The 144179-nt window shown below is 35.4% G+C and overlaps 5 protein-coding genes and 1 pseudogene across 19 annotated transcripts; 2 read left to right on the forward strand and 4 right to left on the reverse strand.

Annotated features, from left to right (window-relative positions):
• Positions 1-1214: 1214 nt before the first annotated feature.
• LOC131158419 (uncharacterized) lies at positions 1215-7460 on the reverse strand. 10 transcript variants are annotated; one of them, XR_009137485.1, is made up of 9 exons: positions 7344-7460; positions 5612-5788; positions 4109-4240; positions 3916-4009; positions 2667-2846; positions 2262-2411; positions 1984-2014; positions 1675-1740; positions 1215-1396 (listed from the first exon to the last, which is right to left on the reverse strand). XR_009137485.1 is itself a non-coding variant. In XM_058113275.1 (9 exons), the coding sequence occupies exons 2-8, from the start codon at positions 5753-5755 to the stop codon at positions 1685-1687; spliced, it is 822 nt and encodes a 273-aa protein (XP_057969258.1). In that variant the 5' UTR covers positions 5756-5788; positions 7344-7460; the 3' UTR covers positions 1215-1396; positions 1675-1684. The 10 variants fall into 10 exon arrangements, 3 of the variants coding, with proteins under 3 accessions (XP_057969258.1, XP_057969257.1, XP_057969256.1); XR_009137483.1 differs by having other exon boundaries at positions 1675-1752; XM_058113275.1 differs by having other exon boundaries at positions 1675-1752; positions 1984-2055; positions 2667-2853; positions 3941-4009.
• A 43340-nt stretch (positions 7461-50800) lies between these two features.
• Positions 50801-51539, reverse strand: LOC131158421 (protein NRT1/ PTR FAMILY 1.2-like). Its single transcript, XM_058113277.1, has one exon. It carries the CDS (start codon positions 51537-51539, stop codon positions 50823-50825), a length of 717 nt encoding a protein of 238 aa, XP_057969260.1. The 3' UTR covers positions 50801-50822.
• A 129-nt stretch (positions 51540-51668) lies between these two features.
• Positions 51669-54271, forward strand: LOC131158420 (protein NRT1/ PTR FAMILY 1.2-like; annotated as a pseudogene).
• A 6896-nt stretch (positions 54272-61167) lies between these two features.
• On the forward strand, positions 61168-64207 carry LOC131158422 (protein NRT1/ PTR FAMILY 1.2-like). The gene is made up of 4 exons (XM_058113278.1): positions 61168-61225; positions 61339-61556; positions 62391-62941; positions 63036-64207. Exons 1-4 carry the CDS (start codon positions 61210-61212, stop codon positions 63925-63927), a joined length of 1677 nt encoding a protein of 558 aa, XP_057969261.1. The 5' UTR covers positions 61168-61209; the 3' UTR covers positions 63928-64207.
• Positions 64208-65270: 1063 nt separating this feature from the next.
• LOC131158423 (uncharacterized) lies at positions 65271-83121 on the reverse strand. Its single transcript, XM_058113279.1, has 8 exons — positions 83036-83121; positions 82424-82586; positions 80920-81051; positions 80724-80817; positions 66867-66940; positions 66578-66757; positions 65726-65779; positions 65271-65592 (listed from the first exon to the last, which is right to left on the reverse strand). The coding sequence occupies exons 1-8, from the start codon at positions 83098-83100 to the stop codon at positions 65545-65547; spliced, it is 810 nt and encodes a 269-aa protein (XP_057969262.1). The 5' UTR covers positions 83101-83121; the 3' UTR covers positions 65271-65544.
• Positions 83122-85427: 2306 nt separating this feature from the next.
• On the reverse strand, positions 85428-115769 carry LOC131158424 (probable plastidic glucose transporter 3). 6 transcript variants are annotated; one of them, XM_058113285.1, is made up of 15 exons: positions 115474-115769; positions 114884-115109; positions 114212-114323; positions 114037-114104; positions 113812-113944; positions 96928-97027; positions 96725-96837; positions 96471-96564; positions 94357-94510; positions 94104-94247; positions 93645-93718; positions 92929-93017; positions 91507-91621; positions 90685-90869; positions 85428-85967 (listed from the first exon to the last, which is right to left on the reverse strand). In XM_058113285.1, exons 2-14 carry the CDS (start codon positions 114972-114974, stop codon positions 90687-90689), a joined length of 1470 nt encoding a protein of 489 aa, XP_057969268.1. In that variant the 5' UTR covers positions 114975-115109; positions 115474-115769; the 3' UTR covers positions 85428-85967; positions 90685-90686. The 6 variants fall into 6 exon arrangements, with proteins under 6 accessions (XP_057969268.1, XP_057969267.1, XP_057969266.1 ...); XM_058113284.1 differs by having other exon boundaries at positions 85428-85592; positions 115428-115769; XM_058113283.1 differs by having other exon boundaries at positions 115428-115769.
• Positions 115770-144179: the final 28410 nt, after the last annotated feature.

The following is a 144179-nucleotide window of genomic DNA, read 5'->3' on the forward strand; positions in this document are numbered from 1 at the left end:
GGGCTGGGCACGCCAAGCCTATGCGATCCTTGGGCCCTTGCCCTATTGCGAATAGGGTTGATGCTGGCTCCCATAAAACCAACAATATCCCCCCTAGCAGCTACCATGGAGTGGTCGAACCCACGACCTCACTCTGATACCACTTGTCAGGATCAAGCGTTGCCGGTTCTTCTAAAACCAATTGGTGGTAGAAGGGGCGCAACTTTTTCCTTTAAATGGCAGCGCAGAGCCCCACACTAAGTGTCGGGTGGACATAAGGGGCTACACCAGTTCCAAGCAGAGGTGGCGTGTGCTGAGCACGACAAGCCCATGCGATCCTTGGGTCCCTGCCCTATTGCGGACGGGGTTGATGCTGGCCTTCATAAAGCCAACAGAATATATCCAACATACTTCTACTAAGTGATCTTTATTGTCAAAATTGCTACTTAGTAAACTTTTAATAATATTAAGTATTGTCTATGTTATGTAAATCACCATCACAGGCATATTAAAACATATTTTGTTATTTTGACTTGTAATAAATAAATAAATATTTTATTTTTATTTGTTTTCAAACCGTTAGAAATTAAACATAAATCAAAAGCATGTTGTTATTTTAGAACTTGCTTTAAACTATATAAAGACTCAAGTCATTTATATGCTTTCTTTTCATTTTTAGGTCCAATAAATTCTTCATATTGATCCATGTCGATTTCTTCTTTTAAATCTACATTGGACATGCAATTTTTACGTTCATTTGAAAAATAATATAATTATGCAAAGGATGTGCAATAAAGTATAATAGAAGTCATTTATATGCTTTCTTTTCATTTTTAAGTTCAATAAAACCTTCAATTGATCCATTTAGGTTTCTTCTTTTAAATCTAAATTTACAAAAGAAACTCTTAATCCATTTGGTAAGTTATAAAGTTATGTATAGCTACTACCATAATCGAAAGTCGAATGGAAGCAAATATCATTGTATTTCGTTTAAAAATCTTGCTTGCTTTGTATTTGTCAAAAATAATTATTTTGTTTTAAAGCTTGAAAAAGGTCATACACATGATTGGGATGATGATATTTTCTTCCCTATATCCAATTGTGGCAAATACATGGTAGTGTTATGGCACCTTAATACTGGCCTTAAAGAAAGACCAAAATTTTAGACTTGGATTTGAATTTGTAGATAAGATATGAAATAAAATTGTATTGAAATTTGTTCATACTCCCAGACGCAACGTAAGCTCAATATCATAACAATAGACAGAAAATAGAAACAAATATGGTCCAAGAAATTTGAGAAGCTTCCATAACATATCACAGTTTTCAATTGAACATGGCTTGGTTTGGGGAGGAGTGCAATCTTGTTGACCATGATACTGCCTTCCCTGTCGTTGTGCAAGTATTCCATTCCATCCTACACATTAGTTTCATGGCACCATTAGAAGTCTTTCTTTCTTGAAGATGCATGCATCCAAATACAAAGGAGCAGTAAATCAGTGGTCACTCTCCCAAGAAGGGTTATTGCAAAAATAAAGGCGAAAATGTACTTCTAAGAAATAAGTATAGGAATAGACAGTACTTGGAGCAGGATCAAGTCCTCTGTTTTTCAGCTCTCTAAACTCTTGACAAAGAGAACAACATGGGCAAAAGATATGAGAGATCGTATCGCTATATGGAGCTTCTACCAAGTACCTCGAAATGGTCAAAAGGATTGAAGAGCTTCATTCTTGATTTTGTTGATATTACCATGCTGTAAAACTGTCGTCAAACCTAATCAGTTCACCAAAACGATATGAAGTGACAAAAAGAAGAAAAGAAAAACATAATCATATCAATATCAACAAAATGGTAATAACTGTGCTATTCCTTTTGTGACTGCTAGAAAGCTGCTTTTTGGAGTAATATTTATATTTTTTGACAACCTAAAAAAAAATTATATAAATCGAATAAATCAGGAAATAACACCATGGAATAGGGGTGGGCAAGGTAAACGAGCCTTACTCATTTCTCCACGATCCAGTATCTCTGCTATCTGCCCAAACGTCACACAAGGAAAAATTGTTGTCATAATAACTGTAAAACAAGTTGAATTTAAAAGAAAAAAGGAATCAGTTTTAACCTTTAAATTCTGTATACTACTACAAGCACATGGCTTGCTTGTTAACCAGTTTTAGCCACTTGATCATTAGGCAATCGCAGAGAGAACATGTTCATTCACATGTATTTTCCTATTAATTTCTCGGCTGTAACAAGTGAAAGAAGAGTAACAGAGTGATTACCATTTGTCTGATGTTCTTGACAGTCAAACAGCCCTGTTGACCAAGGATGCCCAACTGGCAGATTCTGAACCATGCCACCTGCAGAATTGTTCTGAGGGCTACCATAAATATTGCCACTATGCACTTGATCCTTAGTAGGAGTCACTGAGGCTGCAGGTTTTCCATCAAGTTCAACAAATTCAGTCATACCCCTTCTAACCAGTAGAAAAGTAACTTCAACTTTGGTCTCAATGACCATGTCTTTATCACCTATGAGGCTAAAACTTGAAATTATAGGTTTCTAGTTTTATTATATCCTCCTCTCTTTCTTTATACTAGGAAGATTCGGAGATGTTTGTATTTGTAGCAAGAAGCTACAAAGGGAAGTTCAAAAGGGAACACAGTAAATTAATATTTTGTTATTACCATTCATCTGGTTTTCACGCCAGTCGAACATGGGACTCCCGATTGCTGGGTTTGTGCCTGCTTGAAACTGTGGAGGAGCTGAGGCCGCGGGCTCGACAAACTCTGTAGTTCCTCCCTCAGTGGCTTGAATCCTGGCCATTTGATAAATTGTTGGTGTACACAGCTTCCAATATCTAGTACCTGATCCCTGCCTCTATGAATGGTTCCGTTACTCTAGAAAAGATTTGTGGGAGACAAAACCATTGAAAAGCAGAACAGGCTTTTTAGATCTTTTGGAAATTCAATAGGATGAAACTTCAAGGAAATCCAAGTGGAAAAATACAAGATGTTACATCAAACAATCCTCTGGTCCACGCTAATATTACTCTTGCATTTTTTTAAAACCAAGCCTAACTCTTCAACAAAGGTTGCTGGTCTGCCTGTAGACCAAAATAATAGGACAGCAGTAGCTGTATTCAGCATCTCAGCCATTGCCAATGCATGCAAAGAACCCAGGATATGCTATTTGATGATTCTTATCATGACCTTCTAAGCCAAAAATAGTAGCATCTACAAAGAATGTTGGGGAAAAAAATCTGATCAAGCATGGAGACTATAATCGAACCAATGTAATCACCCAGTTATGCCCTTTTAGCGCAAGAGCAATCGAGTGATCAAGCAGTAAATGGGTCCTCATTACGTGAAAGTTAGGCATAGACTTCTCCATGCCTCTGCTTCAAAAAAGAGGCACTTTCTTTTGGCAGAAGGGGGCAAAATCCAAACAAACAAACAAGCAAACAAAATAGAAGTCTAAAACTATGGTAACAGAAAAGTTCAACTCATGCCAGTTGAATGAGAAATTCAAAGCTCCATAAGGCCACAATATCCCAAGATTGTCTAACATTTTATAAAATGGCAATGTACTCGAACATTACAGCAAACACTAACACTATAAAAACCCAAAAAAAAAATATAAACCCTGGTTAGAGTGTACTGATAGAAGTATACAACACACTCATTTATCATAGACAGTCCTCAACACAAAAACTCTTGGTCCAGTTGATTCTTCTCTTTGTCAACTGAAGAAGCCACGGTTTCATAGTTCCCCAGTATGAACTTCTTAAATAAGAAAGAAAGATAAAAGCTAACAAAAGGTAGATGCATCATGATCCCAGCCACCTCCTCCACAAAGAAGAGGCAGTTGCTTGTGAAGGAGGAGGTGTAAGGAGTTCTAGCATTGTTTTTTTCTCTTTTGGGGTCAGTGGAACACCTCTAACAAGGTTCAGAGCCATTACGTGCACATTAGTATTTTTCCTGTGCTTGCTGTAAGCCCATACTCCTGCTGCAACACCTCCAACTATAACCTGTTGCAGCAACCCGACAGTTCAAAACCAATGCACAATTTAGGAAAGCAATAAAAAGAGAATAAGTCTCTAGCTTTAAAAAGGTCCACCAGAACTGACCGGTGATAACCACAGCGCCGCTGTCTGCATGTCAAATCGTGGGGCATAAAGCACTGTCTCACCATAATCATCCTCAAGCTTTTTAAAGATCTCCTTGTCAGTTTTGCCAGCCTGAATTTCATCACGAATTAACTGCACCAAAAATACAAGCATTATTAATAATTTAACATAAGGAAAAAAAATTTCATCTCATTGAGCTGTTTAAGGAAATCATAGTTCATAATATAATCAGAGAAGCATAAACAAACCAAAATTAAGGACAGAATTAGACAATTTGTGTCACATAAGTGTCATGAATCACAATAAATATAAACATTATAAGTTCTACACAAAGACATTAAATCGTTATCAATTATCAATCAAGTGGTGATTGGTGGGAACCATCAAACTTCTACTATATAAAGCACTGTAAATTAGCCCTCAGAAAAGCATGAAGGCAAGAAAATAGTTCTAGCATGCAAAGACAGATTTCAACATTTTAAATTCAATTGATAATCTAATATTATATTATTCATAAAAATATGGGATTAAAAAGGCCCTGATGGTAACCACCAACAAGGATTCAACATACGTTTGCACACACTCCTAATCTTCTTTGTAATGCAGGAACCACCTCATACAGAACGACAACTGGAATACTATGAACAAAAGACAAATCTTTCTTCTAAGTTTAAAATTAGATGTAAGTCAGGTCTCAGCAAGGGAACTAATTTATTTACATTTTGAAGTTCCCTTTTCCAGTTGCAATCCAAGGTGCAGAGTATTAATTAACTTTCACATCCTGCAAAAGGCTTAGCAAGGAACTCTTCATTCATCTCACTAATTTAATTGAATCAAAGTTTGCACTTTATGGAGAGAGTCTGATTAACCAGCTTCAACAAAATTATCATTCAGGCTACTGTCTACTGCTAGTTCCCGCCATTGGTGAGGTCTTGGGAATGTTGGCATAATCATTCCTCTTCCAGAAGCATACATCAAGGTACCATCAATTGAAAAACAGGACAAACTGTCACTGGTTTACAACTCATAGCTGACGAATGATTCTATTTTGCAGAATGAGACATTAACATGAAGAAATAAAATTGAAAATTACACAGTATCTTGCATGCTTGTCAATTTTGTACTCCTTCATTTCCTTTTGATTTGGATGAGAAAGTGTGCTAGCACCAATACTAGACTGATTAGTACTATGGAATAAAAAAAAAAACATGCTCCTTGGGAGTTGCGAAATAATAACTTTGATTTCAGTAAGAACACTCAATAGTCAATAATGTCCCTTCTGTTTTGCTTGAATTTACAACAGGGTCACAAAAGCCCCCAAATCCAACATTCCAAAGCTTGGACAACAACTAGTGTTCATAATTCAATCTCAATTTGACAAAAGCACCCAAATCAAATAAACAGTTTTGCCATATGGCATGACCTTGATAGCTGCTGGTTCATTTCTTTACTAAATATTTACAGTAATTTGTACCAATAATCATTTGAAAGCAAAAGAATTACCTTCCTGAGAAGAATAGCAATATCTGCCTGCGAATCCTCGATAGATTGACTCCCACACTCGGTGCAACGAACATTATGACTAATGTTTCTAGCCCGGGCTTCCACCACACGTGCCCTCTTCACTCTCTCCTCCTCGCTCTCCATCCCCAAAAATATAACACCTCAGCACCACAATTACTATCACAACAAACACACACATACAAAAATCATAAGAACCTTTTTTTCTTTTTTTTTTTCCAGAATCCTGGTAATCTTTCCTATTTTCAGTTAAGGATTAAATCAAACACTTGGTGTATCCAAACATCAAGCAAAGTATCTGTCACCCAAAAGTTTACACAAGTTTCAATAATTTACAAAAGAAGTGTCCACCAAAGCATGCAAGAATTTAGAACAATTGAGAGAAAACCCAGATCCCATGCTGCTTGACTGCTTCTAATCAATCCCTTAGTTTCATGCTTGAGAAAATTAAGGAAATTCCAAAAGAATAATAGACAATAAAATTTTAATTTTTTTTCTTTCCTATGTTTTCCAAACAACCAAACATAGGGAAGTAGTTAAATTGCATAATTACGTATGAAAGAATGTGCAGCATTGTGGTTTTCAGACATAAAATCAAAACCCCTAGGTACTCCCATTAAGGGGCTTAAATGGTTGTTTCATAGAGGAGTTGAAGACATGTTTGGCTATGAGCATTGGATACTTCAGTGGACCAGTTGGGCGGTTGACACTACCTAGTACCTACCTTTTCTTGAAAAGTGCATTTTTGAATAATTTTTTTCTTTTGGTTCATTGGACACCCAAGCTTGGGCTACACAATGGAAGGTCCTCCATCTCCCATCTTATATGCCTTCCCACTCCCTCACAAGGTTAGAACTCAAGACCTCCAACATCAAAGTCCCAAACTCTAAACATCCAGCAGATTATGCCTCAGCATCTCAAGTAATTTAATTCTAAGACCTAGCTATCTAGTGTGATAATGATATAAAATTGCATCTACTCATTATAAATGAAATTATAATTGAACTTCTATATCACTCGTTCAATATAAAGTAAAATCCACTAAATTCTTCTAAGAATTTCAATGACACCCAACCCAGGTTGTTAAAATTGGGATCTTGCATAAAATTGCAAGGTGCAGGATCAGACCGTAGGAATGGATTGAGGGTCATAAGATTGCAAACTCCTCATAAAAATGATAAATTAAATAATAAAAAATGCAGTCATATGTCATTTTTCATAAATCTCAATATCATAAACCTAAAATTCACTAGTGGAGGTCATGACTAGAAAAATCACAAGTAGCTAGTCCACATAACAACATTTGCAATTCCAAGTAGTGAAGACTTAACAGTATGATAAATTAACTGGATAAACAAAAAAAGATGCAAAAAAAGAATGGTGTCAAATGCCCAACGCTTCCAGGATCCCCATAGGAACTCTAGGCTTTCATTCGCACACAACCCCCCCCCCCCCCCCCCCCCCCAACTCACAAAATCTTTTTGGCAAAATTTCAAGAAACTACGACAGACCCCATTGAGAACAATGTCATTGAACTTGGAATCGACAGCAACAATGCAAAGGAGATTTATCAAATAACTTCAGGAGGCGCAGACCTCTCCAAGTCAATTCTATTGCAGTGGATTGCTTCCTTGAAACCCCAGAAAAAGGAATTTAAAGAAAAAAAAAAAATTAGCGAAGGAGATGATGCGAGAAGAGAGAAGGGAATCTGTACCTGAGCTCGAACGATGCAGCAGGGGAAGGTATGAAGACTGACAAGGCACCGGGAAGAGCACACATATAATAACTATGTTCGGAAGATTTTTAGAACACTCATTATTAAAAATAGTTTTTATTTTTTATTTTTTAAACAATTACAAAATTATCATCTTATTTTAGAAAAGTGAAAAATGAAAATCATGACTTCAGAGAAGGCTTAAGGTTTTGTTTTTTATGTGTCAGTGTAACTATTATTGGAATTAAATTTCAAATTTTATTTTGTTTGAGATTGTCATAGAGTATAAGAAAATCTTTTTGAAAAAAAATGGTAGTGTAGACTTTTATGTAGTTCGTATTTTGTAGTACTTTATCTCTAAGCATAAGTAACAATTTAATTTATAAAATAAAAATGAAATAAAAGTTTAAATTGAGCTAATATATTAATTTTTTTTTATCGATGTATGATTTATCATTCATGCCAAATTTTCTTTAAATTTTCATTGCTTACATGATCGGATCAGTCTTGAATCAATGGTAAACTTATTTCTTTATATTCAGTTAGTCATGAGTTTAAATCTAATGAAATAACCTCCTACATAAATATAGGGAGTAAAACTATGTATACTATGACGATTCTCCCTCTATCCTCAAAAAACAGAGTCTTGCGACTTAAAAACATTCTACTCATTATTTGTACTATAATAGTTTTCATGATTATAAAAATTTTAAAATTTAAAATCAATTCTTGTGGTAATGATGGATAAAAAAGTTTAAAATCTTTATAATACTAAAAATAATTTTCATTCATTCTTAATACCTACAAAATATTATTTACCTAAATTTATAATTTGGGATGCAATCCTAAAAATAAATAAATTAATTAATAATAAGAATTATTAATTAAATAATATAATATAATATAATTATATAATTATATATATATATATATATATACATATATATAAGTTAAGAATTAGGATTTCTCTTAATCCTTCTACAATCAATTTCAAATCCCCTCCATGGTCCTACTCTCTCTCTCTCTCTCTCTCTCTCTCTCAATTTCTTTGTCATTTCTCAAAAAAATTGAAGAACAAACATCATTCCCAACTCCCAGCTCCACTTTTCAAAGATTTAATCGGAAAAATTTCGTCTTTTGCACGCCATAAGCACCACTCTTGAGTTAGGATAAGTGGGATAAACTATGTGAGGTTTTATTTTAAAATATATCTAATTTAAATCGATTATTTTACTTTAATTATATTTGTATGCCTGGACTAAATTAAATTGTGGAGATTTGATCAATCAAGTTTTAGGGAATATATTTTGGAATTAAATTAAATTGCGATGATTTGATTAAATCGGATTTTTGGGAATATATTGGAATATATGCTTGGGTCAAATTAATTCGCGGGGATTTGATCATATTTTTATTTTAACTATATCCAATTAAATTTGAGTATATGAATTTGGTGATAGTGGTTTTATTTAAATATTTGTGTAAGTAAAACTGAAATACGTAGATTTAATCCTGTCATATTTTATTTAAACATGTTTAAGTTAAATTAAATATGTGAATGTGATAATGCCCGCATTTTTAATAAAATATACCCTAATATATTATTATATATTTTCTATGGTAATTTATTAAATTATAATTAACACGCAAATTGTGTGACATGAGTTTAATTTATTTTAATACATAATTAAGCATGTTGAGATTTTTACGGTGTTATATTAATACATGGTTTATTGGAAATAATAATGAAATTTTATTTCAAATTATATGTTGAAAAAATGATGAGGTTATTTTACTGTTTTGTTGTATAAATTGTAATTATATGTTTCAAGAACCTAGATGAGCCGGATGTGGTGAATGCTCGATATCGTACTTATAGAGAAATATTAGTGCAGTCACATTGTTGTGGAAGTGTTGGCGGTAGATAGTCGATTTGACCTAAATAGAGTTGTGCCTACCTGTTTTCGGACCAAGATGTGATAGGCAAATTGATCTTACAGACGTAATGTTTTGACTTAGTTTTGGTCGGCCAACCAAGTTAAGTCCGGACCGCACAATTCCATCATGGGGTTAAACATGACATGCATTGGCAAAAAAAGAGTCATTTATACATATTTGGGTATTTATGTGATTATGACCTTTAATAGGCATAAATAATGTTTTGAAAGAAAGTACGAATATTTATTTAAATATGTGATCTACAGTTTACAAATGAAATTTTTATTCAAATAAATTATTATTAAATTATTTTTATATTAAAGCTCATTTTAATCACACACTGATAATAATCTAGTCCTTACTTACTGAAATGTGTTTCACTCCAATAATTAATTCATATTTCAGGACATACCGGAGATAAGGCCTAGCGAGCTTCTGGGTGGGGTTAGAAAAATATAGTTTCGAGTAAGTGTTTGTGTAAAACCAGTTAAATATATATTTTATTTTACGGCAAGTAAATATTGTTACTTGGTGATATCCATGTAAATTTGATGGTTTAGTACTCTGGTATTATAATATTTGAGATTTTAGATTATTTCGTTACTTGTATTGATTTTATTTATGTAAAGTGGCATCCTGGACCTCACTGAGTTCGGAGCGTCACAAATGGTGTATTAAAAATAATAATATTTTGCATAAATGTCAAACACAAACAATTGCACATTAATCAAATTGTAATTTTATATAAATTATTTTAAATAGTTTGAATTTTGAAGACTTTTTAAAATAAGAATGATTGCAATTAGTAAAAAGATAGATATTAGCATGTATCAAATTGTGTTTTAAACTATGAATGCATCATTAAATCTTTTTAGCGCTAGAAAAGGCTATTTTATTTTTGATATTTTTTTTTCTTTTGGTCTTCATTATTATTATTATTATTATCTTTTTGGCTATAAAAAATTAGTTGGCCTTCAAGGCTTCTTTAGGGTCTATTTAGTTGTGAAAATATTTTTTATTTTTTATTTTTAGGTAATTTAAAATTTTATTTTTAAAATTTATTTAGGAAAACAAGAAACAATAAAAAATTTAACTTTCTCATACAAATTTAAAAATAAAAAATAAAATAAAATTCTTGTAACTATCTATAAAACTAAAAATAAGAAATAATATTATTTTCCACAAATAAATAAAAGCTTTACTTGTACTACTGTTAATAAATGTGGACTAATCTTTGCTTAGGATATCAAACTATATTGACAAAATTGGAGTGTACATTTTTTTTGTGCATCTATTTATGTCCATTATAAAACTCATAAATGGAATTGACAAAGAATGATAATTTTTAAATTTATTCATATTCTATTTTCATATTGGATGGAATAACATAAGTTTTAATATATACATTAAATTATAAATTTTACGACACCTTTGAGCATATGAAGAAGCTAAGGTTGGAGGAGGATTAGATTTTTGTAATGCGACCACTAAAAATATTTCTCTAGTAGAAAAATAAAGACTTGTTTAAAAATAAATTTCTTTCAACACAAGAACAATCGAGGTTATACTTTTAAAAATATTATTAGAAGTGTGATATGTTTATTTTAACAAAAAATGGCAAAAAAATTATGGACATTTAATGCTAAAACATGATAATAAATAACAAAAATACTTTTGAAGTAAATTTTAAGTTTGTTACAAAAATTTAGAAATTTTATGCACATTTATATTTTAATTTGTATGGTCATCTATTTGATTAAAAATTATGTCAAAATAATAATTTGATCCACAAAGTTATTTTGGGATATTCAAGTACTGTTGCCAAAACATTTAAGAATAATAAACTTGATTTTCAATTTTTTACAAATACAACTGATGACAGGTAATGGAAACACAAACATGTTTTTTATTTTTATTTTTTATTTTAAATGATGTTGTTTGAGGCCCTTAAGGCACTCGATTAATCTACTGGGACAATGGGCCCTCCCCCTCTACCCTTCTCCCTTTAAATACCAATATATTATCACATATGAAAAGTTATAGCCTCCCAAGACTCGAATCCTAGTCATTTAACCAAGAGGGCCTTGAGTTTACCACCTGAGTCACCATGGAGGGCGCAAACACAAACATGTTATCAATTTCTTCCATGTAAAGAACAAATAAAAGTTGACATATCACAAATATAAATAATACCAAACAGTCCCTTAACTTGTAAGATATGAGTGCAAAGTCGTTTCTTTACCCTCACGCCCATTCAATTATAGTATGATTTTTTAACATTTTTAATTAATTTAAGCATTCTAAAATCATCATCATTATTATCATCATCATTATTATCATCACATGCATTAGTGAAATCATCATCATTATTATCATCACATGCATTAGTGAAATTAAATATGCACCTCCATTCTCAAGCCCAAACATTATCTTTAGAAGTTTGCACCACTTAATGAACATTAATGAACTAAAAATAAATTTTTGAATTCATAATTTCATTATTGTAAAAGAAACCAAATCACCACTTAAATTTGTTCATTACAAGTTATAGCGTACAAATGCCAAGCCTGTGATACAAGTAATTTAGCAAAAATGTTCAAACTATATATGCATTGCAGGATCTTATGATCCTACTACCATCCCATCAATCTATACATGATCCTATTGCGACCCTACCAATTTGAGATTCGACTTATAATCATCATTTTGATAAAGCAGAATCATAGGACCCTACAATCTGACAATCCCAAATCGTGATTTTAACAAAAAGGAGAAACTCAAAATTTGGCTGAGCCTGGTACAATAGGAACCAACTCAGTGACGGCTTTTAAGTGTGCAGCCCAACACATGCCCATGGTTGTAGAACTTGAGTAGCAGTTAAAAAAGAGTGGAATATCAAAATGAAAAGAAGTTTTCCAGCTTCAACAGCAAGATGACTATAAACAAAGAAGAAACTCAAATTTGGCAGAGGGTGGCAGAACAAAATCAACTCAGTGGCAGCTTTGACTGTGCAATCCCAAACAGGCCTATGGTTGCACAACTCAAGTTGCAACCAGTCAAAAAGAGAGCAATATCAAATTGAAAAGAAGCGTTTTCATTGAATGCATTCCATCGTAAAAACCCAGGATGCTCCATCCTGCCTGCAGACAGTCCAAATGAAGACTTGAAAGCCAGATTTGTTTTTTTTTTTTTTTTAAATTTTAAAAATTATTATTTATTGTTTTTGAAAAAAGCTCTTGATTGGGTGAATTATTGAAAAAGGATACATGTAGCTGGCTCCATCATACCCCATACATGAGAAACTGCTTGGAAATACCAGTAAATAGCAGAAACAGAGGGCTGTAGTGTCTCTCTGTTCTTCTATATTGAAGAGGTAGGCTAGTGTTAGTGGCAGAGGTCATTTTGGCGCTGCATATTTCATGACCTTCCCAGCCCCCCATGGTGTCATAGCCTTGTGCACCAAATGTTGCATTTTAAATGATTTTCCATTAATATTGGATCCTCCTGCCTTGGCTCATTGTCGTGGACATGAGTCATTTGAATGCCGTCTTTGTTGTTCTGCTTGCCATGACTGCAATGTGGAAATGGATTCAGCTGTCGTAACTTTGGTAAAATTTTAATGGTTTGACTATATAAACCATGAAGAAAACACCACAAGTGCTTTTAGCGTAAAAGCACAGAATAGCTGCGTGTACTCCAATTCATACCAAAGGGTGGAATGCATAAAGTGTAAAAATCCCCAAAAGAGATATAAAATATTAGTGGATTGATTTCTAAAAAATAAAAAAATAATTAAAAAAATAATAATTAATTAATTAATCAGATTTAAAAAAAAAAGAAAAAACAAATTTATTAATTAAAATTTATTTTTATTTTATTTATAAAATATATTATTATTAATATTAATTAAATTTATTATTATTATTATTATTATTATTATTATTATATGTGATTCTAATTGAATTCACGCGCGCCCCCCCCTCAGATTATCTTCTATCTTCTTCTTCTTTTATTTTCTTTTTTTTCCTGTAAGTCTCTGAACTCTCTCTTTCTCCTCACGTTCTCTCTCCCTCTCTCCTTGATTTCGTGACGGATTTTCGTCCGATCGAAAATCCGAAGATACCATTGGACTCCATTCGCCGCTGCCGTCATTTCTATCGGAGCGGATCGGTGGTAGGAGCGGCGTAGGCGTATTCCCTAGGGTAAGCCATTTTCCCCTTTTTCTTTAATTTCTTGTAAAATATAAGCCCAATTGACGAACGGACAACTCCACGAGAATTTAGGGATGATTCTCTACAAGTCTAGTGGGATGGAATTCTCGTGGGAGTGTCGGACCAAAACCTCAAATTTAGGGTGCGGCTATTATTAAGGGGCTTATTTTTAATTAGTTAGTATTAATTTAGAAATGCTAAAATATTAAGCATTTGGGACTGAAGTAGGATTTCTAGAATTTAGGGCCCGGGTGAGCACCGCGGGTCTAATTTTGGGACCCGCAGGCAAAACTTGGAAAATTAAGTGGGGATGTTAAATAATAGTTTAAATATTAATTTGAGATATATGGAGCCTAGGGAAGGCTAGATGAGTATTATTTTGGAGAAATAAATTAATTAATCTGGGAAAAATGTAAATTGCAGGAATTAAATTTCGGGCGCCAAGGGAGTGAAATTTTGGGTCCTAAGGAATTTCTCAGTAGGCAGGTAAGGGAATAAACTAAAGCAGTAATTTTCCATACAAATTATTATTGATTATGAGTAAATTTATTTTCAGAAAAGCATATGTTATATTGTGTATTACGAATGAAATGTACGATTGGGAAAATACTGCTATGATGATTAAAATGTATATGTATGTATGAGATGTAAGGAATTCACGATTTTAGAATATGAAGTATGACTTTTAACAGCATATGTGTGGCATGAATATTATTTTATGTGAAATATATTATGATGTGAAAGATTTTACGAACCAAGCAATTATGAAAATATGAGTTATGTTGTGATAAATGATGTATTTTCAGTATATATATACCTGAAACAATTTTGGCGCGAGGCCATATATTTATGTTATCGGCACGAGGCCGTATTTATGTTTTTGGCGAGAGGCCATATATTTATGTTATCAGCACGAAACCGTATTTATGTTATTGGCGCGAGGCCATGTATTTATGTTATCAGCACGAGGCCGTATTTATGCTATCGGCGCGAGGCCGTAATTATATTATTGGCGCGAAGCCATATTTACTATGATTTTGGCGCGAGGCCATATGTATGATTTCGGCGCGAGACCGTATCTATGTTTTCAGCACAAGGCCGTAATGATGTTACGTATAATCATGTATTATATATTTTCACAACCAGAATGTTAGTTTAGTTCAGATTAGGAGCTCGGTACCGTAGCTATGGGTTAATTTTGGCACAAGGCCTTATTAATGCTACTGTCCCACGAGGGGATAGGAGATGGATAGTCGATGTGACTTTCAGTAGAGTGTGGACGTCCACCTGGCAGTCCGGACCAGGGTGTGGCGGGCTCATCGTACTTACAGACATATTTGATTCGGCAGTGGTCGGCCAGCCATTGTTGGGCCCCGCCTTCGGGCTGCATAACCTGACATGGGGGGTAATACATAACACCAGCTAGCTAGTCATCCTGAGTTTGTTTTCAGTACTACAGTTATAACAGATGATTTTATGTATGATATGATTTATTAACAGATGTGAAAATATATGTTTACCTAATACGATATGATTATGTTTATAGAATTATGAAATGTACTGTATACGTACAAATGCATTAAATATTCATGTTGTCTCACAGCTGTATTTAGTTTATTTTCCCTTATTGAGAAGTGTCTCACCCCCAAACTTAATTAATTTTTCAGGAGCTCCTGAGAGACTGGCGGGTCAGGGCCACCGTTGAGCTAGTGAGATTACCCTGTGAGAAGGGTAAGATTTTGTAATAGCGTCAGAGTTATTTTGTATTTGACCCTAGATATATTTGGCTGTATGTGAGGATGTATAGAATGCTCTGGTATTATATTTTATGATTGGATGTTTGAGATTTTATGTTTACTGCTGTTAGGTTTTCCACTGTGTTTGACAGGTGTCCCCGCTACCCACGGATTCGAGTTGACCATTTTATTTATTATGTGATATTTTATGTTAAGAAATTGAGGGACGTTACATAAAGCAATCAGCAGGGTGCTTTTAAACCATGTCTTTTTTAACTTGCTCTCTTTTTTCCTTTTTTTTTTTTTTTAATTCTTTTCTCATATCTATGTATTAGAATGGATAAATATGGGTTACCCTTGTGGTAGTGGTAGTAACAATGCTCAGATGGAATCACTAGTCTCTGCTTTCTAGTAAGATGAAATATTAGAGGGGTGTAAAGTTTGGAGACGTAAGAAAGATATAAAGTGAAAGAAGAGGGAAAATGTTTTCTTTCACAATCATGTGTTTGGTGAGTTGAACAATTTTTATGAACTCAAATAAAAGACAACTTTTTGGCTAGGTAAGTTGACAAGGAACATGATTCTCTCTCTCTCTCTCTCTCTCTCTACTTTCTTCCTTTCTCTTTCATCAAGCATGGGTAATATATATATATATATATATATATATATATATAAATTTAAAAATATAAATTTGAAGAAAATTAGAAAAATTTACACAATTACACCTTATTGAGATTGATAATAAATGAGATTCTTGGGAGCCCACAAATGAAGCCCAATTTTCTTCCATACAAGTCATGTGCTTGCTTCAAAGACACGAAAGCTTAATGAACACCTACCCTTATACAAATATGAAGGATGGTATAATTTGCATCATCTATCTATGTCTTCCACTTTCCTTTCTTTTCCCTTTTCCAGTGCAGTTACAACTCCAATGACTCAGCTAACTTGAATACCTTCCCTGGAATACTTGCTTTCATTAAGCCAAAGTTTGAAGAGAGATTGGATGATCTTTTGATGAATTAGTTCTATCTGATTTTAGCTAGCTATAGGTTTAGCCTAGCTGTATCTTTTGTTTTTTTGTTTCTGGACAAGATGGGCGAATACGTGTGCTCAGTTTCCTGTCTTCACCTTTTTGGGAATTCATTAATTGGGTATGTCATCTTTCTAATGTACTCCAACCATATAATAATATATGTGTATCTTTCTTTTCTGTTTTTCCAATCAGTGCCAAATGTGTACCCTGTGGACTTGTTCGAACATATATGGGATTTCTCGATACTTTCAATCTGAAATTAAAGAGGACGTAAATTACGTTTATAAGTAAAACACTATCTTATTGTCTTTTGTTTTACTTATTTTGTGAAAGCTTATAGTCATTTTAATTTTATATTTGAAATTGTGTGAATTTAACAAAAATTACACCAACTTGGGATCACAGTATATATTTAGTAAATTTTTTAGTAATAAATAGTAAATAAATTGGTATTTGCCTAGCTAAATAAATATATAATCATTTACCTAATTTTAAAAAAATAAAATGTAACAAAAATTGCACGGAACTTCATATCACAATAGTAAACATTTAAATTTAAATTTAAATTTAAATTTTATTTTCATTCCAGCCTTTGTTCCGCAGACCAATCCAAATAATTCTTATGATATTGAGAATTAATGTTATGATTAGACTTGTGGAACCAATGAGGGAGCAGCTGCGCGAACCAACGAGGAAGCTAAGAGAAGGAAGAGCTCACTGTGGGAATGAGACTCGTAAATGAGATTCATGGCGGCCCACAAATGAAGCCCAATTTTCTCCCTTTGGGTTCACACCATAAGTCATGTGCTCGCCTCAAAGACACGAAAGCAAGCTTAATGAATGCCAAGGCCCTCCCTAAAAAGAACTGTTGTAAAAGGAAGTGAAAATTTTCTTTCTTTTTATTTTTTAATTAGCTAGCCCCCCACACAAAATTGGGCGTCTATAATAATAAAAATTTAAATTAATAAAACAAATAACAATAAACACTACAATATATATATATATATATATATTAATTACTTAATCATGATATGTAAAATAAATAATAATGTATTATTATTCTCATTATATTAAAATTAGTCATCAAAGCAATTAATAATAATCAGAGTATTGAAACTTTATTATTATTATTATTAAACATAATAGGCATTTTAATCCAAGAGAACAAGTAGTAGAGATATTTTTATCCCCCACAAAATTAGATTACCATGTGAATCCAGATTGTCCAAAGAGATGTATTGAATATCCATATTTTGGATATGAGTGCGAGTGCGAGTGCGAGTGTGAGTGCGTGCTATGCATATATATATATATATATTTGAGTGCGGGCCACAAATGGGGACTCGCGTAGGAATCTTCATGCTTCCTTTATATAGGAGCATCGATAATTTTGATAAGTCGTTACTAGGAGGAGTAAGAGCTAAGTAACATTCAGGAGCAGAGCAGGATAAAAGTCATATCAGATCTTAGGCGTAGATCTTCAAGACAAAAGTGCGTGCTACGTATGAATGGAGGTCAATTTCCTTCAACCCCATACTATTGTTATTATTATTATTATTATATACGTGCCATGTTTGCTCTACCTACGTACGTGTATAGTATCCACTGGTCAAACGCATGCGTGCATCCACCTCATCCTTCATTTCTATATATATTTATATTTATAAGGGGTTGCCCTGCCCACTTGCACAATGACGTCAATTTTTATTTTAAGTTTTTTTTAAAAATTTTTTGATAAAATTGGTGCATTTTTAATAGCTTTTTTAAAAAAAAAAAAACAAAAAAAATTGACTAATTTATAGAATATTTAAATTTATTCAGATTAATTAGGTAATTGGACGGAGAATTTAAACTATAGATCAATCGACCAAGAAATTTTATTTCTATGGATCTATAGGTTGAAATCTATTTGGATGCACACTAATCGGATTTTTTAATCAATTTTTAATGAATACTACTTAATTTGGTAAATATAGCTCATTTAAAAATCATGCACTGCACCACTGCCTACTCTGGCTAGGTCAAGTCTTAAATTATGATTATACAAAAGGTGGTATATTTTCATGGAGAGAACTATTCAAACAAATACCTAAACATACATCAGCAATCATAAACTTCAATTTCCCACTCCCCCTCCCTTTCCCCCATGCCAGCCACAGGGTGAAACAGGCTATCTTTGCGAACTCATTGTGGTGTAACAAATCAAATTAGTGCACTTTTTTGGTCACTGAATCATTTAAAAATTTTCATCCTGTTCACTGTGATATTTATGATCACAATATATTATAAATCATTATAAATTAATTTCTGATTATAGTGATTTTTAAATCATGCGTCTGAATCTTAATTCTGATTATGAACAGTGTTGCATTGAACATAATAATATTATAAGGTGTTCTATTTCATGATTACATAAGTATCCAAACAAAGACCTAAAAATAATCATCAAGCAATTGCGAACATCAAGCCCCCCCAAACCCCCTCACCTTCCTTGGCCCAAGTGCCAACTCGATATCTTTACCAACTCATTATGGTGTCGAAGTCTAGTTTAATTTACTTTCTGGTGATTAAACCGGTCACCATTGTGGGCGCGAACACAAACCGGTCGACTGAACTGCATAGAAAAGAAAAATAGCCTTTGGGATACTATGTTCGGTCGACCGAACTTCTAGTTCATCTCTTATCCGGTCAATCGAACTTGCACAAACTCGGTCAACTGAACCTGACTTCGGTCGACCAGTGTTCTGTTGGGAAAAAATATAATATATATGAACAAATTCCCACAAGTAAATCAATGGAGTAATGGAAACAATAAAAAAAAATTGAGACACAAGAAATTTAACGTGGTTCCCTCAAATGTTGAGGTATGTCCACGGGGCACGGCGGTCCAAATTCACTATCACCAAATATGTTGTACAAAGTGGATACAAAAGGCATATGCCTTACAAATACAAAAGAGTGTATTAACAAATGTAGCAAGATGGAAATGCCTCACCAAATATTCTGAACAAAGCTCCAAAGAACCAACCAAAACGAGCACAACCAGAATAACTCAATATGCTGTTAATAATATGCAGCCGGAGACACACGAAGATAAAGGTAACAACAGGTTGTTGCACTGGAGAAGATGACCGGCGCAGGTATGGTCGTGCTGCAGGTGCTGGCTACAAGTGTTGGCTGCTGTAGGCATTGGGAGCTAGTATTGAAAACAGAGAGTCCAAAATGGCAGCAAGTTGGAAAAATGGAAAGGACAAGTGGCTCTAATACTGGCTGCAGGCAAAGGAAGCTGTATTTGAAAAACTGACAGTGAAGTCACAGCTGGCAGAAAGAAATGCAGATGAAACAAAAAAGGAGATGAAGGGGCAGCATGCTACCCTTGTGCGTGAGGCCTTGGAGCCTAAATCAACAAACATGCTGCAGTTGTTTTCCTTTCTGGGAAGCCACCAACATGAAATAATGGTGCAGCTTTCAAGTCAAGGGCCCCACAAGGAGGGACGCCCAACAAATCTCCCCCTCCAGACTTATGGGGACGACTCCACCAAATCGGCCAAAACTCGACACTTCACATGTTTGTCCCTTGACAATGCTTTAGTCATCATATCCGAACCATTATCATCAGTGTGAATTTTGTCAAACTAGAATAATTTCTTATCCAACACATCCCAAATCCAATGATATCTAACATTAATATGTTTTGACTTTGAATGGAAGATAGAATTCTTACTCAAATGAATTGTACTTTGGCTATCACAATAAAGAACATACATTTCCTGTTCCATCCCCAACTCTTTCAAGAATCTCTTCAACCAAAGCAGTTCTTCGCAAGCTTCCGTAATGGTTATAAACTCGGCTTCCGTAGTAGATAGAGTAACACATTTGTATAATTTAGATTGTCATGCCACAACTCCTCCTGCAAAAGTCATCAAATAACCCGAAGTGAATTTTCTAGAATCAACATCACCGGCCATGTCGGCATCCGTGAATCCATGGAGTGTAGATTTACCATTTCCAAAACACTAGCACACCTTTGAAGTGCCTCTAAGGTATTGGAAAATCCATTTTACCGCTAACCAATGCTCCTTTCCTGGATTAGAGAGAAATCGACTAACAACTTCAACAATATAAGCTAAATTCTGTCTTGTACAAACCATTGCATACATTAAGGAACCAATGGCCAAAGCATAAGAAATTTTCTTCTTCTCTTCCTTGTCTTTTTCACTTGTAGGACTTTGTTATGAACTAAACTTGAAGTGACTAGCAAGTGGGCAACCAACGGGTTTTGCTTTATCCATATTAAACTTCTCAAGCACTTTTTCAATGTAACTTTCTTGAGACAACCAAATTTGTCTTTTTTCACGATCACGAACAATTCTCATGCCAAGAATTTGCTTTGCTGGTCCCAAGTCTTTCATAGAAAAAGACTTGCTTAACTCTAACTTCAATTTGTCAAACTTGGAGAAGTCCTGTCCTACAATGAGCATTTCATCAACATAGAGTAAAAGAATAATAAAAGTACCATCCAAAATTTTTTTCACAAACACACAATCATCTGAAGAGGTTTTTGAGTAACCATGATCAATCATGAAATAATCAAATTTCTTGTACCATCTTCGTGGTTCTTGCTTTAACCCATATAAACTTTTCTTTAATTTGCACACTAAATTCTCTTTCCCCTTTTGTTTGAAGCCTTCCAGTTGTTCCATGTAAATTTCATTTTCCAAGTCACCATATAAGAAAGCACATCTAGTTGCTCAACTTCTAAATTCAAATATGCTGCCATGCCAAGAACAACCCGAATAAATGACATCTTTACAACCGGGGAGAATATTTCATTAAAGTCAATTCCCTTTTTCTGACCAAAGCCTTTTACCACAAGCCTAGCCTTGTATCGAAGATTCTTTCCATCATTTTTCAGCCTAAACACCCATTTATTTTTCAAAACTTTCTTTCCAGGAGGAAGTTTAACCAAATCATAAGTGTGATTGTCAATTATGGAATTCATTTCCTCTTATATAGCCTCTATCCATTCAACTTTATTTTCATGGTTCATGGCTTCTTGATAATTTTCGGGTTCCCCTTGATCCGTTAGAGTAACATAGTCACTTGATGGATATTTAGATGAAGGTCTTGGCTCTCTTGAAGACCTTCTCAATTGAGCTTGCTCTTGAACTTGTTGCTCCCCCTCATTTTCATCCTCAACATCATTAGGAATTTCATCATTTCCAACATCTTCAAAAGGTGGAAGAACATCTTCCATATTTTCATCATGTGCCAAAGGTGGAGAAGGTAAGTCTAAGTCAACAAAATCATTCCCATTAGATTGTGGTTGCTCAATCGTGCCAAAATCTTCAATTGTTTGATCTTCAAAAAATACAACATCTCGGCTTCTAACAATTTTCTTGTCAACTGGATCCTACAATCTATATCCAAATTCATTATGCTCATAGCCAAGAAAAATACATTGCATTGTCTTGTCATCAAGTTTGGATCTTTAATCTTTTGAAATGTAAACAAATGCACGACAACCAAACACTTTCAAGTGATCATAAGTGACATCCTTACATTTCCAATTTTTTTTAGAAACTTCACCAAGTAAAGGAGTTGAAGGAGACAAATTAACCAAATCCACCACAGTCCTCATTGCTTCACCCCAAAATGATTTTGGCAACTTCGCATTAGAGAGCATACATCTCATTCTCTCCAGTATAGTGCGGTTCATCCTTTTAGCAATACCATTTTGTTGAGGGGTTTTCTTGACGATCTTTTGATGTCTAATTCCTTGGCTGTAACAATATGCATCAAATGGGCCAATGTACTCTCCCCCATTATCCGAGCGTACACATTTCACCTTGTTTCCAGTCTCCCTTTCAACTTTAACCTAAAAATGCTTAAACACATCTAAGACTTGATCTTTAGTCTTCAAAGTATAAGTTAAAACTTTTCTTGAACAATCATCAATAAAGGTAACAAAATAAAGTGCACCACCATGAGATTTAACTTTCAAAGGATCACATACATCTGAATGTATCAAATCTAAAACATTAGATTTTTTAGTAACAAACTTTGTACGAAAATGAGCTATATGTTGCTTACCGGCCAAACAATGAACATAAGCTTTAAGAGAGGTACCTTTCATCCTGGGTAGGAGCTTCTTTCTGAACAAAAACTGTATTCCTTTTTCACTCATGTGCCCAAGCCGCTTATGCCACAAATCGGTGGAAGAGTGACTTTCAATTGCATTCATAACACCATTACCAATTTTACCTTACATCATATAAAGTGTACCGATTTTCTTGCCTTTAGCCACCACCAAATTACCCTTTGTGAGCTTCCATTTTCCATTACCAAAATGGTTGTCAAACCCTTCATCATCAAGCTTTCCGATAGATATCAAATTTGGTCGAATATCGGGTACATGTCTCACATCTTTGAGCACCAACTTGCATCCCAAATTTGTTTCCAAACAAATATTTCCCATGCCAACAATTTTTGACAAACCTTCATTTCCCATCCGAACAACTCCATAATTTCCTTTGGAATAAGAAGTGAAGAAATCTCCCTGAGAAGTGACATGGAATGACACACAGGAATCAATAGCCCAATCAGTCTCTTGACTTGTCAAATTAATGCAACTTTCATCACAAACAACCATGAGATCACCATTAGATGCAACTGAAGTTGTGTCTTCATGCTTTTTCTCTTTGTTTTGCTCCTTAAATTTCAATTTTCTACACTCCCGCTTCATATGCCCCTTTTTATGACAATAGTGGCACTCAATATCTTTTTTCGAAACCGAGCTGGACCGACCTTTTGATTTATCATTATGGTGAAAATATCTGCTTTTACTTTTGCCTCTCCCCCGATTTGCTGTCACAAGTGCCTCTAAATGAGAAGAGCCAACTGATTTTCTTCTAATTTGTTCATTCAACAAGCTGCTAGTTACTTGGTTCATAGTAACAATTCCATCGGGAGCCGAATTACTAACAATCACAACCAAAGTCTCCCAACTTTCCGGCAAAGAGTTAAGAAGCATTAAGGTTTGCAATTCATCATCAAAAACTATTTTCATAATAGCAAGCTGATTGATAATATTTTTCATCTCATTCAAATGCTCAGTAATAAGACCACCATCTTTATATTTCAAATTCGCCAATTTTCGGAAAAGAAAAACTTTATTTGTAGCCAACTTTCTATCATAAAGACCCTCCAGTTTTTTCCACAATTCATATGTCGAAGTTTCGGTAGAAACATGATGAAAAACACTATCATCAATCCATTGTCGGATAACACCAACGGTTTTCCTATAAAGCCTATTCCACTCATCATCACTCATGTCTTTAGGCTTTCGGCTATCACCTTCAATAAGCCCATCCAAATCTTTGTAAAATAAAAGATCTTGCATTTTTGTTTTCCAAGTTACCTAAGTGCTTCCATTGAAGCTAATCATACGGCCAACATTACCATCCATGATTTATACAAACTTAATGCGTACAAATAACATGTCTCTGATACCACTTATTGAGAAAAAAATATAATATATATGAACAAATTCCCACAAGTAAATCAATGGAGTAATACAAACAATAAAAAAAAAATTGAGACACAAGAAATTTCATGTGGTTCCCTCAAATGTTGAGGGACGTCCACGGGCACGGCGGTCCAAACCCACTATCACCAAATATGTTGTACAAAGTGGATACAAAAGGCATATGCCTTACAAATACAAAAGAGTGTATTAACAAATGTAGTAAGATGGAAATACCTCACCAAATATTCTGAACAAAGCTCCAAAGAACCAACCAAAATGAGCACAACCAGAATAACTCAATATGCTGTTAATAATATGTAGCCGGAGACACACGAAAATAAAGGTAACAACAGGTTGTTGCACTGGAGAAGATGACCGGCCCAGGTATGGGCGTGCTGCAGGTGCTGGCTGCAAGTGTTGGCTGCTGTAGGCATTGGGAGCTAGTATTGAAAACAGAGAGTCCAAAATGGCAGCAAGCTGGAAAAATGGAAAGGACAAGTGGCTCTAATACTGGCTGTAGGCAGAGGAAGCTGTATTTGAAAAACTGAGAGTGAAGTCACGGCTGGCAGAAAGAAATGTAGATGAAACAAAAAAGGAGATGAAGGGACAGCATGCTACCCCTGCGTGTGAGGCCTTGGAGCCTAAATCAACAAACATGCTGTAGTTGTTTTCCTTTCTGGGAAGTCAACAACATTAAAGAATGATGCAGCTTTCAAGTCAAGGGCCCACAAGGAGGGACACCCAACATGCTCTTGGATTGTTCCAATATTTTTATCGCGATGAAAATAATAAAACGACATTAATTTGGTTAAATTGTTTTAAAACATTTATAATAATTCTCCATGTGTCTTGAACGACCATAATTAATTTGGGGCATCTATCTTTTTCTTGGGGAAAATGATCAAATTCAGTTGCACTCATCATACCCCATACATGAGAAACTGCTTGGAGATACCAGTAAATAGCAGAAACAGAGGGCTATAGTGTCTCTCTGTTCTTCTATGTTGAAGATGCAGGCTAGTGTTAGTGGCAGAGGTCATTTTGGAGCTGCATATTTCATGTCCTTCCCAGCCCCCCATGGTGTCACAGCCTTGTGCACCAAGTGTTGCATTTTAAATGATTTTCCATTGATATTGGATCCTCCTGCCTTGGCTCATTGTCGTGGACATGAGTCATTTGAATGCCATCTTTGTTGTTCTGCTTGCCATGATTGTTAAATTGCCTTTCGACTGCAATATGGAAATGGATTCAGCTGTCGTAACTTTGGTAAAATTTTAATGGTTTGACTATATAAACCATGAAGAAAACACCACAAGTGCTTTTAGCGTAAAAGCACAGAATAGCTGCAGTATCCACCGGTCAAACACATGCATGCATGCATCCACCCCATCCTTCATTTCTATATATTTATATTTATAAGGGGTCAAAACTCAAAAGGGGGTTGCCCTGCCCACTTGCACAATATCGTCAATTTTTATTTTATGTTTTTTTTAAACGATAAAATTGGTGCCTTTTAAATAGCTTTTTAAAAAAAAAAAAAAAAAACTAAAAAATTACTAATTTATAGAATATTTAAATTTATTCAGATTAATTAGGTACTTGGACGGAGAATTCAAACTATAGATCAATCGACAAAAAAATTTTATTTCTATGGATCTATAGGTTGAAATCTATGTGGATGCACACTAATTGGATTTTTCAATCAATTTTTAATGGTTACTACTTAATTTGGGTATGAAATAAGATAAGCTCAGTTATACTAAAAGATAGAAAAGAATATCACACTCATAATCTAAGTCAATTTACAATATTTTATAAATTTATCAGTGGGATACACACAATAATTTATCGATCGTTTACTTGTATTGAAATTTAGAATCAATTCTGTAATAATAAGCGCATTATTTTTCCTTAGAGCTTTGATAATGGCTAGTTGACCTTAAAGATGATAACCCAAAAGCTAATATAAAAATAAAAATTAAGATGTTCATGATTTTATATTGAATTTAATGAGATTGGATTGAATTAAACTATTTAGATGGACCAACTACTATTTCTTGTAGATTTAGATAAAGGCATCAAATATCAAGCCATTAAGTGAGCCCAATATGAGCAGGCAAGAGGTAGCAGTCCACAGATTAATCATGAAGAACGAATACATATATATAGAACTTGGATACAAGCTGACCATGGAGAAATTAATTAATGGTAAAAAAAAAAAGTAAACATATAGGGGAGAGAATCACGCACCAAATCATGGTCAATTTCAAATTTCATTTTCAAGCAAAACCCAGTATATATATGGTACGTGCTCTAGATCTATTAAAGACAGATATTTCTAGCCTGTCCCAATCAATTGTTGTGTATAATATAACACATCATAAAATTTGAATGGTCTAGATTTTTTGAACCTTACTTTCTTGCAATTTTCAATTTTTATTTTTTTATTTTTTGAGATCATAGTGTTTGAGATTCTTTAGCGCCCAATTAGTTCACTAAAATATTGGGTGCTTTCTCCACTTAAATATCAAAATATTATCTCAATTAATAGAGAGTTGTAACTTTCAAGATTCGAATCCTAACCAATTAACAAGAAAATTAAATCTTGAGTTTATCACTTAAGTCACCCCTGAATGATCAAGTTTTGAATAAATTGACTACATTTTTATGACCCCCCTCCCCCCAAATATAATCAAATAATAAAACATATATTATTTTAAATTTAAATAATTATAAAATATATATTATTTTTAAAATTTTAAAATTTAAATAGAAATTTGCAAATAAAAAATATATTTTTAAGTGTCATTTAATATAAAAAAAATATTTTCTATGTAATTTGGATGTAAGATGTCTTTTTTTTTTGTCTTAATATTCCTAAAAGTAAATTATTTCAAAATGTTTTGTTATTGTATTCATTTTTATATAATATTTTGAAATTAAAATTAATTTACTTTTTTTAATTCATTTGAAAAAAAATAAAAAGTATAAAATATTTTTTATATTAAATGACACTTAAAATATATTTTTTATTTACAAATTTATATTTAAATCTTAAAATTTGAAAAATAATATATATTTAATAATTATTTAAATTTAAAATAATATATTTTTTTTATTATTTGTTTATATTTGGGGTGGGGGGTTTAAGGGGGATTTGATTGTGGGTGGGGTGGGAGGTAGGCGGCTTTTGGAAGAGGGGGGGGGGGGGGGGGTTGTTTGTGCATGTGAAGAACCGATTTTTGACAAGTCAGTTTTTTTTTTTTTTTAAATTTTGACTAACAAGAGTTAATGATTGACATTTTTTTTTATAATTTTAAAATCCAAATTGACTTTTGAAAAGTCAGTTGCATACATTTGTGTAAATTTTTTTCATTTCCTTCATATTTGTGTTTTTTGATTTTTTTTTAATATTTCCATAAAAAACTCATATGAATGCAGCACAACACGCATGCATCAAATATCTAGTTTTTTTTGGATATTTAATGAAGAGGCACAAAATTTTCCTAGAATTTTAAATTTTTTTAATGAATTATACCTGATGAAGAGAAGTAAATATTTCTTAATATGTGGGAAAATACAAATTTAGAGATTAATAGAAGTGTCGAAAAATCAAATTTTAGAAGAGATCTATAAGAAGTTTTTGAATTATCAGAGGTCAATTAAATGTTTGAAATTTTAAAGGAGGGTGTGTATTTGTGCGGCAGTGCAAGAGGCATTTGTGTGTTTTTACCATATATAATATGTGTGTTTGTGTGTGTGTGTGTGTGTGTGTGTGTGTGTGAGAGAGAGAGAGAGAGAGAGAGAGAGAGAGAGAGAACAAATGTGAACTCTTAATTTTTTAGTCTTGATTTTATCAATTTTAAAATTTGCACAACACACTTTAATGAAGAGGCGAATTTTTCTTGAAATTTCAATTTTTTTTAATGAACTGCACTAGAATTTGATGAAGGGAAGTAAATATTTCTTAATATGTGAGAAAATACAAATTTAGAGAAGGATAGAAGTATCGAAAAATCAAATATTAGAAGAGATCTATGTAACTTTTTTAAAATATTAGGAAGGTCAACTAAGTGTTTGAAATTTTAAAGGAGGGTGTCTTTTTACTACAGTGCAAGAGGCATTGGTGTTTCTTATCATATATAAAATCTGTGTTTGTGTCTTAGAGAGAGAGAGAGCGAATGTGAACCCTTAATTTTTTAGTCTTGATTTTATATATTTTAAAATTTTCACAAACCTATTCTAGAACAATTTCCTAGTTTTTAATTATTGCTAGTGCATCATTTAGTGTATTAAAAAAAGGCTTTAATAATGACAATAATAACAATGATGACGAGCACCATATATTTATATGCGGACATTAACATTTTTAGTATTTGGATAGAATGATATGCCTCTAAGTGATTATGAAAGAGAAGAAAGAGAAAAAGGAAATTATAATTAAACTTAGATATGAAAAGATTGTTATTGGACATCAAATCATCCACTCAATTATAATAATTTATCCATAATCATGTGATTAGTAGTGAGCAACTTTGATATTTTTAGTACTAACTTTTTAAAAATTATAAATTGCTCAATAAATAGTTATAATGTTAATAAATTAATTTCTCCATTAATGGAAAGAATATTCAAATATATCCTTACCATCAAAACCTAACAATTTGCCCAATTGATGTGTGTGTAACAAATTTAAAATTAAAATAAAATTCTCAATTAAGGAGTAATTTGTTAACTACCTATAAGCCCTTAACTCTCCCATTATTTTTTCATAGTGGACTCATTATTATACCCCTTTTTATTTCCCTTTTGTCCCTATTTTATTATTATTTAATTACCATTATTCTTCGGGTTATTACACTCGCTCCTCCTTTTAAAATTTCGTCCTCAAAATTTGCTATTCGTATGATTCATCATCCCTTGAAGCAAAGCGTTCTACTTATTTTATTAGTTACCCTCACTTATGGCGAAAGAATACCGTGGTTACATTTCAAGTTCTGGGAGATTACATATACAAAGAAAATTCCTCCAAAACAAAAATACTACTTACTAACTATTACATGTACCTGCGAAAGAAATATTACCTAAGTACTTAAGCCCCTTGAAATAATTGCGCATACTTCTGCTTCATTTGCTCCTCGGATTCCCAAGAAGCCTCTTCCACTGTATGATTCCTCCACAAAACTTTTACTAGAGGAATGTTTTTGATACGTAACTCCTGTACTTTCCTATCCAGAATCTGTATGGGCACCTCCTCATACACTGGTGAATCACTGAACTCTAATTCACTATAGCTGATAATATGAGAAGGGTTTGGGACGTATTTCCTCAACATGGAAACGTGGAATATGTGTTGGATCCGGGATAATATAGGTGGCAATGTTAGCTTGTAGGAAACCGGCCCCACTTTCTCTAGATCTCAAAAGGACCGATGAACCTAGGGCTGAGTTTACTTTTCCCCCCGAATCTTATAACCCCTTTTAACAGAACTATCTTCAAAAATACATGATCACTGATGTCAAACTCCAATTTCCTACGATGGGTATCAGCATAACTTTTCTGTCGGCTCTGAGTTGCATTGATTCTCTCTCTGATGAGTCGAACTTTATCACACACTTGCTGCACCAGCTCTAGCCCCACAACTCGCCGCTCACCCATTTCATCCCAAAATAAAGGAGAACGACATCTCCTACCATACAATGCTTCAAATGGTGCCATGCCAATGCTAGTATGATATTTGTTATTATATGCAAATTCCACAAGTGGCATGAACTGAGTCCAACTACCCCCAAAATCTAATACACACACTCAGAGTATATCTTCTAATATCTGTATCGTCCTCTCAGTCTGCCTATCTGATTGAGGATGGAATGTCGTGCTAAACAATAATTGAGACCTTAGAGCTTCTTGCAAGCTCCCCTAAAAACGTGATGTAAAGCGTGGGTCCCGATCTGACACAATAGATATTGGCACCCCATGTGAACAAACTATCTACTGAATGTAAATCTCTGCCAACCTGTTGAGGGAGTAGCTGATCTTGATAGGTAAGAAATGGGCAGTTTTAGTCAAACGGTCAACAATTACCAAGATGACATTCTGGCCACGCAACGCCGTCAGAAGTCCTAAAACAAAATCCATTGATATATGATCCCACTTCCACTCTAGGATAAATAACGGCTTCAACTGCCCTGTCGGCCTCTGGTGCTCAGCTTTCACCTACTGACATGTCAAACATTGGGCTACATACTCAACAATTCCTCCATCTATAGTCTTTACACTAGTCATTACTCCATCATACATATCCTTAATGACATCGATATACCTACAACATACACCTTTTTTTTCTAAAACCCACCATAAAACTTCCTTAGGTATCTTATCATATGCTTTCTCAAAGTCAATAAATATCATATGCAAGTCCCTCTTCTTTTCCCTAAACTTTTCCGTTAATCTTCTTAAAAGATAAATAGCTTCTGTGGTAGATCTCCCGGGCATAAAACCAAATTTATTTTCTGAGATCTTCGTTTCTAACTTTAATCTTTGTTCAACTACTCTTTCCCATAGTTTCATCGTATGACTCATAAGTTTAATTCTACGATAGTTATTACAATTTTGAATATTTTCTTTATTTTTGTATATAGGTATTAAAGTACTTTTCCTCCATTCATTTGACATTTTCTTAGTTTTTACAATTGTATTAAATAATTTAGTTAACCATATAATTCCGTTATCACCCAAGCATTTTCGAACTTCAATTGGGATGTTATCTGGTCCCATAGCTTTCTCATTTTTCATATTTTTTAGTGCAAACTTAACTTCGTTAATTCTAATTTTGTGAATAAATCTTATATTTTTAGTCTTTTCCTCATTTGACAATTCTAAATTTAAGCCTTCTATTTGATTTTCATTAAACAACTTACTAAAATAACTTCACCATCTTTCTTTAATATCTTCGTCCTTAACCAAGACAATATCATCCTCACTTTTTATACATTATACATTTCCTAAGTCCTTGTTCTTCCTTTCTCTAGCTTTAGCAAGTTTAAATATATCTCTTTCCCCTTCTTTTGTACCTAATCTATCATACAAACTATTAAATGATCTATATTTAGCTTCACTAACGGCCCTTTTTGTATCTTTTCTTGCCTCCTTATATTTTTCAAAATTATCACTGTTTCTACATTTTTGCCACGTTTTATACCAAATTCTTTTTGTCTTTATGATTTTTTGTACATCTGTATCCCACCACCAACTTTCTTTGCTATATGAGAATCTTCCCCTTGATTCACCTAAAATCTCTTTTGCTATCTTTTTAATAGAGCCAGCTAATCTATTCCAAAGAGTATTTGAATCTATCCCATCCTCTAAGGTCCAATCCCCATCTTTGATCATTTTATCTTTAAATTTTATTATATTTTCTCCTTTTAGGTTCCACCATTTAGTTCTCCTACACTGGTTTATTTTATCCTTTTTCTTCCATTTTTTAATACATATATCTAACACTAAGACTCTATGTTGTGTGGTTTGACTTTCACCTGGAATAACTTTACAATCCTTACATGATAAACGATCTACCCTCCTAGTTAAAAAAAATCTATTTGACTTCTATTTTGTCAACTTTTAAAGGTTATTAAGTATTCTTCGCTCTTCTTAAAGCAAATATTCATTATACTAAAATCATATGACATAGCAAAGTCTAAGATCATCTCCGCAGACTCATTTTTTTCTCCATATCCATATCCTTTATATATCCTCTCATAATTTTTATTATCTCTTCCAACGTGTCCATTCATATCTCCTCCTATAAATATTTTCTCAGTCCCTGGTATGCCTTGTATAATACTATCCATATCTTCCCAAAATTGTTTCTTAAGATTTTCTGCTAAGCCAACTTGAGGAGCATAAGCACTAATGATATTTATTATCTCTTGTCCTAATACTATCTTGATTTTTATAATTCTATCCCTTGCTCTAGTTACATCCATAACGCTATCTTTTAAGTTTTTGTCTATAATAATGCCTACTCCATTCTTTTGTTTTTCTTTTCCAGTGTACCAAAGTTTAAATCCTGATTTATAGATTTCTCTAGCTTTCTCCCCCACCCACTTAGTTTCTTGAAGGCAAATTATATTAATTCTTCTTCTAATCATTGTATCCACAATTTCCATGCTTTTACCCGTAAGTGTCTCTATATTCCAAGTTGTTAATCTAATCCTAATTTCCTGAACTAACGTCTTTACCTGCCCACGTCCAAAATGATGCAGGAACCCTCGCATATTTGACACCGTACCCAGGCGCCGACACGGCGCGTCGCTTCGGGGCGACGACCTAGCCCACCCTCGCCCACTTTTCGCTACACACGGGTGGTTCAAGTGCAACGTGTCACTCGTAGGGGACGCCCTAGCAAATATTCGGTAAAGATTCATATCATAGTGATCTGACAAATTTTACGCCGACTATTAGCTACCTAACGCAACCCTCCTCCTTAACCCAGGCTTAGGACCGACTGTGTGTGAAAAAATAAGGACATTAAGTGCATCACAGGCGGAGTTACAGATTGAAAATATACCATTAAGAAAATTTCTCCAGTGTTTTTTATCTTGTGACTTCGAATATCCATCCACTCATACTTACCTGCAACTATTGTCTAAACACGCTGTAAGTCGATTGAGTGTTTTGCTTGGAAATGTATGTTCTCCTTGATTTGTTTGATTGACACGATTTTCTTGGGAGCCAAACCAAAAAGGATTCTTAGGGAACTTTTCTAATTAGTTCATCCTAAGAAGACTTTATTTGATCTTCTGAGAATTGCACTTTCATTGCAACATCTTAAGAAGATTGTATTTGTTTTTGGTTGTAAAATATTTTCAAAATACTTTCAAATATCTAGTGTGCTTTGTTTTGATAAATCTTTGAGTAGATATTTGTTTGTGTGATTAAAATTTTTGTGACAAACATTCCTTGAGTTATATCTTTTATTGGATACAAAGATTTAAACCTTTTTGCAAACCAAACTTATACAAAGCTTCATATAGTTGTATATATTGAGAGAACTTGTTGATTAAAACATATGAAGTGTGATTGGCATCTTTGTGTGAACACGATTGCTTGAATATCTTGAGATTCAAAGATTGTTTGTTGATACTCTCACACACTCATTACACTGATAGTAAACATACTTGAGAGTTAAAATATAAGATCACATTGAGCTTACATATTAAATCATATTGTGGTGTATGTGATTGAGCTTATTTGGGTACATATTCGCTTTACATGAAAGCATTCTGATTGTACCATTTGATTGTAATTTTAAGCGTTCCAGGCGTGGTCTAAGGGGGTGGTATCCAGCCCGGTAAGGATTGTGTTGGTTGAGGTCAGCTCTGTGATAATCTGACCTGGTTTTGTATAGGTGCTTCCACCTGTTTAAGTGAGCAAGTTATAGTGGTAATCCTTGTGCTTGTTAGCCAAGGTGGGGACGTAGGCAATTGGCCGAACCTCGATAACATTTCTGTGTGTCACCCTTACTTTACTGTTTTCTGGTGCATGTATGTTTGATTAAATTGCTTTATCTACTTTATGGTATACATTTACATTACTTGCACTAGATTGACCATAGGGTTGTGAATATACTGGTATTAGGTGATTGACCTAGAGCTTAAAATTTAAAAACACCAATTCACCCCCCCTCTTGGGATCACGGTAAAGCTAACACAAATATATATGTATATATATAATCATGAAAATCATTGGCTCGTATGCCGTCATTTTATATTTTAACATAACTCAACCCGTATGCCGACAAAACATATCCATAACTTGGCCCGTACGCTGGCAAAACATATCCATAGCATTATCATATTCTTAAAAAGCAGTAATTTATCTTATATTCTACTTATGCCACACAAAACAGGTTTATCTTATATTCAGAATATCTCATCAGTTTTAGTAGTATTTTCCAACACAATACATATTTATATACATACATTTTCTGAAATCAAATGCAATAAAATTATATTTATATTTTCATAAATATCTAGCTTAGTTTATCCCCTTACCTAGTTCCTGAAAAGCCCCTAAGAAAAATAGTCCTGCACCTGTAGGGTTCCCCGATCATCACCTTGAAAATGACATTCCCTAGAACTAAATTTCAATATTTCTATGTGTACTATGCTTTCTACAACTGTCAGGAAGTCAAATATTGAGTAGAAAGCTTTACCCTAGATTTGGGATGGATTCAGAACTAGCCCCACCAACGATCTACTCTGGCAGATATGTAGAGAACTTCCCTAGGAGTGTCGTGGTGGCTTCAGATTGTCGAACCGGCAAGAATCCGGTCTGAGATCTTAGAGAGAAGGAAGGAGGGACGAAAATCTAGAGAGAGAAAGAGTTTCTCACGTAATTTCTGCTGAAAAATATGATTTTAGCATACTTATACACTCGCCTTCGTCGACGAGCCACATCACCTCGTCGACGAGGTCATGAAGACAACTCGTCGACGAACTCTCTTCTCGTCGACGAAATTCAGAATCACCCAAAATCCTCTCTTGGTATTTTCTCGTCGACGAATACTTACTGTACCCCCTTTTATTTCCCTTTTGTCCCTTTTTTCTTATTATTATTTAATTAACATTATTCTTCGGATCATTACATTCTCTCCTCCTTATAAAATTTCGTTCTTGAAATTTGCTATTCGTATGATTCATCATCCCTTTAAGAAAAATGATTTACTTATTTTACTACTTACCCTCACTAATGGCGGAAGAATACCGTGGTTACATTCCGAGTTCTGGGAGATGACATATACAAAGAAAATTCCCCCAAAACAAAAATACTACTTACTAACTATTACATGTACCTACAAAAGAAATATTACCTAAGTACTTAAGCCCCTTGAAATAATTGCGCATACATCTGCTTCATCTGCTCCTCAGATTCCCAAGAAGCCTCTTCCACAGTATGATTCCTCCACAAAACTTTTATCAGAGGAATGTTCTTGATACGTAACTCCTGCACTTTCCTATCCAGAATCTGTACTGGCACCTCCTCATACACTAGTGAATCACTGAGTTCTAATGCACCATACCTGATAATATGAAAAGGGTCAGGGACGTACTTCCTCAACATGGAAACGTGGAATATGTTGTGGATCCTGGATAATATAGGTGGCAAAGCTAGCCTGTAAATATATACAATATGGTACCAGAGTGCTAGGTTATTCTCAAAATACACATACATAATTGAACTAGGCTACCAACAGTACTCCCTTCCCCAAAAAGACTCTCCTTACTGATAGGCCTACACAGTAACCCCCTCTATCTGCGAGCTTGATCTGCTCGCCTAACTGGATCACTTGAAAAATGTCAATTTATTGGGATGAGACGATGCTCAGTAAGATGAAATATGTTATTACTAGTGTGTGGCAAGTGAGTTACATTTCTATAAAATTCGATTCTATATATTCATGAATAATTGAATCTGAGAATACAGGTATATACAACACAACCTTTATCTACATTGCTTAACATATCTGTCTTTATAGATTTTCTATTCATAATAGTTCTGATTTACATAAATACATTCTCTGTTTTTGTAAAACTGAATATACATATAATTACTGGAAAATTTCCCTAGATGGATAACTGTATGTCATGATTTAACACCTCATGACAGGGTTGTGCGGCCCGTAGGTGGGTCTATCACTGGTTGGCCTACCAGGATAAATCACCATGCTCCGACAGTCAGATCGGCCCCCTCAACCCATATCTGATGGGGAGCGTATCCACAACATAGGCACGATCGACTTTTGAATACCACATATTATCTGAATATGTGGTTGCACTCTGAACTGTATATAGCTACTGTACCGTGTTCTGTAAAATGATTTGTAATGGTCCATCAGTGTCTGATACTATATAATACGTTTCTATATATCTGTTTCATCATGATTTTGTTTTAGCTGCTTTAACCATGACGTTGTAATAAACTATATCTATATCAACTTTATTTTTGAGATAATCTGTAAATCTGTATGTCGTGGTACTGAAAAATTTATAATCATGGTATTATAAAAATACTATAAAACATGTTCCCTGTTTGTATATTCTGTAAAACAAAATCCTGAAAATATTGTAAAACATGTTTCTGTACTATATTCATATTCTCATGCCACACAGTATATTTAATCATCTTAAACACAATTAATAAATTGTATAAATTTCTGTTGTGAATAATAATCTAGTAAAAATATATAATTTATACTGAAATCATACTAGTATTGTCTAGTATAGCATATTTCTCTTACCCGATTCCTGCTAAAATCCCCTATTGTGACGGGTCCTACACCCGCAGGGTTCCCCACTCAACACTCTGAAAACAATATATCCTAGAACAAAATATCATTATTTCTTCAACTACTACATTTCCTATAACTGCTAAAAAACCAAATATTGAATAAAAAGTTTTACCCTGAATTTGAAACGAAATTCAACTTAGTCCCACCGACAATCTGCTCCAGCAAACTTAGAGAGAACTTCCCTAGGAGCGTCATAGTGGCCTCAGATCGTTGATCTGGCGTATGATGGAGTTGAAATTGAAGAGAGAGGAAAGAGAAACCGTGGAGGAGAGAGAGAAATTTTTTTTATGATTTTCTTGCATAAAAATTTGGGTTTAAGACTATTTATACTATGGGCTTCGTCGACAAGCAACGTCACCTTTTCGACAAGATCAAGAAAAAGGTTCATCGACGAATGCCTTCTCCTTGTTGACAAAATTTAGAACCTGAAAAAGCAGTCTCTTGGTATTTCCTCGTCGATGAAACCTGCCTTCATCGACAAGATCCTCTTTACCCTCGTCAATGAATCCCCTGTGTTCGTCGACGAGTCCCTAATTAAATTCCTTGAGTTATTACATTCTCCCCCCCTTATGAAAATTTTGTCCTCGAAATTTACTTATCCATGTGGCTCCTCATCCTTTAAGATAAACGGTCTACTTATTTTATTACCTGCTCTCACTTATGGTGGAGGAATACCATGGTTACATAGGTAGTTCTAGGAGATTACAACTATAAAAGAAAATTCCTCCAAAACCAAAATACTACCTATCCTATACTTTATATTACAATTGCACTGTACTAAACAAAATAAAAATCATTACTACCAAAACTTATACATCACTGCTATAATCCACTGAACAAATGGGGGTATTTCTGTTTGATCTCATTTTCAAACTTCAAAGAAACTTCTTCTATCGCGTGATTCCTCCATCGAACTTTTACTAATGGCATCTTCTTGCTACGCAATTCTTGTTCTTTTCTATCTAGGATCTGTACTGAAGCTTCCTCGTATGCTAAAGCATCACTAAGTTCCAATTCTGCGTAGCTGATAATATGGGAAGGATTTGGGACGTATTTCCTTAGCATAGAAATATGAAATACGTTATGAATCCTGAATAGAGATGGTGGTAAAGCTAGCTGATAGGTAACTGACCCAATCTTCTTGAGTATCTCAAATGAGCCAATGAACTTAGGGCTCAACTTACCCTTCTTCCCAAACCTCATAATTCCCTTCAGTGGTGCTATTTTCAGAACTACACGATCTTCCACTTCAAAATTCAATTCCCAACGGCGAGTGTCTGTGCAGCTTTTTTGCCAACTCTATGCTGCACTGATTCTATCTTGAATAAGTCGGACTTTATCGTATGTCTGTTGTACCATTTCTGGTCTCAAAACTCGCCTCTCACCTAGTTCACTCCAGTATAAAGGAGAACGACACCTCCTACTGTAAAGCGCTTCATAAGGTGCTATACCTATGCTCACCTGATAGCTATTGTTGTAGGCAAACTCCACCAGTGGCAAATACTAGGTCCAGCTACCCCCAAAATCCAATACACACTTGCAACATATCCTTAAGAACCTGGATCTTTCTCTCTGTCTGACCGTCTATCTGAGGATGGAAAGTGATGCTAAATGCCAACTGAGTCCCCAAAGCCTCCTGTAAAATCTTCTAGAACCGCAATGTAAAACGTGGATCACAGTATGAGGCTATGGATATATGCACTCCATGGGGTCGAACAATCTCCTGTACATAAATCTCTACTAATCTTTTCATAGGGTAGCTAACTTTAATGGGCAGAAAATGAGTTGTCTTCATTAGCCTATCTACCACTACCCAAATGGCATTCTGACCATACGGCGCTAGCGATAGCCTAGTAATAAAATCCATGGATACTTGGTCCCACTTCCATTCAGGAATGAAAAGTGGTTGCAACTGTCCTGCTGGGCTCTGGTGCTCAGCCTTAACCTGCTGACACGTCAAGCACTGCTGCACAAATTCTGTAATTTCCCTCTTCATGCTGTTGCACCAGAAATACTCTCGCAGATATCTATACATTTTCGTACTATCAGGATGAACCGTGTATAGCGGTCTGTGAGCCTCCTCTAAAATTGTTCTCATAATATCATTGTCTGCAGGCACACACAATCTAGAACGGAACCTCAACGCCCCGTCATCATATATGCTGAATTCCTCTCCTTGACCATCCTGTATTCTGGCTATTACTTCTGCTAATTGTGGATCATCTCCCTAAGCTGCTTTAATCCTTTCATATAGTGTAGGCTGCCCAATCATACTAGCAATAAACGCCTAAGGATTATCTCCTACTAACTCCACGCCGAGCCTTTCCAAGTCCATTTGAACTGGGTGCTGAATTATTGCTACTAACTGGGCTGAATCTTCTGATTTACGACTTAGTGCATCAGCCACCACATTTGCTTTACCTGGGTGATAGCTGATGATACAATCATAATCCTTGATGAGTTATAACCATCTCCTTTGTTGCATATTCAACTCTTTTTGTGTGAAGAAATACTTTAGACTCTTATGATCAGAAAATATTTCACATCTCTCACCGTATAAGTAATGCCTCCAAATCTTTAGTACATGCACTACTGCAGTTAATTCCAGATCGTGAGTAGGGTAGTTATTTTCATATTCTTTCAATTGCTTGGAAGCATATGCTACCACCCTACCATACTGCATCAGTACACAACCGAGCCCTTTCAAAGACACGTCACTGCAAATTACATAACCATCGCCTCTTGATGGAATCGTCAGTACTAGTACAGTGACAAGCTGCTGCTTTAATTCCTGAAAAGCTCTGCTTGCATTCTTCATCCCACACAAGTCTGGCATTCTTCCTGGTCAAACGCGTGAGAGGTCCTGATAAGACTGAAAACCCTTAAAAAAAATGACGGTAATAGCCTGCCAGTCCCAAGAAACTTTTGACTTCTTGCACGTTCCTCGGCCTGGCCCAATTCACCACCGCATCAATCTTGCCGGGATCCACTGAAATACCATCTCCTGAGATTACATGGCCAAAAAACGCAACCTTCTTAAGTCAGAACTCACACTTGCTAAACTTGGCATAGAGCTTTTCCTCCCTGAGCGTCTGCAGTACCTGTCTCAAATGCACCTTATGATCCTCAAAACTCCTCGAGTAAACCGGTATATCATCAATAAAAACTACAACAAACTGGTCAAGATACTGATGAAAAACTCTATTCATCAAGTCCATGAACACAGCTGAGGCATTTGTCAGACCAAATGGCATAACGAGGAATTCATAGTGCTCATACCTAGTCCAGAAGGCTATCTTCGCAACGTCCTCTGCTTTCACCCTCACTTGATGATAACCTGATCTGAGGTTGATCTTGGAATACAACCGTAAACCCTAGAGCTGGTCAAATAAATCGTCTATATGGGATAGAGGATATTTATTCTTAATAGTGACCTTGTTTATCTCTTTGTAATCAATACACATCCTCATAGACCCGTCCTTCTTCTTTACAAACAACACTAGAACTCCCCATGACGATACACTGGGTCATATAAATCCCCTATCCAGCAAGTCTTGCAACCGATCCTTTAATTCTCTTAATTCAACTGGAGCCATACGACAAGGAATCTTAGAGATTGGTGTTGTCCCTATAGGTAAATCTATGGCAAAATCCACCTCACGTTCGAGAGGTAACCCTGGTAGCTCCTCTGGAAAAACATCTGTAAATTCTCGTACTACTGATGTACTGTCAAACTTCAATTCATTCTCTGACACTTCTTTTACAAAAAACACAAACCCCTGACTTCCATCTAGGAGCAATCTGCTAACCTGTGTGGCTGACACTAACTGCGACGGAGCACATACACATGAACCAACGAATCTGAACTCCTGTTCACCTGGGGGTCTGAAAATCATTTCCTTCTGATGGCAATCAACACTAGCGTAATTTATTTCTAACCTGTCCATACCCAGTATTACATCAAACCCACACATATCCAACACGATCAGGTCATATGGTAACATTCTCCGCTGTATTTCTATTGGAAAGCCTCTGCGTACCCTTTGACACCTCATCACTGACCCAGATGATGTAGCTACTAATAATTCTATATCTACTAACTGAGTCTCACTTTCAGACAATTTTAACATAGGATGTAGAGACAAAGGAATGAATAACACTTAAATCAAATAAATTAATAACGGAATGTGATAAAATAAAAGTACCTGTCACCACATCCGTAGCAGCCTTAGCATCACCCCGCGTCAAGGCGTAAACCCTCGCTGGGGCTATATTCCTTTGCTGGCCTCCACGAGGCACCTGATATCCTCCTCGATAAGGCCTGGGAGTTGGAACCTGGTCTGGATCACCTAGGCATGCATGCGCCATGTGGCCGAGTCTCCCACAGTGGTAACAAACATCTCTCCTTACCCAGCACTCCACCATATGTCATCTCCCGCATGTCTGACATACCGGGTAGGTCTGCATACCTTGATTCTCTTTAGGTTCTGTTGTCTGTCTCTGATCTCCCCTATCATGGCCTCCTCTTCATGGGCCCTTGATGGAGCCAGTCTGAAAACCCTAAAGCGTAGGTCTCTTCCTCTGACTCTGAGCTGCAATACCTCTTTGTATACCACTCTCAATAATCGCAGCCTTATCTACAACCTCCGCAAACATATAAGCCCTAAAACCAATCACCTACTCAAACAAGTTCTGCCTCAGACCCTCTTCAAACTTCCTTTCCTTTTTCTCTTCATTTGGTGCTAGATGTGGGGCAAAATGCGACAACTCAATAAATCGAGCTGCGTACTGAGATACGGTCATCTGCCCCAGTATCAGGTACATAAATTCTATTGCCTTCGCGCTCCGAATGATAGCGAGGAAATATCGCTCAAAGAACAACTCCTTGATTCGGTCCCAAGTCACTGGCACTGGAACAGGCCTCTGCTCCTTAATCAGTCGCGCTAACCTCCACCAGTGCTTCGCCTCCCCTGTCAGTGTAAATGCTGCAATTACCACCTTCTGCTCATCCACACATGGAAGCACAACCAGCGTCTCTTCAATGTCCTGAACCCAGTTTTTAGCTATAATTGGGTCATCTCCTCCAACAAAATATGGGGGCTTCATCCGCGTAAACTACTTTATTGTGCAGCTACGCTCTCCAGAGCTCTTGGCCATTTTAGCCATCACCTGCTGGGTGACGCTGCGCAGTACAACGTTAGTATCTCCACCTCCTATGCTAGAGGGTCCTGGCTTATCTCCCCTAGCATTCATGCCACTGCTTCTTGGATCCATCCTGAAAAACAAGGAACATACATTAAGAACCTTATCTCCTATACAATCCTAACTTGAATCTCATATTCATAATCAACTACCTTCCCTGATCTTAATTCAAAATCCAATTCGGCAACCCAGACATATGACCCAACGATAGTTTATTATGACTTTCCTAAAATTGTCACCCCAAGAAAAACACAGAAACCACCACGAAAATCCTGTACCCAGACTACGGAACAAATCTCAAATCCCTTCCTATACTTTGGTATTGCTTCCGCTGCACTCTAAAGTTTATAGAACCTAGCAACCTAGGCTCTGATACCAAACTATAACAACCTACTGGAAATTTTTTTTTCCATATATATACTGACGTTTACTCTGCTCCGATACCTACTAATTCAAATCTAACTGACAATCTAAGCAGCGAGAAGCTAAATTCATATTTCCACAACCATAAATATATACAATACGGTACCAGAGTGCTAGGTTATTCTCAAAATACACATACATAACTGACCTAGGCTACCAACAGTACTCCCATCCCCAAAAGACTCACCCTACTGACAGGCCTGCACTGTAACCCCTTTATCTGGGAGCCTGATCTGCGAGCCTAACTAGATCACCTGAAAAATTTTAATTTATTGAGATGAGACGATGCTCAGTAAGATGAAATATGCTATTGCTAGTGTGTGGCAAGTGAGTTATATTTCTATAAAATTCGATTCTATATAATCATGAATAACTGAATCTGAGAATATAGGTACACACAACACAACCTTTATCTACATTGCTTAACATATATGTTCTTATAGATTTTCTATTCATAATAGTTCTAATTTACATAAATACATTCTCTGTTTCTGTAAAACTGAATATACATATAATAATTGGAAAATTTCCCTAAGTGGGTAACTATATATCATGATTTAACCTCTCATGACGGGGTTGTGCGGCCCCCCGTAGGTGGGATTTATCACTAGCTGGCCTACTAGGATAAATCACTATGCTCCGAAAGTCAGATCAGCCCCCTCAACCTATATCTGATGAGGAGCCTATCCACAACATAGGCATGATCAACTTATGAATACCATATATTATCTGAGTACGTGGTTGCACTCTGAACTGTATATAGCTATGGTACCATGCTCTGTAAATTGATCTGTAATGGTCCATCAGGGTCTGATACTATATAATACGTTTCTATATACAACTATATATTTCATCATGATTCTGTTTTAGCTGCTTTAACCATGACGCTGTAATAAACTATATCTATATCAACTGTATTTCTCAGATAGTATGTAAATATGTATGTCATGATACTGAAAAATTTATAATCATGGTATTTTGAAAATACTATAAAACATGTTCCCTATCTGTATATTCTATAAAACAAAATCCTGAAAATACTGTAAAACATGTTTCTGTACTATATCCATTTTCTCATGCCACACGGTAATTTTAATCATCTTAAACATAATTGATAAATTGTATAAATTCCTGCTATGAATAATAATATGGTAAAAATATATAATTTATACTGAAAGTATGCTATTATTGTCTAGCATAACATATTTCCCTTACTTGATTCCTACTAAAATCCCCTACTGTGACGGGTCCTACACCCGCAGGGTTCCCCACTCAACATCCTGAAAACAATATATCCCAAAAAAAAATATTACTATTTCTTCGACTACTACATTTCCTATAACTGTTGAAAAACCAAATATTAAATAAAAAGTCTTACCCTGAATTTGGGATGAAATTCAACTTAGTCCCACAGATGATCCGCTCTGGCAGACTTCGAGAGAACTTCCCTAGAAGTGTCGTGGTGGTCTCGGATCGCCGATCTGACGAACGATGGAGCCAAAATTGAAGAGAGAGAGAGAGAGAGAAGAAATTTTTATAATTTTCCTACATAAAAATTTGGGTTTAAGACTATTTACACTATGGGCTTCGTCGACGAGCCACGTCACCTCATTGATGAGATCAAGAAGAAGGTTCGTCGATGAATGCCTTCTCCTCGTTAACGAAATTCATAACCTAAAAACGCAGTCTCTCGACATTTCTTCATTGACGAAACGTGCCTTCGTCGACGAGATCCTCTGTACCCTCGTAGACGAATCCCCTGTGTTCGTCGATGAGGCCCTGATTAAACTCCTTGGGTTATTACAAGTTACATAACCTTCTTGTAAGTCATGATGTGTACCTTCGTTGCCTTAAAGCCACATCCCAGCAACTGGTCACCTCCGCGAACTACTATACTCGGCGATCTAGCTCTGATTCCTCTTCTAGAGGTCACTCTTCCACATGCTTCTCAAAACCAAATGGTTTTGACCATAGCAATGAAGCCCAATACTAAAAAACCAGCAATCCACAAGACAATAGGAAGCCTAGGCTCAATGGCCAGCGGCGTTACACACCCAAATGCCAACTATGTGAACAGTTGGGCCATACTACTAAATATTGTGCTCGTGTCCAATTTCTTGCAGCAATGGCCAACTGTGCCTCCACTATACCAGCCCCAAACACAAAGTGGCTTATAGACTCCGTAGCCTCCCACAATATCACCTGTAATTTGGCTAATTTATTTGTCCATAATGAATACAATGGCACTGACGAGGTTGTCATCGATGATGGTTTAGGTTTGCATGTCTCTCATATTGGTTCATTGGTTCTTCACTCATCCACACTCTCTTTTCATTTAAATGATACCCTTCGTGTTCCCAATATTCAAAATTTGTTTATCTCTGTTCATTATTTTACCACTCACAATCATGTTTTTGTTGAGTTTCATCCCTCTTTTTTTCTTGTCAAGGATCAAACCACGGGGGCGGTTCTACTCAAAGGTGTGTGTGAAAATGGTGTTTACACTCTTCCAGAGTCAATGGTGATGTCTTCTTCACCTATGGTTGCAAACGTACATGAAAGGACCCCCATTGAAGGGTGGCACAAATGTCTTGGACATCCTTCTCATAAATTTGTCCAACACCTTGTCAACTCTTTTTCTCTTTCAATAAAAAAAGAAAAAAAGTTGTCTCTCCTCTTTGTACTTCCCATTAATAAAGCTCACAAGCTCCCATTTTGGCAAAATAGTCTTCAAAGTCATGCCCCTCTTGACTTAATTTATACTGCTGTTTGGGGAAACTCCAATACTATTGGCATTGATGGATCCCGTTATTATCTCATTTTTGGTTGATCATTTCACAAAATATATTTGGTTTTATCCTATGGAAACAAAATCTAGTGTCAGCACAATATTTCCCTAATTTAAACATCTTGTTGAAACCAGATTTCAATCCAAAATCAAAACTATATATTCAGATAATGGTGGTGAGTTTACGACTTTAAAAAAATATTTCTCCATTCATGGAATAAGCCACTTCACAACCACTCCTCATACACCACAACAAAATGGTGTTTCTTTGCGTCGTCACCGTCACTTAGTGGAAATGGGCCTTACTCTATTACATAATGCTTCTCTACCATTTACATATTGGCCCTATGCATTTTCCACTGCGGCATACCTTATTAACCGTCAACCAACTCCTCTCCTTCAAAACATATCTCCATTTGAAGCATTATTTAAACAACCACCAAACTATTTGAAGCTAAAAAAATTTGGTTTTTTATGGTTTCCACTCACTCGTCCGTATAATACAAAAAAAATGCAGCCCAAAGCAGTTCCTTGTCTCTTTGTGTGCTATTCTTTGACCCAAAATACCTACAAATGCCTTGATCCATCAACCAAAAAAATATATCACTCCAAACATGTTCTGTTTGATGAAACCCGAAATGGTCTCTCTGAAAAATCAGCATCATCGTTGTCCTCAGCAAGTGCTTCATCCCTTCCCGGCGCGCCTCCATTCATTCAGAAGCCTTCACTAGTGACTTCGGTAGAAGTGAACACCTTTGCATAACCCCCAGGTACCGCCTCTCTCATTTCTTCTCTTCATTCCCAACATCTTAGCTCTTTTTTCTCATGCCCTAACTCCCTTGCATCGCATGACATTGCGTCATCATCCTCACATTCGCATGAACCCACTAATTTGAACCTTGGTCACATACCAACTACCTGTGACTCGTCTGCACAATAGCCTATACGAACCCACTGCATGACCACTTGGTCAATGAATAACATCCATAAAACCAAACAACTAAATTCCACAACCAAACATCCCATTCCTAGCACCACTGAACCAACTTGTGTGGGATAAGCTCTTCTTGAACCACACTGGAGAACAACCATGTCAGAAGAACTCATTGCCCTTATGCGCCATGGCACATGGGAACTGGTCCCTCCCCCACCTAATTGTCAACCCGTAGGGTGTAAATGGATATTCTAGGTCAAGAAAAAACCTGATGGGTCTATAGATCATTTTTAAGCATGACTTGTTGCCAAAGGCTACAATCAACGTCTTGGGTTAGATTACAAGGAAACCTCTAGCCCCGTTGTGAAGCATGCAATAGTTTGAGCTGTTCTAACAGTTGTTGTAATGCAGGGATGGCCCTTAAGACAACTTGAGGTTAACAATGCTTTTTTGCATGGCCAGTTAACTGAAACAATTTATAGAGCCCAATCCCCGAGATTCAAAGATGCATCGACACCTAATTATGTTTCCAAGTTAGGTAATTTATGGCCTAAAACAAGCTCCTAGAGCATGGTACTCGGCACTGAAAATGGCTATCGTGAGTCTCGGATTTTAAAATTCAAAGGCAGACTCATCCTTGTTTATCTACCAACAAAACTCTGTTTTATGCTATTTATTGGTATATGTGGATGATTCGATCATCACCGACAGCGATTCGATTTTTTTATCTCATATCATTAAACAACTTGAAATTCAATTCTCCATAAAAGACATGGGCCAGCTTCATTTCTTCTTAGGCACGGAAGTCATTCCAAAAACATCCGTTCTCTTCCTATCACAACACAAATACAATCGAGACCTTCTTTCAAAAACAAATATGATGGGTGCAAAGGAAGTATCTACCCCGATGTCTACAAGCATGGCTCTAAAGCTGGTTGATGGAACCACATCATTTGATAGTATCGAGTTTCGAAGTGTTATTGGAGGCCTTTAGTATTTATCCCTCACACGCCCAGGCATTTGTTTCTCAGTAAATAAATTGTCACAATTTATGCATAAACCCACTGTTTAGTCCAAATATATGTGCACAGTGAACATGCATGCAAGTTTTAGTGCAACCATCAGTACCAAGAGTATTTGTCATAATCAAAACTAGGTGTGACCTATCAAGTCAACAATTTGCATCCTCCAGAATCCAAAGTCTGTGCCATCAAACTTTTCTATCCCAGGCACCTTTCCTGCTTCCTCTTTCATTGCTCCCACTCAAGCCTAACCCTAGGCTCTAATACCAGTTGTAAAAGGGAATATACAAATATGCGGAAATTCCCAGAACACAAAACCTGTGAGAAACAAGATAGAGACAAGCAAATGCCAAAGAAAATAATCACACGCTTGCACAAGACAATATTTACGTGGTTCGGCAATGTTGCCTATGTCCACGGAGTTGCAGGGATTTCATTACTATTAGGGAAGAATACATAGTGCAGCAATTACAATTTTTCTCACTCTCAACAAGGAAGAAACAATGTGCACACAAGAGTCTCGCACTCTCTCCATGCTGCTACAACACTTTATGCCACTCTACACACATAGACGAACCCTAGAAATATATATCTTAGGGTTTACAAGATCATAACTTTCAAAATAAGAAAGTTTTGTCGAAATCTCGCATAGAAGATCATTGCCATCAACCTAGTCGCACCCCTGTTCCCCATGGTCGCCACCTAGTCGAGTCTCACCAGAAATCAGGAATCTTGAACTTCAGCATCCTCGACCTAGTCGCACCATTATGTCTTGCTGGTCGAGATGATGGTCGAGCCTCTCGGGATTTCTTCCTTTAGGAAATCTCAAAATCTCGACTTGGTCACCCTTCAGGGTCTTCATGGTTGAGTACTTGGGCGAAACTCTCCGTATTTCTAGTCAGGTATGGGCCTATGGATTAAACATAACTAGACTCCACAAAACCCAACAACATTTACTTAACTTGGTGAGAGAGAGAGAAAGAGAGGTTTACTCATATTCAACAATATTACTCTATTAGACTGAACTAACATAAGCATCTCGACTCTTAAACGTGGCACATGTGTTGAAAGTCTTTTCTTGATTTTGAAGTGAGCTCACATAAATTATAAAGCAAGAGATACTCTTGATAACCTTTCCTTGGAACTGAAATATATAAATAAACATGCCAGACTAAACCACCCAACCTCCAAAGGGCTGCAATGATTCTAATCCAGAGAAGAGAAGGTGATGCCTTTCTAACCAAAAAAAAAAGAAAAAGAAAGGCTATACAAAAGGTTGTTTGGAGTTTTTTCCCGTTTTATTATTAAATTAAAATAAAATATTAAATAATACCTTATTTAGGAAAAAAATTTCTCAAACTAATACTCACGTAATCTTGCAGGACCAAGCTGCGAGATATGCTTCAATTCCTACAAAATTTGTTTCCCCATTAACTTTCTTATCCAATTAAATCTCGCAGGAAGATCCTGCGAGATTTGCCAGGCATATATATTTAAAATTAAAAATGCATTAAACCCAATTAAAGAAACAAAATATTTTTTACCTTCTAAAAAAAGACAAGTATTTTTAGAAATAAACTCTATTTAATAAAAAAATAAACTCTGTTTAATAAAAAAAAATGTAAACAAAATATTATTACCTTCTAAAAGAAAGACAAGTATTTTTAGAAATAATAATTTCAATAAAATTAGATAAATCAACTTTTAAAAAATTTATTTGAATCTAGCAAGACTATACCTAAAAAAATCTATTTTATTCAAAAAAATAAATGCAAAAAATTTATAAATGTTAAATAAAATGCAAGCTACCCTATCCAATGAATGCTTAGTTGAGAATCTCATATATATCTAACTAAGATCTAATTTGTTCATTTTTTCACTTTTTTTTTTTAATTTTAATCATTTTTTTAATAGTTATTTGATTAAAAAAAGCATCAATTTAATTAGGTTTTTAATTTATTTTAGTTTTCAAAATACTAAGAAAAAAAATTTGCTAATTTTTAATTTTTTCTTTTTATTTCTAATTTTTTAGTTCTTGTTCCTAATTTTTAGTTTCATAATTCTTGACAATAATACCAAACAAATTGAAGATTTTTCATTGTTATAATAATATTTTAATATGTAAAATTGGTTTCTGGAGATTAATTTATTTAATTTATATAGAAAATTTAATGGAAATTAAAATAAAATGACCATGTGTCAAATAAACATATTTACAAAATTTTAAAGAATTTTTAAAATAATAAAAAATATTTTTTTTACTATTTTTCAATTGTCTGCAAGGTTATTTTTTGTAGCAGTTAAATTTTGAAAATAATTGCAATACAAAATAATTATAATTAATATCTATTTTTATTATAATATATTATGATTTTTATTATCTTAATCATGTTTTCTAATTTTTATTTAGTTCAAATTAAAGACAAAAACTAACATACATTCAATTATGTGTTTTTGTTTACTAGTTAGGGATACATGTGTTGCCCATGGAGTAGATTTTATGCATTAGAAGTAATAATACATAGATTATAGGAATAATTTATTATCTATTTACATAGGAACTCTAACCAATTACCATACAAATTAATGGATTTCAAAATTAACTCAAGTGAATATAAAACTCAAATTACATTGGGATGAATAAAATAACTTTTATTTAACTAAATAGTGAAAGATTAAGAAAATTGGAGTATTAATCAAAAGAACTTGATATTTACAAACATTTAAAAAAAATTTTAGAAGATATTAATAGATATTTAATTAAATAATATATATAAGAATGAATGTTGTGCACAACTGCTTATGCAGCTACACGTATAGTAAAAAAAAATTTTTTTTATTATTTTTAAAATTCTTTAAAATTTTACAAATATGTTTATTTGAATTATATTTTAAATTCACATGATCGTTTTATTTTAATTTCCATTAAAATTTCTATATAAAATCAATAAATTAATCTCCAGAAACCAATTTTACATATTAAAATATTGTTAGAACAATGGAAAATCATCAATTTGTTTGGTATTATTGTCAAGAATTATGAAACTAAAAACTAGGGACAAGAATTGAAAAATTAGAAATAGGAAGAAAAAATTAAAAATTAGCAAATTTTTTTTTGTTAGTATTTTGAAAACTAAAATAAATTAAAAACCTAATTAAATTGATGCTTTTTTTAATCAAATAACTATTAAATAATATGACTAAAATTAAAAAAAAGAAGAAGTGAAAAAGGTACAAATTATATCTTAGATATATATGAGATTCTTAACTAAGCATTCCTTGGACAGGGTAGCTTGTATTTTATTTAACATTTATAAATTTTTTGCACTTTTTGAATAAAATGGATTTTTTTTTTTAGGTCTAGTCTTGCTGGATTCAAATAAATTTTTTAAAAATTGATTTATCTAATTTTATTGAAATTATTATTTCTAAAAATACTCGTCTTTCTTTTAAAAGGTAATAATATTTTTGTTTACATTTTTTTTATTAAATAGAGTTTATTTCTAAAAATACTTGTCTTTTTTTTAGAAGATAAAAAATATTTTATTTCTTTAATTGAGTTTAATGCATTTTTAATTATATATATATATACACTTGGCAAATCTCGCAGGAAGATCCTACCAGATTTAATTGGATAAGAAAGCCAATTAGGAAATAAATTTCACAGGATTTGAAATAAATCTGACAGCTTGGTCCTACGAGATTACGTAAGCATTATTTTGATAAATTTTTTCACAAATAAAGTATTATTTAATATTTTATTTTAATTTAATAATAAAACGGGAAAAAACTAGTTGTTTGTCTCCTCCCTTTCAACCCTTTTCCCTTTACTTTTTTTTTTTCTTTATTTTCATTTTTCGGTCTTAGCGCGTCCATGTCTCTTCCCTCCCCTGTTCCTTTTTTTTTTCTAATTTTGTTAACAGCCTCCTTATTTATTTATCACTGCACTTGGTCTTGGGCCAAGCTTGCCTGCGCCTGAATTTGAAAACCTCTCTCTCTCTCTCTCTAGCTCTGTCTGTACAAGAACTAAGAAGAGATGCCAGAAGACTCTGCATTGGAGAAGCTTGAGATGGAGATTTCTTCAGATCAGAGCAAAAATGAGCAGCCCCAGGCTCCGGGAAGAAGGAAAGGTAGCCTGATAACCATGACATTCATCATAGGTACACATTACTGCAACTGGGTCTGTGAGATTTAAGCGCTTTGACTTCAGAAGTACTGTGTGTTTTTAGTTTCTGAATCAATTTTTTTTTTTTTTTGGTTCTGCGAAATGAAATTAAACAGCAAATGAAGCATTTGAGAAGGTGGCAAGCTATGGGCTGCTTCCCTCATCCTCAACCTTTGTGCCTTGTTCAACACAAGGTCCGTAGGCCCAGCTGCAGAGAAGGAAATACCCTAAATTAATGAAGCTTATTATGGCAAGAAGCCAATAGTAATTTTCATAATGACCCCTGTTAATGTTAATAGAAACCCAACTCTCCTTTCCTCCTCTATTTGTAGCATTATCCACAGTGCTCAGTATGACACTGGCCAACAGATTTGCCACAGCCATTCCCAATCCGAAAAGAGATGAAGCAATGCTGGACATACTCTTGGGAAACTCCGAATAGTAGAATTCTGTCTGGCCTATCGCATTAAAAGCTTCAGCTAGACCACTCAAGCAATGTTGCGGTACGAGCCACATAGCCGACATACCCACTAGTCCATGAGGATTATTCAAAAATCCTTCATGAATTGCTCTTCTCCGGCCAATATGCTCAACAAGTCCTGAAACTACCATGGCCATGCAAGAAAAAAATAGCCCAATTCCCATTATTTCTTTTGTGCTAAGCCGCACAGGTTTTCCTCTGAGTTTTGATGCCAAGGGAAGGAGCACACGATCGTAGATAGCAATCCATATTGTTAAAGCATTGATTGTAAACATTCCAAATGAACCTGCAGGAATTTGGAAGTTTGAAGTAATGTGTCTATCCATAGAATTAGCTTGCAGTAGGGGAAATGAGCTTTGGCTTATGTTTGTTGACATCATGATCCCAGTTGACCACAGTGGAATGACCTTGATGAGTGCTTTGAGCTCTTCTACTTGCTCTACAGTGCAGAGTCTCCATGGATTTGAGGCTAATCCATCTGGGTCTATGTATAGAGAGAAAGAGAGAGACAGAAAAGCAAGACCCACGAGGTCTGCACATGGATATTCTCTTCTTTATTGTAGATGGCAGAAGTTCAGAGTCTCTTCCCCCGGCCTTCTGCATTCAAGATCACTTGGGATGGAAAGTGGGTTTTGGAGTTCCAGCAGTTCTCATGTTTTTATCGGCCTTCCTTTTCCTCCTGGCTTCTCCATTTTATATTAAGCACAAACCCAGCACAAGTTTGTTCACTGGCTTTGCCCGAGTACTCGTTGTTGCTTACAAGAACAGAAAACTTGCATTCCCACCATCAAACTCGGACGGATGGTACTACCATGACAAGGACTCAAAGCTTGTTGTGCCAACTGATAAACTAAGGTACCATTTGATTGAAATCATTTTCATTGCCTTCTTGGTCAATTTAAAGTTCATGCAAGAATGTTCATTGAGTTCCTTTTCAATTTCTGCTCAGGTTTTTAAATAAAGCTTGCATAATTAGAAGTCCTGAAAAAGACATAGACCCAGATGGATTAGCCTCAAATCCATGGAAACTCTGCACCGTAGAGCAAGTAGAAGAGCTCAAAGCACTCATCAAGGTCATTCCACTGGTCAACTGGGATCATGATGTCAATAAACATAAGCCAAAGCTCATTTCCCCTACTGCAAGCTAATTCTATGGATAGACACATCACTTCAAACTTCCAAATTCCTGCAGGTTCATTTGGAATGTTTACAATCATTGCTTTAACAATATGAATTGCTATCTACGATCGTGTGCTCCTTCCCTTAGCATCAAAACTCAGAGGAAAACCTGTGCGGCTTAGCACAAAAGAAAGAATAATTGGGCTATTTTTTTCTTGCATGGCCATGGTAGTTTCAGCACTTGTTGACCATATCTGCCGGAGAAGAGCAATTCATGAAGGATTTCTGAATAATCCTCATGGACTAGTGGGTATGTCGGCTATGTGGCTTGTACCGCAACATTGCTTGAGCGGTCTAGCTGAAGCTTTTAATGTGATAGGCCAGACAGAGTTCTACTATTCGGAGTTTCCCAAGAGTATGTCCAGCATTGCTTCATCTCTTTTCGGATTGGGAATGGCTGTGGCAAATCTGTTGGCCAGTGTCATACTGAGCACTGTGGATAATGCTACAAAAAGAGGAGGAAAGGAGAGTTGGGTTTCTTTTATCATTAACAGGGGTCATTATGAAAATTACTATTGGCTTCTTGGCATAATGAGCTTCATTAATTTAGGGTATTTCCTTCTTTGCAGTTGGGCCTACGGACCTTATGTTGAACAAGGCACAAAGGTTGGGGATGAGGGAAGAGGTTTTAAGCAGGAAGAAGAGCTTTCTGAACTAAAGAATGCAGTGTTGGATGAAAAGGAAGGCCCAAAGGAGGTAGAGGGGTTATATAAATTAAGAGAATTGCCAGCATAATTTGTGCCGAGTGTTAGCCAGATTGTTGTACTAAATATATAGAACTACATGGTTTGAGCAAATGAAGATACGATTGTAAGTTTGGAATTAGAGGAATTCAAATAGCCACCAGTCTCATACACTCTGCAGATAATGCATGGTTGCTGCTCAACTCTCTTATGCACCACCATTTACGACATAATTCTCGAGCTTTATGTGGGTTTTTCTCCTTCCACTGGGATAGTCATGTCAAAATTGTAGTTGTGTTGTGTGAAGTGAAACAAAAGCTGCATACTCATTCTAGTATAGGGGTAAAGACCTTGCTTTGACCAATTTCTACTGTCTATTCAAAAATTAGTGAAAAAAAAAAATTAGAGTAGGGCATTTTATTTTATGAAATTAACAAGGGAGTTTGTTGATCTGTTGATTATAAAAATGTTGGCTAAAATGGGAAACTTCCGGAAGTTACAGAGTGTTGGCTTTTTTTACTTCCATTCGGCTTAAATTTCAGACCAGCTTTGTGTGCAAATCCTGCATATTCTGGTCTCCGATCAACGGCCGTGAAGTCATCGTCGTTGGGAGTCTCCGTCCCCGTTAGTCCCTTAATTTGTGGACCCCACGAGTCATGGGTCCCGGCCAAACCTGACCATTGATCGAGAAACCATCAACGACCCAGAAACTGAAAATTAAAACAATCCAGAAAACAATGAACAGCAGCAAATGGGTTTGTCACCAATGATGAGAAGAACTTTGGTCGGCCCGTGACCGTATGTTCTGTAGAAGATTTTGAACCCATTGCTCGCACCTCCATCGCCACCGACCTCACAGAAGGGCATCTTCAGAGAGAGAGAGAGAGAGAGGATAAGAATTACAGAAGCCAGAATGCAGATTCCAGAAAGGGGAAGAAAAGTTTGGATTACAGTTTATCAGTTCTATATGATGGGTGATGTTCGTGAAATTTGGGCGTCTTCTTTTAATGAGTTGTGGGTCGGCAATTTACACGTGGTCTGAAAGTCAGCTGGAGTAGGCGAGGTCAAAGTTGACAACTCGTTAAAACAAAATGGCAGGAGAAAATAAAAATAGAAAGAGCTCCTCACTTTAAGTTTTTAGTTAAAAGATCATTTTATATTTTATTTTTCAATTAAATTTGGTGTCTATATTAAGATTTGTGTAAATTTAATAAAATATAATATAAATAAATTTCTCTTAAATTTAAATACATTTAAATCCAGAGCATAAATTTCATATTTTTAAATACAGTCTTTGAAGTATTTAAACAGTTTTTACTTTGAATAATTGATTTGAAAATTTTAAGTTATTAGAGCTTAATTATGGGTCATTAATTGGTAGATAAGTAAAAATGTGAAACCTTGTAATTTTTAAAGGATGGATAGGAGCCCAATTATTAAATTCCTAACTTTAGGTAAGTTTTTTTAAATTGGTTATCATTCAATTTTTCAACATTTGTTCAAGTGAGTCTTATCATCGCACCTTACGTGCATCCGAACCAATCTTACTTCCTATGTTTTGACTCTATTCGGATCCATCTTCCAAGCCTAAATGATCTTTATTGATTTCGGTTACACATTTAATGTTTCAAATATTAGAAATAAATTTCACGTCTTGATTTTTTTTATAAAGTCGCCCACCTGTTTGGCTCTGAAACCACTTGTGATTAAATATTTAATCATCATTTTATGATTCAATTATATGATTAAGGCGATCTTCATCAACCCTATGTTCAGAGATGGGTTGAAATTGAATTTGTATAGATTGTAATATATTCATATACCAAACATTAGGAAAAAATAATCTCACAGTATCATATTCTGTGTAGCTCAGGATAGGGACGCGGATTTGATAGAAACATGAAGTAATAGAAACATTTGCAAGTTGGTTGGACAAAGCACCAAAAAGGGAATTGAAATCATTTAGTATATATAATATGTACACACGCGCGCAACAAATATCTTGGACCATATTAGTTCACCCTCTCATTTCTTTAAAATATAAATAAATATATTATGGAATATCTTGAAATCATTGGTTTAAAACCATTTACACTATTCATTTGTTTATTCTTAAGTTTAAAATTTATTCGATTTGACATTGTTGCCGTAGCATATAAACATTTCTCATAGAAACAATTTGTGTCTTATTTTAAAATAAGAAGCTTGTATATTTCTACTATATCATTTAACTATTTATGCATTTATTTTTATAACATAATTATAAACATTCAAGATATATGTTGAAAAAAAAAAAAAATAGGGTGAAGGAAATTGATCACCCCTAATTGATGAAAAGATGCTCCTAATATTTCAAAATTTTCTTAAATCTCTCTTGATTGTACATCTTTCAAAAGCAGAAAGATGAGACTTTTGCTTCCCCTTTCACATTTATCGTGCCCTTTTAATGCATTGCAGGTTAATTTCCTCATCAAATTTGGCAAAACTCAATAATGATGAATACCATTTCTCCTTTTATTAATTAATAAATATTGTTACTCAATTTAATTTAATTGTATTGGTGTTCCTCTCTGTCTGATTTAATTCAATTGTTACTGATTCACTTGAGGGTCATGACTCCTGTCATCAATATGAATTAAATAATACAGAATTAGAGGCCCATTTAAAATAAGATTATTATAAGAAGGGAAGAAATTGCGAGAGAGAAGGGGAGAGATGAGGAGAATTAGCGAAAGAAAATAGAGATAGAAAGTGACTGGCACAGCGGTGATGTTGATCCAAATATAGAATGGTAAAGATTGTTAAGTTAGTCATTTTTCTGTTGATTTCAAATTGTCACTTGCACAATAGTAGTTTTTAACCTACTTACTGTTTGACGGCGGTCTAAAAAATAATTATCTTCTACAAATATATTCATATCCTTAACAAAAATTACACCAACTTGGGATCACAGTATATATTTAGTAAATTTTTTATTGATAAATAGTAAATGAATTGGTATTTGCCTAGCTAAATAAATATATCATTATTTACCCATTTTTAAAAAGATAAAATGTAACAAAGATTGCACGGAACTTCATATCACAATAGTAAAAATTTAAATTTAAAATTTATTTTCATTCCATCCGCAAACCAACTCAAATAATTCTTATGATATGAGAATCACTCCACATTACTTAAAATGAAGAAGCATGTAATAATACCCCTAAGGTGTGGTTCAGGTGATAGTGCGAGCTGTGGGAGTGCCTTTCACGAGATCAGGTGTTCAAACTCTTCCGAACTCGTTTCCGCTCTTGGACTCCTGAATTTACCCTCCCTTTGGACTTGTGAGGTCAACTTCAAGGGGCGCAGGATTAGTCACGTGAAGTGTAAAACGAACGCGTGCATACCTATTCCAAAAAAAAACAAAAAAGATGCATGTAATAATGTAATGGGCACGCAATAGTGTTCGGAGGAATGCAATGCAATGAATGGGGACCGGACTTCCCAGCCTTTTGATTGAATTAGTAGGGAGCAGCTGCGCGAACCAATGAGGAGGCCACCTAACCGTGGGAATGAGACTTACAAAAGACAAGGAAGAGAATAAATGAGATTCATGGGGGCCCACAAATGAAGCCCAATTCACTGTGGGAATGAGACTTACAAAAGACAAGGAAGAGAATAAATGAGATTCATGGGGGCCCACAAACGAAGCCCAATTCACTGTGGGAATGAGACTTACAAAATGGGCAGTTGGTAAGTAAGCACATGACTTGTATTTACAATAGGTTAGTCATTTTTCTATTGATTTCAAATTGTCACATGACTTTTGTTTTATTTTTGCATGTTGGGATTCGGAATGGATGACTCGGACTTTAGAGACTATTTAATTGTATTTTCACTTTTTCCTTAATTTTTCTTGGAATGTGGGACTCTTTATGGATGATTTTATTATTTTTTTTATGGATAAAGTATAAATGGTCATCCCAAGGCCCTCCCTGTTGTAAAAGAAGTGAAAATTTTCTTTCTTTTTAATTAGCTAGCCCCCACACAAAATGGGGTGTCTATAATAATAAAAATAAATAAATTAATAAAACAACACTACAATATATATATTAATTACTTAATCATGATATGTAAAATAAATAATAATATATTATTATTCTCATTATATTAAAATTAGTCATCAAAGCAATTAATAATAATCAGAGTATTGAAACTTTATTATTATTATTATTATTAGACATAATAGATATTTTAATTCAAGGGAACAAGTAGCAGAGATATTTTTAGAGTTTTTTCCTATTTTAACCCTTTATTTTTTAAATATATTAAATAATACCTTTTTCGGAAAAATATTTTCCGGAATAACTCTGACGTAATCTCGCTACTTGGAATAACGAGATTTAAGCAAATCTCGTTATTTGAAGTAGCGAGATTTGCCACGTGTCATTTCCATAAAAAATATATTATTTAATATATTTTTAAAAAAAATGATAAATTAGGAAATAAATTATTCTGCGTAATAAATTATTTCCCGATTCATTACGCAGAAGAATTTATTACGCACAATAATTTTTTTAAAATATATATTTTCATATTAAATATAAAGATAAATATATATATTTTTTAACAAATCTAAAAATTTTAAAATATATATTTTTATATTTTTCACTAAATCTCAAAAGCACTATCTTCTGTTTAAAATTTTAAATTAAAGCGATTCACATATTATTTTAGATACCACAATTTAATTTTTAAAAATTGCTATCAAATGATCATAGTTTAAATGTCTTGTTGATAATTAGGCGGAATTATATTTAATAAATAATAAATTAACAAAATGTAAAGAGAATTATTTAGAGTTTGAAATGATTTTTATTTACCGTCCCGCGACAAATCCCCAAAACTGTCACCGGTTTTCTCTCCTCTCCATAAAATCGTCGCCGATTTTTCTCCTTTCTCAACCAAAAATTTATTTTTTTAATTTTTTTTTATTATATTTTCTGAGTATTTACACCCAATTCTATACCTTTTTTATATGTATATTCAAAATATTTTTTTAAAAAAGCTAAATTTTTATAACTTTTTAAAATTTTAAATATTAGAAAATAAAAAATATCTTCCACAACTAAGCAAGTCTTTAACATTTTTTTTTCTCATCTCTTATAATAAAGATAATCCATCTTTACTTTGAATAATAAATGTATACATAATTATCATATCTTAATCTTCTCTTTTTTTTTTTTTTTTATTAATTGAACAAAATAATAAGTTGAAACACCTAAGAAGTAGTCTTAGAAAGAGTATCCCACATAATTAGAATCCACAAATAAATACATTAATTACATAAATCTTTGACTTAAGAATATTTAACCTCAAAAAAGCCAACACACTTTTTTTTTTTGTTTCTTAAAAAGAATCAACTTTTTACTTTGATTTTTTTATTCATTGATCATAAAAAATCAGTTAATAATTAAAATGAAAAATTATATTTGAGAATTTGAATTCGAGAGTCAAATTTAAATTTGGGTAAAATTATAAAAAAAAATATTTATTTTTTATACAAATACATAAAAATCATATTCATAATTTAAATTTCAAACTCTAAATATATATTATTATTTTTAAATATTTTTTAAAAATGAATAATATTTTTGAATGTTATATTTTCTGTCCCTTTAACAAACTGTCAGTGTATATATATATATATATATATTAATTTCAGGTACAATTAAAATTGGTAATTTAAAACAAAGTTCAAATTTTCAATTTATTATACAATAAGTTTTTTTAATATATATATTTTAAAAATAATAAATTGAGAAATAAATTATTCTGCATAATAAATTATTTCCTGATTTATTACGCAGAATAATTTATTTTCTAAATTTTTATTTTTTTTAAAAATATATTAAATAATTTTTTTATGGAAATGACACGTAACAAATCTCGCTACTCCAAGTAACGAGATTACATCAGGATTATTTCAGAAAATATTTTTTTAAAAAAGATATTATTTAATATATTTAAAAAAGAAAGGAATAAAATGAAAAAAAAACTCGATATTTTTATCCCCCACAAAATTGGATTACCATGTGAATCCAGATTGTCGAAGGAGATGTATTGAATATCCATATTTTGAGTGCGAGTGCGGGCTATGTATATTTGAGTGGGGCCCGCGTAGGAATCTTCATGCTTCCTTTATATATATAGTGTGTATGTGTGAGTGCGAGTGGAGGTCAATTTCCTTCAACCCCATACTATTGTTATTATTATTATTATTATTATTATTATTATTATTATATACAGATACGCATACGGGGCTGTTGGGGGGTCGTCCCTTCACGTCAGTTACTCTCATGCCACGTTTGCTCTACCTACGTACGTGTGCAGTATCCACCGGTCAAACACATGCATGCATGCATGCATCCACCTCATCCTTCATTTCTATATATTTAGGGTCAAAACTCAAAAGGGGTTGCCCTGCCCACTTGCACAATGACGTCAATTTTTATTTTTATTTTAATTTTTTAAAATTTAATCGATAAAATCGGTGCATTTATAATAGCTTTTTTTTTTTTTTTTACAAAAAATTGACTAATTTATAGAATATTTAAATTTATTCAGATTAATTAGGTAATTGGACAGAGAATTTAAACTATAGATCAATCGACCAAAAAATTTTATTTTTATGGATTTATAGGTTGAAATCTATTTGGATGCACATTAATTGGATTTTTCAATCAAATTTTAATAATTACTACTTAATTTGGGTGTGAAATAAGATAAGCTCAGTTATTAAGTTATACTAAAAGATAGAAAAGAATTCAGTCAGAATCGCACTCATAATCTAAGTCAATTTATAATATTTTATAAATTTATCAGTGGGATACACACAAAATAACTTATCGATCGTTTACTTGTATTAAAATTTAGAATCAATTCTCTAGTAATAAGCACGTTAGTTTTTCTTAAGACTTTGGCAATGGCTAGCTTACCTTAAAGATGATAACCCAAAAGCTAATATAAAAATAAAAATTAGGATTTTCATGGTTTTATATTGAATTTAATGAGATTGGATTGAATTAAACTATTTAGATGGACCAACTATTATTTCTTGTAGATGTAGATAAATGCATCAAATATCATGTCATTTCATTTTCAAGCCATTAAGTGAGCCCAATATGAGCAGGCAAGAGGTAGCAGTCCACAGATTAATCATGAAGAATGAATACATATATATAGAACTTGGATAACAAGCTGACCATGGAGAAATTAATTAATGGTCAAAAAAAAGTAAACATGTAGGGGAGAGATGGTTTCAAATTTCATTTTCAAGCAAAGCCCAGTATATATGGTACGTGCACTACATCTATTAAATCATGGTCTTCCTTGCATAATATTCGGCTTTTTAAAAATATGAAATATGAATATCTACTTGCGAGTGCATGCTATGTATGAATGCAGCACAACACGCATGCAGCTTTTCCCTTTCCTTTTTTTTTTTCTTTATTTTCATTTTTCAGTCTTAGCTCGTCCATGTCTCTTCCCTGTTCCTTTTTTCTAATTTTGTTAACAGCCTCCTTATTTATTTATCACTGCACTTGATCTTGGGCCAAGCTTGCCTGCGCCTGAATTTGCAAACGTCTCTCTCTCTCTCTCTCTCTCTCTAGCAGACTAGCACTGTCTGTGCAAGAACTAAGAAGAGATGCCAGAAGACTCTGCATTGGAGAAGCTTGAGATGGAGATTTCTTCAGATCAGAGCATAAATGAACTTGAGATGGAGATTTCTTCAGATCAGAGCATAAATGAGCTTGAGATGGAGATTTCTTCAGATCAGAGCATAAATGAGCTCGAGATGGAGATTTCTTCAGATCAGAACATAAATGAGCTTGAGAAGGAGATTTCTTCATATCAGAGCATAAATGAGCTTGAGATGGAGATTTCTTCAGATCAGAGCATAAATGAGCTTGAGATGGAGATTTCTTCAGATCAGAGCATAAATGAGCTTGAGATGGAGATTTCTTCATATCAGAGCATAAATGAGCTTGAGATGGAGATTTCTTCAGATCAGAGCATAAATGAGCTTGAGATGGAGATTTCTTCATATCAGAGCATAAATGAGCTTGAGATGGAGATTTCTTCATATCAGAGCAAAAATGAGCAGCCCCAGGCTCCGGGAAGAAGGAAAGGTGGCCTGATAACCATGCCATTCATCATAGGTACACATTACTGCAACTGGGTCTGTGAGATTTAAGCGCTTTGACTTCAGAAGTACTGTGTGTTTTTAGTCTCTGAATCAATTTTTTTTTTGGTTCTGCGAAATGAAAAACAGCAAATGAAGTATTTGAGAAGGTGGCAAGCTATGGGCTGCTTCCCAACATGATCCTATATCTGATGACAGATTACAACATGGGCATAGCCAAGGGGACCCACTTGCTATTCTACTGGACTGCAGCTATCAGTTTCTTGCCTCTTGTTGGAGCTTTCCTCTCAGACTCTTACCTGGGTCGATTCCTCACCATTGGTTTTGGTTCCATCTCTAGTCTCCTGGTAATTAATTTCACCTTTCTAGGATTTTAATTTATGCCTCATTAAAATTTATATATAGATATATATATATATATATATATATAGAGAGAGAGAGAGAGAGAGAGAGAGAGAGAGAGAGAGAGAGAGAGAGAGAGAGAAAGAAACAGAAAAGCAAGACCCACGAGGTCTGCACATGGATATTCTCTTCTTTATTGTAGATGGCAGAAGTTCAGAGTCTCTTCCCCCGGCCTTCTGCATTTGTAAATTGTGAACACCTTTATTGTGGTCACTGAAAGGTCCCATGTCTTTGTGATCTGGCCGGAGCGTGTAGGACACGCGCCGCAGGGGTCGGATTCTTTGTAGCTCCTCTCAAAACAGGCGTTAACCCCCCAACATGGTCTTCAGAGGCCTTCACAATAAACTAATAAATGAGATTTGTCCAAGATACTGATCTTTAATTAAAAGTGAGTGATGACTTCTGCTTATTATTATTATTATTATTAGTTATTAATATTGTTATTAATAAGTCCACATTAAAGTGAATTAAGAGAAAGCCTCTCTTGAAAATGCTGGACTATGGGATCTACTTATTTCATTAATTAATGCCATGCGCTTGGAGTTTTCCTGGTTTCTTCTTCATTTGTTTACTAGACCCTTCATACAAATAATAATGCTAGACTTTGTTTTCTTACTGCATTTTGTCAACTGTAAAATCAGTGAATTAATCATTTTTTCTGTAATGAAAACTCATCACAAGCAATTTGAATTGGGCTTAAAAAAAATAATTTTTGAAGAAACCTGTTCTTGCCAATGGATTAATTGAAATAAATGACCCTAAATATTAACTGTTTATAGGGTATGACCCTCCTCTGGCTGACAGCCATGCTTCCCCAAGCAAGGCCGCCTCCATGCAACCAATTAGCCACTAACTGCGAGTCCCCGACATCTGCCCAATTTGGTCTTCTAGTTTCTTCATTTGCTCTCATGTCCATTGGAGCTGGTGGGATTAGGGCATGTTCTTTAGCATTTGGTGCAGAACAGTTGGATAAAAGTGAGAACCCAAAAAATGAGAGGGTCTTGGAGACCTTCTTCCGCTGGTACTATGCTTCTACAGCTCTTCCTACTCTGGTTGCTTTGACGGGCATCGTTTATATTCAAGATCACATGGGATGGAAAGTGGGTTTTGGAGTTCCAGCAGTTCTCATGTTTTTATCGGCCTTCCTTTTCTTCCTGGGTTCTCCACTTTATATTAAGCACAAACCCAACACAAGTTTGTTCACTGGCTTTGCCCGAGTACTCGTTGTTGCTTACAAGAACAGAAAACTTGCATTCCCACCTTCAAACTCGGATGGGTGGTACTACCATGACAAGGACTCAAAGCTTGTTGTGCCAACTGATAAACTAAGGTACCATTTGATTGAAATCATTTTCATTGCCTTCTTGGTCAATTTAAAGTTCATGCAGGAATGTTCATTGAGTTCCTTTTCAATTTCTGCTCAGGTTTTTAAATAAAGCTTGCATAATTAGAAGTCCTGAAAAAGACATAGACCCAGATGGATTAGCCTCAAATCCATGGAGACTCTGCACTGTAGAGCAAGTAGAAGAGCTCAAAGCACTCATCAAGGTCATTCCACTGTGGTCAACTGGGATCATGATGTCAATAAACACAACTCAAAGACTATTTTTCTTAGTGCAAGCTAATTCTATGGATAGACACATCACTTCAAACTTCCAAATTCCTGCAGGTTCATTTGGAATGTTTTCAATCATTGCTTTAGCAATATGGATTGCTATCTACGATCGTGTGTTCCTTCCCTTGGCATCAAAACTCAGAGGAAAACCTGTGCGGCTTAGCACAAAAAAAAGAATGGGAATTGGGCTATTTTTTTCTTGCATGGCCATGATAGTTTCAGGCCTTGTTGAGCATATTCGCCGGAGAAGAGCAATTCATGAAGGATTTCTGAATAATCCTCATGGAGTAGTGGGTATGTCGGCTATGTGGCTCGTACCACAGTATTGCTTGAATGGTCTAGCTGAAACTTTTAATGCGATAAGCCAGACAGAATTCTACTATTCGGAGTTTCCCAAGAGTATGTCCAGCATTGCTTCATCTCTTTACGGATTGGGAGTGGCTGTGGCAAATCTGCTGGCCAGTGTCTTACTGAGCACAGTGGATAATGCTACAAAAAGAGGAGGAAAGGAGAGTTGGGTTTCAAGTAATATCAACAGGGGTCATTATGAAAATTACTATTGGCTTCTTGCCATAATGACCTTCATTAATTTAGTATATTTCCTTCTCTGCAGTTGGGCCTATGGACCTTGTGTTGAACAAGGCACAAAGACTGGAGATGAGGGAAGAGATTTTAAGCAGGAAGAGGAGCTTTTTGAGTAGCTCAGGAAGGAACAGAAACATTTGCAAGTTGGTTGGACAAAGCACCAAAAAGGGAAAATAGAAAGACACAAACAACAAATACCTTTTTTAGCTTTTCTCCGCGGGCCCATCTCTCTCTCTCTCTCCATGATTTACAGTTGTATAACGGGCCCCTACAAAATTTCTTTCATTTCATTTAGTATAATATGTACACACGCACACAACAAAACTCTTGGACCATGTTAGTTCACCCTCTCATTTCTTTAAAATATAAATAAATATATTATGGAATATCTTGAAATCATTGGTTTAAAACCATTCACACTATTCATTTGCCTATTCTTAAGTTTAAAATTTATTCCATGTACTGGTTGGTGACGTTGTTGCCTTGACATATAAACATTTCTCATAGAAACAATTTGTATCTTATTTTAAAATAAGGAGCTTGTATATTTCTACTATATCATTTAACTAATTATGCATTTATTTTTAAAACATAATTATAAACATTCAGGATATATTTCTATTAATCTGATTTTTTTTTTTAAAGAATTCCATTATTCTATTTTAATACGCAGTTGCAACTTCTAATTCTTTTCCTTCGCTCTATTTTTTTTAACTTGCGTTATTTTATTTGAATATTTTGACCTTCGGAACATAAAATTAGGGTCATGAAGTTGAATTTGTGTGAATTTAAGTAAAAACTTATTACCAAAATTTTTTAATTTTATTTCAAATCCACACAAATCCAATTATGCTTCCAAACATTACCAAAGTTTAATTTAAATTCATAATCAAACACTTAATCTAATTAGATCCAATTCATCCCCCTCTGAGTTGATTTGAAACGATAACCTCCCCCTCTGCATTAAACGTATTAAACTTTAAGAAACTATCAACATTATACTGATTTTTTTTTTAGTTAAGAATAAAAGGCAATATTAACACATCTAATATTAATCAGAGACAGCACTTTAATTATCCACAAAAGTTTGTGTTTTTTAACCAAGTGGTTGTCACTAACAGTAGTGTGTTTCAACATGAATTTTCAACAGTAGTTTTAACTAGCCAACAAATATATATATTACTTAATAGTTTTTAACTTCACTGCAGTATTACAAGTGGGACAGAGTCCATGCCATATCCATTGGGCAAGCAAACATGAAAAAGTCACGTGAAACATACACTAACTCGTGGCTATTAGGGTTTTGGATTTAGATTTATATCAAATTTGAATAAAATGGAATATAAATTTGTATTAAAATTTGTCTACATCCACTCAAACTAAATCTAAAATCTGAAATTCATACTCCCAAATACAACATGAGGAAAGAAATATGTGTAAGTTGCCAAGGATACCACAATTTACGTCTTAAGCCATGTTTTATTCAAATGTTCACAATGGAAAAGGGATTAAATATTCGACACATCTAAGATATACAATTCAACTTTCAGGATCCTCCCCCACAATTTAAATGTTTGATTTCCTTCCAGCTAAACTAATATCTGGCTTAAGATAGTTTGAACTGTCTTACGAGATTTAACAACAAAAAATGGCACAATGGCACAATTGAAGAGTGCTAGAAGAAGAGACACATTTCCAAGTTATTAAAGTATGGACATTCTTGCAAAAGCAAGTCAATGCCCTCCAGCAGCAAGCTTTTTCTTCAACTCCTTTTTATTGACCTGAAATTAGACATGACACACCCTTATGAGATAACATTCCAATGAGACAACCTACACGGAGATAGACCAATTAAGGGTAAGAAAATAAAACAACTCTCCTCTTGCTGAACAAAAACACAGTTAAATAGCTTACCTTTCCCATAGCATTCCGAGGCAGTGCGTCCCACAGGAACAATTGAGTTGGTAGCTAAGAAGATAAGAAGTTAAATTTGTATACTAGCTGAAATGAATGCTCAAATATAACTACAACTATTATCCAAAACATTCCATATTATAGTATGGATAAATCCAATCATTGACATCTAGCATAAAGTTGAGTATTCTAGAAGCCTAGGTAAAAGGGAAATATATAAGAGAAAAATCAACATAATGTCAGATAAATGGGCCAAACAGAGCAGCTGGTTAAAAATATTTTAGAAAGGAACAGTTGGTTCACATCATGTGCTATGAAAGCTATTAGAAAGAGAGAAAAATAAAAGACGGGCATTTCTTCAGAAGGCTTAGATCAATGAAACAGCAGCTTACAACACATGGAATCAAAATTTGATAAAGAAGAAGAAAAAAGTAAGAAGCTTTAGAAGTCCCGGATATTGGGCAGGGCAGTTTCAATAAAGAACTTGGGGAAAAACTAATGTTTTTTTTCCCCGCTTTGTGTGTATGAAAAGTGGGGAGGGTGCCAAATAAACTAGTTCTCACAGCCAAATGGCTTGGGCCTTCCATTGCAAAACATTAACTGCTTGAAAAGTGGTTTGTTTTGAGTCCATATATGGCTGCAATAAGTTGTTTTGGAAGTCCGAAACCATGTCAGCCTCGTTGTCTACGGCTGATTAGTCAGACTTTTAAAACAACTCCACCAGATGGTTTTCATTTCAGAATTTCATTTATACGGAAATTATAAAGAGCAAGGAGCATGATTTGATATGAATATTCAAAAGAAGCTCTTCCAATAAAATGGAAAAGGAAATAAACAAGCATGTAGCAATACCTTGTAAGGGGCAAGTTTATCTTTAGCCCAAGTGCAAAGTTCTACCAAACTTATAGCAGGCTTCAACTCTTGTGCTCGTCTCTCCTTTACATTAAGTTCTGGCACAATTATTGCAGAAACAGCTTCACCATAGTCCTTGTCCGGTAAGCCCAAGACACAGCACTCCGACACAGCAGGATGCTATAGGAAATAGGATGGTTTAATTGTCAACATTTTCTTCATTGCTACAAAAGAACATTTATCATGAACCAAGCACTGCTTTGTAGAACAAGAATAAACTGAACAATACCTCTAAAAGAGTTGCTTCAATTTCTAAAGCAGATAACTTGTATCCACCAACCTTCATAATATCAGCACTTGTACCTGATCGGTAGAATCAAACGATTAAGAAGCTTCATTCAGATATGATCACTCATATATATTGATTATTTGGTTGTATGAATAAATTCTGCTCCATGCACATTCACCAATAATATGAACCAGATCAACTATTAGTGCTGAAGCCAGTCAAAAAGGCAATAATCATATATGGAATTGAAAAGATACAAAATTTATTCACTTACAAGAGCACATACCCAAAAGATTACAAGTGTATTAGAAAAAAAGAAAAGAAAAAGAATATCTTGTGATATGTTAGTTCTTATGAAGCGAGGACATATATATATATATATATATTTATTTATTTATTTATGCTAATAACATTTTTTTATCCAAATATGGACCATTTAAAAAGTAAATAAAAACAGTATTCAAGCATCATTGAATCTGCATCAAATGTTCATAAATACAGTTCTTTTTTTTTTTCAGAGTCTTCGTTTATTGATGCAAGTTTTTTTGGGTGATGTGATCAATGCAAGTTAGAACTTACAAGTTCATTAATGCATAAAAAAATGTCTGCAGTAAAATTTAAGAAATCTCTCAAATTTTCATAATGACAACTAGGCCACCAAGATTTTAACTTTTTCCCCCCTTAACGTTAGATTTTCCATGTCCAACATGTCCAGAAATTATTTATAAAAAAGAGGAAGAGGGGGAGGGGGAGGGGGAGGGGTGGTGGGGAGGAAGGGGGGACAGCATGCTATAGAAGCGCTTGACACATATCAGAGGTGTTTTAGTGTATGAGAGGTGTGGGACGCTGATGCTTCAAGGTTCATGCCCTGCCATAAAGCAAGGATAGTCCAAAGCCACAAAAACAAAACCCTCCTTCATATGTGCCTCCTATAACTTATATATAAAATTACTTGTCAAGAATTTATGGGGAAATTCCAATAAAAAACATGCTTCAACAACTTGACAAAGTTTAGAATAGCTAGCAGATAATTGGAAATTGACGGTCCAAATACAATTAATCAGCTCAGGAGGTCAATAGAGCATAAAGCAAAAATTAAACCCAATGTTTTAAAAGGCACAGGCGTAAGGCAAGGCGTTTTAACCCTCAAGAGGCGAGATGAGAGCCTTAAGCGTTGAGCGTAAGCCTTCTAAGAATTTTATTTTTAGATAACAACATGTAAACAAGTTACATATATGCTAGAAAGAAATTAAGAAACTCACAAATAATGTTAAAAAGGGGAAAATTTTCAAAAGTATAATGTTAAAAAAACAATCAAATATAGTTTGCAAGCTACTAGTTGTCCATTCAAAAATGGCTAACTTGAATTTATTACATAAAACATGACAAGAGATAGCCATACAAAGTTCAAATTGTTTTTAGATCTTAGATACAACTCTCGATTATTTTGGAAACATTGATGTTCAAGACTTTTAGAATCAACACAAATTATGGCATCTCTTTTTATATAAACATGGAGTTCAACATTTCTAGCTAAATCTAACTTAAGAATCAGTGAATCACACACCCAAAATGCATAAGCCTCAACTAAAAAGGCGCAAAAGGTGTGCCTTTTGTACAAATACGTAAGTCTTAGCGTCTAACATGTTGGCCTTTTGGAATTTGGCACTTTAGATTGAGCCTCAAAACATTTTAGGCTTGTCCTTGAGGCAAGCCTCAATTGAGCCTTTTAAAACATTGATCAAACCCATAAAGGGGAGCCAGTGAGTGGTCCAAGAATTACATGAACACTATTTCAAATATGAAAGTATGTTATGTGTGTGTGTATTTGGAAAATATAAATTTAGAGCACGACTTCAAACATTTCAAGTTACAGATTTCAAAATACCAAGACCAATTGCAGCTTCTTTTTTTTTTTTGGATAGCAAAAGAAATTCATTAATAGGAAGAGAATTTATAAGGGGGGAGAGTAAGACATCTCACAAAAATATCTGGGACAAACCAGAAAAAAAAAAACAAAACAAAAAAAAAAAAACATAAATAAATCCAACCAATTCTTTCAATCCCTACGCAAGTCCTAAAAGCTAGCTTCCCTAAAAATTCCAAACCCGATTCACCATAAAGAATGTTGAGCAATTAGGTAAAATGGAAGACCTAAGCTCACTGATAGGTCTCTCCCTATGTAAGTACAATAGGAATGACCACAATACCCTTACTAACTCACATATTACTAACAAAACTTTAACACATAATAATAATGCTAAAAGACTATATAACCATTGACAGTACCCTTCAAGTTGGACAAAGATACAATACCCGGTTGTGGATCTTCGATCAAAAGGTGATTCGGCTCAATCTGCATCTGTAAATCCTTGAATATGAGTGTGCCCCGACCCTAATATAAGAGACCTTGCCTTGGTGCACCTTTGAGATATCTCAAAATGTGAATTACTGCACCCCGGTGACTTGTTCTCGGGGAATCAAGAGAAAAACTCACAGCACTTGTTGCGAAGGATATATCTGGTCAAGTGACTATGAGATAATTCAACTTTCCAACAAGTCTCCGGTACCAACCTGGGTTAGGCAACAAATCATCCATATCTGGCATTATCTTACTATTGGGATCCCTCGGTGTATTAACAAGTTTGGATCCCAACAACCCCGTCTTATCTAAAAAATCAAGAACATACTTCCTCTATGATAAGATAGTTCCCATAAAAGATCTCAATACTTCGATACTTCTATACCCAAGAAGTACTTCAATAAGCAAAATATTGTCCGATAGAGTATGACGATAAAATACAGAGTGATCTATTGCGCACCGATGAAGATCAAACTCAAGTACTACAATAATCTAACGGCCAAACCATGCTCTTGGAGATTGTTTTAATCAATTAATCCACGCAATGATTTCTTGAGCCCACATACTAAGCCCGACTCCCTCTGAGCAACAAACATAGGAGGCTGCTCCATATATACCTCCTCATGAAGATCACCATGTAGGAAAGCATTCTTCACATCTAATTGATGTAGAGGCCAATGACAAGTGGTTGCTAAAGAAATGAACAAACATATTAACTTTCAAATTGTACATCCAGCAACAACCAACCACAGACTTGTCAGGAGGAAGAGGTACCAAATCCTAGGTATCATTAGAATGTAGTGCACGCATCTCTTCAACCATTGTCGTCCTCCAACCAGAATGCGATAGGGCTTCGGAAATATATCTTGGAAGAGCAACAAAAGACAGAGCACTAACAAAACAATAATAAGAGGATGATAAGAAAACATAACAAACAAAATTAGAGATCAGATGTTGGGTACAAGTGCATTTATCTTTTCGAACAGCTATTGTAGGATCAACATCATGACAAATAAGATCATCCAACGAGGGAACTAGAGGTACAATAGTAGAAATTGGAGGAGGCACTTTCTCCTTGAGTCACCGTGTTGTAGTATTTGTTTTTGGATTGTTATATAGAACTCTGGTATTTATTTGAGGTTATTTATTTATGTTCCATTACGAGCATATTAATTATGGTATCAGATACAGGTGATTGGAACACGTGGCATCCGGGCCCCACTTGGCGGGTTTCGGGGCGTCACATTGTGGTATAAGAGCATTAGGTTTTAGATTCTGCAGACTTTAAGATTGATTAATACCAAAGTATAGGTACGAATAAGAATAAGAATAGGAATGGGTAGATTAGGATGTTGATAGGAGATTTTGAGTTTTGATTCGTAGCTTAGAGGCAAAAATCCCTTGATGAACTTTTGTGAGTTTCTAAATCAGGCCAGTTTCAGAAAACCACAGCAAATCCGTTGACGGTGATGTTTCTGAGCAGATAGACTAGAACTCAGAATTCGAACTTGAGAGTTAGGTTGATTTGAGGATAAACTAGTTGTTTGATGTTTTAATTGAGGATTTAAATGTTAAACTAATTCGTTGTTCTATAACTGTATTTAATGTGATATGAAGGTTCTAAATTGGCTTTTGTCCTGTCTATAGGATGGATTCCAGGGGAAAGGACGTTGATGCTAGAGAGGAGAATGATGTAGGAGCCACTAGTGTGGGAGAGATTGATACCTCCACTCTACTGCGGGGTTTAGCTCGGCAGGTTCGGGAAGAAATTAGGTGAGACTTTGAAGGACAGAACTGCCCACCTGTGAACCAAGGCTGTTCGATTGACCAATTTACTCGCTTGAAACCTTCTGCATTTGCGGGCAATGTTGACCCACTTGTAGCGGAGAGCTGGGTACAAGAAATGGAGAAAATGTTGGCAGTGTTATCTTGCACTGAGGCACAGAAGGTTCTCTTTGCTACCTTTAAGCTAACAAGGGAGGCCGAATGCTAGTGGCAAGCAGTAAAGCTATTAGAGGAACAGCGGGCAGTACCCACAGATATGACTTGGAGTCGATTTAAGGAACTTTTCTATGATCGGTATTTCCCTACCACCACCAGGGCTGCGAAGGCAGAGGAATTTTTTCACCTGAATCAAGGGCAACTTACTGTGCAGCAATACGCTGCGAAGTTCATGGAGCTCTCTCGTTTTGCACCTTTTATGGTTCCAGATAAGTTCCAGAAGGCGAGGTGGTTTGAGAGGGGATTGAAACCGAGAATTCACAAGCAAGTGGCAGTTCTGAAGGTACAAAACTTTTCAGAACTGGTGGATAGAGCCACCGTGGTAGAATTGAGTTTGCAGAGGAGTGCAGAGATGACGGAGTAGAGGAAGAGGCCTATGCCTCCCAGTTTTTTTGATGATGCCAGACAGGGCTCGTGGAAGAGGGACAAATATGTTGGGGGACAGAGATCTGATAGAGGTAATCAAGGACGTAAGAGCGATTCGTCACCTCCCTATTGTGCTCGTTGTAAGTTGAGGCTTTGGGGAGAATGCCTAGCCAAGAACATTAAGTGCTATCGGTGCGGAAAATACGGCCACATGGCCCGAGATTGTCGGGGACTGCCGAACAATGCACTTGCTCCTGATCAACACTAGAGGAATGAGCTACTGCCTCGTGGTGGTCCAACGCGTGTGTATACCATGGTTCCGGCTGATAGAGATATTGCTCGTGGTGCAGGAGCAGGTATGATTTTATATTAAAGATTGATTTGATTTTAGATTCATATGCTTACTTAGAATTGTGGAGTATATTGAATTTGTGGTGTAATGATGATTAGGTAATTTTAGAATTTTGTAAAAAGATTGATTAGCGAATTTCGAGAACGAAATTCTTTTAAGGAGGGGAGAATGTAACGACCTAAAAAAAAAATAAATAAATAAATATTAATTAATTAAAAAAATATTATTATTTAATTAATTATTACTAAGAAAATTAATTAAATTAAGAAATTTGAGGATTGTGGATATATATATATATATATATATATATAAGTATATATGTAACTAATATATATAAGTATATAATAAAGTAAGTAAAGTAGGATAAAGGAAAGAAAAAAAAAAGAAAAAGAAAAAGAAAACTTAGTGCTTAAGTTTTCCTGTTGGAACAAAACAGAAGGAAAGAAGAAAAAAAAAAAAAGATTCACGCACAGAATAGGTAAAGAAAGAAAGAGAAAAAAAGAAGAAAAAAAGAACATCTCTCAGCTCACATTCTTCACTCGTCTTCTTTCTACGATTTCGGGGCGGATTCTCGCCCAATTGAAAATCCAAAAAAACCACCAGACTCCATTCTCCGCCACCGACATATCTACTAAAGTGGATTTGTCGTAGGAATAATGTGGACATATCGCCTGGGGTAAGCCAAATTCTCATTATTGTCTCAATTTTTCCTAAATTTTAAGTCAAATGGGCAATCAGACACCACCACAAGAATCTAGGGATGATTTTTTACAAATCTAGCGGAGTGAAATTCTCGTGGGGTTGTTGTAGAAATAGCCCAAAATTAGGATAAATGAGTTATTTAGAAATTAATTGGTATTTAATTATTATAAATTAGGAAAGGTTAAAATAATATTTTATTGGGATTGATTTGATTGAATTAGGGTTCGGGTGAGCGTCGTAGGTATAAGTTTGGGAGCCCTGCAGGCATGATTCAGAGAATCAGGTAAGGGGGAATAAAATTATATCAGTATTTTATTAAGATGAATCGGTTATTTACGAGCATATAAAATTTATTATTTATCTATATGATTTTTAGAATAGCCTAATTACTAAAAAAATGATGATTTTGTTTAAGATTTATATTTGGGATAATTGCATATGATATTAAATTCGTGTGACATGGGAATAATTTTTCCTAATAAATTGAATATAAATTGTTGTGGCATTTAGATGTGCATGTGGGGATGTTTGGAATGATTATGACATGATGAATGAATTGTTTTGTTTGACTCATGTGTGGAAATGTATTGATCTGTTGGGATACTGTGTGGGAAATGAATTGATCTATTGGATTCTTGTGTGGAAATGCATTGATACGTCTGTGTGAACTAACTGGTGTGGTTATTCGTATGCATCTCAATATAACGTTGGCATGAGGAGGTTGTTATATTGTCTAAATATAAATCATGATATGACGTTGGCAGGTCGAGAAACTCGTCATATTGTCATTTATATGGGGTAGGACATTGGCAGGTCGATGAGCTTATTCTACTGATGTATGATGGATAGGTCATGGGGATTGGATATTGGTGAATAATGGCGCCTGTGTGGGCCATGTTATATACCCTGTGTGGGTCGTGGTGCCTGTGTGGGTCACGTTATATCCTGTGTGGATAATGGCGCCTGTGTGGGCCATGTTATATACCTTGTGTGGGTAGTGGTGCCTGTGTGGGCCACGTTATATCTTGTGTGGATAATGGCGCCTGTGTGGGCCATGTTATGTACCTTGTGTGGTTAGTGGTGCCTATGTGGGTCACGTGTAGATAAGAAGTACGTAGGTGCCTATGTGGGCCACGTACTGACATATATGTAGTTGCTCTGTGTGGGCCACGTACTGAGGACATTGGAAGATGAAGTATGAGATGCATGATTCCTGTGTGGATGTGTTGTGCGCATGTGAATTTAATTATAGCATAAAAATAATGGTATAACATATTGTGAATGCACGTGTGTGCATGCGGCGAGGTAAACATACCACCGGGGGCTTGTTGAGAAAGGCGAGTGCTCTGCTAGGTAGTTTCTTGGTATCAGTGCAAAGGGATGCTACTTGTATGGGCGAGTAGACATCCCAATCCTCAGAAACCTTTGCCTTTAAAATAATAAAGATTTGTATACTAGCGGCGAGGTAATTCTTCACCTAAGGGCTTACTGAGTAAGGTGAGTGCTCTGATAGGTAGTTTTTAGTACCAGAGCAGGGGGAAGCTACTTGCATGGGCGAGTAATCTTCCCTATCCTCACAGACTTTTGCCTACATAAAAATTATGTACTTGTGCATATTGGATGTGTGTATGACATTAGATGTCGGGGATGTTATTAATGGTACATTTTCTTAGTTGTTATTGATATTATGTGAGAAACAGTTTATTTTGATATGTAAAGATTAAAACTCATTGGTCACACACTGTTATAATTTATTCCACCCTTACTAAGAAGTGTCTCACCCTAATGGATTAACAATTTTTCAGGTTCTTCTGGAGACCGGGTTTGAAGGCCTAGGCTGGGACTATTTTTGCTGGTTTCTTTTTGGGGGTATTGTGAGATACTGATATATGTATAGATATATATTTGTACGAGATTATGTTTTAAATACTGGTTGTGGATATGGATATTTGGATGTTGTAGTATTTGTTTTTCGATTGTTATATAGAACTCTGGTATTTATTTGAGGTTATTTATTTATGTTCCGCTGCGAGCATATTAATTATGGTATCAGATACAGGTGATTGGAACACGTGGCACTTGGGCCCCACTTGGCGGGTTTTGGGGCGTCACATATATGGAGCCTAGGAAATGTTAGATGAGTATTATTTTGGAGAAATAGATTAATTAATCTGGGAAAAATGCAAATTGTAAGAGTTAAATTTCAGGCGTCAAGGGCGTAGGATTTGGGTCCTAACGATTCTCTTAGTAAGTCAGGTAAGGGGAATAAATTATAATAGTCTTTTTATGAAAATTATGGATTGAGAAATATGTGAAAATGACGTATGTTATTTTACCTGAAATTTATTTTGATATAAATATGAGATGAATTTGTGTGGCATATGATTTATATTGAGAAATGTTTAAACTGAGTTAGATGATTTACCCTATGAAATATGTGATGCTGAAATGTGTTTTAATATGAGAATTGAAATGTGTGAAAATGATGAAAGTGAAATGTGCAAGAAATGTATTTTCTGAGAAAATGAAGAAAAGTGAAATATGGAATGTGTTTTGAGAAATATTGAGTAATTGTAAAATAAGATATGTGTATGATAGTATGAGATGAAATGAATTATGAGTTGAGAAAATATCATTTAAATGATGAAATGTGTTGAGTATACTGATATTGAAATGTGAATATGTGAAATGAAAATATTGCAATGTTAATTCTACAATAAGAAAATGAGAAATGTGAAAATACGTGAAATATGAATGGTAAAATACCAATACTACATAATGATTGTGATAAACCTTGTTGGATGGTTATGATATTGAGCACGGTATCATTGCTAGTGGTGTTAGTGCAACCACATGGACTTTTGGAGCGTGTGGCGTGACAGTCGATTGTACCATTGTGTAGGGTTGTTGGGCCCCTTAAGTCCGAATCAGGGTTATAGGTCGGCCAGTCGTACTACAGACATGATTTGTGATATGATATTTGATCTAACTGGGTCGGCCAATCGCAGTTAGATCCAGCCTTTGGGCCGCACAACCTTGACCATGAGGGGAAGCATGACGTGTATAGAAAGATCCTCAGGGTGACTATGACTTACAGACGCGATGTTGGTATTTGATACCGATGATACTCATGAGTCGGAAAGTAAAATGGAAACGAAAAGTGAAAGAATGATAACATTGGCTAAAATGAGAAATGAAAGAAAGTATGGAAATTGAGAAATAAAGAATGTTAAATATGAGAAATGAACTGTATGAGTTAATGACATATATAATTAAGGCGAAGTGAAACTCTCCGCCTGAGAGCTTACTGAGTAAGGTGAGTGCTCTGATAGATATCAGATGTGGTCATACCCGGCTGTATAATGTGTCAGGGCAGAGGGAAGCTACTTGTATGGGGGGGTAATCTTCCCTATTCTCAGGAATTTTGCAGGTAAAAATGTGTTGGAATGATTGATTTTGAGAAATGATTTTTAAAACTTATAAAACTTGTGTTATATATCTATATGATTATGAGAATGTGTATATCAATGTATTTTCGCAAATGAAACGATGATTTGAAAAGTAAAGGATATTGTAATTGAACTCATATGACCACACACTGTAAATAATTTATTCCTTCTTCTTGAGATGTGTCTCACCCAAATTATCTAAATTTTTCAGGGGACAGAGATAAGCCAGGTGGTAGAGCTCCGTGATCATAGGGAGCTGAGACCCTGATATATAGGGTGAGTTTGGACCAGGGAGTTGTGATTCCCTAGAGTTGTATTATTTTTGGATATGAGATAGTATTGTGTATTTATGTACGTTGATACTCTGGGTATTGTATTCTAATTGATATGTATATACTGTCTTCCGCTGTTAGGTTGTATTATAAAATAACTTTTTACTTGATACCCAATGCGGGTCGGGTCGTATGAATGATAGTAGGATTGTTGACGTGACTAATTTGTGAATGTTATGGATGACGTGTAATTATTTATTATTATTGGAAAAAAAATTGTACGAAAATCGGGGCGTCACAATTGCTGTCAGGCAAGACACCAATTTCGAAAGCTCCATATCGGATGGCTTCAGCTAAACTTAAAGAATTGAAGGAGTAGTTGCAGGAACTACTGGATAAGGGCTTTATCCGACCTAGTGTTTCACCTTAGGGAGCTCTAGTATTGTTCGTGAAGAAGAAGGACGGGTCAATGAGAATGTGCATTGATTACCGTGAGATCAACAAGGTAACAGTGAAGAACCAATACCCGTTGCCTCGTATAGATGATCTGTTTGACTAGTTGCAGGGAACACAGGTCTTTTCGAAGATCGATTTACGGTCAGGGTATCATCAGGTGAAAGTTAGGACTGAGGATGTTGCGAAGACTGTTTTCCAAACCAAATACAGTCACTAAGAGTTTTTGGTTATGCAATTTGGGTTGACTAATGCCCTGACAGTATTTATGGACCTAATGAACAGGATTTTCCATGAATACTTGTATCAATTTTGTAAGAACCCGAACCGTGATATATGAGTTTAAATTAATAAGAAAGGGCAAATTGAGAATTTAGCAGGATTCGTCGACGAAGCCAAAGTTCGTCGACGAAGTCCATGTAAGTCTCATCGACGAAGTTTAGAGACTCGTCGACGAGGAGAAGGTAAGAGATTTCCGGAAACTGGTGATATCAGGATTCGTTGACAAATCCATTGTCTCGTCGATGAGCTGTCTATATGACCTCGTCGACGAGGACACCATTTCGTCGACGAGGATGCCCAAGTCAAAGGGCTATAAATAGAAGTTCTCTTTACTTCCAAGTTAAGAAAACTCAAATATCTTCTCTCTATCTCTCTAGAACTCTCCCTATACTTCCTCTCTCTAGATTTCTTCATCGTTCGTAGCGAGAATCGTAAATCTGAAGTTACTACGAGGATCGTGGAAGGATTCTTTACAAGTTCTACTGATCGAAATCTCATTTCGGAGATTTTGGGGTTTCGGTTTAAAATCGAGGTAAGACTCGGTTTTCAATTTTGATATGGTAGTTTAGTAGAGAATAGTCTTGTGAGTATATTCTGTACTGTGATTTGTAGGTTTTGGAACTCGGTTCACTGTTTAGGGGCCTTAGAGTTCGGGATTTGCTGTTTGGGGAAAAGGTAAGGGGAATTGTGTTTATATCGGTTATTTTTTAAATCGGACTCGGTAGAACTGTGGTTCATGACTCTGTGTATGTTTTGGCTACTCATTTGGGGGGATCTAACGAGGAAAACTATGGATTTTTTCATTATTACAGTTTTGAGAAAAAGGGGGCGACTGGCTACATCCTTGGTTTTGTTGAAAATCAAACGTATATGTTGATTTATACTGTATTATAGGGATGACCGTGCCTTGACTTGTTTAAATTGTATGTGTTTGGAAAATCATGATTTTAGATTACCAAATGGGTGTAGTTTGTTTGGTTATATGAGCATGCATTTGTGTGTGTGTGATTGGTTGAAATGCTAGTAGGAACGCGGTTCCGAATTGTTCCAAGTACTAAGAGTGTCTGGCTCTATATCCGAGGGCGTATGAAATTGCTGGCCATAGATTGGCAGAGTGTCTGACTCTATATCCAAGGGCGTGAGCCTATTCCGAAAGATCAGGCCGAAGTGTGTGGATCCACTAGTTTAGCGCCGGTATGATGCCATGGGAGTCGGGGACTAGCCATGTGCCAGTGGCGCTGTGTTCGCAGGTTGGCTACGGGCCAACACCGTATGTCGTGGGCCAACTTTGGGTCGATGGGTGTGATAACACTGGGATTGCTGATCATGTGTGTGTGTGTGTGTGTGCATGTATGCACTGTTGTGAAATTTGTACTGAAACTGCATTTAACTGCGTGTATGTTGCATCATGATAACACTCAAATGTCACACACCGATATAACCTGTGCTCTTCCTTACTGAGAGGTGTCTCACCCCTATTGTACGTACATTTTTACAGGTCCTTTGAGTAACCGAAACTAGCGTCCTGGTGTAGGGAGCGTAGTGGCCGGTGTACTGTGGGTAGCGCTTGGGTAAGTGCTAGGACTTGTATTTTGTGGGTTGCCGTTTTGAGATATGTTGGGCACCCGTTTGATGGAACCTTGATTCTGTCCTTGTGTAGACTCTGGTATGGTATTGTATGTATATAGTAAGACCTTATTCCGCTGCGTATGTTCTGTTATGTTTGGATTTGTTTAGGGTGCCTGGGAACCCCACGGGGTCGGGGACCCTCGTCCATTGTCCTGTATCTTTGGATGTTTTGTATGGTACATAGACTGGTTGGTTTACATTTTCACCCCTGAGTCCCATTTCTGGGTTCGGGGCGTGACAAGTTTGTAGTGGTGTTTATCGACGATATTCTGGTATATTCTAGGAGTTCTAAAGAGCATGAAAACCATTCGAGGTTGGTACTTTAGGTACTACGGGAAAAGAAGTTGCACGCCAAGTTGAAGATATGTGAGTTCTGGTTGAAGCAGGTCGCATTTCTTGGCCATGTCGTTTTGGGAGATGGTATCTCAGTTGATCCAGGTAAGATAGAAGCAGTGGTTGACTGGGTGAAACCAAGAGCGTGCAAGATGTTTGGAGTTTCTTAGGACTGGTTGGGTATTACCGGCGGTTCATGGAGGGATTCTCTAAGTTATCTGGCACTCTGACACGGTTGACGAGGAAGGGTGTGAGATTTGATTGGACCAACGAATGCGAGTAGAGTTTCTAAGAGTTGAAACACCAACTAGTCACGGCTCTGGTTTTCACGCCAATCGAACATGGGACTCCCGATTGCTGGGTTTGTGCCTGCTTGAAATTGTGGAGGAGCTGAGGCCGCGGGCTCGACAAACTCTTTAGTTCTTCCCTCAGTGGCTTGAATCCTGGCCATTTGATAAATTGTTGGTGTACACAGCTTCCGATATCTAGTACCAGATCCCTGCCTCTCTATGAATGGCTCCGTTACTCTAGAAAGAATTTGTGGGAGACAAAACCATTGAAAAGCAGAACAGGCTGTTTAGATCTTTTGGAAATTCAATTGGATGAAACTTCAAGGAAATCCAAGTGGAAAAATACAAGATGTTACATCAAACAATCCTCTGGTCCACGCTAATATTACTCTTGCATTTTTTTAAAACCAAGCGTAACTGTTCAACAAAGGCTGCTGGTCTGCCTGTAGACCAAAATAATAGGACAGTAGTAGCTGTATTCAGCATCTCAGCCATTGCCAGCGCATGCAAAGAACCCAGGATATGCTATTCGATGATCCTTATCATGACCTTCTAAGCCAAAAATAGTAGCTTCTACAAAAAATGTTGGGGAAAAAAATCTGATCAAGCATGGAGAATATAATCGAACCAGTGTAATCACCCAGTTATGCCATTTTAGCACGAGCAATCGAGTGATCAAGCAGTAAATGGGTCCTCATTACGTGAAAGTTAGGCATAGACTTCTCCATGCCTCTGCTTCAAAAAAGAGGTACTTTCTTTTGGCAGAAGGGGCAAAAAACAAACAAACAAACAAACAAACAAGCAAACAAAATAGAAGTCTAAAACTATGGTAACAGAAAAGTTCAACTCATGCCAGTTGAATGAGAAATTCAAAGCACAATAAGGCCACAATATCCCAAGATTGTCTAACATTTTATAAATGTAAGGTGAATCATTAAGATAATGGCAATGTACTCGAGAATGAACAAACTGACAGAAGTATACAAAACACTCATTTATCTACTTTCTTTTTTTTTTTTTTTTTTTTTTTTTTTAAGGACGGCACCTCCTAGCTTTATTAGAAAACCCCTCACTTGAGGAATACCGTGGTTCCAATCTTGAGACAACACACTCATTTATTATAGACAGTCCTCAACCCAAAAACTCTTGGTCCAGTTGATTCTTCTCTTTGTCAACTGAAGAAGCCACAATTTCATAGTTCCCCAGTATGAACTTCTTAAATAAGAAAGAAAGATAAAAGCTAACAAAAGGTAGATGCATCATGATCCCAGCCACCTCCTCCACAAAGAAGAAGCAGTTGCTTGTGAAGGAGGAGGTGCAAGGAGTTCTAGCATTGTTTTTTTCTCTTTTAGGGTCAGCGGAACACCTCTAACAAGGTTCAGAGCCATTATGTGCACATTAGTATTTTGCCTGTGCTTGCTGTAAGCCCATACTCCTCCTGCAATACCTCCAACTATAACCTGTTGCAGCAACCCGGCAGTTCAAAACCAATGCACAATTTAGGAAAGCAATAAAAAGAGAAGAATAAGTCTCTAGCTTTAAAAAGGTCCACCAGAACTGACCGGTGATAACCACAGCACCGCTGTCTGCATGTCAAATCGTGGGGCATAAAGCACTGTCTCACCATAATCATCCTCAAGCTTTTTAAAGATCTCCTTGTCAGTTTTGCCAGCCTGAATTTCATTGTGAATCAACTGCACCAAAAATACAAGCATTATTAATAATTTAACATAAGGAAAACAAATTTCGTCTCATTGAGCTGTTTAAGGAAATCATAGTTCATAATATAATCAGAGAAGCATAAACAAACCAAAATTAAGGACAGAATTGGACAATTTGTGTCACAAAAGTGTCGTGAATCACAATAAATATAAACATCATAAGTTCTACACAAAGACATTAAATCGTTACCAATTATCAATCAAGTGGTGATTGGTGGGAACCATCAAACTACTACTATATAAAGCAATGTAAATTAGCCCTCAGAAAAGCATGAAGGCAAGAAAATAGTTCTAGCATGCAACGACAGAATTCAACATTTTAAATTCAATTGATAATCTAATATTATATTATTCATAAAAATATGGGATTAAAAAGGCCCTGATGGTAACCACCAACAAGGATTCAACATACGTTTGCACACACTCCTAATCTTCTTTGTAAAGCAGGAACCATCTCAGACAGAACGACAACTGGAATACTATGAACAAAAGACAAATCTTTCTTCTAAGTTTAAAATTAGATGTAAGTCAGGTCTCAGCAAGGGAACTAATTTATTTACATTTTGAAGTTCCCTTTTCCAGTTGCAATCCTAGGTGCAGAGTATTAATTAACTTTCACATCCTGCAAGAGGCTTAGCAAGGAACTTTTCATTCATCTCACTAATATAATTGAATCAAAGTTTGCACTTTATGGAGAGAGTCCGATTAACCAGCTTCAACAAAAATATCATTCAGGCTACTGTCTACTGCTAGTTCCCGCCATTCGTGAGGTCTTGGGAATGTTGGCATAATCATTCCTCTTCCAGAAGCATAAATCAAGGTACCATCAATTGAAAAACAGGACAAACTGTCACTGGTTTACAACTTATAGCTGACGAATGATTCTATTTTGCAGAATGAGACATTAACATGAAGAAATAAAATTGAAAATTACACAGTATCTTGCATGCTTGTCAATTGTGTACTCCTTCATTTCCTCTTGATTTGGATGAGAAAGTGTGCTAGCACCAATACTAGACTGATTAGTACTATGGAATAAAAAAAAAAAACATGCTCCTTGGGAGTTGCGAAATAGTAACTTTGATTTCAGTAAGAACACTCAATAGTCAATAAAGTCCCTTCTGCTTTGCTTGAATTTACAACAGGGTCACAAAAGCCCCCAAATCCAATTTTCCAAAGCTTGGACAACAACTAGTGTTCAAAATTCAATCTCAATTTGACAAAAGCACCCAAATCAAATAAACAGTTTTGCCATATGGCATGACCTTGATAGCTGCTGGTTCATTTCTTCACTAAATATTTACAGTAATTTGTACCAATAATCATTTGAAAGCAAAAGAATTACCTTCCTGAGAAGAATAGCAATATCTGCTTGCGAATCCTCGATAGATTGACTCCCACACTCGGTGCAACGAACATTGTGACTAATGTTTCTAGCCCGGGCTTCCAGCACACGTGCCCTCTTCACTCTCTTCTCCTCGCTCTCCATCCCCAAAAATATAACACCTCAGCACCACAATTACAATCACAACAAACACACAAATACAAAAATCATAAGAACCTTTTTTTCCAGAATCCTGGTAATCTTTCCTATTTTCAGTTAAGGATTAAATCAAACACTTGGTGTACCCAAGCATCAAGCAAAGAATCTGTCACCCAATAAAAAGTTTACACAAGTTTCAATAATTTACAAATGAAGTGTCCACCAAAGCATGCAAGAATTTAGAACAACAATTGAGAGAAAACCCAGATCCCATGCTGCTTGACTGCTTCTAATGAATCCCTTAGTTTCATGCTTGAGAAAATTAAGGAAATTCCAAAAGAATAATAGACAAGAAAATTTTAATTTTTTTTCTTTCCTATGTTTTCCAAACACCCAAACATAGGGAAGTAGTTAAATTGCATAATTACGTACGAAAGAAGGAGATGACGCGAGAAGAGAGAAGGGAATCTGTACCTGAGCTCGAACGATGCAGCAGGGGAAGGTATGAAGACTGACAAGGCAGCGAGAAGCGCACACATATAATAACTATGTTCGGAAGATTTGTAGAACACTCATCATTAAAAATAGTTTTTATTTTTTTATTTTTTAAACAATTACAAAATTATCATCTTATTTTAGAAAAGTGAAAATCATGACTTTAGAGAGGGCTTAAGGTTTTGTTTTTTTTGTGCCAGTGTAACTATTATTGGAATTAAATTTTAAATTTTATCTTGTTTGAGATTGTCAGTATAAGAAATTTTTTTTTTTTTTTAAATGTAGTGTAGATTTTTATCTAGTTTGTATTTTGTAGTACTTTATCTCTAAGCATAAGTTTAGTAATAATTTAATTTATAAAATAAAAATGACGTAAAAGTTCAATTTGAGCTAATATATTAATTTTTTACATATGTATGATGTATCATTCATGCCAAATTTTCTTTAAATTTTCATTACTTATATGATCGGATGAGTCTTGAATCAATGGTAAAGTTATTCCTTTGTAATCGGTTTGTCATGAATTTGAATATAATGAAATAACATTCTACATAAATATAAGGAGTAAAGCTATGTATGCTATGACGATTCTCCCTCTATTGTCAAAAAATAGAGTCTTGTGACTTAGAAACGCCCTACTCATTACTTGTATGATAATAATTTTCATGATTATAAAAATTTCAAAATTTAAAATCAGTTCTTGTGGTAATGATGGATAAAAAAGTTTAAAATCTTTATAATACTAAAAATATTTTTCACTCATTCCTTAGTTTTAATTTTTTTAATAATTGTGCAAATATTACTTTATTTATTATTTTTCAATGTTTGCATTAGAAAGTTGACAAAAAAAAAATTAGAAAATAAGATAATATTTGAAATATGTTTGGTTTTATTAGTGGGATAAATTATGTTAGGTTTTATTTTAAAATATGTTTAAATCAATTATTTTACTTTAATTATATCTGTATGCCTGAGTTAAATTAAATTGCAAAGATTTGATCAAATCGGGTTTTAGGAAATATATTTTGGAATTAAATTAAATTGCGGAGTTTTGATCAAATCGGATTTTTAGAAATATATTGGAATATATGCCTGGGTCAATGCAAATAGCGGGGATTTGATTATATTTTTATTTTAACAATATCTAATTAAATTTGAGTATATGAATTTGGTGATAGTGGTTTTATTTAAATATTTGTCCGAGCAAAACTGAAGTATGTCGATTTGATCCTGTCATATTTTATTTAAACATGTTTAAGTTAAATTAAATATGTGAATGTGATAATGCCTGCATTTTTAATAAAATATACCCGAATATATTATTATTTATTTTCTCCTGTAATTTATTAAATTATAATTAACACGCAAATCGTGTGGCATGAGTTTAATTTATTTTATTGCACAATTAAGCATGTTGAAATTTTTATGGTGTTATATTATTTCGTGTTTCATTGGAAATAATGATGAAATTTTATTTCAAATTATATGTTGAAAAAATGACGAGGTTATTGTACTATTTTGTTGCATAAAGTGCAATTATATGTTTGAAAAACCCCGATGGGACAGATGTGGTGAATGCTTGGTACCGTACCTACAGAGAAATATTAGTGCAGTCACACTATTGTAGAAGTGTTGGCAGTGGATAGTCGATTTAGCCTAAGTAGAGTTGTGTCCACCAGTTTTCGAACCAGGATGTGATAGGCAAATCGATCTTACAGACATAATATTTTGACGTAATTTTAGTCGATCAACCAAATTCAGTCCGAACCGCACAATCCATCATGGGGATTAAACATGACATGCATTGGCAAAAAAGTCATTTATACAGATTTGGTTATGTAATTATGACCTTTAATAGGCATAAATAATGCTTTGAAAAAAAGTACGGATTTTATTTAAATATGAGATCTACAGTCTACAAATGAAATTTTTATTCAAATGAAATTATTATTAAATTATTTTTACACTAAAACTCATTTTAGCCACACTGATACTAATCTAATCCTTAATTCCTGAAAGGTGTCTCACTCTAATAATTAATTCATATTTCATGATATACCGAAGATAAGGCCTAGCGAGCTTCAAGGTGGGGTTAGAAAAAAATAATTTCGAGTAAGTGCTTGTATAAAACCAGTTAAATATATATTTTATTTTACGAGATGTAAATATTATTACTTGGTGAAACCCTTGTAAATTTGTTGATTTAGTACTCTCGTATTATAATATTTGACGTTTTAGATTATTTTCATTGCTTGTATTGATTTTATTTATCAAAAGTACCACCTTGGACTCCACCGGGTTCGGAGTGTGAATTTTAAATAGTGCTTGTAATTTTATATAAATAATTTTAAATAGTCTGAATTTTGAAGACTTTTTAAAATAAGAATGATAGCAATTAGTAAAAAGATAGATATTAGCATGTATCAAATTGTGTCGTAAAGATAGATATTACAAATGAACTCAACTCTTGTCCATGCCCAACTGCGCCTGATGCAGTAAATGAATTATAGCTATTTTCATCGGGATCAATTGATATCTGAAATAAGAATAGTCAATGTGTCACGGTATGTGCTTGGTTTAATCATTTGGGGGTTCTATGGAAGGAAAGCAAACATTATTCTTACTGAAAGGGGAACAAAAACATCTAATATAAGATGATGTATAAAAATCAGTCTCACTTGTATCCTATTCTCTTGCAAACTACCCATTATTTCAAGAGGGGGAAAAAAATATGAATGAGCTCAGATTATTTAGGCGGAAAGGGGAAACCACTATACACGGGCCTCATGGATGCATCTCCAAGGATTTCTCCAAAAATGAAGTTAATTACTGTCGAAACCAGGCAGCGAAGGATTTCTCCAAACATGAGTAAGCGACATTCTCGTACCAAAAATGCCCAGTAGCTAACTCTCTGCACATCAACAGTACGATAAACTATCTTAAATGAAAGAATGAAGTAATCGATCAAAATAGAATATACCAAGTAGAAAATATACATTCCAGCAATCTATCAATTCCAATAGTAACTCATTAGGTTTACTCTCCAATTACATAATTGGTTATGAGGTAGGGTCATTAAAATCAGGATCATAAGAAGTATCGCTAGGAGGGTTAGTGGGATCAAACTCTAAGATTGGATCAAGGATCATAAGATTCTACTAGCAAGCTGCCTTCTCAACATTAACGTCCGCACATCATTTGCTTCATTGGTATCGCAGAGATAACTGTCTACGACTACCACAGCCCAATCCTTAAAATCATCATCATTATTATCATCACATGCATTAGTGAAATTAAATATGCACCTCCATTCTCAAGCCCAAACATTGTCGTTTGAAGTTTGCACCACTTAATGAACATTAATGAACTAAAAATAAATTTTTGAATTCATAATTTCATTATTGTAAAAGAAACCAAATCACCACTTAAATTTGTTCATTACAAGTTATAGCGTACAAATGCCAAGCCTGTGATACAAGTAATTTAGCAAAAATGTTCAAACTATATATGCATTGCAGGATCTTATGATCCTACTACCATCCCATCAATCTATACATGATCCTATTGCGACCCTACCAATTTGAGATTCGACTTATAATCATCATTTTGATAAAGCAGAATCATAGGACCCTACAATCTGACAATCCCAAATCGTGATTTTAACAAAAAGGAGAAACTCAAAATTTGGCTGAGCCTGGTACAATAGGAACCAACTCAGTGACGGCTTTTAAGTGTGCAGCCCAACACATGCCCATGGTTGTAGAACTTGAGTAGCAGTTAAAAAAGAGTGGAATATCAAAATGAAAAGAAGTTTTCCAGCTTCAACAGCAAGATGGCTATAAACAAAGAAGAAACTCAAATTTGGCAGAGGGTGGCAGAACAAAATCAACTCAGTGGCAGCTTTGACTGTGCAATCCCAAACAGGCCTATGGTTGCACTACTCAAGTTGCAACCAGTCAAAAAGAGAGCAATATCAAATTGAAAAGAAGCGTTTTCATTGAATGCATTCCATCGTAAAAACCCAGGATGCTCCATCCTGCCTGCAGACAGTCCAAATGAAGACTTGAAAGCCAGATTTTTTTTATTTTTTTATTTTTAATTAAAAAAATTATTATTTATTGTTTTTGAAAAAAGCTCTTGATCGGGTGAATTATCGAAAAAAGATTCATGTAGCTGGCTCCATCTAATAGGGCTTAAAACCTTCTTTTTCTTCTTCTTGTTGTACTATATATTTTCAAAAAATGAGCAGATGATTCATTTTGAAAGAAAACAATAAGCTTATGAAAAATGTAGTAAAGAACAAATTTTGAAATCAGAAGTTAAGTTCTAAATTTATTATTTCTTAAATAATGGAATGCTAATTAACTCTGCTGGGTATCTGGAAACAAAATTAGAAGCTATTTAAAAATTGAAATTAGTAGAAAAAATTTTGAAATTAGAAGTTACTTCTAGCTAAAATCCAAAAAATATTTTTGCAAACATTTTAATGGGAAAAATAGCTATAATAAAAAATAAACAAAAATTTTAGTTCTAATATCACATACCAACTAGGTGTATTTAGGAAGAGATTCCATATGTGTAATTAACTTGGTTTATTTGGTGAGTTCAGAGTAGGGTTCAATGCAACAGGCTACAAAGGGATACATTAGTACAGAAATATTAATTGGATGTGGTTTGATGCTCAAAGGCAAAGAATGTAAATATATATATATATACATACATGAAGACAGATAAAATAAAAGCATTAAGAGAGTCAGCGGAGTGAGCAGACCAATTTCATCAATCATTTATGGAGTAGCAGAGATGAAGGCAGCTGCTATGGAGTAGCAGAGATGAAGCAGGGACTTGCTTCTGAATAATGTGCCAACAAAAAACTATCATATTAAAGGTCAATTTGTAAATGCCGCAAGGATTTGCCACATATTATTGGCTCCAAAGTGTCAGTCAACTAAAAAAGGGGGCAAAATACATTTATCTCCCTCGAAGTTTGTTAAAAAGACACGTCCTCCATGAAATTAAAAAATGACAATAGCCACCCCTTAACATCTAACAGAATACACTTCTATCCCTTCTATTAGTTGACCTCCAATGACGGCTTCATATATTCTCGAAACCAAATTTAAACCCCTAAAGAAAAATATGTTTTTGCCAAGCCCATCCGAAAAGGCACATGTCAAGGGGAATATGAAATAATGTATACACATGAATATAGGAGTATTTTCTATTTGTGTTGTGCTAATTTCTTCAAATCCAGAAAAAGCTACAGCTGATAGAGAGAATGCTATTCATCCCTTAGCATACATCAGCTCAAGCAAAACATTTCAATTGTGACTTGACCCACAGCAACAACTCACAAGTTGGATACGTGACCTCGTCTCTAATAGCACTTGTAGGATCAAGAATGTGCTATTGCACCAAAAGCTACAGCTAATAGCAAGAATGCTACTCAAATTCCTAACAAAAGCAGCTTAAATAGCACATTTTAACTGTGACTTGAGCCTCCACCACGTGGGCCAATAGCTGCCACACCTAAGCCAAAAGTTTGTCATGTTCAATGAAGAAATGTAAAAAAGAACCAATTTACTTGAGTTGAAAGCCATCTAGAGAGGAGCACAAAGCCAACAAGAACAAGGGTTAAGGCTATGAAAAATATAAGATGGCTTACAACCAAAGTAGGGTTAAAGAAGCAAAATGGAGAAAAATGTGGAGGTTAGTGGGACCCTACTGGTAAAAACAAATTTTTGAGGAGTTGACTCGATGATATTTCTACAAAAAATTTAAGAAAAAAAAAACCTGAAAATTTTGAATTTCAATGCAGACCAAAAGTCCAGTTAGTTTAAGGAAAGGCCTCAACATTGGATTTTCAAAGGATTCACTTTCTTCCCTAATATTGTAAGAATTACAAAGCCAAGAAAAATAAAAAATGTAAATATTATAAAAACGTCATATATTCCGATATTGTTTAATATAAAAAAAATATTGAAGAGAAGTACAAAAAAGGTGCATAAATGTTCTCTATAAAATAAAAGAACAGAAGAAATATATCAAAACAGCAATGCCCACCAATCATACTGCAAGTCTGGAAAAGACAATCCTGACAGCAAAAGGCCACAGGCAAATACTCGATCCTATCCTAAAGCATAGATCAATACATCATCTTTACTGTGAAGATGAGTGTTTTTTGTGCTCCAACCAAATCCCTAATAGTGAAAAACCTGCACCTCCACAAAACACCAAATCATCACTGCACAATCTAAAGACTGAAAAAGGGATAGCCAAAAGATCCTCCAAAGACTCCACACATACCAATTCTCTCCAAATATAACCAAATAAATTATTCCATACACTCCAAGAAAAGAAACAGTGAAGGAACAAATGATAGGCAGATTCTGAGCTGTCAAAACATAAACATCATAAATTGAAAATAAAGCCTCTATTAAGAACCACTAAACAAACAAAAGCCTTAATCTTAGAGGGACTTTGGCCTTAAATATAGCATAATGAAGTGGAAAAGATGTGATAATATGGGTCAAATGCTCAAAGAAAAGATAAGCAGGAACACTCCTCAAAGAATCAAGGACCTACGACCGTCAGCCTTACCCACAAGGACAAATGCCCTCCAATAAACACAATAAGGAGATAAGCTCCAACACCTCCCTATCATTAAGAGACCTATAAAAATGAAATTCCCAAGAGAAATCAAACCCATTTGGAATAAAGAAAGAAGAAATAGGTTCTTTATGCTGTGAGAAAAAAATATGAAAGCATAGAACTGCCCATCCAAAAGTCTTCCAAAATCAAATGCTGAACCCATTACCCTTTAGTGCAAGAAAAAAAGAGAGGATATATCTGCGAAAAACACTTCCAATGAATCTCCAAGGAATATCTCAACCCAAATTAGCATCCCGCCCATTACACAGCAAGCCAAACTTACTTTTAATAATGTTGCGCCAAACGGAAGATTCCTCTAACAGGAAATAACAGAGCCATTTACCCATTAAATCAATGTTCTTAGGCACCAACCTACTCTTTTCTTTCTTACCCTATTGCGAGAATGATCTAGCAAGAATCTCCATGGAACAATCTCCTGACTAATCAGATAATTTTTTTCTCCCTCACTCCAGACCATAAGAAATTTCTCTGACTCCTAATATTTCTAGCAACCCCCACGGGAATGCTAAAGATAGACAAGAAATAGAGAGGAATACTACAATGACAAGCCTGAATGAGGATGATATGCCCACCTCAAGGCAATAAGACACCTTTCCACCCATCCAACAGCTTGGACATCTTCTCCACCAAAGGATTTCAAAAACCCAACCAACCTAGGATTTTCACCCGAAAGTGCTCTTCAATAAGTTGGAGGCCAACCTAAAATACCACATCAATACAAGATAAACCACTTATACCCAAATTTATTTAGAAACCCTCTCAAGCAGTTGCAAAATATCAAACAGATTAACAATGACTCTCTATGATCCTCTAGGAAAAAAAAATGTAAATATTCTAAAAATATCATCCATTATGTCAAACAGCTACAAACAACAGTATCAGAAATTTCCACTTAACTTGTTCAGCAGTGTATGGCATTATTTTAAAATAGTATGGTAAATTTGTACTAATAATACCTCTACTCAACTGGGAGAAGTGCAATCTCAATTTCCTGAAGTGATTTTCCTTTTGTTTCCACCACATTCTTCTTCACGAAAACCACTGCCGTCAAACAAAACATGGCAAAGATAGAATACAAAACTTGCGGGCCCATTTGCTCCAGCAATCTCAAAAAAAACAAACCAACAAAGAAATTTATCACCTGTTAAACAAAATATTATTAGCAACCATTATTGGTGACAGAAAAATTAGGAGGAAAAATAAAAAAGAAAAATTAAATAATGGCAGAGTCATTGGCTGGCCTTCTAAGAAATAGCAGAATATTGCAACATTAAACCTTCCTTAACACCCCCCCCCCTCCCCCCTCAAAAAAAAGATATATATTTCAGTGTCAAAACACCACAAATATCTCGAATTAAATCTGATGAAGTGAAAACAGCCAGTTAGTTTCAAGAGAACCTTGCTTCTACAAACTATGGAAATATTAAAATCAAAATAGGGCTTTCCCATTCCCCAGGAGGCTAATCTCTGAAGTTATTATTCAAAACTCCTACATAAACTTGAAGTGAGTCATATCAGTTCAATAAGCCATGACAAACTTCTGCTACAAACAACTGTGAATATATGGTTTGTAGGACAGGAAACTGAGAAGTTAACCTAAAATTAAATATAAGTTCCAAACCATTTTTGTGCCATGGAAAATCAATTTTGGTTCAGAATTCAGTTTCAATGCATATAAAATAAAATAAAATAAAAAAATGCATAAAATGGATAAACCAGAGAAGGAAAAACATTCACCATAAATGACTGCATCATAAATAACTGTAAAATAAAATTACCCAATGCACGGCCAAGCACACTGCCAATGCCTTCGCCCGAATTCGGCTGGGTAATATTTCTGGTAGAAGGAGACCAGGGACTGGACCAGCGCCCATAGCAAATGTCAAGACAAACCTGCACAAAGAAGCTTCGCACTTAGCAAGAAAAACAATGAAATCAACAAAACAAAAGTTCTCTTTTATATTTATATTATGAAGAAATACGAAAATTTCAAGAGCTATATGTTTCCTGAGCTATATTTTCAAGTAATAGTCATGGACTAATTAGAAGATAGAATAAAATATATTTAGAGAACACCACAGCTTACCACAGTGTCTCCAAATACATGCACAACCATGTTCATTTCCTGAGTTACTGATCAAATTCTTTAATTACTTAATTCACGGAAGCTCCGATCAGAAGGCCAAATGGTAGGCAATAGCTTTATTTTCTGGAGTAGCAAACTAAGTATAGATTGGTATATTTAGCTCATTTAAAAATCATGCACTGCACCACTGCCTACCCTGGCTAGATCAAGTCTTAAATTATGATTATACAAAAGGTGGTATATTTTCATGGAGAGAACTATTCAAACAGAGGCCTAAAAATACATCAGCAATCATAAACTTCAATTTCCCACTCCCCCTCCCTTCCCCCCATGCCAGCTGCAGGGTGAAACAGGATATCTTTGCAAACTCATTTTGGTGTAAAAAATCAAATTAGTGCACTTTTTTGGTCACTGAATCATTTAAAAATTTTCATCTTGTTCACTGTGATATTTATGATCACAGTACATTTTAAATCATTATAAATTAATTTCTGATTATAGTTATTTTTAAATCATGCGTCTGAATCTTAATTCTGATTATGAACAGTGTTGCATTGAACATAATAATATTATAAAGTGTTCTATTTCATGATGACATAAGTATCCAAACAAAGACCTAAAAATAATCATCAAGCAATTGCGAACATCAAGCCACCAACCCCCCTCACCTTCCTTGCCCCAAGTGCCAACTGGATATCTTTACCAACTCATTATGGTGTCGAAGTCCAGTTTAATTTACTTTCTGGTGACTAAATCTTTTTAAATCTCAACCTTTCCCACTGAAACTTTTTTTCTAATATGATCACTATAAATCTAAATTGGTATAATTTCAGTCATCATTGTACTTTCTAAATCATTGCAATTTCTATCGCATGATTTCCCCAAGTGTGTACTAAATTGCAATGATTGAGACTTTAGAATGTGTGCTGACCACATTAGAGGAAAATAAAATAGTAACCAAGATCAGAATTTTTAAAGTTAAAAAAAAAAATGCAGTTATCCTGTTGAAAATACACAAGAACACAAGTTAACCAGCCAAGAATGTGAGATTAAGTTCATTATAAATGCATTTTCAAGATTTCCAAGTTCGAGTGATTGACCAATGACTACTCACAGCAGCATACCACCAACAGACAAATAGGCCGTGCTGAAGCCTGACAAAAACGAACTTGCTGCAATTACTTGAATACCCATTGAAACTGCCTGAAAATTAGATTCAAGAGAAAAAGTCAAACAAGATGTGAAAAAACAAAAAAACCATGTTTTGCATTCGTGTATAATGCAATTTCAATCACATTAGATACATAAAATATCATTTATTGGCATTTGGCATTACAATTCCAAAAAACAGACACTAACAGACCACTAATGGATCAATCAGATATTTCTTCCAGCAGACTTTTCCACAGGGATGTCCAGAGAAGACTTTTCTGTCAGTATTTAAGAATACTTCTAAAGCAATTACTGCAGCATGCATCGCCACTCTTGCGGACTAAGGCGCACACATAATCAGAGAATATGCTTCTTTCTGCTCAATTCACCTAATCCCTAGATGAGAATCTTAGAGAAAACAAGGACATCAGTCAAGCTGAAGCCTCCAATTTTTTTCTCTTATATCCTAGTCCAAAATAATGCACTAAAAAACTTAGCATGTCCAACAAAGTAACGGCACATATTTAAATAGATTCCCAGAAACTCCTGTGTGCTTTTTGCTTACGAGGTAGATGCCTGGCAGTAGCCTAAAGGTGTGTTCATCAGTGTCGCAATTTCAAAATGATTAACAGTGATTTTAAGAAAAAAAAATTCATGGGAAGCAAAATATCTACTAACCATGCCAAAGAAACTTCCTAGAAGAAGCACCTTCCTCCCTAGTTTGTCCATCAAAACCATTGCAACAATAGACCCTGAAAAAGTTAAAACGCAAAACATGGTAAATTATGATCTTAGAAGGAACACATAGGAAGCTTCGAAGTGAAGCCTGTTAGATTACCATTTTACCTAAAAGCTTAAGGCGTTTGGTTGTGGGCTAACAATGTATATCAATCTTTAACACTCCTCCGCACATGCAGCTCAATAGCACGTGGAGAGATAACACATGATAAATAACACCCATTACAGGGAATACAATAATTTTTTAAACAGCACAGCACACAATAAACATTGGTAACAAGACCAGGACCTCCTGGTAACCAGCTCTGATACCATGTTGGTTACCACTTTACCTAAAAGCTTAAGCAGTTAGGTTGTGGGAAAACAATGTATATAAAGCTTTAACAACACTATTTGTACCTGATAGATTTGAAATTCCAACACAAGTGTTAGCAACCTCTGAAGGTACTCCTGCACTTTTAAAGACGGCTGATGAGAAATAGAATACAGCATTAATTCCTGATAGCTGCTGTAAAGCATATAGGACAGACCCAATGAAAACCACTGCACAACAGAGTGATAAAGTAATCAATCGAAAGAAAACAAATCAAAATCCTAAGGTGTGGTAATACAGATGACAACATAAAAACACATTTACATGAAACACATGTACCTCTAAAATGGCGACCATAGAGTAGGTCTGAAAACTTCACTGTATCTGCTTCATCCCCTCTTTCTGACTTCGACAGTTCTGCTATGGCATATTTGACATGTGCTCCACCCAAAACCTTCTCAAATTCAGCTTCGGCCTCAGCACCTCTTCCTCTCTGAACAAAATACAAGTGGAAGTGTTACTTTAATAAAACATCCTCAACTGGATTAAGGTCAATGGCGAAACAAGACATAACAGAAAAATAAGAGCAACATGAGAGTCAACAATGTGAGAGAAAAGTAAACAAGGAGGCAACTGAGCAATTGCTAGACAGTGTGAACTATTACACAAAGCAGGTCAAATGTCAAGAGAGAAGAATAAAACAGAGGAAAGAAACTGCTGTGACAAGATCTAGAACAAAGCAGGAAGCAAACTGCTGTGACAAGATCTAGAACAGAGCATGAAGCAAACTTCTTGACAAGATCTAGAACAAAGCAGGAAGCAAAGCATGGCGAATGATTAACACCATTAGGATGTGGCTCACTCTACAAAGCCATCCACAGAAAAAACAAAACTTCAATTACCATCTGTAATCACTAACAGGTCACACGCCCATTTCCAATTTCCAAACCTGAAACACCCAAGAGCACTTACAAGAATCCTCACAAAAGAACCTCTCAAAATAATCGTTTCTCCAACTCCTCACATCTCTCTCCTTAATCAGATTTTTTTGGCTTACAAAACCTTAATCTAGAAGAGCAAGCTGGTCCCCACTCACAAGTCCACTCAGAAAAGGAAACTAACTGTTGGTAAACATGGGTCCAAAATTGACATTCAAAAAAAAAAGAAATGAATCCCACGACAATTGCCCAACCACTCAGACAGTCAGCAAAAACTCAATCATAACTCACTGTTTCTATCAGTTGACCAATATTCAAAAATGGGACAACTGACCCTTCCAAAACCTGCAACTCCACCAAATCCAAGCCATACTCTAGCAGAATGGTATTAGTAGCGCATGTGCAAAGTACAATTCAATGAACACAGTATTTGAGTACTACCAAAAATCCAAAATCACACAAATATAGAAATATAGAATCAATTCCATGCATTCAAATAACATCTTGTACATAACTCTTATCATGTGCCTACTGCAGAACTAAATCAGAATACAAAATTGGCTGGCCTGCAGATAGGAAAGGGGTGCTTAATCTGTGCTGAGACCACCTCATCCTGCTGTCAGGTGGAGCTTATTTAGTTTGGGAAAAAATTATTCTAAAGGATACGTTCATTCTTGGGTTTGCCCATTATGCTAAGGGATAAGTTAATTCCTGGGTTGAACAGAGATTGCGAACTCAAGGTTTACTCGTCGAGAAAAGGAATTTTGAACTGCTCTAGCTGACTATTTTGCAAGAATTATTATGAAGATTCAACTATTTGGTGTCTGATTACTTGTTTGCTCCAGAAATTTTGAAAAATGGTGTTGCAGGTGCTGTACCATGGTGAGGAATGTTAGGCAGTGGGCTCAGCAGGCTGATCAGCTTCAAGAGAAGTCCAAAAGGATCTATGTAGCTCTGCGCATAGAATTGTTGTTCATTCCTTTGTTTATGACTGGCTTAAAACAAGCAATATATTTTCCAAAGGAGTTAGTGAAGCTCATCAAAATGTTGTGGTGAAAATTGGCAGGGCTTTTTATTTGAAAATTTTCAGTGTAAAGGCGGCTGAGTAAAATAACACGAACACTAGGGCCTCTATGTCAATTCACCCATTGAGTTTTGTTGTTGTCAATTTCAGGCATCTTTGATTGTTGTCAGGTGGGTCTCTGTGTTGATGCAGGTCTAGTCCTTAATGGATTTATTTCAAATTTTATTGTTTGATCTCTGTCCTGCAGGTTTAATGATATCAGTATTAAAACCCCCCCCCCCCCCCCCCCAAAAAAAAATAAAATAAAAAATTTACATACCTTTCTCCAAAAAGAATTGGAAAACTACAAAACTAGAAATAGTTACCAGAAAATCAAACAAATAAACTTGCATAAGCTTGCCCTTGGCCAGGTTGGGCCATGTTTAACCAACCCACCCTAATCCAACAAAGACAGGTTCATCACTCAGAAACCATAGATGAAAGAAAACAACCTTAAAAAGCCAATGAGGACTTTCTGCACAGAACTCCATGAAAAGAGCAAGCATTGCAGCAGGAATGGAAGACACCCAAAAACAAACCCGCCACCTGAATACATCCTCATATCAAGAAAAATAGTATCATTTACATATCCAATAAAAAAAAAGGAAAAAGCTGGTTCAATTTATTTTTTAAATATAAATGAGGCAAAAAATTAGATAACCATCTACATCCCAAACTACTGAAGACAACATTCACTCTTTCTTACCAACCAAAAATTTCTTTGGCAGGGATTCCAATAAAAAGAGCTCCCATAAGTCCAAGACATGTTGCAATTTGGGTGAAGCTCCCATAAGTACCCCTTACAAAAGCAGGTGAAACCTGTTAATGTAGATAAAGCATGATCAGACACTTCGACAGTAGGGACCATTCAATTTCAATCAATACCTGCGGGACCATCATTCCTCATACCTCTGTCACATAGAGGGATGCAACGGGGGGACCAATACCCATCCCAGTTCCGACAATAAACCTCCCCAGAAGCATACCATGAAGACTTTTTGTCGTTGCACTGCAGGGTCAGTTGAAGATCCTTTTTGTAAGCTTCTTAATTCAAACAACTACAGAACAATAGGAGAATATATATATATATATATATATATATATATAGAGAGAGAGAGAGAGAGAGAGAGAGAGAGAGAGAGAAAGAGAGAGAGCAACAAAGAATTAACAGACAAAAATAGTTAAACTTCTATAATGGGATGCCACCTCAATGCAAGGTGGCAAACAGCTTTCCTTTGGGAAGAAAAGAAGGGCAAATCCACCGTGAAACTTCAAACAAATTGCATGCAAGGAAAGGATGAAGCAGGACTAAATAGATGTAAGTAACCCTTAAATCTATAAACTAAAGGCAGTGGACTTATTGAGAAGGTAGGAGACGAACATAATTGACACATAATACAAGTTATAAGATTGGTTGTAATGTTGACATAAGTTCCATGAACTTCTTGTTCTCAAATCTTGTTCTATTTTTGATAAATTTTCCCACAAATTTTGGGTTCACATTATTGAACATTGTGTGCATAAGTAGTTATTACCAATGATAAATTTACAAATCAGTACAGAAACTATCGTAGTTTGTTTTCTTCTTTTCATGCAGTTTAATCAAAGATGGTGAGCCTCAACTCAATGGCAAGGGTTTTACATCCAAATCTCAAGATCACAGGAAACAGTCTCTCCAAGCCTAGAGGTAAGACAGCATATATCATGCCCGCCTCCACCCCAAGATCCTCAATTTTGTGGGAGTCTTGCACACTCGGTGTTACATTTTGTCACGTTTATGTAGTAAAACCACTCAATTGCTTTTTGAGGACATGTAGGCATGCCTGCTGCTATACTGCACTATTACTGCCATATGGTTTCTTTCATGATGGATCAAATTTCCTCCCAAGAGACCGATTTACAGGCTAGCTGTCACATGTAAGATCAATTATACGTTCATTGTTCATTCATAGGGTAATATTTTTCCTATTTCACCAGCTAAAATCAAAGGTCATATTCTTCAAATGAACCAAATATCTCCATTGTTCTCCATATTTATTCATTTAAAGCTAAATGATATGGGGCAAAAGGCACTGACCTCCCTTGAGGCTTGGGGAAAAGATGAGGACCCTCCAGAGGTTTCAAAATTCCATAAACCTCTCCTAGTGTTTAGCAAAAAGATATAGACTGGTTTCAAAATTCCATAAACCTCTCCTCGTGTTTAGCAAAAAGATATAGACTATCTTGAAATTTTAAAACTTTCACAGACCTCCCATGAGGTTTGACAAAAAAGACACAGACCTCCCTTGATATTTTTTAAAAAAAACAAGCTTCAGGGAGAGCATGTAAGTGTCCCAAAAATCAAATGTCAAGGGAGGTCTGTGGGACCTCAAGTTTGTAGGAATTTTGGAACATCAAGGAATGTCCGTGATTTTTTGCCAAACCACAGCAGAGGTCAATATCTTTTGCCTAAAAATAAATGTATGGACATCCTAAGTTTAGTGTCCAAAGAGGCATGGATGTATTTTTGCCAAACCACCACAGAGGTCAACATCTTTTGTCTAAGTTTAGTGCCCAAAAGAGGCATGGCAAACTAGCGGGAGTCAACTCTTTAAACATTCAATGAGAACAAAAAATTAGAACAAGAAGTTGGAACTCAATTAAACCGAAAAAGTGATGGACTAATTACAGCAGTAGTTTCTGATCCCACACGTGCTCAAATGCCCCCAAAAAGAAATCTCCAACTTTAAAAAAAAAAAAATAGAAATGGAAAATGGAGTTCATTGATGAAGAGAGAGCACAATTTTATGGCACCAAGCCTTACACAAAATTTCTTGTGTGCCAAGACCAAAAATAATGAGGTAAGTAACAGGTTTTATGCTATGAAATAGGTTTTGTAGAGAATATGGTTGTGACAAAATGCATCCATCCTTACTTGCTTATGTTTTTTTTATATATAACAAAAGAAAAGATTTCATTGATAAGAGAAGAACTTACAGAAAGGAGAAAGAGGTTTCTCCCATCAAAATTCTGGGAAAATCCAATTGTTAAAGCTTGATATACATTACTGGCACAACCTAATAGCTTAAGCTTTTAGATAAAGTAGTAATCTAACATGGTATTAAATCTAGTTACTAGGAGGTCCTAGGTTCTAGTCTCCTTGCCATCATTCATTGTGTGGTTTTTAAAAAAGTTATTGTACTTTGCTCATGTTTTATATATATATATATATAACAAAAGAAGAGATTTCATTGATAAGAGGAGAATTTACAGAAAGGAGAAAAAGATTTCTCCCATCAAAATTCTGGGAAAATCCAATTGTTAAGGCTTGATTTACATTGTTGGCAAAACCTAATAGCTTAAGCTTTTAGATAGAGTGGCAATCTAACATGGTATTAAAGCTGGTTACTAGGAGGTCCTAGGTTCTTGTCTCCTTGCCATCATTCATTGTGTGATTTTTAAAAAAGTTATTGTACTCCCTGCAATGGGTGTTATTGTGTGTTTATCTTCCCACGTGCTATCAGGCTGAACGTGCAAGGAAGTGTTAAGGCTTGATATACATTGTTGGCCCACAACCTAACAGCTTAAGCTTCAAGGGAAAGCAGTAATCTAACACTAATAAAACAAAAGGTGGAAAAAACATAATAATTCCTCCATTCTCACTGAACCTCCAAAAAACAAACCCCCTTAAAGCAACAAAAACCAACACACTAAAAAATTCAGGTAGTGAACCTTCACCCAACCAGCTGCCAATTCATTTTCTCCCTAGAAAAAATCCGTCCATTATGCTCCAACCATAATCCCCACAACACTGCAAAAATGTCACATTTCTGAAGTGCAACTCACTCCTTCTACCAAACCCTCGGGAAATAGACAACAATTCCTCCACTAAAGTCAAGCAGACCCAAGATTCTTCCATCACACCAAATAAATTATTCCAAACTCTCCAAGCATAGTCACAGTTTGAAAATAGACGACATGTCATTCCAAAATTAAAATGGCATAGCACACAAACGTCTAGAGATGAGGCCTTCAAAGGCCTCCTGATCTACCACAGGTTATCAGTGTTGATTTTACTAAGCACAAATAGCTATATGAAAGCCTTAATTTTGGGGGAGTTTTTGCCTTCAAAATAAATGAATATAGGGGAAAGATGTTGTGAAGCTTGGGATTATTCCACCTAGCTTCACCTAGTTTACTATTGCACAAGTGAATAGAAAGTGAATGATTGTGCTACACATTGCATCAAGTAAATTCCCAGGGAAATGGGGGGTCACAATGGACCGCTTAAGTCTTACTTTCCTAAACAGAATTTTCCTTAGACACATATATAGCACAATATATCACTACAACTATACCCGACCATAGCTAACTATTGAATAGATGAAAGGAAGAATACTAGAATTTAACAAAGTTAGGCTAATTGTGCCTACGTCCTCGGACACTACCAACTAATATTTCTATATTGCAAAAATATTACAAAGAGAGAAAAAAAAAGAATGTGCCTAAGAGAGAAGTAGGCAATTCTTTGATGGTTTTACAAATGGAAGTGGTAGGTTTATATAGGGTAGAGAATAACACTACTACAACAACTCATTTACTATTACACCAACCCTTCACCCACAATTGAAGACTTCCATGGCAACATCAAGTTCAACAATGGTGAGCTTCTGGAAATGAGTCACTATTCAACAAATCTCCACCTTGGAGAAATTCCATCTCTTAAAATCTCTCATGGATTCCATGGCGTCTTCAAACGCGCTTGTAGCACCAATCTTTCAATTTTCAACAATGTTGATCAAGTTCAAGCAATGTTGAAACTTGACCGCAATTACTACTTTTGTCATCATATCAACAGGATTTTCAGTGGTTCAAATCTTTTGGATTGCTACTCCACCTTCTTCCAGAATTTTTGGTATAAAGTGATATCGAACGTCGATGTGCTTTGTCCTTGAATGGTAGACTTGGTTCTTTGCTAGATGGATTGCACTTTAGCTATCACAATGCACCTTGATGTGCTTCTGTCCAATTCCCAATTCTTTTATCAATCCTTGAAGCCAAATTGCCTCCTTCATAGCCTCTGCAACTGCCATATGTTGATCAAGTTCAAGCAATGATGAAACTTGACCGCAGTTACTACTTTTGTCATCATATCAGCAAGATTCTCAGTGGTTCGAATATTTTGGATTACTACTCCACCTTCTTCTAGAATTTCTCGTATAAAGTGATATCGAACGGCAATGTGCTTTGTCCTTGAATGGTAAACTTGGTTCTTTGCTAGATGGATAGCACTTTGGCTATCACAATGCACCTTGATGTGCTTCTGTCCAATTCCAATTCTTTTATCAATCCTTGAAACCAAATTGCCTCCTTCACAGCCTCTGTGACTGCCATATACTCTGCCTTTGTAGTGGACAAAGTAACTGTTGATTGTAGAGTAGACCTCCAACTAACCGGAGCTTTTGCAAGAGTAAATACATAGCCAGTATTTAACCGACGCTTATCTAAATCACCAGCGTAGTCAGAATCACAGTATCCAACAATACTATGACCATCTTGCTTATCCTGCTCAAATATCAATCCATCATCTACAGTATACAAAATGTATCGTAGAATCCATTTCACAGCTTGCCAATGTTCTTTTCCAGGATCATGCATATACCTGCTCACAACTCCAATAGCTTGTGAAATATCAGGTCTTGTACACACCATGGCATACATCAAGCTACCAACAACACTTGAATATGGTACTTTTGACATGTATTCTCGTTCTGCTTCAGTTTTTGGAGACATAGATGCATTCAGCTTGAAATGAGGAGCAAGCAAAGTACTAACAGGGTTTGACTTCTTATTCATGCCAAAACGCTTCATTACTTTCCTCAAATATTGTTTTCGAGTCAAACAAAGCCTCCCCAATTTCCTATCTCTACTTATCTCCATACCAAGAATCTCCTTTGCTTCGCCTAGATCCTTTATCTCAAACTCTCTGTTCAACTGAGCCTTCAGTTTGTTAATTTTTGTCCGAATCTTGGAGGCTATCAACAAATCATCAACATAGAGAAGAAGATATATGTAAGATCTATCCTGTAGCTTGCGAAAATGCACATAGTGATCATATTTGCTTCTTCTGTACTTTTGCCCATCATAAACCTGTCAAATCGTTTGTACCACTACCTTGGGGATTGCTTTAATCCATACAATGATTTTTCAAGTTTGCACACCATATTTTCTTTTCCAGCAACTTTGAAACCTCCTAACTGAGTCATGTAAATTTCCTCTTCCAAGTCTCCATGTAAAAGGGCATTTTTTACATCCAATTGAACTAGTTCCATATCCAATTTTGCTACCAAAGCCAATAAGATTCTAATGGAGGAATGCTTTACTACTGGAGAAAATACCTCATTGTAATCAATTCCCTCCGTCTGTGCGTAGCCTTTAGCCACCAACCTTGGTTTGTAGAGAACACTATTCTTGTCAGGAAATTCATCTTTTTTGTATATATCCATTTGCACCCAATTGCCTTCTTTCCCTTCGGAAGACTAATTAGCTTCCATGTCTGATTCTTAATAAGGGACTGCATTTTTTCATTCATGGCTCCCCTCCACTTTTCTTCTTCTGAACTTTGGATTGCTTTATTGTAAGTGACAGTAGTATCATCGTTTGCAATTGGAGATGCGTAAGCCACCATGTCAACAAAGCGAGCAGGCTTTCTAATTTTTCTCTTTGGCTTACTCAATGCAATAGATTCATGTTGTTGTGGAGGTTCTTGGGTTGAAAACTCTTCTTCAGGCGACTCTTCTTCTACCATAGGCGAGTCTTTTGTCTCTTCATTGCTGGGAAAACTATTCTTCTATCAAACTACACCTATTTTGGAGCACCATCTGCCTGCTCAACACTTTTTGTTGTCACCTTTTTTAAAAAGGTAGATTCATTAAAGGTAACATCCCTGCTAAAGATTACCTTCTTTGTTTCGGGACACCAAAGGCGATATCCCTTTACTTCAGAGGTGATCCCCATAAAGATTGCTTTCTTAGCCCTCGGATCCAACTTTGATTCTTTGACATGATAGTAGGCAGTGGAACCCAATACATGTAAGGAATCATAATCTGTAGCAGGCTTTCCAAACCATTTCTCTAATGGTGTTTTACCACCAATAGCAATAGATTGTAGGCGGTTGATGAGGTGGCAGGCATATGCTACAGACTCAACCCAAAATTCTCTGCCCAACCAAGCATTGTACAACATACACCAAACCTTCACCAACAACGTTCGGTTCATACGTTCTACCACTCCATTCTGTTGTGGTGTATTCCCCAATGTGAAGTGTCGTATAATACCTTCTTCGCAGACTTTAAGAAATGGATCACTTCTATACTCTCCACCATTATCTGTACGGAGGTGCTTGATCCTTCTACTTGTTTGAGTTTCCACCATATTTTTCCATTTGAGGAAGACTCACAACACTTCATCCTTAGTTTTCATAGTATACACCCATACTCTTCAGGAAAAATCCTCAATAAAGATCACATAGTAGTGTTTTCCTCCCAATGAAGTTGTCTTTGAAGGTCCCCACACATCAGAGTGATCATAATCCAAAATACCCTAGGTATCATGGATTGTAGTACCAAATTTCACTCTTCTACTTCCCTTTGACGCAATGTTCACAGAAATCTAGCTTGCAGGTCTTTGCTCCCTTTGATAATCCTTGATTTGTAAGAAGTCTCAAGGATTTTTCACCTGCATACCCCAAGCATATATGTTATAACCTCGTTGCTTCTATTTCCTTATCATCAGTAGAAACTGTTGTTGTCGTCCCAATAATTGTACGACCTTGATAGTGATACAAGTTATTGTTCTTCCGAATTCCCTTGATTACCATGAGTGCACCAGAGATGATCTTCATGACTCCGTTTTCTGCTGTTACTTTGAACACCTTTGATTCTAGGGTTCCCAAAAAAATAAGATTCTTTATCAAACTTGGTACATATCTAATGTTCGTCAATATTTTGATTGATCCATCTTGATTCCTCAAGCGGATTGAACCAATCCCATATGTGGTAAGAGAGATATCATTTGTTGTGTAGACGAGTCCATCTTTTAGTTCTTCAAAATTAAAGAACCAATCCCGATTGGGACACATATGATGGCTACATCTTGAATTAGTAGCCATATATAGGAATAACTAGTTGATGGCATAACAACAAGTGAAAGATCTGAGTCTCCATCTTCGTACTCAGCCACATTTGAGACGGTCTTTCCTTTATCAGGTTTGCCTTTATTCTTTAACTTTAGACAATCTTTTTTCTAGTGCCCTTTTTCCTGACAAAAGGCACATTCATCTTTGTTTGGTCTAGACCTTGACTTGGGTCTCTCTTTCTTTCTTCTATTTTGGGTTTGTGAACGGCCTCTAACTACTAGAGCCTCGTTGGCTCCACTTGTGCTTTCAAGCTTGTCCTTTTTCCTCAATTCATAGTTGTACAAATCAGCACAAACCTCGCTAAGAGGCACTTTATCCTTTCCATGGAGTAGAGTAGTTTCAAGAAAATCAAACTCCTCAGGAAGGGATCCCAACAACATCAAAGTCATGTTTTCATCTTTAAAAGCTTCATCTAGCTTAACTAGATCAGTAACCAACCTATTAAAGTTGGTGATATAATCATCCATAGTAGTACCTGGGACATAAGTGAAGCGAAATAGTCTCTTCTTCATATGGAGTTTGTTCAAACAGCCTTTTTTCAAAAACTTTTCCTCCAGTGCCTTCCACAACTTATTTGCAGAAGTTTCCTTACAGACTGCATACTTCTGCTCTCTTGAAAGACACGATCGAATTGTACCCCATGCAAACCGATTTAGGGTCCCCCATTCTTTCTTCTCAATATCTTTTGGTTTCTCTTCTTCAATGGCAATGTCTAGACCTTACTGAAAGAGAGCGTCTAGAACCTCACTTTGCCACATACCAAAATGACTAATGCCGTCAAAAATCTCCACTGCAAATCTGGCATCTCTGCCATAAATGCTATTTAATAGCTGCCAGAATAGACGAGTTCGATGTGGATGTTTTTGCTCTATCTGCCATCTCTGCCATAAATGCTATTTAATAGCTGCCGATGCGTAATGCCAATAGCCCAAGGGAAACTTTTCTTATATGGAAGATCGGACTAAGCTGCAACCACAGAGCATACTAAGAATAACCTTGGCTCCAATACCAATTGTTGTGAAACTCGGGATTATTCCACCTAACTTCACCTAGTTTACTATTGCACAGGTGAATAGAGAGTGAATGATCGTGCTTAATTACACCAAGTAAATTCCCAGGGAAGTGGGGGGTCACAATGTACCGCTTAATTCCCACTTTCCTAGACAGAATTTTCCTTAGACACGCAATTAGCACAATATATCACTACAACTATACCCAACAATAGCTAGCCATTGAATAGATGTAAGGAAGAACACCAGAATTTAACGAAGTTCGGCTAATTGTGCCTACATCCTCGGACACTACCAACTAATATTTCTCTATTGCACAAATATTACAGAGAGAGAGAGAGAAGAAATAATGTGCCTAAGAGAGAAGTAGGCAATTCTGGGATGATTTTACAAATGGAAGTGGTGGGTTTATATAGGGTAGAGAATAGCACTATTACAACAACCCATTTACTATTACACCAACCCTTCACCCACCATTGAAGACTTCCATGTCAACCTCAAGTTCAACAATGGTGAGCCTCTCGAAATGAGCCACTATTCAACAAAAGCAAGAGTTGGAACAAGTTAAAACTCAAAAGATTTACAAGAATACACCCCCCGAATGATCCAAAACTCAAGACCAAGTATCCCTAGCAAAAGAAAAATGACAGCTGTTCAATAATGACAATAAGGAGGAAAGTTCCAACAATTCTTTATCGTTAAGAGATCTTCAAAAATGAAAGTTCCATGGAGCAAGGCTACCTGAGTCAACCACAAAGAAAGAAATCATACTATCTTGCCCTAAGCTCAAATGAAAGAGATGAGGAAAAGATGTGGCTAGAATATCATTCGCCAACCATGGATCTTTCCAAAATCGAAATCAGGAACCCATACCCACCACAAATTAAATGTGAGGCATAAACAAGGAATAAATTTAAGAAATAGATCTCCATGGGCTCTCTAATGAACATCACAAACTAACATTGGTATCCAACTCATTCTCACCCACCCCATGTCATCGAAGATGACCTATACCCCCTAGGCCGCCCATTCGGCACATGTATTCTAGGTGTAGGTTTAGGAAGGTTTAGGATAAATGTGTATGGAAGACCTCTTTTTATTTTTTTTAAAGAATTCTTTTAGTATTTGTAATTATGTGTTTAGTTGGGTCCTATTTGTAAATATGTGTTAGTTGTATTAGTGGTTTAAGTGTTGGACATGCTAGTGGATGAACAGTTATTGTTTGAATCCATGTCATGGAGGATCACCTATACCCCCTAGACCGCCCATTGGACATGCTAGTGGATGTACAGTTATTGTTTTCCCTCCCTGTCTCTCTGTCTCTCTCCCGCTTCTTCTTCTTCTTCTTCTTACCCCCTAGGCCACCCATTCGGCACATGTATTCTAGGCGTAGGTTTAGGAAGGTTTAGGAAAAATGTGTATGGAAGACCTCTTTGTATTTTTTTAGAGACTTCTTTTAGGGTTGCGTCCTATTTGTAAATATGTGTTAGTTGTGTTAGTGGTTTAAGTGTTGGACATACTAGTGGATGTACAATTATTGTTTGAATCAGATCGCAAAGATGTGTATGGAAGACCTCTTTGTATTTTTTCAGAGACTTCTTTTAGTATTGGGTCCTATTTGTAAATATGAGTTAGTTATATTAGTGGTTTAGTGTTGGACATGCTAGTGAATGTACAGTTAGTTATTCTTCTTCCTCCTCTCTTCTAATTCTGTCTCTCACCTCTGTTCTGTTTTGTTCTTCCCCTTCTCTGCTCTTCTCTTTCTGTTCTGTCTTCCCACTGCTTCTTTTCTTCTTATCTTCTTCTTCTTCTTCTCCTTCTCCTTCTTCTAATTTCTCTCAATTCTATTTATATATAAATTCTAATATTTGTCCAACATTAAATTGGTATAAAAGCACGCCACGATCACCACGCAGCCATTCGAAGTCAGAATTCTACAATTCCCAGAAATTCAATCACTGTAGCACTGCCAAAACTTCCCCTAAAATACCAATCGTGTCCCTAGAATTTGAGCACCTTTTTCCACCAACCAAACCACAACACCTCCCTCACCACCACAATTAGACACCCCTGAAACCTCTTCCTTTGCAATATCATCTCCATCTGATGAGGGGGTGGCCCCCATGCACCACCTGAAACTTCCCCCCTTCTGAATCCCTTATTTCCTGCTTTTCTTTTTTTTTTTTTTTTTGCTATGCCTCCACCATCACTAGAATACTTACCCCCCATCCTGAACCCCATCTCCCAAGGTCCATTTCCGGCGGCTCACACGCTCCATGCGCTGGCCATGAGCGTGGGGAAGTTGCCAGAATTCCCCTGTTTTGCCCATACTCACGAGATATTGCTTCCTGCCTCGAGAATTTGAATTGTTTCCTGAGATTATGAAGTTTTTTGAGGAGAAATTGAGTTATCAAGTTTGGTTTGCATTCCTAAGATCAGATTCAACCTAATACTAGGCCGCTTGAGCAAATTTTAGACTTCTGAAGTGTCGTCGGCATTCAGATCGAGTTCCAACCACAGTTTGACGGCTGTTTTCCTGAGAATCGGAGAGTAGGGACTTGAGAAATTGCTGGACTAACATTGGAATTTGATGGTAGAATCAATTTGTGCTCCAATTCCTTCGCAGGGTGAACAAACTTTCACATTTTCTTGACTATTGTTTGTATGACTAGGGAAAATTCGTAGTTGCATAATTCCAAGTTTCTTATTACCCTTAAAAAAAAAAAGGAATCTGCCCTTTGTTCTGTAACTTCCCCTAGCTAACTCATCATTGCATCCTTGTTCAAATCCATACGTAGTCAATCCCAAGTTGCTCGTTATGGGAGACGATATCCATTCATATGTATTATGTTCTATAGCCTTATGTTTGTGCATTGTAGTAATTTTACTCCTCCTCAGCATAAATGCAGCATAGTGCATTAACCATGGTCACCAACAAAATCATTGACCCCAATTCCACTGAACTTGCATCAAATGACACCCAGTCCTTGTCTGCCCGATTAGACACTCTTAAAGAGTCTGTGGACCAAAAGTTTGAGCACCTCACACAACAGTTTGACCAAGTCTTGAAGATGTTAGGTAAACGCCCTGTTCTAGAAGACATAGAGCCATATGTTAGGCACCCAACGACGCCCCATAAGGATCAGCCTAGTGTATCCTTGCTATTCTTGGGGTTCCCCTAGTACCTAACAATATGAATCAGGCTCCAAAACAGACCAGTAGGTCAGTTCAGCCCCTCCAGCCTCACGTTAATCTAGAGTATAGGTCTGAGAAGGTAACCTTAAGGAGTTTGATGATGTAGGCTACCAACCTAACCCTAGGCATGCTCCACATTCTCCTAGGCAGGGTTGGGAAGACTACGGAGATGTGACAAAAAAAGTCAAGGTGGATGTGCGTGCTTATGATGTGAAACCCGACCCAAGCTCCTTTTTAGACTGGGGATTGGAGATGAAAGACTTTTTTAATTAGTACCATATACAGGTGAGGATAAAGTTCAATTTGCCAAGATGAAACTTGTAGGACCAGCAAAAAAGTATTGGCAAACTGTACAACAAACCCTGGAACAATTAGGTGAACCTCCTATTACTCGATGGGAAGTGATGAGACAACAATTGAAAAAAAAGTACATCCCTCCTTTTAACAGCCAGCTGTCCAGCGAGCTTTAGAACCATAAGCAAACCACTGCTATAGCTAGCTACATTGATCAATTTGAGAAATTGATGCTCAGGAGTGATGTTGTTGAGGTCACACATCACACTATAGCTGGGTTTGTGAATGGTCTTAAGGAGGATGTCAAGCAAGAGGTTGAGTTGTTCTCTCCAAAGTCTTTAGAGACAGCCTAACAAAAAGCACTAGCCAAAAAGGTACCTTAAGAGCTCTCATAGGTCTTCATCTTAGGTGAGTGAGTCATGTCAATCCAAATCCTTTCCTCAAGCTAGTAGCTCATTTGTGCAGTGCCATCGTTGCAATGCTAGAGGTCATATTACTACCCGTTGTCCCTAACGAGCTTTAGCTTTAGAGTGTGAGACCGATAATTTGCCCGATTGTGAGGATCAGGTTGTAGATGTTGTTGAGTACTTTGGAGATGAGGGTGAGCTTGTAGATGATTTTGAGGATGACCACCATGTTAGTGTGGTTAGGTGTGTCCTATCCACTACCATGGATAAGTGGAAACAGACCACTATTTTCCACACTTTCATTCGTTGTGGAGAGAAGATATGCAAGCTTGTTATTGATGGGGTAAGTAGCATGATTGTGATCTCCAAGGCTGCTCTAGGAAGATTAAACCTTAAAGGAGAGCCACACCCTCAGCCTTTTAAGGTAAATTGGGTAAACAAGACAAATCGACCCGTTACTGGGAGGTGTCTTGTACCCATCCTAATGGGAGATTATACGAATAGGGTCTATTGCAATGTACTCCCGATGGATGTGGCCTATGTCCTATTAATGCGACCATGGTTATTTGATCATGATGTCACCAATCATTCCAAGTTCATAACTGCCTAACTTGCCACATTATAGGATGAACCCCAAAGAGCGTGCTGAATTGAATAGGCAAGTAAGAGAACTCCATGATAAGGGCTTTGTGAGAGATAGCCATAGTCCATATGTTGTACTAGCTCTCTTTACTCCAAAAAAAGGATGGATCTTGGAAGATGTGCGTCGATAGTAGAGCCATCAACAAATCACCATCAAGTATAGGTTCACTATCCTTGGACTTGAGGATATGTTTGACCTGCTAGCTGGCTCTAGTTGGTACTCCAAGATTGACCTGTGTAGTGGGTATCACCAAATTAGACATAGATCGAGAGATGAGTCGAAAATGGCCTTTAAGACCCATGATGGTTTATTCAAGTGGTTGATCATTCCATTTGGACTTTCTAATGTGCCTAGCACTTTTATGAGGGTTATGACACATATTCTGTAGCCATTCATAGGAAAGTTCCTAATAGCATACTATGATGATATATTGGTCTATAATAAGTTTAGGGAGGAGCACTTGATACATCTTCATGAGGTCCCTGCTACCTTGAGGGAAGCGAAGTTGTTCGCTAACCTCAATAAGTGCAGCTTCCTATAGTCTAGTGTGCTCTTTCTTGGTTTTGTGATTTATGCGCAGGGAATAGCCACTGATCTAGAAAAAGTTAGAACCAACAGAGAGTGGTCCAAGCCTTAGACTGTTACTAAGGTTCGTATTTTTCATGGCCTCGTTAATTTCTGTAGGCAATTCATAGGGCATTTTGGCACCATCATGGCTCCTGAGTGTTTGAAGAAAGGAGAGTTTCATTGGACCCCATCAGCTGCTAGAGTTTTTAGAGATGTCAAACAAAAGATGACCGAAACACCTGTACTTAGGCATCTGGACTTTAGTAAAGTTTTTGAGGTGGCTTGTGATGCCTTTGGGATAGATATAGGTGGGGTCTTAAGTCAGAAGGACCTTGTTGTGAGATATTTGAGCTCGCAAAAAAGTTGAGTGAGAAGCAGGCTGGTTGGTTAGAGTTCATCAACAAATACACTTTTGTTATTAAGAATCATTCCAGTGTTGAGACTAAAGTGGTCAATGGCCTTAGTAGGGTAGCAGCTATTCTCCATATCAAAGCTGAGGTCATTGGGTTTGATCGTCTAAAGGACAAGTACTCCACTTGTCCTAATTTTGGGATTATCTTTCAAGAGGTGGGTGGGGGCCATCGTAGGGATTTTGTAGATTTCATCATTCCAAAGGGATACCTATAGGGAGGGATAAAACCATTGCCTTAGATGAGATAGGTTCTATTGGCCTTCCTTAAAGAAGGATGTTATTATGCTAGGATAGTGTCTCAATATCGCACCTGTCAGTTAGCCAAAACTAAGAGACACAACACTGACCTTTATACCCCTCTACCATTACCACACATGCCTTGGGGTCGGCTTGCTTTTTCTTCTTCTTCTTCCCTCTATGGACCTTATACCCCTCTACCATTACCACACATGCCTTGGGGCCGGCTTGCTTCTTCTTCTTCTTCTTCTTCTTCTTCCCTCTCTGGACTTTATACCCCTCTACCATTACCAAAAATGCCTTTAGCCGGCTTGCTGAAGTCATATTTGCAGTCCCACTTTACGGTCTTCTTCCTTCCGGCTTGCTGAAGTCATATTTACAATCCCACTTTATGGTCTTCTTCCTTCCGGATTGCTGAAGTCATATTTGGAGTCCCACCCGGCTTGCTTAAGCCATATTTGCAGTCCTACTTTAACTCATATTTGCAGTCCCACCTAGCTTGACTTCTTCTTCTTCTTCTTCTTCTTCTGGCTTTCTGAAGTCATATTTTCAGTCCCACCCGGCTTGACTTCTCCTTCTTCTTCTTCTTCCGGCTTGCTGAAGTCATATTTGCAGTCCCACTTTATGGTCTTGTTCTTTTTATTCTTCTTCTTCTTCTTCTTGTAATTCTCTCAATTCTATCTATATATATAAATTTTAATCTCTGTCCTACATCACCATGCTTCTAATCACACTATGCCAAAGGGAGTGATCTTCTAGGGAAAACGCCATAACCACTTAGATGAAAGGGTGATGTTTTTACACCAAATTTCCAAGACCCAGCCCTCCCTCCAATTTAGACCTACAAACATCATCCCAATTCCTACCTTACTAAATGATCCCTAAAACCCCCAAATCTAAACCACAAGAAATCCCTCATGATTTTCTCAATCTTCTCAAGCTATCCCCGCTAGAATCCTAAAAATAGATATATAATATAATGGGATAGTAGATAAGCAAGCCTAGATAAGGGTGATTCTACCCTCTAAGGAAAAGAGAGCCCCCTACCAACCGTCAAGCCACCACTCTCTCCACTATAGGATTCCAAAAATCCGCACATCTAAGATTTCTCCCCAACAGGACCCCTAGATAAGTCAAAGCCACTCCAAAATACCACCCCACAACAGAAGACCACTCCCTAACTCAATCAACAGGCACATTAACATTTTCTAAACCACTTTTCCCCATGTTTATTTTAAGCTCCAAAATATTCTCAAAGACTTTGAGGATACCCAAAACACAGCTAAAAGAAGGGCTGTGATCCTCTAAAAAAGAAAATGGTATTATCTGCAAATTGAAGATGACCACCACTCCCTCCCTCCCTCCCTCCCTCCCCACTTCCAACCCTCTCACCATTTCCCTATCCACAGCCCTATCCACCATTTTACTCAACGCATTGCCTACTAAGACAATACTTGCTTATGTTTAAAAAATAAAAATGAAGGTAAAACCATTTAAGGTATGAGATTAAATCTTTCCTTGTGCTGCCAAAGTAGACCCAAAGACCATGCCACGCAAAATCATTAAAAACTAAGTAAATCATTCTATAAGACAAAATCTATTCCATAAACTCTTGCAGTCTTGCCAGCTAGTTTTCCATTGACAAATTAACTGAAAGACTGTTTGGTACCATTTTTATTTCCTATTTTCTATCTTTGCTACTATAATGTGAAGAAACAGGTTATCATATTGTGTTTGTTGCTTGTTTTCTATTTCTATTTGTTGGTTTTTAGTTGTGTGAAAAAAAATCTAAAAACTAGATTTTATGACTTTTATTTGTTTTGACAAACTATTGCTAGAATACTTAACATCTAGATTTCATTTTCGTTGATTAAATCATTTACTTTATACATAGTTTTAATTAAAAATAACATAAAATGATCAGGTAAATTAAAATATAATCAAAATAAAAATATCTTGTAGCACAACAAAATAATTTTTGAAAAATAATAATTGTGTAAAACAATTATAGTAATTTCTATTTTTATTCCAATATTTTAATTTTTTATTCCTTTATATTTTTACTATTTTAATAATTTTTTCAAGTGTTATTTGATTCAAGGACAAAGTTGAGCATTTGTTCAATCATTTTTTGTTTTTGTTGTTAGTTTTCTATTTCTAACAGCTAAAAACCAAATTTTATTGTTTTCAGTAGTTTCAGCAATCTGTTGCCAAAAATTTTAATATTCAGAAATAGTTTTTTTGGATTAAATTATTCATTTTATTCAATTTTAAATTAAAACCAAAATTAAATGATCATATGAATTCAAATATAATTAAAAGAAATATATATATATAAATTTCAAAAAATAATAATAAAGTCAATCACAAAATACTTTTACTATTTTTTGATTGTCATGTTCAATAAAATTATTATTGTAAAGTAAATTTTGAAAGTAGAACAATTAAGTAAAATGATTAGAATAAATTTTAATGTGTATTATTTGTTATTTTATTCTTTTGATCATATTTTTATAATATTTTGATTTAGAGATGAAAATGAACATTTTTTTTTATTAATTTTTTAATTTGTATTAGTTTTATAAATGTTAACCAAGTAAGTCGTTAGTTTCTAGTTTTTATTTTCTGTTTCTAGTTTTTTGTTTTCGTTACTAGTTTTCATTTCTCTAATTTTTGACAGTGATACCAAACAACCCCTTAAGTTTTTGTTTATGGCTTACAATTTTCGTTTATGGTTTTCTTTTTAATAATTTTTGACGATGTTACACAACAGCCCCTGAATATTGCACATTCAAACATAACAAGATGTTAGACATTTAAGGAGATAAAAATGTGTTCCATACAGCAGTTACCTCATCGAAGCTCCAATTATCATTGGTAAAGAACACAACTGGAACGCCCTGCGTCGCCCAATTCCATCTGCAATCCAACCACTGAACAGAGATCCAACAAAGGCACCCGCTAAGCATGTACTCACCACTAGACCTTCATTTGGCATATAATAACCTATTAAAATAGGAATTCGAATGCGAAAAATAAAACAACAATGGAATAAGATTGTCCATCACATACGGTACCTTCAGCAAGTGTACTCCCATTAAAGCCAAGATCTAAGGAAATGCTTTCTAGTGTTTCATTAACTACCCTGCATAAAAAATACAGCAAACAAAACACCACTCAGTTAATTGCTTGTTTCCTGAAAAAAAACATAAATATAAGAGAATGACCAAGTATAAAGGATCAGGAACGCACCCAAGATGATAGCCAAATAAGAATGAAGAAATAGTAGCCACAAGAATGTGTGGCAAAGAGTGTTTCCATGAAGGATTGGCAGTCTCTTTTCCCGTAACATTCTGCAAATGGCCTACAACCCATACAGGAATCAGCCAAAGCATCATTCGTATTAAAACAAATTAGCTTTTTGAAGGAAATTATTTCTTTAAGCACTTGTTATCTCTTGAAAGAGTTATGTTCAAAAGATCTTATGTAAAAAAAATAATCTTATAAATGCAAAAAAAATAAACAAATAAATAAAAAGATGCCAGGAAATGCCAAGCAAATGTAAAAAGGTCCTTTATCTAACGAAATATCGCTTTCACTTTGTCTCTTTTTTTTTTCCCCCCCTTCCTCATTACTAAGTCTTCTACTTTTTTTAATAAATAAATAATCTCCTTGGAGTGGAAGAACATCAAGAATTACGTTCCTGACTCTACCAAATGTTTGATTTTAAACTTTTCAAAAACTAACTTTGAAGCAAATTTGAGGTATAAGTTCCTGACTCTATGAAAGGACTACAGATTAAGGAGTGAAAATAAAACAAAAAACTAACAACTAAATGAGCGAAATCTATAATTAGTAATATCCAACCTAAAAGGAGATGAGGCAGGAAAAAAAAAACATTAATTTTGCAGAATGTAGAAGTACCTGAACCGTCTTCTTTGTCGAAGGCATTCAAATAGTCCCTCGACGACATTCGTTTGTACGTCGAGAAAGCATCACGTTGCCGTCCTCGCATACCTCGAAATGCAACGGAGCCTTCTTTCGTAGTCACAAATAGAAACAACCGGAAACAGCCACGCCAGATCAACCAATTATTCAGTTATATATTTCTTTAGTTTATCACTTCTCAGCATCTCACCAGTTCATCCCTCTGCAGCACCAAACAGCTGTCACTCAGTAATCCAAAAGAGGCAGATAGATTCGATTTTAGATCTGACAGAACAGCATTTCACATCTCGAACAGAAATTCACAAATTTAATTAGAAAATACAAAAATTAAATCTAGAAAAAATAAAATCAGAATTGAGGCATACCTGTCAAAAACTTGCAGTTCGTAAACAGAAAACAACAAGCTTAATTTATCAACACAGACACACACATTCAACCAACTGAATTACAACAGAACCACGACGCGCTTCCGATCAAAATGCAGGAATACAGAGAGAGAGAGAGAGAGAGCGAGGCTTACAGATACATAGTTCTGCGAAATCGAAGAAGGATTTGAAGCTGAGTACCTTCAAACAAATGCTCGAAGACTGATTGGAATGCGGAACCTGATAACTCAAACCGCTGATCTCAATACGAGAATGTGATCAAACCGACTGATCGGAGAGAGAGGACGGACGCTAAGGTGCCCCGGGAGGGAAGGAAGGTGTCAAGGACTGGAGCTAACGTAGTGAAGTCGCCATTTTAGTTTCCAATGAAGAAATGGAAAAATCTACGCGAAGATCTCGAAACCGTTCGGTGGAATGGAAAGGCATGGGAAGGGGCGGTTTTTAACGTGCGCGTGGGGGGCGCTGCTAATTACGGTGGCTCTGCGGTCAGCTATGCTGGTCTTATCGAAGAAGTAAAGGGACGACTACGAGGGCTCTTAGGCCGACACCTGGCTGTGTTGGTTGGATCGGGATCTAGTGTTCCGCGTCGACAGGAATATCCCGTCTAGCCAATCATCTTCAACCACGTAGGCACTCACATGCTCCAGGTTTGGTGTAAGTGAGGAGAAAACACATGTCAACTATTTTTTTTACTGCTTTTCAAAATTATTATTTAAGATTTTAAGGTTGTGGGAATTTGACTCTTGGGCATAAATTTAAAATTCTGTAAAGTTAGATATGGAAAAAAATATATAAAATAAGAGATGCACTACCTTCTTTTAACTATCTACTTAGCTGATAGATATATATATATATATATATATATATATATATGTTACATAATATCGTATTATTCATGGTTACAAGACACTGAGTTTTTCATAATAGGAAATCCCAAAAAGTGAATTATTTTTCACATCCATAAATAAAAAAGCTTTTCACAAAAATATTTTGTGGGGCCAACATCGATAATGTTGTGTCGACATGAGTGGTATTACACTGGCATAGAAAAAATTCTCATCAAAGCTGTTGCGAAAATTAGTAAAGCTTATTTTTCCCATTTAAAGTGTCATGCGCAGAAGAAAAAGTATTTTATGTAAAAATATAAAAGAATTTCTTCAAAGAAAATGTAACGGCCCTAAAATTCCTTAACATAAAATGTAATATAATGAATGAAAAAGTCAACCCGAACCCATAGGTAACGGGGACACTTGTCAATCACAGCGGAAACCTAAGCAACAACAAGCATAAAATCTAAAACATCCATCCTTAAAGCATAATACCAGAGTTTACTACACATCATAAAACTGTACTTTTATACATCCTCATAAACATCAAAATAACGTTAGGATCAAACACAAAATAATTTTGACCCTAGTACAAAATTTTACCCTCCTAGCGGGGTAATATTCCTAACCCAACGGCAGCCACGACCCGGTCACTCGGGGTCTCCTAAAAAATATATTAATGTTGGGGGATGAGACACTTCTTAGTAAGTGAAAATAAACTAAATACAGTTGTGTGGTAACATGACCATTTAATGCAATTATACATATACAGTACATTTCATATCTTCGTAAACATTCATCATATCATACAAAATAATCACATGCTTCCATATTTTCTAGTAAGTCGTATCATACATAAAACATCTGTTATACTGATAATACTGAAAACATACTCAGGATGAATAGCTAATTAATGTCATGTATTACCCCCCATGACGGGTTGTGCAGCCCGAAGGCAGGACCCGACAATGGCTGGCCGACCACTGCCGAATCAAATATGTCTGTAAGTACGATGAGCCCGCCACACCCTGGTCCGAACCGCCAGGTGGATGTCCACACTCTACTGAAAACCACATCGGCTATCCATCTCCCACCCCCTCGTGAGGTGGTTAGCACTAATCTGAACATAGATGTTTGATCCATATAGCTACGGTACCGAGCTCCTGAACTGAACTAAACTAACATCCAGGTTCTTATAACATATAGCACATGATAATATAGCATCTTTCATAATTTCATAATTACGGCTTTCGTGCCGAACATTTCATAAATATGGCCTCGTGTCGATCATACGTAAATACGGCCTCGTGCCGATCATACATAAATACGGTCTCGTGCCGATCATACATAAATATGTCATTCTGAAAATAGTCATTTTATCATGCATTTATCAAAATCATAATGTACTGTACACTTCCATAATTCCTCAAATCATATTGCATTCATATCATTATCATTTCATAATATTTCTCTACGTAAAATAGTATTTATGCCACACATTTGTTGTATAAAACTATACATTGTATTCTGAAATTCATGATTTCTGGCATCTCATACATATATACATGTTTCAACATAATAATAGTATTTTTCTCAAACATGCATTAATTCCATAATATTCAAACATCATACGTATTTTCAGGAAATCAATTTGCTCGTAAATAATAATAACTTGTGTGAAAAGTAACGGCTTTAGTTTATTCTCTTACCTAGCTACTGAGAAAGCCCCTAAAATATCCTAACCTAACCCCCGTAGGATTTCTTGATCAATACCCTAAAACTGAAAACTCACAGTACTAAACTTCAGTATTTTCATGCATACATCATTTTCTATAACTACCATAAAATCAAATTTGGCTTAAAAAGTCTTACCTCAATTCAGGGATGATTTCCAATTAACTTTCACCAACGATTCGTTCCGGCAAATTTGGAGAGAACTTCCCCAAGAGCGTCGTGGTGACTTCGGATTGTCGATCCGGCGTAAATATGGCCCAAAAATGATGAAAGAGAGAGAGAGAGAGAGAGAGAGCCGAAGGGGAGAGAGAGAGGGCGAAGGCTGCTTAATAATGAAGTTAAAAATCGTATTTTTGATATATATAGAATTGGATATGTCGACGAGTCACGTCATTCATCGACGAATCCTTCAATAATTTCGTCAACAAATTTCAGTCATCGTCGACGAAATTCAGTCTTCATCGACGAATTCTCTTAAACCCTCGTCAACGAAGCTCTGATGCCTCCTTTTTGTTTTTCCTTCCCAAAAAACAATGTCGTCAACGAACGCGGAGCGTTCGTTGACGAAGTCAATTTCCTCCTTTTGTTACCATTTCCATTTCCCCTCCTCTTATTATTTAAATTTCATTATTATTCGGGTTGTCATAAAAAATGTATTTTTTCTCTCTAAATAAAGAAAGAAAAGTAAAAAATAATATTTATTCTTGAATAAATAATGAAGTTAAAAATCGTATTTTTGATAAATATAGAATTGGATACGTCGACGAGCCACGTCATTCATCAACGAATCCTTCAATAATTTCGTCAACAAATTTTAGTCATCGTCGACGAAATTCAGTCTTCATCGACGAATTCTCTTAAGCCCTCGTCAACGAAGCTCTGATGCCTCCCTTTTGTTTTTCCTTCCCAAAAAACAATGTCGTCAACGAACGCGAAGCGTTCGTCGACGAAGTCAACTTCCTCCTTTTGTTACCATTTCCATTTCCCCTCCTCTTATTATTTAAATTCCATTATTATTCGGGTTGTCATAGAAAATGTATTTTTTCTCTCTAAATAAAGAAAGAAAAGTAAAAAATAATATTTATTCTTGAATAATAAGATGTTGTTTGGTATTATTGTCAAAAATTATGAAAAAGAAATGAGAAATGCAAACTAAAAATCAGAAAAATAAATTAAAAATAAAAAACTAGCAACTTGTTTGTTTAATATATCTAGAACTAAAACAATTTTAAAAAAAAGTTGATTAAGCAAATGCTTATTTTATCCTTGAATCAAATAACAATCATATAATATGATTAAAATATTAAAAGTATAAAGTAATATAATGAAATTAGAAAAGATATTCTGTATTTCTTGAAATTGAATCATTTGTACAAGCCAATACATGATACTTATAATACAATTGGGTATGCTAAATATGAAAACAATCTCATAAAATAATCTCTCTTAATTTTCTACACAAATATCCTCTAAATCACTCCAAGATACTTGGGATTTCTACACTCCTCCTTAAGTTGGATCATAGATATTAATCATATCCAACTTGAAGATGAAATCATCAAAACTCTGTCGAGCTAACCCTTTGGTAACGATGTCTGCTGCTTGTTCTTTGGTAGGAACATAAGTCATACAAATGGTTCCCTCTTCAACCTTTTCCTTGATAAAGTGTCGGTCCACTTTTACGTGCTTAGTCTTGTCATGTTGAACTGGATTGAGAAAGATACCGATGACTATTTTGTTATCACGGTAGAGTTTGATAGGGAATTTCACTGTGATCTGTAGTTCTTCCAAAAGTTTCCGTAATCATAACCCTTCACATATCCCTTGTGCAACCACTCTGAACTCAGCTTCAGCACTACTTCAAGCCACTACATTATCTTTTTTACTCCTTCAAGTCACCAAATTTCCCCATACAAAGGTGCAATACTCGGTGATAGACCTTCTATCTTCCGCTGATCCTGTCCAATCAGCATTTGTGAAAACTTCTACTTCTGTTAGAATTGGTGTGATCTCAAGAGAGGTTGTGAATTTGGTATTTAAAAAACTTTTCAACTAATTAAAACATTTCGATTCACCACAGTTCATATCTCATTCAATATTGAAAATTTGTATGTAAAATGTTTAAGCTATCAGTGCAGACATACACGTGTGCAACATATCTCATTTAAATTAAATGTGTGCATGCAAATAATATAACAGTCAACAAACAAGCATATACATATGAAAATTAAAGTGTAATAATGAGATAGGGAGAGAGAGACACATGATATTTTTTATCGAGGTTTGGCCAAACCAACTTCGTCCTCACCTTGGGCATACCCCCCAAGAATTCCACTATCCCTACTTATTTAAACGGGCGGAGCAGAAGCCGTTACAACCTTTCCTTACGGGGCAAGGTAAACCCCAGTTCAAATTCCAGACTGAGCCCAACTGGTCTCCCTTATGGGGCGAAAACTCCCCAATTCAATTATGGGCTGAACTCAACCGATCTCACTTACGAGGTTGAGATTCCCCAGTTCAATTAATGGGATGAACCCAACTGATACATAAAAATATTTTTGTACATAAAAATGCTTCTAAAACATATAAGCAGAAATGTACATGTTTAAGCTCTAAATGCATGCACTCTAATATGATATGAAATCTGCTCAGTAGAGTAAGAGTGCTATCATATAATTTTGCGCAAATAAAATATATGAAAAATGAGTATTATTGTTCTCCCATAAATATTTTTGCAAATAAATAATATTTTTAAAATAAGGAATATTTGGGGAATTAAGGAGTATAAGCTCAAGAAAATATTTGTGTTGTAAATAATTTTCTCCCAAAAATATTTATCAAAGAAATAACCGGGAGAAAACCTATGCAATACTCTCAAAAATGTTTTTCAAATATTAAGTCTTAGGTGAGAGTATATGTAAATAAAATGCCCTAAATGAAATACTCTCCTCAAAAATAAGTTTGAAATAAAAGCATGGAAGAGAGTTGGAGAGATTTGTATAAAAGATTTTGTCCCAAAAGAATGATTTTTATAATAAAAATGATTTGGGGGAACTTTAATTAACAAGGGGTTTGAGAGAAAATTTAGGTTAATCAAAGTTACTAATTAATTTGAGGTTATGAGGGGTATTTATAGATTTTCTGAAAATTATGACCGTTCGGGACACGCACGATATTTTGGAAAAGCTTAATTAAAAGTTAATGATGTTTTAGTACTTTTACAAAATTCCAACCTAAGAGATTCGGTCAACTGTATTTTAAGTTTGGTTGACTATATTGATGAGTACGGTTAACCGAGGCACTTTTGAACTACAGATATAGTCGATTGAATTAAAAAGATTTTGAAAGCGTTCGAGGTTCGGTCGAGTATATTTGAAATTCAGTCTACTATTCATATGGTTTGGTCGACTCAATCATAAATGAACTAGAAGTTCGGTCGGCTAAACAGTTGGGTGTCAGACACGTGCTAGTTCGGTCAACTGTGGAAGATACATTCAAAAACGTTCGGTCAACTGAACCTTGGTCAAACTGTTGACATCTGAATGGTTCGATCGATTAAGTTGAATATAACCAGCTGGGTTCAATCGACTGAGTAACTTTCAATTATTATTTTAAGTCCTAATTCTTATTAGAATTCACCCCTATTACTCATAGTATAACTTTTAAGTTAAAGGGAATTTTTTATGAAGTGTTTATGGGGACCTAAAGTCAACATATGGTCTTGAGAGTTAACCCTAAATATTTGACGTCCGTCGATCGAAGGTGATCCCTAAGGTCAATCTATGGTCAATTTGAGCATACAATCCATATCATACAGATGCATGCATTATTACAGACCAAATAATAAAATCAAATGCAATTACAATTCAAAACACTTTACTCTTTTACATCATGGAATGCGCCAGATTTGTGCTTTAAGATCTACCTTGGCTTGCATGTTCTCTTGATCTTATGTGTAACCTGAATAATATCTGTTCATGCACTAAAACACACACATAAGAGAAACTTGTGTTTGTCAACAACAAAACAAAGATCGGACTAAAAAAGCCAACAATCTCCCTTTTTCTTATGATGACAAACACATAAGAGCAAAATGGGTATAACCTGAAAAGGCTCCCCCCAACAATATGCATAGAAAATATAAATAGTAAAGTTCAGGCATATTCACCAAAGAAGACATTACAAATGATCATGCATTTAATTTTAGCATTCAAGCACAGACTCATAAATTTGCCCCCATTTTATTTGCCCTCAAGAAATTTCCCCTTTTTAGTCATAAACATTTTTTTTATAAAAATTCTCCCCCTTTTGGCATCAGCGAAAAGGGTTAAGCTAAGTAGAAAACGTTTGAATATTTAAAAACACACTTAGCAAGAGAACTCTTCCTTTTTAAACTAATTTTTAAAGAAAACTCTCCCTCTTTTTAGTATAGATTTTGAGCATAAAAATTTGAAATGTTTTAAAGATATAGCCATTAAGCATATCAAACAGTTTAACTGGTCATTTAAAAGATTAAATGACATGTTAATAAGATTAGAGCAGAAATTTCCTCAAACCATAGCAATTTAAATCGTATCATAATACCCGTAAAAGATTTGGATTAAAAACATATGACATATGATAACAGGTATAGGTTTGAGCATAAAGACGGTCTAACTAGTTCACATATATTTCAAGAAATATTCATGAACCAGTTATGCAACACCCTTTTAAAAGTTTGAAACTTCCTGACATACAATTTTTAACATAGAAGAGCATAAGTTATGAAGGGATTTAAGCACATAAGCAAGAAATAAGGTATGTATCATTTAAAATCATTTATTGTCATAAGAATATTTTATATATATATATATATATATATATATTTCTCTTATGATTATCAATAAATGCTAGGGGCGATACTTGTTGAATAAGAAACTTTAACATGAAAGTTCAAGCAAGCACTATTTTTCTAATATAACAGATAAGCACAAAGCATTTCAATAAATATCTAGAAAAACCAACCATATAGATCCTAAAAATATTATAATAATTTTAAAATAAGGAATCCATGGTAGAACAAAGAGTTGTGGCTAAGTAGTGTATTTCCATAAAAAAAAAAATTAAAAAAGAATGTCACATTTAAGCACAAGCCACTGAAAATTCAAAAACAAATCTAAGCATAAAAATGTTGGTAAGCAACACAAGATAGAATTTTATATTTAGATGCTCCCCCTATCAATTTGAATATGTGCTTAGATACTATGGATAACACATGCACCAGAAAATGCAAACATTAAGTTATGTGCAGTGTTCGTGCATGCCAGGAACAATCTATATCAAAGATGATTCAATAAAGACAGGATATGACGTTCAAGGTACTTAAAACAAATTAGAACTCAAAAAATGGAAATAATGAAAACATGAGTTTATGCGTCAGGTGCTATTAATTCTTTTCGCAAGGATGGGGTTTAAACTCCCTAGTATAGTATTAGGTATACATAAGTGCATTTATGCTCGAGGATGAATTTCATTCAAGCATATTCATCACATGTTCATCCTTCTTAATATTACTTAAAATGCAAGAGATTATTGACATTAAGTACTTATTTATTTTTATTATGAGCGGCACTTAAGCTCCCCTTGTATATTTGCGTGGACACATACTTACATTATGGTTCAAGGATGATAGTCATTTAGGAACATTCCTCATATATTCATCCTTTCTAACAATTTCAGTATGCAGCAAATATTAAACATTCAGCACGTATGCATGACATATTGCATTTCATATAAAATGCAAGATAGCAAAATAAAGCTAATGCAATTGGGGTTCAAAAAGGATGACACAACTCAAAAATACAATGAGTGTGTACAATTACGAATCCTCACCCTAAGTCATGCAATTGCCCTAGTTTATGGATCATCATCAGAACATATGACGTTTAATTTTAGAGATGATGTTTTACCTTTTAGGTCCCGAGTGAAAGTGCACAACCCAAAGATTTGGACCAAATTGTGTCCATAAATTAGTCCCTCCTAGAACAACGTAATGTGTACATGTTTTAATTTATAGCTTTTTGGATTTTACATATACTAACCTATTTAATTAACTAGCATCCTAGGAAATAAACATATAGACTAAGCATGTTTTTCAGTTTAGCATATAACATTTAAATTCAACATGCACCAGCAGACGGTTCAACATGCACCTATAACTAAGGATGAAAAATAATATTTTTTTATGATTCACTCATCCTTTCAAAAATAATTTAGCATGCATTAAATTATTATCCTAATACATGGTTTCATTTTTGGGAAAAGTTCTACCTAAATTTCAACAGCATTTCATCTGTAAATTGAACATTTTTCTATTTTTCCATATACCTAAAACCTGATAGATTCACATAATCAATTTATAATTTGGCTTAAGCATGCGAGAACCTATATTCACTACCAACATGCAATTCTAATCACTACATCCGCCATGCATGAGGCATTCAAGACAAGCATGCATTCAGTAGTTCAAACAACAGTTCATAAAAATAAACTATCCATTCAATAACATATTCACTTTTATAAGCAATGGACAGTTCATTCAGCTCAAATTAGTTAAAATTAAAAAAAAAATATTCATCCATCATAAAATATATTCATTTAGTACAAATGGATATTTGCATTCAACTCAACAACAAATCATCCAAAAACTATAAGAACATTACAATAAAATGCATATTGGATGAATTCTAAGCAAGGCTGCTCCCCATCAATTATGCAGCCAAATCATTAAGATTTTAGCCAAGGGTTTTAAATGTTCAATATATATGACTTTGGCTTTTTAGTACTTAACTAAATTGATCAAAATTTCTTTTTAAGAAAATAAACATATTTTAATTATTTTTTATCTTCTAAATGCATTTAAATATGATTAAAACGTTTACGAGCATTATGAGTGTAGGGTTATATGATATACAGTACTATGATAAGTTCCCTAAACCACAAATCTTAGCATGATGGACAAAATATGCTATATTTAAAATTATTCATACCAAAACACATAGCATTAAATCACCAATTAAAAGCCATTGTCCATCAGAAGGGGATTTTCAAATTTCAGCATGCACTAGCCAATATATTCATTTTGTAACCAATCAACATAATATGTAGAAGTTAAATGAATAGATTGGATATTTTCATTTAAATTTTCATAAAGGCATGTCTTCCAAATGGTTCAAGGTAAAATAATAGTGTATACTAAAATTTAAACTTTTAAGCATAAAACACTATTCAAGCATTTTAAAAACATCATAACCCCTTTAAATATAATATATTCTAATAAAGATCTTATAAGTATTAAAAATGTTCCTATATAGCTTCTCATAAGATGACATACAAATATCACAAGATTCACATAGTAAGAATAGACATAAAACATACAACATGTGAATCAAGCATCAAATAAAGTAAAAGGAGGAAGATATATACCTTTTCAATTTACTCATTTTTAAACATTTAAGCTCAGAGTGGTGTTTTTCTCTCTCTCGATTTTTCTATACCTTAAACGTTCCCAAATCTCCTTAGTCCTAGTATCAAACATGATCTTTTAAAAACCATCAGTAACTAAGGCACAATATAAATTATGCATGACACTCATATGAAATGCATTAAATTCAAGTCAAGCACTTTTAAATCATTTTCATGTTTGGGAAACTATGCATTTTAAAATCATTTTTTTATGGGAAATGATAACTTTGTCAAAACCTTTTCCAAAATCTCCAATTAATTGATTTTACAAAAGCATTTTTAATATTCAAACAGTAAAATATACGCAATGAAAATAGTGGAGGATTTGCAAAAGGTTGACCCTCAAAACAGAGATACATCGAAAATGAGTCGTTGCAATCTTTATGCAAATAGCGATTAAGTGTATTGCAACTGGACTCTGATACCAATTGTTGAAACTGGTGTGATCCTAAGAGCAGGGGTGAATTGGGTGCTTAAAAAACTTTTCGGCTAATTAAAACATTTTGATTCACCACAGTTCATATCTCATTCAATATTAAAAATGTGTATGTAAAATGTTTAAGCTATCAGTGCAGACATACATGTGTGCAACATATCTCATTTAAATTAAATGTGTGCATGCAAATAATATAGCAGTGAACAAGCAAACATACACATATAAAAATTAAAGTGTAATAATTAAATGAGATAGCGAGAGAGAGACACACGAAATTTGTTATTGAGGTTTGGCCAAACCAGCCTACATCCTCGCCTTGGGCATACCCCCCCTAGGATTCCACTATCCTTGCTCACTTAAACGGGCAGAGCAGAAGCCGTTACAGTATTTCCTTAAGAGGCAAGGTAAACCCTAGCTCAAATTCCAAGCTAAACCCAACTAGTCTCCCTTATGGGGCGGAGACTTCCTAGTTCAATTACAGGCTGAACCCAATGGGTCTCACTTATAGAACCGAGACTCCCCAGTTCAATTAATGGGATGAACCCAACCGATACATAAAAATATTTTTGTACATAAAAATACTTCTAAAACATACAAGCAGAAATGTACACGTTTAAGCTCTAAATACATGCACTCTAATATGATATGAAATCTGCTCAGTAGAGTAAGGGTGCTCTCAAATAATTTTGTACAAATAAAATATATGAAAAAAGAGTATTATTGTTCTCCTATAAATATTTTTTTCAAATAAAGAATATTTTGCAAATAAGGAATATTTGGAGAATTTAAGAGTTTAAGTTCAAGAAAATATTTGTGTTGTAAATAATTTTCTCCCAAAAATATTTATCAAAGAAATAATCGGGAGAAAACCTATGCAATACTCTCAAAAATATTTTTCAAAGATTAAGTGTTAGGTGAGAGTATATGGAAATAAAATGCCCTAAATGAAATACTCTCCTCAAAAATGATTTTGAAATAAAAGCATGGAATAGAGTTGGAGAAATTTGTATAAAAAATTTTGCCCCAAAAGAATGATTTTTACAATAAAGATGTTTGGGGGAACTTTTATTGACAAGGGGTTTGAGAGAAAATTTAGGCCAATCAAAATCACTAATTTGAGGTTATGAAGAGATATTTATAGATTTTCTGAAAATTATGACCGTTGGGGACATGTTCGGTATTTTGGAAAAATTTATTTAAAAGTTAATGACGTTTTAGCGCTTTTAAAAAATTCCAACCCGAGAGGTTCGGTCGATTGTATTTTAAGTTCAGTCAACTATATTGATAAGTACAGTCAACCGAGGCACTTTTGAATTACATATATAGTTGACTGAATTAAGGCGATTTTGAAAGCGTTTGAGGTTCGATCGACTATATTTGAAATTCTGTCTACTATTCATATGGTTCGGTCGACTCAATCATAAATGAACTAGAAGTTCGGTTGGTTGAATAGTTGAGTGTCAGACACATGCTAGTTCGGTCGGCTGTGGAAGATATGTTCAAAAACGTCAGATCGATTGAACCTTGGTCAAACTGTTGACCTCTGAATGGTTCGGTTGACTGAGCTGAATATAATCAGCTGGGTTCTGTCGACTGAGTGACTTTTAATTATTATTTTAGGTCCTGATTCTTATTAGAGTTCACCCATGTTACTCATAGTATAACTTCTAAGTTAAAGGGGATTTTTTATGAAGTGTTTATGGGGACCTAAAGTCAATCTATGGTCTTGAGAGTTAACCCCAAAAATCTGACGTCCGTCGATCAAAGGTGATCCCTAAGGTCAATCTATGGTCAATTTGAGCATACAATCCATATCATACAAATGCATGCATTATTATAGACCAAATAATAAAATCAAATGCAACTAAAATTCAAAACATGTCTTCTTCTTCTCCTTTGCTCTTTGACATCATGGAATGTGCAAAATTTGTGCTTTAAAACCTACCTTGGCTTCCATGTTCTCTTGATCTTATGTGTGACCTAAATAATACTTGTTCACGCACTAAAACACACACATAAGAGACACTTGTGTTTATCAGCATCAAAATAGAGATCAAACTTAAAAAGTCAACAACTTCCTTGCTTTCACACTTTTTGAAAAAGAGTCCTTTGCCTGGAGAACCCTTGAGATACCAAAGTATGTTGTACACAGCCTCTAGATGATTCTTCTTTGGTGAATGCATGTGTTGCCTTACCACATTTATTGTGTGACACCCCGATTTTCATGCCATTTTTTTTTAATAAATATTACTCAAACATCAATCATAAATCGTCCATGTCAAAAACTCCGATACCATTTAAACATAGCCCGACTCGAAATGGGTACCGGGTAACCAATCGTTCAAACAACCCAATCAGCGAAAGTCAACATATTTACATACCACAGTGAATACACATACCAGAGTATTAATTCATCCATATATTCATGTCTAACACATTCCCAAAAAGAAACACAAAAATACTCTAGGGGAATCCTCCATCCCTAGCTCAGAACACTCCTCTGTCTACTCAGGGTATCAGCTCCCCTTTATCTTGGAGCTCTATCACTTGGTTTATCTTGTTTTCTTGAAATATTTAAATAATTGGGTGAGACACATCTCAGTAAGACGGAATAAATTATCTACAATGTGTGGCAATATGAATCTCATTATATCATACTATATTCATTTTAGTGATAGTATCTTCTGAGAAAATATATCATTTCTACTTATAATCATGTAAATATAAAACACAAGCTTTTACAAGCTTTAATTCCATTTTCAACTCGTTCACATGCAACTCATGTTTAACAGCGAAGTCCCCGATGATAGGGGAGATTACACGCCCATACATGTAACTTCCCTCTGCTCTGATATCGTTTGTATCCTTGCCCGATTAACTCAGGTTCGGCTACAACTGATACTTATTAGGGCACACACCTTACTTAGTAAGCCCTCAGGCGGAGTGTATTACTTTGCTTTAACTATTAATGTTATTAACTCACGCTCTTTCATTTCCCATTTCCATATCCATTTCACATTTCTATTTTCATTTCCATTTTCACATCTAGCTCATGAGTCTCCTCGGTAACCAATACATCCACATCTATAACTCATGGCCGCCTTTCTACACCATGCTTCACCCCATGGTCAAGGTCGCTCTCCATGCTCTATCCCATGCTTCCCCCCATGGTCAGGGTTGTGCGACCTGAAGGCTGGACCTATTTGCGGTTGGCTTCCTTGATTAGATCAAAATAAACATATACTCATTTGTAGTACGAATAATCTGCCATATACCCTGGTCCGAACCCAAGGGGCAAAACTACTCTTCTCACTGGCTCATTCGAACTGTCACATCACACGTTCCACGAGTCTGTGTGGTTGCACTTAAGCACCACTAGCAATGGTACCATGCTCATTACAATAATACATCCATCCATTAGGGTTCCCATTTTCACATTTCAATATTTCACAATTGCAGTATTCACAATGTAATTTTTTCACATTTCCAATATTCTCATTTCACATTCATATTGCAGTATTCACGTTGCAATATTCATATTCTCATATTCACATTTTAATATCCATATTACAGTATTCACATTCTCATATTCACATTTCATCATTTTCATTGCAGCATTAACATTGCAATATTTACATTTTCAGTATTCTCAACTCATTTCATCATTTCAATGATATTTCACCAATTCAATACTCATTTCATCTCACAATAACATATACATATTTCATTTCACATTACTCAACATTTCTCAATAAAACATTTCCATATTTCATATTTCATCATTTCTTAAAAGGTACTTTTCAGTACAAATCACTCTTCATCATTTTTCCACATTTTAAATCTCATATTTCAATACACAATTCATAACCTCATTATTCTCAATGACAATCATTTAATCCAATTTCAAATACATTTCAATATAAATCATATGCCACACAATTTTCATATGATATTCATATCATCATAATTTCAAGTAAAATATCATATTTCAATTTTTCATATTTCCAAACGAGTCATTTTTAGAAAAGACTGCTATAATGTATTCCCTTACCTAACACCCTAAATCATACGCTCCACGACGTTCACAACTCAAAAGCCTGCAATTCATTTTTCCCAAATTATTCAACGTAACCTCCACAATATTCACATTTAGTATTTCCCAAGCTTTATATACTCCAAATTAACATTAAAACTCTAAAATATCCCACTTACCCTGGTTTTGGGATGGTGCCCTGGAACCCCAAGTTGAAAATTTGCTCCCCCTAAGTTGCAGAGAATCTTCCCATGAACCTCGTGGTGGTTCTGGATCGTTGATTCGGACTATGATCTGAGCAGATTCGTAGAGAGAAGGGAGAGAGAACCATGGGTCTTCGAGAGAGAGAGAGAGAGAGAGGATTTTTATTTAATAAAACAGATGCAACTCGCTGGATCCCTTTATCACGCTCACTGCAGACGGTTTTCTCAGGCTCTCAAAAAACCGTCACTAGTTTTCTATTTAACCGGCCCAAAATTACCATTTACCTGTTACTGACCTACGGTAAATCCCCATAACCATCGATGGTTTTCTTATCACTCCAGAAAATCGTTTCTCCTCTTCCAGCCAAAAATCGTTTTTTCTCATTTCTTTTATTATTATATTTTTTGGATCTCTACATACTGCAAATGCAATGTCGAATCTGGTATGTGATAGATAGATTAGTTTACCAACCAATCTCTTATGCCACTCCTTTTCAACCAATATTTCACAGTCTTCAACTCTCTTTACTGTTTTAATTGGGGTTTCACTAGGTTTGCATCCAAGCATGCCAGTTTTGGTTAGGATATTGTTGACTTTTTGAGTCCAATCCCTGATTTTGATAATGACAAACCGTATATTACTAATGTTTGTGCCTAAGTACTTGAACAGGTTAGTCTTTCAAAACACACGCACATGATTGTACTTGAACAGGTTAGTCTTTCAAAACACATGCACATGAAAGTGAAATGGATGCCAGAAAGACCTTAAAGAGCACATACTCCTAGCATATTTATATATGGCATTTGAAGTAGCAAAAGATTGAAGACCTCTCTTTTTATTGTATTTGCATTTATTCTTTTGAGTCTATAATATTTAATATGGTTCGTAATATCTCCATGACATGCATGATAGAACTATAAGCTCAATGACCAATACGGTCGACCGACGCCAGGCTTTTAGGCTAAATCAAAAAGCCTAGGTCATAAACTGACCATAGGTCCCTACACACCACATGACAAATCCCCTATATCTTAAAAGGTTATACTCATATGGTCAGGGGTAAACTCTAGTAAGAATCAGGACCTAAAATAATGTTTGAAAGGGCTTCGGGCAACCAAATTGTGTGCGTTGAAAATGCCTCGGTCGACTGAATAGTTAAAAAGTCAAAAAGGTTGACTTGGCTCAGACGACCAACCCAAAATGAACGTATTGTTCACGGTCGACCGAACTATGAATACTAACTTTTTCATCTTCCCCGGGCGCCCGAACCTTACATTCAAATGTACCCCAAGGGACCGAAGTGAGTAGTTTGGTAGACCGAACTATGAACCAGGTGACCGAACCTCGAGTGTTTGGAAAATCACCTTGGTTTAGCCACCCCAACTTGTTCTCGGGCACCCGAAGTTGAAAATTAAACTTTTCCAGTTGTGAGTGTTTGAGCGACCGACCCTAAATTCCGAGCGCCCGAAACTTTCGGGTTGCTATATTTTTAACTACGGTAACTCGGGTTAATTAAGGGTAAATTCGATTAAAACGTTTTAAAATAATTTTAATTATTCCCTCTATGTCCCAACGATCTTTTTTTTGGTAGATTCTATATATATACCCTCATTTGCAAATATTAAGGATTGATTAGCACTTTGATTAAGAAAATTTTTCTCTGCAATATTTTGAGCTACACATCCTTATACAAGCCATATACCTCACCTTTTACTTATTTTATTGAAACATCATATTGAGTGAGTATCTTGAGATTACCTACATTTGTGCTGCAAGCTTATACTCTCTTGTTTGTGATTGTTGATTTTTAAAGAGAGTTAAGCACAAAAGTTTTTTCCCATGGATTTAATTCATAAATCTATTTCATGGGGAAACTTTTATTAGCTTTTGAGTCTTTGCATTTTTGTTGCAAGACTCTTGAGTTTGTCTTGTGTTTTCTTTGAAGAAAATAATTTTTGACAAGCTTGTGTTAAATATCTCTTGTGCTTGATTTTCTCGAAATCTTTTTTAGATATTTGATTATTCTTTTGAAATCTTTGAAACCTTATCTGTGGTTGATATTTTTATATATATTGTTTCAAAGATATTATCATAGCACACTCTCGCGCTTTGATTGTCACCAACATCATTTTGAGAGTTGTAATATTGTTTTCACTGAGCTTATAGATCTTATCATTTTAAAGTGCATTGGTTATACTGGTACAAATCTGCTTATTAGAGAAGCACGTATTTTTGTAAACGAAATTTTTATTATTTGTTGTACTCTACGTGTAGCCTGAAGGGGTGATAATCTAAACCAGAAGGATTGTATGTAAAGGTTGATGTCAGCCCTGGTAATTTGACCTGGTTGTAACCAGTGCTGCTCCACCCGTTAAGTGAGCTGTAGCAAAATCCTCGGGCTTGCGAGCAGAGGTGGGGACGTAGGCACATTTGCCAAATCTCGATAACATATTTGGTGTCATCTTTATTTTACTCGCTTTACCATACTGTGCATGCTTGGTTGATTTACTTGTACTAATTTAATTCAGTTGTATTCATTAGGTTATTTTATATATGCTATGTATTGACCCTAGGTTTGTGAAATACTGTTGCTGGTTATTTGACCTAAGTGAGAAAAACTTTAAAAATCCAATTCACCCCCCTTTTGGGAATACACTAAAGTCAATAGAGATCAAGGATATACTCTTGCTGAGAGACACTGATACCCTTTTTTTATCTCGAAACTTCCATTCCCAAGAAGTACCGTATTCGTCTTCCCACTTTCAGACTGTTGGAAAAACATAGTGTGATATGATTGTCCTTGTTGATATCTTTGGTTCTTTATTAACTTCTCAAATCTGTCGAACCATGCTCTAGAAGATTTGCTTGAGTCCATACAGGGACTTCTTGAGTTTACATACTACGTTTTATTCACCTTTCTTACTGAAACCCGGTGGTAACTTCATGTAAACTTTTTCCTCTAACTCGCCATTTAGAAATGGATTCTTAATGTCGATTTGTTGAAGTGGGTGGCCAATCCAAGTTGGCTGCTAAGGATAGGAGAACCCGAACTGTATTCAATTTTTCCACTGGTGCAAATGTCTCTGTGTAGTCAATGCCATAGGTTTGTGTAAACCTTTTTACAGCAAGACGGGCTTTATACCGTTCAACTGCCCCATCAGCTTTACCATGAAGAGCCATTTGTAGCCCACTGGCTTCTTTCCTCTCGGTAAATTCATAACATCCCAAGTTCCATTCTTTTTCAGGGCCCGCATCTCCTCCGTGACAACTTCCCTCCATTTAGGAGTCTCCAAGGCTTCCTGGATATTCTTTGGAATTTTTATCCTATCAAGGTTAGAGATAAAAGCACGACACCCTGCAGACAGAGATTTATAAGGCATGTATTTTGACCAGGGATAGAGAGTACATAACCCAGTTTATTTTCTAATGGCAATGGGTAAATTGATGTCATTAGGAGCAGACTTATTAGAAGGAAGTTTATGGCCATTTGGATTTATCACCTGATCAGGATTGGGTGTGGACTCATGGTTGCTCAGAGTTATCACCGGTTCCAACTCTCTTGGTGCCTTAGGTATGAGATTCTCCATGTTCTTTGTTTTTGGCTTCCTTGAATAAACGAGTATCTTCTTGTTATTTTTTTTTTTTTTTGTATCTCCCCAAAGAAATCAACAAAGACATCAAAAAACCGATCCTCACTCTAATTCTCCCCCTAAAGAGAGGCCTTTTGAAATAAAGGAGTGGTTTCAAAGAACGTGACATCAAGGCTAACAAACAATTTTTTTTTGTGACAAGATCATAAAACTTGTAGTCTTTTTGAGTAGGAGAGTAACCAATAAAAACACATTTAATGGCACAGGGTTCCATTTTATCCCTACTGTGAGCTTATGTACAAATGCAGTACAACTAAAAAATTTTAGGGAGAGATTGGAGTTAAGTCGAGAGGTTGGAAAACATTTTTGAAATTTTTGGAGAGGAGTGGCAAAAGAAAGAACCCGACTAGGCATTCTATTAATGAGATATGTAGCTGTTAAAATGACATCGCCCCAAAAATATTTTTTTCATATTTGTAGTAAACATTAATGCCCAAGCTACTTAAAAAAATATACCTATTCTTGCGTTTAACATCCCCATTTTTTTAGGGGCATCCACACAGGAACTTTGATGGATAATTCCATTTTCTTGAAGATAATTTCTCAAGATATTATTGAAATATTTTGTACTATTATTAGTTCGCAAGATTTGAATGTGAGTTTGGAATTGTGTTTGAATCACGGAGTGAAAATTAATAAAAATGGAACGGACTTCGGTTTTATCTTTCAATAGGTAAACCCAACAAATACGAGTGTGATCATCAATAAAAGTAACAAACCATTTCATATGAGTGCGATTAAGGGAGCAGGAGGGCCCCTATAAATCATTGTTAATCATAGTAAAAGGTCTGGATGGTTTGTATGTGGATTTTAGAAAGGAATTACGTTGGTATTTTGCAAGTTCACAAATCTCGCACTGAAAATCAGAAGACGTCTTATTTGAACAAATGGAAGGAAATAAATGTCTTAAGTATTGAAAATTTGGATGACCCATCCTAGAATGCCATAACAAAATTTCACTATCTTTAGAAACAGATACAGAATCACAAATAGCAGTTTGACATTATTTACTCATATTCGCCTCCTCAAAGTAGTAGAGTCCCTCACACGCCTTAGCATTGCCAATCATCTTCCTCGATGATAGGTCCTAAAAAACATAGAGAGGAAACGAATTTAGTAGAGAAATTGGAATCTTTTGTCAACTGGCTAATGGATAACAAATTGTAAAACAGCCTAGGGACGTGTAGGACAGAATCTAGAGTTATAGAGTCAGAGATTCGAATACTCCTATTGCCTACAGTAGATGAGAGTGATCCATATGTAATTTTAACTTTCAAATTTCCAACACAAGGTGAGTAGGATGAGAACAAATGATAGGAATCAATTATATGATCAGAGGCACTAGAATCAATTATCCATGGTGATTTGTAATGAGAGATGGTATTAAAGGCTGTCAAAAAATTACCTTGGTGGGCTAAAGAACCAAAAAGAATACTTGCAGAAGACTGGCCCGATGCTTGAATGGTAGAGAACATTTTATAGAGTTGCTCCAACTATTCTGGACTGAATGCGCCACTTGAAGTGGAATTGTTAATTTTCTCACCATGTGGTTTCTCAGCTAGGTTATCAATAGTAGCTTGGTAGCGACGATTTTTTTGATCCTATCTCGGCTTCCAACATGCGAGCTTCCCATGTATTTCCCAGCAATTATCTTTTGAGTGGAACGGCTTGTGGTAATGCTTACACCAGGGTCTTCCTTTCTACATTTTTTAACTTGTCCCAGCACAAGTTCTTGAAATAAGGGCAGACATCTCGGGCCCATTATTCCCAATTGGCTCCTTCAACATCACCTTGCGATGTTCTCCTCTCGCCTTGCCTTTAAGAAGACTTCTTGAGTCGAAGGTAGAGGACATTGGTCGAGAATCCTCCCTTGCACCTCATCCAAGTCTTGGTTGAGTTCGGCCAAGAGTTCGAAAACTTGTTCATTCTTGAATCTTTTCTTGTATCGGGTACTGTCTCCAGGGCATTCCCATTCTTCCTCAATTCTTAGGTCAAGTTCTTGCTAGAGATTCGTCATCTCCATATAGTAATTGGTGACATCTCTTTCTCCTTGTCGCATCTACCATAGCCTAGTTTTGATTTGAAAGATTTGGGAGTAGCTTTCAACATCTGAGTATGTCTCTTGGACAGCATCCCAAACATCCTTTGCAGTTAGTAGGAACAAATAAGTCTTGCCGATTGAAGGTTTCATGGAGTTCACCAGCCATGCAGTCACTATGGAGTTCTCAGACTTCCACTTCTGTAGAATTACAGCGTCGGTTGAGGCGAGCTTCTTCCTCTCTCTGGTAAGGTAGCCTAACTTTCCTTTGCCATCAATCACGAGTTTGATTGATTGAGCCCATTCATAGAAATTCTATCCGTTCAGTTTCTCCACCGAGAATGGGAAGGATGAGTTGTCTAGCCCATTCGAACTCAAGGTGGAGGTGGCTTTAGTCTTGTCATCGAGAGCTTCATAGGTGCTCGACCCTTTGGCATTGATGGCTCCTTCTGCCATTGTTAACTAGGATTATAGAAACCCTATCTCTGATACCATGAAATCAGAATAGATATTTTGTATTTCTTGAAATTGAATCATTTATACAAGCCAATACATGATACTTATAATACAATTGGGTATGCTAAATATGGAAACAATCTCCAAAAATAATCTCTCTTAAATCTCTACACAAATATCCCCTAAATCACTAAGATACTCTGGATTTCTACATATAAATTTAAAATGTTATACCAAAAAATAAAAATTATTATAGTGAATTTATTCATTATTACATTTCAAAATTCACTTTACAAGATCGATTTTTAATTATTGAGATGTTGGGATCTCCTTAGGAAACCTACTTTGGCCAATAAGTCTATTGTTGAGGGTGATTTTACTATTGACACTTAAGTGCACTTAGCCATTGCGTTGGGAGTTGAGTACATCATCTACAGTGTCTCAAGAAGAGTATAACAATCTTGTCTACATGGTTCAACAACTCCAAACCTGTGACGACCTGAATAATAATGGGATTTAAATAATAAAGAGGAAGGGAAATGGAAACAGTCACAGAAGGAGGAAGTCGACTTCGTGTTCGTCGACAACATTGCACTTTGGAAGGAATAACCGAGAAAAGTTGTCAGGGCCTCATCGATGAACACAGGGGATTTGTCGACGAGGATATAAGAGGACCTCATCGACGAAGGCAAGATTCGTCCACGAGGAAATACCAAGAGAGGTTTTGAGCAGTCTGAATTTCGTCGACGAGGAGTGGTTTCGTCGATGAAATTATTGAAGGACTCGTCGACGAGATGACGTGTCCCGTTAACAAATCCAGTTTAATAAATATCAAAAACCAGGATTAAATGTCAAAATTAAGGAAAAATTTCATTCACTCTCTCTCTACCTACGGTTTCTCTCTTCAATTCTGGCTCCGTCGCTCGTCGGATCGACGATCTAAGGCCACCACGATGCTCCTGGAGAAGTTCCCTGCATATCTGTCGGAGCGGATTGTTGGTGGAACTTAGTTAAAAATCATCCCTGAGTTGAGGTAAGGCTTTTTAAGCCAAATTTGGTCTTGTAGTAGTTATAGGAAATGATATACACGCGAAAATACTGAAATTTAATACTGAGAGTTTTTATTTTCAGAGTATTGATTAGGAAATCTTACGAGTGTTAGACCAGGATATTTTAGGAGCTTTCTCAGTAGCTAGGTAAGGGAATAAACTAAAGCAGTTATTTTTCCATGCGAATTACTATTATTTCTCAACAAATTGATTTTTAGAAAAACATGTATTATATATGAATATTATTGAATAAATGTATATTTAGGAAAATACTGTTGCATACAAGAATTACGATTTTAGATGGAACGTATGATTTAATTCAGCATTGTGTGGCATGAGTATTAATTTTCATGAAATATATTATGTTACGGCAATTTTACGAATAAACATGTTTTCAGGAATTACGTAATAATGTAGTATATGATGATTTTGAAATACATGATAATTGATTTATTTTCAAAAATATATATATATGAAATGTTCGGCACAAGGCCGTATTTATGAAATATTCAGCACGAGGCCGCATTTACGAAATGTTCGGCACGAGGCCATATTTATGAAATATTTGGCATGAGGCCATATGTACGAAATGTTCGGCATGAGACCGTATTTATGAAATGTTCAGCGCGAGGCCGTATTTATGAAATTATGTAAAATGTTATAATATCATGTATTATATGTTATCAAAACCCGGATGTTAGTTTAGTTCAATTTGAGGAGTTCGGTACCGTAGCTATATAGATCAGATATCTATGTTTAGACTTATGCTAACCACCCCATGAGGGGGTGGGAGATGGATAATTGATGTGGCTTTCAGTGTAGAGTTGTAGACGTCCACCTGACAGTCCGGACCAAGGTGTGGCGGCCCCATCGTGCTTACAAACATTTTTGACTCTGCAGTGGTCGGCCAGCCATTGTCGGGTCCCGCCTTCGGGCTGCACAACCCGTTATGGGGGGTAATATATGACATCAACTAGCTATTCATCCTGGTTATGTTTTCAGTATTATCAGATATAACAGACGATTTATGAATGATATGAGTTACCAGAAGAATATGAACGTGTATGACGATTCAGTATGTTATGACGAATGTTTTTAGATATATGAAATGTATTGTATATGTATAACTGCATTATATATTCATGTTGTCACACAACTGCATTTAGTTTATTTTCCCTTACTGAGAAGTGTCTCACCCCTGAACCTAATTAATTTTTTAGGAGACCCTGAGAGACCGGCAGGTCATGGCCGCCGTTGAGCTTATCGAGTTACTCCACTAGGAGGGTAAGATTTTGATCTAGGATCAGGAGATTTTTGTTGTATCATCCTAGGGTTATTTTGATGTTTTGGAGATTGTATATAAATATAGTATTTTGATGATGTAGTAAACTCTGGTATTATGTAATTAATGGTTTGATGGATGTAATTCATTTTTACTGCTGCTTTGGTTTTCGCTGTTCATGTCAGGATACCGCTACCCACGGGTTCGGGTTGATGTTATTATTATTTATGTTTATTATGTGATAAGTTAAGCAGGACGTTACAAAACCCAGTTTTCCATATCCAGTACTATCGAGTCCCATTCAAGTGCAATTGAGTTTCTGGACTTTGTGTAATAACCTGAACCCATAAAATAAAAGAAAAATAAAAAATAAGTAAAGGAAAGGAAGAAAATTTCAAGGCAACACAGCAAGGCTTCGTTGACGAGGGCCCTGCGCTCGTCGACAAAGAGAAACCGAGAGTTAGAAAAAATTTCAGATTTAATGGATTCGTTGATGAACCGAATGTTCTCGTCGATGAATGTTCTTCTTGGGTTCGCCGACAACCCTTTTAGACTCATCGGAGAACGCCAGTTTATAAATAGGCACTGGATCATTTCTCTGTGCAAATCTCTCTCCTCTCTCACTCTCTCTCTAGGGCTTTGGTCCTCCCACCTTCTCTCTTCAATTCTAGCTCGGATTTAGCCCGATTCGATGATCGGAAACCACCACGAGGTTCTTGGGCGATTCTCTTCAAGTTAATCGGAGCAGAATCTTGATTTGAAGTTCTTGGGCACCATTCCAAAACTAGGGTAAGTAGGATATTTTTTTAATATTAAATTAATTATTGGGAGTGTGTGGCCTAGGATATGTTAAATGATAAATATTCTGGGGTTGAACCGATTAAGTTAGGATTTTTGGAATACAGGGTTCCATTTTTCATTCGATTTGGGCAGAATTTCGAGGAACAGGTAAAGGGAATAAATTGTACCAGGTTTTTTATGAAATTGAACTAGTTATTTTCGAGTAAATAAGTCATATATGTCACGTCCTGAACTCGTCAAGTGGGGCCCAGGGTGTGATGTGATCCAATCACCTATATTTGATACCATAACCTAAATCACGCAGCGAAAAAATAAATAAACATCCTCAGTAATATACCAGATTCTATATAAACATCCCAAAAATTTCCCAACATCCAGTATCCATATATGTATTGTTGAATCAAGTGTAATCCCAAGAGGGGGGGGTGAATTGGGTATTTAAAAAATTCTTTGGCACTAATTTACCTCTTAAACCCTTTTTATATATTTTCCAACAACTTCTTGTTAGTCAATTATGTATGGGTAAGGCTATCTAAAAACACATGCAATATACACAATTTAAAAGCAGTGCTGAAACATAAAGAGTAAAGGGAAGAGATAAGACAAACACAGTTTTACGAGGTTCAGCCGACTTAGCCTACGTCCTTGCCTTGAGCAACCACACAAGGATTCACTAAATCTCTGCTCCTTAAATTGGGACGGAGCTTCCCTTACAATCCGCTGCTTACAAGAGGCGCAGCTCTCTCCTACTCTGCTGCTTACAAGAGATACAACTCTTTCCTCACACACCAGTTCACACACCGAACCGCGTATACAATAGAATCTGAAAAATAACACTCAAAACAATGCTTCTAACAAAATCTTGTGAGTACAATTCAATTTTCTAATACATTAACGTATGATATAACTTGAAGCTCATGAATGTATGAAAACGATACAATCGTTTTAATGTATGATATGCTTCAACACACAAATCCCTATTTAACCAAAACTCCCAAGTAAAGATATATTTAAAATGTTTTGGAGTATACTAGGGTTCTTGGTTCACTTTTAAAAAATGCACAAATATATTTGAAGTGAACTTGTTAACAAAAACTTTGTCTTGAATATTAAATCAATAAAAATCACAAAGTTTTATTTCAAGTATTCAATCACAAATTGAGTATATTATTTTTCAGAAATATCCCTCAATAAAATGTATAGTTATAAGTACCAAGGATATTTAATCAAACTTTAATATATATAAAATATAGATCCTTTAGCAAACACACACTTGAATCAAACCTTTCAATCAATCACACAAGCTAAATCAAGTAATGATCTTGTTTAGGATAACTATGTATATGTATAGGCACTTTCAAGATCAATCTTTTAATCAAAATAGGTTTTTCAATAATCATCGCTATGAACAATATATATGTATATTTATATACTCTTGAATCAAAAATCAATCAATCGAGCTAACAAACTTTCTCAAGTAATGATCTTTTCAAAAATCAATTTTTATACGAATATGCACACTCAAGATCAGAACTTTTCTAATGATAGTCAAGAGCACGTAATGGGATGAGATGAGAAGTTCTTAAGAATAGTAACTTGAAAGATCAAACCTCAATACTAGATTGAAGTATAGTTGAGTAAACAAGTCCCCTTTGAGAATCTGAATTGATTTGCCCAAGCTCGAAGATTAGAGATTGAAGTATAGGCAATCGTATAGCAATAGGAGCAAATTTTCAATGTTCTTTCAACAATGTGTGTTCTTCTCTTTCTTGTGTGTCTAACCTTGGTTCTAGGATTTAGATATTTAGTATATATAGTGTCTTACCCTTAGAATTGATTTCAATCGTTGGATTAAGGAAAAAGCTCGCGAGTCCTTTTAATAAAAATCTGGTTTTTAAACTTTCCCGCGACTTCAAGCAACCGAAGTGGGGTTTAGGCTCTTGAAGTGGCAAGTTCAGGTGCCTGAGGTCCTGAGTTCAGGCGATTGAAGTGCCTCTGCTAGGTTCTGTGTTTCCCATTAATCCTTTAGGCTACCGAACTTAATCTTCAGGCAACCGAAGAAATTCTTCAGGCGACTGAAGTTGAGTTCAGGCTACCGAAGTCCCATTTTTCTCAATTTTTCTTTTCTAATTTAAAAATTCTACTTTGCTCATTTTCTTAGGTCTTTTATAAAACAAATTTTCATGATTTTAAAAACATTTCTAAGTCCATGGAAGTTCCCTAATGATGTACATAAAATGCATAAATCCTAAAATCATTCTAAGTTATGTTGAGCCTCAAATTAAATCATATGACAATGTAAGTACATGAGTTATAAGTACCCATTCCAAAGATATTCTTGAACTTTGCCACTTGCATCTTTATTCTCGTACTCTTTGAGTTCCATGGATCTTGCCAAGATTTGTAAGCTTTACTTGAAGGTTTCCATCACTCGTTATCTTTCCATGCATGCTTAATATAGTTCCTGTGGTTCTTGTTCACAAACTCCATGCACAAATCAAATACCAAGTGATTTGTCATTATCAAAAACGGATTGGACTCGTAGAGTCAACATGTATATATCTCAGAAAACTAAAAAAAAAAAACCCAAAAATACATCCAAGATCTCTACCCTCTCACAAAAATACTATGCCAACAAACCCAGCCCCGAGCTCGCTAAGCTCGATCACGCAGAGGTCTTGAAAAAGATGAATTGTATAACGGGTGAGACACATGTCAGGGTATTGATTAGGAAATCCTACGGGTGTGAGACCAGAATTTATAGGGGCTTTTCTCAGTAGCCAGGTAAGGGAATAAACTAAAGCAGTTATTTTCCATGCAAATTATTATTATGTATGAGTAAATTTATTTTCAGAAAAGCATGTATTATATCTATATATTACAAAGGAAATGCACGTTTGGGAAAATAATGCTATTATGTTGAAATGTATATATATGTATGAGACGCAAGAAATTATGATTTTTAGAATACAATGTATGGCTTTATACAGCAAATGTGTGGCATGAATATTACTTTACGTGAAATGTATTACGATATGATTTTGTTACGAATGAAGCATGTTTTCAGGAATATGAAATGTTACAATACAAAATGATGTTGAAAATACATGATAATTGATTTATTTTCAGAATGATATTTATAAAATGATTTCGGCGCGAGGCCGTATATATGTATGAAATGATTTTGGCACGAGGCCGTATTTATGAAATGATGAAAAATGCGATAATATTATGTATTATATGTTATCAGAACCTGGATGTTAGTTTAGTACAGTTCAGGAGCACGGTACCGTAGCTTATAGATCAAATATCTACGATCAGATTGGTGCTAACCATTGGGTGGGAGATGGATAGTCGATGTGGCTTTCAGTATAGAGTGTGGACGTCTACCTGGTAGTCCGGACCAGGGTGTGGCGGGCCCATCGTACTTACAAACATTTTTAACTCTGCAGTGGTCGGCCAGCCATTGTCGGGTCCCGCCTTCGGGCTGCACAACTCGTCATAGGGGGTAATACATGACATCAGCTAACTATTCATCCTGGGTGTGTTTTCAGTACTATTAGTTATAACAAACATTTCATGATCAGTATGATTTATTAGAAAATATGAAGGTATTTGATTATCCACTATGTTATGATATATGTTTTTAGATATATGAAATGTACTGAGTGTGTATAACTGCAATAAATATTCATGTTGTTACACAGTTGTATTTAGTTTATTTTCCCTTACTGAGAAGTGTCTCACCCCTAAATTTAATTAAATTTTCTGGAGACCCTGAGAGATCGGCGGGTCGTGGCCATCGTTGAGTTTATCGAGTTACCCCGTTAGGAGGGTAAGTCTTGTACTAGGATCAGAAGATTTTTGTTGTATGATCCTAGGTTTATTTCGGCACTTTGGAGATTGTATATAAACACAGTATTATGGAATTACAGTAGACTATGGTGTTATGTATTCTATGATTTTTGAGAATGTCATTTATATTTACTGCTGCTTAGGTTTCCGCTATGATTGACAGGTGTCCCCGTTACCCACGGGTTCAAGTTGACTATTCTATTTAGTATGTTTCATTTTATATTTGGATAATGACTCGTTCTGAGTTGTACTTCCAAGTGCAGAAGTGTCAAGTTGTATCAAGGATGAGTCCAGGATCATATTCCATAGGGACCACTGAGTATCAAAGTATTTATGCAAGTTTAGTGAAATCTTGTTGCTGAAAAATGGGGTTTGAAAATCTTTTTGATCTTTTACGATTTTGAAAACAGTAAACAAAGTGAGAGAAGCTTGAGTAAACTATCAAAATAAAACTAAAATTTTATCAATTTTTCAAAAATGTAAATCTAATAACGCAACCAAAACTAAACAGATTAACTGAAACAATTTTACCAAACACTCGGGTTACGGGTTCAATGTCTGTTTGCTTCCACCGTTTACTAATTTCCTAGGCCTTACTCCTCTTCTTGTTAATCCAATCAAGGCATTAATAAGATGAAATTTTATTGCTAAAGATCGAGTAAATTGGCCACATCCAAACGGAAGAAAATAAAAACTCTCATTAAGCATCAACCGGATTTTATGTAAAAATTAGCTGATTAAAATCCTAGATTAAATCAAGGTTTTGATGTGCCTATCGTCAACAAAAAAACAAGAAATAAGAGCCAGCGATTTATCAACGATGCCTTCAATATTCAATTTTAACCAAATAAAAGTTTAACAATAATTTCTTAGGAGAACTAATAAACCATGGAAAACAAACGACATTGACCCACAACCCGAGTTACCGAACTTAGCCACTCATGCTCACAATACACAATTTTCGAGTCAAATTAATTCCACGGTGGCTCACTACATCAATAAAACGAAAAACCATAAG

The sequence above is a fragment of the Malania oleifera genome, chromosome 6 (assembly GCF_029873635.1).
Source record: "Malania oleifera isolate guangnan ecotype guangnan chromosome 6, ASM2987363v1, whole genome shotgun sequence".
In the NCBI taxonomy this organism is placed as follows: Eukaryota; Viridiplantae; Streptophyta; class Magnoliopsida; order Santalales; family Ximeniaceae; genus Malania; species Malania oleifera.

Coding starts and splice junctions, on each gene's coding strand:
- LOC131158422 (XM_058113278.1), top strand. Junction 61,557..62,390: donor GTTCCATCTCTAGTCTCCTG/GTAATTAATTTC, acceptor AACTGTTTATAG/GGTATGACCCTCCTCTGGCT. Junction 62,942..63,035: donor GTGCCAACTGATAAACTAAG/GTACCATTTGAT, acceptor ATTTCTGCTCAG/GTTTTTAAATAAAGCTTGCA.
- LOC131158419 (XM_058113273.1), bottom strand. CDS start 5,755: ATGGAGAGCGAGGAGGAGAGAGTGAAGAGGGCACGTGTGGTGGAAGCC. Junction 4,010..4,108: donor CGGCGCTGTGGTTATCACCG/GTCAGTTCTGGT, acceptor TTGCTGCAACAG/GTTATAGTTGGAGGTGTTGC. Junction 2,847..3,915: donor GGCTCTGAACCTTGTTAGAG/GTGTTCCACTGA, acceptor GGCAGGGATCAG/GTACTAGATATTGGAAGCTG.
- LOC131158424 (XM_058113285.1), bottom strand. CDS start 114,974: ATGCGAGGACGGCAACGTGATGCTTTCTCGACGTACAAACGAATGTCG. Junction 94,511..96,470: donor GTCCTCATTGGCTTTTTAAG/GTTGTTTTCTTT, acceptor TATTTTGTTCAG/AGAGGAAGAGGTGCTGAGGC. Junction 91,622..92,928: donor TCTGTTGGTGGTATGCTGCT/GTGAGTAGTCAT, acceptor TTCTTTGTGCAG/GTTTGTCTTGACATTTGCTA.
- LOC131158421 (XM_058113277.1), bottom strand. CDS start 51,539: ATGATGTCAACAAACATAAGCCAAAGCTCATTTCCCCTACTGCAAGCT.
- LOC131158423 (XM_058113279.1), bottom strand. CDS start 83,100: ATGTGTGCGCTTCTCGCTGCCTTGTCAGTCTTCATACCTTCCCCTGCT. Junction 81,052..82,423: donor TTGCTATTCTTCTCAGGAAG/GTAATTCTTTTG, acceptor TTTTTGGTGCAG/TTGATTCACAATGAAATTCA. Junction 66,758..66,866: donor TTGAAGCAACTCTTTTAGAG/GTATTGTTCAGT, acceptor TATTTCCTATAG/CATCCTGCTGTGTCGGAGTG.